The sequence below is a fragment of the Dreissena polymorpha genome, chromosome 5 (genome assembly GCF_020536995.1).
Source record: "Dreissena polymorpha isolate Duluth1 chromosome 5, UMN_Dpol_1.0, whole genome shotgun sequence".
Taxonomy (NCBI): Eukaryota; Metazoa; Mollusca; class Bivalvia; order Myida; family Dreissenidae; genus Dreissena; species Dreissena polymorpha.
The window spans coordinates 99,426,294-99,544,504 of NC_068359.1; the positions used below are offsets into that span (position 1 = coordinate 99,426,294).

General features: G+C 36.7%; 1 protein-coding gene and 2 non-coding genes across 3 annotated transcripts; all 3 read left to right on the forward strand.

The window, feature by feature from the left end:
• The first annotated feature begins 25,831 nt into the window (after window positions 1-25,831).
• Window positions 25,832-87,329, forward strand: LOC127831505 (contactin-like). Its single transcript, XM_052356490.1, has 27 exons — window positions 25,832-26,024; window positions 51,374-51,468; window positions 55,759-55,844; window positions 64,611-64,768; window positions 66,791-66,907; window positions 67,332-67,530; window positions 67,931-68,030; window positions 69,043-69,132; window positions 70,135-70,366; window positions 70,869-70,965; window positions 71,147-71,331; window positions 71,769-71,950; window positions 72,707-72,797; window positions 73,894-74,000; window positions 74,377-74,563; window positions 75,389-75,558; window positions 76,440-76,566; window positions 77,132-77,305; window positions 77,879-78,040; window positions 78,445-78,542; window positions 79,777-79,863; window positions 80,400-80,550; window positions 81,468-81,589; window positions 83,665-83,848; window positions 84,392-84,507; window positions 84,961-85,138; window positions 85,760-87,329. The coding sequence occupies exons 1-27, from the start codon at window positions 25,832-25,834 to the stop codon at window positions 85,912-85,914; spliced, it is 3,843 nt and encodes a 1,280-aa protein (XP_052212450.1). The 3' UTR covers window positions 85,915-87,329.
• A 1,542-nt stretch (window positions 87,330-88,871) lies between these two features.
• On the forward strand, window positions 88,872-88,944 carry Trnar-ucu (transfer RNA arginine (anticodon UCU)). Its single transcript has one exon. It is a non-coding gene; the product is annotated as a tRNA-Arg (tRNA).
• Window positions 88,945-91,779: 2,835 nt separating this feature from the next.
• On the forward strand, window positions 91,780-91,852 carry Trnar-ucu (transfer RNA arginine (anticodon UCU)). Its single transcript has one exon. It is a non-coding gene; the product is annotated as a tRNA-Arg (tRNA).
• Window positions 91,853-118,211: the final 26,359 nt, after the last annotated feature.

Consider the following 118,211-nt stretch of genomic DNA (forward strand, 5'->3'; position numbering starts at 1 on the left):
ATGAACATTGTAGATTTAATTTTGCTCGTTAAACTAGCTTTAAGATTCACAATACTATTGCTCATGCAGTTGGCAATTATGATGAATATGGTGGTTGTGGTAGTTAACAAATAGTTAAGCTCAGAAGTGACATTTTAAAGACCAATTGTGATGTAAATTGAAAATTTTGTAAATTTTTGTGTTTATGTTCACTTTATTGCTTTCAGACCTGGTTGACATTTTAACGGAATTAGGGCCATTTTTTGTCTTAGTCACTATAAATTTTTTGTTAAATTTTGTGTTTGGATCCACTTTACTTCTAAAGAATCAAGGTTATTGCTTTGAAACTCCAAATACTTTCTTAATATCACGAGGGTACTGTACCTTGCAAGTTGAATTTGACCTTAACCATTGAATGACCTTGAATCTCAAGGTCAAATTAATAAATTTTGCTTAAATTGCCAAAACTTCTTTATTTATGATCAGATTTGATTCATACTTTGACAAAACAACACTTACCTGACATACCACAATGGACTCAAACCATCCCCCACACTTGTGAATTTGATTGACAATGATTATTTTGAAAACTGGATCATCGATTGTATAAGATATTTACCAAAGACGATACATTATTTCAATCAAAATCTTTAATATTTCTTTTGCAGAAAGCTGAATGTCTTGTGAACAATCTCCCAGCACTGACGATGGGACAGTCTCACGTAGCATTTTTCCGGAACTAAGTTCGGGGACGTCTGTTGGCCTCTGGGGACAGGCACACATATTTATGTAATGCCCTGCAGTGTATTGACCCCAGAGGACAACTTAAGTGGCTCAACTGTGATGTGTGTGTGCGTTGGGTGCATGAGAAGTGCATTGGAACTGGTTTGTACATTAAAGGCTTTCGATGTGACATATGCAATGTCCAGTACAGTTGATAAGATACTGATTACAGTTGATACTTCGAAAGAGGCATTTATATATGATGGTTTTACAATCATAAGTAAGAATTTCAAAGGGTGTTAAACTTCATGACTTCATAATAAGTATCAAACTGCTAGTTATGCAGCAATGGCGTGTGTTATGCAGCAATGGCTCGTACATATTTTATTTTATTGTTTTATTGTGTGTGCTATAGTTTTTATATCAAAGTATAACAGTCTACAGTGTTTCATTATTTTCTTGAAAAAAGTTACCGTTACAGCAAGTTGTAACTTATGATGTTATATTGATCCATTGTTATATCTATGTAGATATGATTATAAGTTGTTTTTGTACTGTTAATGATAATCCGTTTAGAACTACTTTTTGTAAGTCTTCAGTGAAACATGTGAGCTTTGTAGTGAAGCAATCATGAACTTATATTTTAAGGGTAAAATACACATTGTTGCATGGTTATTGTCTCTACATCATATCATTCAACAAACAGATGGTTACCGGTAGACCTTAAAGTCTCTGTTTTCTGGTAAATAAAAAACAGTTCAATAATTAAAAAAGAAAAATACTCGATCACGTTTTGTCTTTATATTAAACCCAGACATTTGATACTATTAATATCAAAGTATCAAATTGTAGTGAGAAATTAAGCTCTGTTTAAATGTTGCTGTTTTGTGTTTATGTAAATACATGTTACAACAGGGAATCATTAATTCCATTTATTTTGTTGTTGTCTGATAGTACTCTGCCTCTTTTTGTATTGAAGACAATACTTTTAAGGAATTTAATGTTGTTTTATGTTCAGATTTATTATTTGAATGCATTTTTTATCCACAAGTACCACACTATTTTACAGGAAAAGTATACTTAAAAATACTCACAATCTGATTTTGTTAGTCATGCCTCTACATCATAACTTGACTGTTGTGTTCACAACAAACTTTTTGTTGTTGCTATTTTCTTAGAATATCTATTATTATTTGTTTTATGAAACATGTATTGTTCTGAGGAGACAGTGTATTATTTTAATAATTATTCATTGTTTCAATATATAAATTTCTACTACCTAATAATACTTTTTAACACACTGTGCCGTGAAACTAGGCTGATATCAGTGAGGAATTTATCTGTATTTTAAATAGCATCTTAGGTTTTATATTTCATTTAATTTACATATTTTATTATATTTTGGTTAGAACAATCAATGATAACTTAGTTATAATACCTGACATATAATATACACTGTATTGATGATCAATCAACTTGTGAAAGCAAAAGATATAGAAAAAAAATCATCTATAACACACATGTTCTTATAATTTACATGTACTTACCAAATGTTCAATAATTTGCTTTCATTGTATTTTGTTATTCTTAACCTCTGTTAATGATCCCAATAAATACAGTGTTTGTTTTTTTCAGAATGACTGACCATTCAAAATGTATGCTGTATTTTTATTACAATTGTTATTTTCCTTCATATCCAAAGATGCTTAAAAATTTACACAAAGCAGTTGTTTATTTATTGCAAAAAAGAAGTTCCATTTTCTTCTGCTAATTATGTAATTTCACCACTGTATTCTAATGACTTTAAACAAAAATTTACTATGCTGAAATTAGTTACAAATGTCTTTGTCAAAAAAAATAAAAAAAACAACAAATGAAGCATATTTTTGAAGTTGTTAAAACAAAAAAAACACTTTCTTTTCACCAAACAACGTGAGAATACTTTGCTTTGTATAAATAATACTCATATATGTCGCCCCGTTGTTATTATTTTCAATTGCAATGTTATTATGTTTATCTTAAAATTTGTCATATCAGGTGTATAAAGAATTGAATGTAGGATAACCTACTTATTAACATTTTTGATCTACAATAAAATTTCAAGATATGGACCATCTTTTGTCTCTTGTTTCTTACTTACTGATATACATGTCCTCCATGTTTTAATCACACCTATGCATACCTGGGAACACACCAACATTGTCAATGCGCCTGGTATATAAAACATGTTATAAAATATTTCAGAATTACTTTCTATAACAACTTGAGTAAATTTCAGTAATTCAATTCCTTCTCGCGAATCTTACACATACCTTGTATTGCTTGAACGTATGAATAATGAATGTATATTCATTGTTGGCTTCTCACATTCATTCATAACTTGAGATATTATAAGCATTAGCTGGTCAAGACAAATATAAGTCACAACCACAACCAAGATTATGATTAGTAATTATATGATTCGAATTCTCACGGGCAACATATATCAGCTGTTAAAGCCATATATAAGACACCACCGCCACCAAGATCATTATTTCACACTAATACTTGGTCTTGCACTTTGCACAGGCCATACATATCAGCTGTTCAAGACAATTATATAAGACACTACCACTGCCACCAACATCATTCTTTCTAACAATTACTTGGTCTTTCACTTCTCACGGGCAATAAATATCAGCTGTTCAAAACAAAGAGAAGACACCACCGCCACCAACATCATTATTTCAAACAATACTTGGTCTTGCACTTCTCACGGGCAATACATATCAGCTGGTCAAGCCAAAGATAATACACCATCACCACCAACATCATTATTTCAAACAAATACATGACTTTGAACTTCTCACAGGCCATACATATCAGCTGTTTAAGACAAAGAGAAGACACCACCAACACAAACATCATTATTTCAAACTTATACTTGGTCTTGCACTTCTCATGGGAAATAGGTATCAGCTGGTCAAGACAAAGATAAGGCACCACCGCCACCAACATCATTATTTCAAACGAATACTTGGTCTTGCACTTTTCTCGGGCAATACATATCAGCTGGTCAAGACAAAGATAAGACACCACCGCCACCAACATCATTATTTCAAAATTATACTTGGTCTTGCACGACTCACGGGCAATACATATCCGCTGTTCAAGCCAAAGATAAGACACTACTGCCACCAAAATCATGATTTCAAACTAATACTTGGTCGTGCACTTCTCACGGGCAATAGGTATCAGCTGTTCAAGCCAAAGATAAGACACCACCGCCACCAACATCATTATTTCAAAATTATACTTGGTCTTGCACGACTCACGGGCAATACATATCCGCTGTTCAAGCCAAAGATAAGACACCACTGCCACCAAAATCATTATTTCAAACTAATACTTGGTCATGCACTTCTCACGGGCAATAGGTATCAGCTGTTCAAACCAAAGATAAGCCACCACCGCCACCAACATCATTATTTCAAACTAATACTTTGTCTTGCACTTCTCACGGGCAATAGGTATCAGCTGTTCAAGCCAAAGATAAGACACAACCACCATCAACATCATTATTTCAAAATTATACTTGGTCTTGCACTTCTAACGGGCAATACATATCCGCTGTTTAAGCCAAATATAAGACATCACCAACACCAACATCATTATTTCAAACTAATACTTGGTCTTGCACTTCTCACGGGCAATAGGTATCAGCTGTTCAAGCCAATTATATAAGTCACTACCACCACCAACATCATTATTTCTATTAAATACTTGGTCTTGCATTTCTCACGGGACATACATATTAACTGGTCAAACCAAATTTAAGACTCAACCACAACCTATTTCATGATTTTAGACAATTACTTGGTCTTGTACTTCTCATGGGCAATAGGTTAAGGTATAAGCTGGTAAAGCCAAAAATAAAACACCACCACCACAAACATATTATTTCAAACAAATACTTGGTCTTGCAATTTTTATGGGCAATACATATCAGCTGGTCAGCCAAAAATAAGACACCAACACCGCCAACATCATTATTTCAAACAAATACTTGGTCTTGCAAAACATATACTTGGTCTTGCACTTCTCACATGCCATACATATCAGCTGGTCAAGCCTCACATAAGACACAACCTCAATCAACATCATGATTTTATTAATAACTTGGTTCTGCACTTCTCTCGTGTAATACATATCAGCTGGTCAAGCCAAATATATGACACAACCACAACCAATTTCATGATTTTAGAAAATTACTTGGTCTTGCATTTCTCACGGGCAATAGGTATCAGCTGTTCAAGCCAAAGATAAGACACAACCACCACCAACATCATTATTTCTAAGAAATACTTGGTCTTGCACTTCTCACAGCCAATACATATCAGCTGGTCGAGCCAAAGGTAGGACACCACCGCCACCAACATCATTATTTCTAACAAATACTTGGTTTTGCACTTCTCACAAGCAATACATATCAGCTGGTAAAGCCAAAGACAAGACACCACCGCCACCAACATCATTATTTCTAACAAATACTTGGTTGTGCACTTCTCACGGGCCATGCATATCAGTTGTTCAAGAAAAAGAGAAGACACCACCAACACCAACATCATTATTTCAAACTAATACTTGGTCTTGCACTTCTCACGGGCAATATGCATCAGCTATTCAAGCCAATTATATAAGACACAACCACAACCAACATCATTATTTCTAACAAATACTTGGTCTTGCACTTCTCACGGGCCATACATATTAACTGGTCAAACCAAATATAAGACTCAACCACAAACAATTTCATGATTTCAGACAATAACTTGGTATTGTACTTCTCATGGGCAATAGGTATAAGCTGGTCAAGCCAAAAATAAGACACCACCACCAAAAACATATTATTTCAAAAAAATACTTGGTTTTGCACTATTCACGGGCAATACATATCAGCTGGTCAGCCAAATATAAGACACCAACACCACAAACATCATTATTTCAAACGAATACTTGGTCTTGCAAAGCATTTACTTGGTCTTGCACTGTTCACATGCCATACATATCAGCTGATCAAGCCTCACATAAGACACAACCTCAATCAACATCATGATTTTATTTATTAATTCGTTTTGCACTTCTCACGGGTAATACATATCAGCTGGTCAAGCAAAATATATGACACAACAACAACCAATTTCATGATTTTAGACAATTACTTGGTCTTGCACTTCTCACGGGCAAAACATAACAGCTGTAAAAGCCAATTATATTAGACACAACCACCACCAACATCATTATTTCTAACATATACTTGGTCTTGCACTTCTCAGAGGCAATACATATCAGCTGGTTAAGCCAAAAATAACACACAATCACCACCAACATCTTTATTTCAAACAAATACTTGGTCTTGCACTTCACACGGCCATACATATCAGCTGGTCAAGGCTAAGATAAGACACCATCAACACCAACATCATGATTTGAAACAAATACTTGGTCTTGCACTTCTCACAGGCCATACATATAAGCTGGTCAAGCCAAATATAAGACACAACCACAACCAATTTCATGATTTTAGACAATGACTTGGTCTTGCACTTCTCATGGGCAAAACAAAACAGCTGTTCAAGCCAATAATATAAGACACAGCCACCACCAACATCATTATTTCTAACAAATACTTGATCTTGCACTTCTCACGGGCAATACATGTCAGCTAGTCAAGTCAAAATTAAGACACCAACACCACTAACATCATTATTTCAAACAAATACTTGGTATTGCACTCCTCATGGGCCATACCTATCAGCTGGTCAAGCCAAATATAAGAAACAACCACAACTAATTTCATGATTTTAGACAATTACCTGGTCTTGCGCTTCTCATGGGCAATACGTATCAGCTGGTCAAGCCTCACATAAGAGTAAAAAGACACAACCTCAATCTACATCATGATTGTATTAATTACTTGGTCTTGTACATTTCATGGGTAATACATATCTGATGTTCAAGCCAAATATAAGACACGGCTGCCACCAACATCATTATCAGACAATAAGATGGTCTGGCACATTTCTAATGAAAGTAAGTATCAGTTGGTCAAGCACAATTTAATACAAAACCACCATCATCCTTAATTCAGTCAATAACTTTGTCTCTCACTTCTGATCTATTATAAGTATCAGAAGGTCAAGTACAACCACAACCAACATAACTTTATTTCAGACAATTACTTGGTCTTGAACTTTTCGGGGGGCAATTTGTATCAGCTAAGTCAGGCCAAATATAAAACAGAACCACCAACATCAATATGTCAGACAAATAATTGGTCTTGCATTTCTCACTGGCAATTCCTATCAGCTGGTCAAGCCAAAGATAAGACACATTACCAATGCCAACATCATTTTTCCAGCAAATTACTTGGTATTGCACTTCTCACTGGCATTAAGTATAAGATAATTATGGCAAATTAAGACAAAACCACCACCAATTTTATTTTTTTAGACAAATGATTGTTCTTGCACTTCTCACGTGCAATAAGTATTAGCTTTTTAAGCCAAATATAAGACACAACCACCACCAATATCATTATTTCGGACTATTACTTGGTTTTGCACTTCTCAATGACAATTATTATCAGCTGGTAATGCCAGTTTGTATGTTGGTTTTGCAAATCTAAAAGGCAAATATTTTTGCAAGCAATCAAAAATATAATACACTGCTACCAAGTTACCAATATCATTTTTTTTCAGTCAATATTAAAGTGAGTCTTACATGAATCAAATGTAATTATATATTACAATAAATGTATTACTAGCTATAGACAATACATACAACACATCACCACAATTATAATTTGAAACAATATTTTGGGAATATAAAAAAGAGGGAAAAAGCTAGAAATAGCCATTAGAAATATAAAATATTTCCAACACCAGCACAATTATTTTGGTTAATAACTTGACGAATGATGATATAACCGTAAATGTATTACACAATAAAACAATATTCACTTTTTGGTTCCCATATCTTAAGTTATTTTGGCAGGATTTAAAAAAAAAAATTACCAAGATAACAAATCATTATAATTCAATCTAAACACTTACAGACACTTAATACCTTAAGAATTAACCATAATTTCTACATAAAAGCGTTCACAGAATGTGCGATATCTAAACGTTTTAAGTACACTTGTGGTAACACTTCAGTATAAACATATTCATAAAAATTTGGGTCCGGTTGAAAGCACATTGATTTAAAACAGTGACCGTTTTAACCTGTCAGGCCGTTTTACCTCGGGACCGTTTAATTTTAACCAATAATTTTCACCATTAATGTCCGGAAATAACAATAATCCGAACAGTAGTTTTTTGCATTCTTGATGTAAAAAGTCATTTTGTACTTTTAATATTAACAAAACTACTACAAATTCAAATTAACTAAGTGCTACTTGTATCGGACATCGGTCTTAATGTTTTCACGGTCAGCGGGTTTGTAATTCTCACGGGGAAACGTGAGAAATGCAAGACTTCCGGTTTATCTTTAGAAATTCACGGTCTTGCAATTCTCACGCGACACCGGCACTAAATACTCTGGGGAAGACATAATGGACTATCGATAAATGTTTATAAAACACAGTATTGCTTTCGCTATAAGAAAACAAACACTACCAAAAAAGTCTTCATGTTTGCCGTAATCGGTCAACCCCTCTGAAAATCTTTCCTGAACGTTTGAATAGACTGCCAAAATTTGCCAGTACGCTATAAATAACACATGTTGACCTTAATTTTCTATCGAAAAGCCATTTACGAGACGCAATGTGATTTTTAAAAACCCGCGTCATGCGAAAAGGAGTCTTATGTCATCTGGTTAGAAGTTACCTTATGAGACCATGAAGCAATGCGTTATTAAATCTTATTTTATAACGGAAAAGGTAGTTACTTTCCAGACTGCGCAATCACGCAGACTGGGCTGGAGCTGCGCAGGCCGAAACGCCATAAGACCCATTTTCGCATGACGCGGCTTTGACAGTGTGATTTGAATGAATTTGAAATAAAATATATTTCAATGGCGAACAAATAAACTGATTATGAGCCTTGTGAGGACACATATGATGTGATCTCTCGTACAATAATATTTATCTACGAACACTTATGCGTGGCTTGAATATACGTGTTGTGATGGAAAGTACTTGCAAGAAGAGATAAGGAAGGGAATAGATACCGAAATGGAAGCGGATTAAGGGTCTCAGAACGAAGTTGGAGCAAGAGTTAGAAGGGAGCTGGGGAGCACGTGAAGATTATGAGAGAATTGGTACCGAAGGCGTCGGCGTCTTATCGAAGCTTTTAGATTTGCCGATAAAGCTGTGTACTGCTTCAAATATATTGCATTTGGACTCCAAAGTTTGGACTCCAAAGAAAGAAGAGGATTTCCAAAAAGCAATACCTTGGTTGAGGGTATGCAGAAGTGAGATACAGAGTTCAAGTGGCGCATTCGAATGGTGGAGTTCAATGGACAGTGCAAAAAATAATGGCTATCTGTTACTTCTTCGCCACTAGAACAAAGAGGTGATTGTATTATGATTTTACTTAATAGGTCTCGTGAAAGCTCACAGTAGTTTGTGCGTGGTCGCGTAAGCATTATCTGGGATTTTCGTTTGCCATAATTATAATATTTTGGAATTTTTACCGCTGATGATGCAATACCTTTTTTAAATGAGGTGATAGCTGTTGCGTTCGAAATTTAGGTATGACGTCTATTGCAAGAACGAGAAGTGGATGGGATAAAAGAGTTGTGGAAGAGCGCAGTTCTAGCTCTTGGGGTGTTAAGTGATTGGGTATTACTTACAATAATGCGGTTGTTGGTATTCTTGGGTGGACATGTCAGAAAGATAAGATGGGTTAGGTTGTTATTCATTTTGCAAAAAAAAATAGTTTATGTTAAGCTCTACGATTATTCAAAGTTTCCAATCCGACTTCTTCCCAAAGCCTGTGAATTGAGCCTAATTTCGTGGCACCTGTGACTGTTCGTGCAGCCTCAAATCGGACGTTTTATATCAGTTCTTGGTCTCGTAATAAGCAGTTGTCGTATATGACATCGCCGTTTTCGTGCAAGGGACGTATAAATGATAAGTAAATGGTTTTCAACGAGGAACGGTCTTAATAAAATTTTATCTTTTTCATTATGTTTATTCTTGTGTAGGCCTTATAAATAATGAACGCAGTATGGGTGCCCATTTTAGTTCTGTAGTAAAGCAGAGCCTTTGTTTTCTATTTTATTATTTAGACACGTAAATTTATTAACTTTATTTCAAAGTCAGGATATACGCAGAATATCTTTTTTACGATATCTCTTGATTATACTAAACAGTTTGAAATAAGCATCGTATCCGCGCTGCGGAACGACGAGTCACGTATTCTTTATAAATGATTTATACCAACGTCGGCATTTCTCGTTAAGAAATTCAATCATTTTATTCAAAATGCGAATGTTAGCAAAGCTGGTGTCAGACGTATAACACTTCTTCTATTTGGAATATCGCTAGAAGAGGTTTACAGCAACGTGATAAAAAGTAATTTATAAACATAAATTCAAATTTTGAATTTGGAACGGTTTCAAACATGTCATCGTTTATTTAAATGTAAACATGGCTTAATTTCTCTGCAGAATTTGCAACATAGACCCTTCGACCACAAACATATTTAAGTTTGTCCCATCAATTACTAAATAATTGGATTCTAATCTTGATTGATTATCAACACTCTAACCGTTTATCCGCGATTACGTTGGTAATATGAATGCCCAATCGATTGGCTTTTAAATTTTACGGAAAACTCCGAACGGATTACGGAAATAATATTAGCTTGGGTGATTTCGCAACGTCACGACGTCATTGACGTTATTGCCGTTAAGAAATATAAGGAAAAAGACGCAACAGCAGATCGAGAAATATTTCAATAAACACAAATGTACGATACAGCACTGAATCAAGAGACGCACAATCTGTTCCAGCTTACCCCAGTTGGAACGTAAATCGTTACCCAATGATGGTATCCAGCTTTTATGAACGACGTTATCATGCCCATGATTGCGAAACTTGCAGTCGAACTTCACGAAGCAGGAGTATCATACAGTGAGATGTGCCCAATAATACGACGGCGGGTGCAGAACTACGTACTCGAAGAGGCTGCAAAAGAAGGATTTCTATGCGCCAGCCCGCGTCGAAAAATAATACGTACGTTTTATCGTAGATCTTAAATTAAATGTTATATAATTAAGCGTTAACACTTCAAATACAATGCATATGTACCTTTTTTTATTGGTGTTTATTTAATAAGTTTTATTGTAATGATGAGGCGCCAAAAATAACTTTCAGTTCTTAATTACAAATTTTATTTAAAATGCCTTTAAGCGTATTTTCCGTACACGTTTTACAGTTTAGTAGATTTAAGAGTACCCGGGGTTCTTTTACGTAGTTCCTGAGTCGACAGCGACCAAAGGAGCGTTAATATGCTATTTAAAAAAATGATAAATCGATTTTCTAATCGTCGATTGTCAAGTCTTTTTTTTACACAAACTGTTACAAACAAAAGCCTTACTCTTGATTTCACCGCACGGAACAGAAAAGAACATATCATAAATTAATAACAACTTGTACATAGCACATCTTCAATCTTAACCAGGTTATGTTACACATGAAAAAGAAGTCATCGTATAGTAATAAGTAGTATGCATGCTATCTAACGTAATACATGACAGTGGTTGGAAACAATCGCTATATTATATTTATTACTGTGACAAGGTGGCAATCGCCTAATATGCTATTTATATTTATAGAAAATAAATCAAAGTAAAAAGTGGATTAGTTTACGCATATCACGTGGAGTAATATGCTTATACTAATGGTCCATCGTTATTTGTATTTTTTTCTATATCAAATCGACTGTGAAAAACTATGGGTATATGCTATTCAACGATTTATTTTATGTTTTGTGGCATCAATCTTTTTAGATCGTCTTTTTATTGTCTATTATCAATATTTACATTGTGAACACAGATAGGCAACTTTTTATTTAACAATTTTTATGAAACGGTAAAACGTTTGTTTTCATCATATCTCAACTGAAATTGAAAGGCTGCACAGATGACTAGGGCCGCACTGATGACAAAGGCTGCACAGATGACAAGGGCTGCACTGATGACAAAGGCTGCACAGATGACAAGGGCTGCACAGGTGACAAGGGCTGCACATGTGACAAGGGCTGCACAGATGACAAGGGTTGCACAGATGACAAAGGCTGCACAGATGACAAGGGCTGCACTGATGACAAAGGCTGCACAGATGACAAAGGCTGCACAGATGACAAAGGCTGCACAGATGACAAAGGCTGCACTGATGACAAAGGCTGCACAGATGACAAAGGCTGCACAGATGACAAAGGCTGCACAGATGACAAAGGCTGCACAGATGACAAAGGCTGCACTGATGACAAAGGCTGCACAGATGACAAAGGCTGCACAGATGACAAGGGCTGCACTGATGACAAAGGCTGCACAGATGACAAGGGCTGCACTGATGACAAGGGCTGCACAGATGACAAAGGCTGCACAGATGACAAAGGCTGCACAGATGACAAAAGCTGCACAGATGACAAGGGCTGCACAGATGACAAAGGCTGCACAGATGACAAGGGCTGCACTGATGACAAAGGCTGCACAGATGACAAGGACTGCACAGATTACTAGGGCTGCACAGATGACAAAGGCTGCACAGATGACAAGGACTGCACTGATGACTAGGGCTGCACAGATGACAAAGGCTGCACAGATGACAAAGGCTGCACAGATGACAAAGGCTGCACAGATGACTAGGGCTGCACTGATGACAAAGGCTGCACAGATGACAAGGACTGCACAGATGACAAAGGCTGCACAGATGACAAAGGCTGCACAGATGACAAAGGCTGCACAGATGACAAAGGCTGCACAGATGACTAGGGCTGCACTGATGACAAAGGCTGCACAGATGACAAGGGCTGCACTGATGACAAAGGCTGCACAGATGACAAGGACTGCACAGATTACTAGGGCTGCACTGATGACAAAGGCCTCCATGATGACAAGGGCTGCACAGATGACAAGGGCTGCACTGATGACAAAGGCTGCACAGATGACAAGGACTGCACAGATGACAAAGGCTGCACAGATGACAAAGGCTGCACAGATGACAAAGGCTGCACAGATGACAAAGGCTGCACAGATGACAAAGGCTGCACAGATGACAAAGGCTGCACAGATCACAAAGGCTGCACAGATGACTAGGGCTGCACTGATGACAAAGGCTGCACAGATGACAAGGGCTGCACTGATGACAAAGGCTGCACAGATGACAAGGACTGCACAGATTACTAGGGCTGCACTGATGACAAAGGCTGCACAGATGACAAGGACTGCACAGATGACAAGGACTGCACTTATGACAAGGGCTGCACAATTGACAAGGGCTGCACAGATGACAAAGGCTGCACAGATGACTAGGGCTGCACTGATGACAAAGGCTGCACAGATGACAAAGGCTGCACAGATGACAAAAGCTGCACTGATGACAAAGGCTGCACAGATGACAAAGGCTGCACAGATGACTAGGGCTGCACTGATGACAAAGGCTGCACAGATGACAAAGGCTGCACAGATGACAAAGGCTGCACAGATGACAAAGGCTGCACAGATGACAAGGGCTGCACTGATGACAAGGACTGCACAGATTACTAGGGCTGCACAGATTACTAGGGCTGCACTGATGACAAGAGCCTCACATATGAGAAAGGCCCCACATATTACAAAAGCTGCACAGGTGACAAGGGCTGCACAGATGACCAGGTCTGTACTTATGGCAAGGGCTGCACTAATGACAAGGGCCTCAGTAATGACAAGAGCTCTCGTGTGAGAAAGGCCCCACATATGATAAAGGCTGCACAGATGACAAGGGCTTCACTGATGACAAAGACTGCACATATGACTAGGGCTGCACTGATGACAAAGGCTGCACACATGACAAGGGCTGCACAGATGACAAGGGCTGCACATATTACTAGGGCTGCACAGATGACAAGGGCCTCAGTAATGACAAGAGCCTCACATATGAGAAAGGCCCCACATATAACGAAGGCTGCATAGATCACAAGGGCTGCACAGATGACAAGGGCTGTACTTATGACAAGGGCTGCATTGATGACAAGGGCCTCAGTAATGGCAAGACATGCGAAAGGCCTCACAGATTACAAAGGCTGCACAGATGAAAAGAGCCTACATGATGACAAGAGTATCACTGATGATTATGGCTGCACTGATGACATGGGCTGCACAAGTGACAAGGGCTGCCATGATGACAATGGCTGCAAATATGACAAGGGCTGCACAGATGATAAGCGCTGCACTGTAACAAGGGCCGCACTTATGCCAGGGCTGCACATATAACAATGGCTGCACTAATGACAAAGGCCTCCATGATGACAAGAGCATCACTGATGGTAAGGGCTGCACAAGTGACAAGGGCTGAACTGATGACTAAGGCATGCACAGAAGACAAGGGCTGCACTGATGGCAAGGGCTGCACAGATGATAAGCGCTGCATTCATGACAAGAGTCTCCATGATGACAAGAGCATCACTGATGATAAGGGTTGCACAAGTGACAAAGGCTGCCGGATGACAATGATGCATAGATGACAAGGACTGCACTTATGACAAGGGCTGCACAATTGACAAGGGCTGCACTGATGACAAAGGCTGCACAGATTACAAGGGCTGAACTGATGACAAGGGCTGCACAGATGACAAAGGCTGCACAGATGACAAAGGCTGCACAGATTATAAGAGCTGCACAAGTGACAAGGACTTCACAGATGACAAGGGCAGCAATAATGCCATGGTTTGCAATAAGAACAAGCACTGCACAGATGGCAAGGGCTTAAATAATGATACGGGCTACTATGATAATAAGGGCTGCACTTATGTCAAGCGCTGCATTGACGACAAGGGCTGCAGTAATGATGACAATGGCTGCAATGATAATGACATGGGCTGCAATAAAGACAAGTTCTGCGCAGATGACAATGGCTGCACAGATAACAAGGGCCGCAATAATAACAAGGGCTGCACTGATGACAAGGACTGAAATAATGAAAAACGTTGCCATTATGATGACAATGGCTGCATTTATGAGAAAGGCTGCACTGATGACAATGGCCTCTCTAATGACAATAGCCTCACATATGAGACAGGTTAGGCCATATGCCATATGACAATGGCTACACAGATGACACGGGCTGCACTGATGGCAAGGCCTGCACTGATGACAAGGGCTTCACTGATGACAAGGGATGCACTGATGACAAGGGCATCACTTATGACAAGAGCCTCACATATGAGAAAGGCCTCACAGATGACAAAGGCTGCACAGATGACTAGGGCTGCAGAGATGACAAGAGCCTACACGATGACAAGAGCATTACTTATGATAAAGGCTGCACTGAGAATGGGCTGCACACGTGACAAGAGCTGCCATGATACCCAAAGGGCTGCACTGATGTCAAGAGCTGCCATGATGACAAGGGCGGCACAGATGACAAGGGCTGCACAGATGAAAAGAGCCTCCATGATGACAAGAGTATCACTGATGATTATGGCTGCACTGATGACATGGGTTGCACAAGTGACAAGGGCTGCCATGATGACAAGGGCTGCACTGATGACAAGGGCTGCCATGATGACAAGGGCTGCACAGATGATAAGCGATGCACTGACGATACGGGCTGCACTGATGACAAGGTCTGCTCTGATGCCACGTGCTGCACAGATGATTAGCGCTGCACAGATGACAAGGGCTGCACTGATAACAAGGGCTGCACAGATGATAAGCGCTGCACTGATGATACGGTCTGAGCACATGACAAGGGTTGGGCTGATGACAAGGGCTGCATTGATGACAAGGGCTGCTCTGATGACAAAGGCTGAATAGATAACAAGGGCTACACTGATGACAAGGGCTGCACAGATGACAAGGGCTGCATTGATAACAAGAGCTGCACATATGACAAAGGCTGCACAGATGATAAAGGCTGCACAAGTGACAAGGTCTGCACTGATGACAAGAGCTGCACAGATGGCAAAGGCTGCACAGATGATAAAGTTTGCAAATATGACAAGGGCTGCACTGATGACAAGGGCTGCACAGATGACAAAGGCTGCACAGATGACAAAGGCTGCACAGATGATAGAGGCTGCACAAGTGACAAGGTCTGCACTGATGACAAGGGCTGCACAGATGACAAAGGTTGCACAGATGACAAAGGTGGCACAGATGACAAGGGCTGCACTGATGACAAGGGCTGCACAGATGACAAGGGCTGCATTGATGACAACAGTCTCCATGGTAACAAGACCTTCACTAAAGATAATGGCCGAAGAATTGACAAGAAGCTGCCATAATGACAAGGGCTGCACAGATGATAAGCGCTGCACCGATGACACGGGCTGCAATTATGACAAGGGCAGGAATAATGTCAAGATACGCAATAAGAACAAGGGCTGCACAGATAACAAGGGCTACAATTATGATACGGGCGGCTATAATGATAAGGGCTTCGCTGATGTCAATAACTGCATTGATGACAAGGGCTGCAATAATGATGACAAGGGCTGCAATGATAATGACATGGGCTGCAATGATGACAAGTGCTGCGCAGATTACAGGGGCTGCACAGATAACAAGGCCTGTAATACTAACAAGGGCTGCACTGACGACAAGGACTGAAATAATGAGAAAGGCTGTAATAATGATGACAATGGCTGCATTGATGAGAAAGGCTGCACTGATGACAAGGGCTGTCCAGATGACAAGGTCTGCCCTGATGACAAGGGCTGCCCAGATGACAAGTGCCTCGTTGATGAAAATGGCATCACTTATGAAAAGGGCTGCACTGATGACAAGGGTTTCACCGATGACATTGGTTGCACAGACAACAAGGGCTGCAATGATATTGACAAGAGCCTTACTGATAACATTGGCTTCTCCGATAACGAGGGTTTTACAGATGACAAGGGCCACAAAGATGGCGATTGCTGCCATGATGACAAGAGATTCACTGCTTAAAAGCGCTTAAATGATAATGACAGTGGCCCCACTGATGGCAAAGGCTTCCCTGATGGCAAGGGCTGCACTAATAACAAAGTCTGCGATAATGACAAGGGCCTAATTGGTGACAAAGGCTGCAATGGTGATGACAATGGCTGCACTGAAAACAAAACCTAACTAATGACACGGGACTCACTGATGACAAGTGCTGCAAATATGACAAGGATTGCCACGATGACAAGGGCTGCACTGCTGATAAGGTCCGCATTTATGATGACAAGGGCCTCACTTATGGCAAGGGCTGCAGTAATGACAAACGCTGTAATGATTACGAGGACCTCACTTGTGACAAAGGCTATAATGCTGATGACAAGGGCCTCACTAATGACAAGGGCTGCACTGATGAAAAAGTCTTTACCGATTGCAAGGGCTACGATTATAATGACAAAGGCTTCACTGCTAACAAGAGCTGCAATTGTGATGACAAGGCCCCACTGGTGACAAAAGCTGAAATGCTGATGACCAGGGCCTCACTGATGACAAGAACTGCACTGATGACAGGGGCTTTACTGATGACAAAGGCTTCGATGAAGATTACAAGGACCTCACTGATGACAAGGGCCCCACGCATGACAAAAGCGGCAATGATGATGACCAGGGCCTTGCTGATGACAAGGACTGCAATTATGATGACAAGGGTCTCACTGGTGACAAAGGCTGCACTGATGATGACATGTGCCTCTCTGATGACAAGAGCCTCCCTGATGACAAGGGCTGCAATGATGATAAGAGCTGCACTGATTACAAGAGCCTCACTGGTAACAAGGGCTTCGATGATAATGACAAGTGCCTCACTGATGACAAGGGCTTCAATTATGATGACAATGGCGTCACCGATGAAAAGAGACTAACTGATGTAAACGCTGCACATATGACAAGGACTGTAATAATGACGACAGTGGCGTCTCTTATGAAAAAGGCCCAACTGATGACAAGGGCAGAAATGATGACCAGGGCCGAACTGTTCACAAGGACCTCACTGATGAAAAGGGCTGCACTTATGACAAGGGCTGCAATGATGACAAGGGCTACAATGATGACAAAGCCAGTCATGTCTTGAGCTACACTGATGACAACGTGCTTGGGAATGTTCCTGGCTGATGCCAAAACCGCTTTGAAAAGAACCTACAGCCATTTAAGGAAGAAGCCGTTAGTGGATCTAAAGAAAAGATGGCGTTGGACAGAGGACGGCGATTCGTAAAAAGCATCCGTGTATTATTTAGGTGATTATATTGCATTCAGAAGATAAATTATTAACTCGCAAAAATTGTTTTTATGTTTTTTTATAAAGAATATTTAATTTAAATCAGGTTTAATAAATATAATTTTCTTCATAATATGTATGATATTATTTAATTTATCAAATATACATTACATGAAACCACGTAAGTAAATTTGCATGAATCGCAGAAACACATGTCTGTGCCTAAGTTATCATATTCAATTGTTATAACTTATAAGCCCGTACTGTCTAAATGCAAGAATTTACACAACTTTGCCAAAAGCCTCCTGCCGAGAAAGTGTCTGTCGTTTGCAAGTGGACAGGACATTTAAATAGAAGTGGACTAGTAACATTTCTTGGTTCGTATTCATATCACAGAAGGTTAATCAAACGGCTTAGTCACCGTGTCGCACAAATTAATCGCACAATGGAGGCCGGTAAAACGTAAAATTTGGCGATGAACAAGAAAGTGAATTTAAGTATCCCTTACTCTCATAGTATTGGCCTTCCTCATGGTATCGTGCTGTTAAAGAAAAAACTCCAACAGGTGCTGGAGAGTTAATGTTTTTTTTTTCAATTTTTAGAAGTTGTAATCTATTTAATGGTTATCCATGACTAAAACGACAATCAGTCTAATGATTTCCGGTGTTCGTTGGAAAGAATGTCATGTTTATTACAGAGTGATGCCATGATTTTAAATACGTTATACACAATTATGTTAAGTTGTTTATTGATTAATAGTATCTTTAATAAATGTTTTATATGCCGATTTTTTTTTAATGTGAAAATATTTTAAGAGCAACATACTAGTATGCAAGAGTTTTGTTTTTCTGTGGTAAGTTATTATTTTTAAAGCAAGCAAATGTGCATAGTAACAAATCAGCCAACCAGAAGGGCCAATATTATGAGACAAATGTACATGAAACAGATAACTACAGGAAGCCTAAAAGGTATTTTGTCATAATATTGCCGATTTAAATGAAGTTTTCGTTGTTATGTCCAAGATTTGACATTTAAGTATTGATTGACATATCACACTTGCATGATTTTGCATTTGTTCACTTCCAAAAATGGTATGTATTCATTAAGAGGACCGATAATACAGATAGACATTCTACTTTACAACTGTGTCGACGGTTAAAGAAGAAACGTCATTTCCGAAAAATAACATTGTGTTTATTGTGGATACTGATGCAATAAAGTTTTGGTGGATCTTGAAAAGTAGGTGGTTAGACTTTTTTAAAGAATATAATAGAAACCTAATTTGTTCGCCAGTAAATGTCTTAACTAGTGCGAGTGCCGTTACTAGATGAGAACTATTAGCAGTTGGTACATTTGTGACACAGGTCAGACAGTTGGAAAATAATTAATTTACAGACATATTGTTTAGGTTTGAGATGGATTTTGTCATTCAAATCACCAACTGATCAAATCGCTTAGACCATTCGGCCATCCGTCCTCACACAATAAGTGATGTAGTTTATACTACATATAAGCATTCTTCGTAGTATCTCGACATTTAACGACAACAGATTTCTCCAAATCATTCAATCGTTTCGCGTTGCAACGCTTTATAACTTTCATGTTTTTAAATCGTCAAAAGATGCATACAATGGATACTTTAGAGCATGGTAAATGTTCAGTATTACTGGTTTCTCCCAATTTCATAACTACAATCAAAACAATTTGCGAATATGAAACCATAATTTTTTGTGTAATTTTACAAAAACGCGAAAATGCCCCTTTAACCGACTGCGTTTCAATGGAGTGTCTAGGTATTAAAACTGATCACAGTTGTAATTTGGGTGGCTCGATAGAGACATTAATTCTATTACAGAACATAGTTCTGGGAAAACTGGACTTAATGCATGTGCGTAAAGTGCTGTACATTTAAAGCTTGTGCAGTCCCCACATGAGAGTGTTCCTTTAAACGAAATATTCCAAAGGCGAAACTACAAAGGTAAATCTGGGGTTACACTTAACCCTTTGAGCGCTGGAACCGGATTTTGCAGGCCTTTGCAAACAGTTTGGATCCAGATGAGACGCTACAGAACGTGGCGTCTCATCAGGATCCAAACTGTTTGCTATCCTGATAGTGGTCTTAGAAAAAAACAATCGAAGAAAATGCTTATTATAGAATTCAGCAGAGGACATTTAAGCAGACGACAAATTTCCCAGCATGCAAAGGGTTAAGACACACACGTAAAGCCCAGTTGTGCCAGAACGAGGCTGATATGATAACTGCTGAAATAACGTAAGGAAGTCTTGTGAAATCCAGCTTTGGTAACTGTTTATCAGCAAGAACGGTCAAACTACAGCAACCGATCGGAATATTGGTTATGTTTGTGTGTGTGTCATTTGAAGTGTATGAGGTCCTTCTGAAAGTGGGGACGAATTTTTGTGATTGTAGCTGCTTTTTCAAGCTTTTTTTTACTGAAATATACCTTTGAATTTAATGTGGTCGCGTGCTGTATGGGGGGGGGGCGGGACTTACATGAGGAAACCCACCTGCTCTGTATGATGACCATCAACCAAACTCACATGTTTCCGGAATTGTGGATTCAATCCGGGTTGCCTAAGTGATGACCGCGCGAGCCACTGCTATTCACAGACAGCCCCGGATATTGCTAACGATGTGTAATGGCTAAAATATGACCATCAAAGACCATCAAGACACATTGTTTTTGGCCTTGGGCGTAGCCCCAAGGCCATAGTTATGATACAAATTTCCGAGCCTATACGAATTGGCTGGCTGCCAAAAACCAAATTCCCAAAACTCCGATTTACCACTTAATTTATGCACAGTAAAAGTAGTTCTTCGCAGATCTCAATAACCCGCCTTGTAAATACAGAACATCTCTATATAACATGACAGTGTCATAAAAAATGATAAAAAATATTATTGAAGCAAAATTGCTGAGCAATGGCTACGACATTATTATTGTTTACATATTCATGCGATAATAAGTTCCTACCTTCACGGTATAGGCCGAAACGATACGAGTAGTTACGTAGACAGTAAGAAGAATTTTTTTCTGATACATTTTTTGAAGACAATATATTAACATTAACATCAACGAGACAAATGTAGCATATTTTAAAATCAAATTAATTAAAAACGGAGCAGAAACAATTTCAATTAGAAAAAATAATCTTTAGAACACCATTGTTGACATCATGCCCATATTATGTGATACGAAATTCAAAATAATAATGAGTTTTGGCAGATGATGCAGAAGTGTCACCATCGATAACTTTCTGTGCGTTAAAAAGTTTTGGGTAGGTTTAATAAATATGCGTCTTTATTAAAATGCATATCCTGTAATATTTTTATAGATAAAAATCAACATCCCGAAAATGTCCAAGAAGTACTACTTTACGTTTCTTTATAATGAACATGAGGACTGAACCACAGGTACTTGCATCAATAATCCCTTTTCCCCACCCACCATATATATTCTTTATTTAGAAAAAAAAGTATGCAACACAGCTTCTGAAGAAAATAACATTGGGTCCCGATGTTCGTATGTCCGTTAAAGTCACAAGAAAGTTTTATTTATTTTTCTTGACATTAATTTTCAAAAATGAGTTATTATTTAGCCGAAATATGATGTTCTATCAACTGTAAATAATGTTTTCATACTGCAAGATTTGTACTGCAAGGAATGCAAATAAATTTATCACACCTCAAGCTCTGTTGATAAATGTGCTCAGGGTCCTCGTTTGGCCGTTTTTTGGGCCGAAATTCGGCCCCATTCCCACTTTAAAAAAGTATTCTTTTTTCTTCTATTTCAACTAAAATTGCCCCCTCCAAAACATTTTTTTTATACTTTTATACCTATGTTGCCAGCTGGTATCTTGCTATAAACCTTTGATTAAATGTATATTTATGTAAATTACATTAAAGTAGAGCAATATTAAGTGATGAATGATTGGTGAAAAGATCTTGTAAAATTCCCCTTTTCGCCGAAAACGACGTGAAATTCCCCCCTCAAAGGGCCCCGGCCCCAATCCCCCAAAGTGTAGCAAGGGTCCTTGTGCTCAATCGGCTCTATGTATTTGTTCCAATGGTTATTATTATCTTCACATTTATATAGCTCTCTCTGTTTATCATATATCCAAAACATGTTATTGCTGTTTCTCCTTAAAATAATACAGACAACACATTCCATAGAAATTTTCATTCGAACTTTAACTGTGAATAAGAGAGCAACAAAATAATATGTGCAAAAGATTACACCATTTTATTTTGAAAATACTGTGAGTCTTTTACGAAATTTTTACAATTACATAGTTCAAAAGTTGTGTTCTATATATAATTAATCTTGCGAGAAAGTTATATACAGTCAGCAGAGTAATTCTACTAGAACAATTCAAATCCTTGCTACATGTGCTATTTAATTCTTTATACGGCTTTCACTTAAGAAAATGTTCAATGAAATAAATCTAGGTTTCTAGGTATATTGTGTCTTTTACCTCCATATTTTGTTGTGGCTAATGTGAAGCCAATGGACATGATACAAAACCTACGAAGATTACCGCCATACAATGTCACATACAAAATAATTATCACCTAACCCATGCGTTTTGAGAGAATAATATTGTTTAACTCTTTATAAGTAAATATTACGCATGCGAAACAAGGACGGGTTATTTTTAACTCCAAATGTATGATTTGATCACACCTAGAAGAAGAAAACACTAACATGTTACACACCAAATATTATACCCATGACCCTTGCGGTGTCTGTGTTGTTAGGGATTATCAAAGACATTAATCTATATAAATCAGTTGATCCCTGAAGCGCAAACAGTTTTGACCACGGAGACATGCTTTGAGGAAACTTAGCAAAGAACCACTATATGGTTGACATGCAACGCAACAAACCAAAGGGCCTTGCGGTTTCAGAGAATTATTATATTATTTATATTTATAAGCAAAACAGTAACCCCAAGGGAGGGCAAATTTTCTGCATGATTTGAACAAACTTCAAAGAGAACCTCATAAAAATGTTACACACCAAATATTGTAGTCATGCCTCTTGTGTTCACTTTACATATATAAACACTATAACTCTCTTTGAATATAAAATGAAATGCAGCACATATTTTAATAAGTCTATAACTCACGGTTTCTAAAATAAAATATTCACATTTTATGTACTAGAAATTTAACTACACAAAGTTTGGATCAAGATCATTTGAAGCGCAGTCTGATCAGGATCCAAAGTGTTCGCTTAACATCTTTAGAAGTACTGACTGAATGACAATTATGTTGAACAGTTTGGATCCTGATCAGACTGCTCTTTTGGAGCCAAAATGGTCGCAATCGCCCTAAGGTCCAATTTCCTGTTATGTGGCTCATTTTTTTTCTCATGATTGATACAAATTATCATGATATAAAGCATGTCTGTTGTATATTAAATAGTATTTTTAGTGTGCATATTCCTTCCATGGATGAAAGTTACAAAGTTGGTTGTTATTTAAAGCTATTAAACAATTAAAAAGTTTTCAATTCTTTTTTATTTAAGTCAAATGCATTATATATTTGTTATAAACATACACTCAACAAAAGTTAACGATCAATATAATACACTACACACCTGGCGTGGTTAATGGTCTCTATTGAAGCAATATAGTATAATACATGCGAAAAGTGCTTTTACATATAAATATATATACAAATATGTTTACTATTATTATAAAAAGCTTCTACAACAGTGTTATGATATATAAAACACTTAAAGGTTAGTGCAAGTATACATAAGGTTAAATTGGCTTAATTTTAAATTTTCAAAAATAAAATAAATAATCAGTTTAGACAGTTTTATTTTTATTTTTTTGGTAGACTGCTCACTTTTCATGATTTTATTTTTATTTTTATTAATCCCCCCCCCGACTCATTTTTTTGAAAAATCTCCCGTAAAACAAATAAAATAAAAATGCTGGCCTAAAGAGTTTTGAACTAAAAATGCTGCGTTAACATTATGTTCCCGGCAGCCACGGCAGTCCCGTTTGTCCGAAACGTATCGCTCCGTGTGACTGTTGCATTTTTTCACGTTTAATACACGGTTTGCAATGTTGCGCTAAGTTTCCTCACGGTCTATCAAGGTGTCCGTGACGGCCCTTCGACGGTGCGCTAAGTTTTCATCCACGGTCTGCCACGGATGTATAAATGTTGCTTTAAGGTACGATGCGTTCTGTTAAGTTCCCGCACGTTGTATGCGTTTGTCATGCAGGTCTGATACGTTGTACACGTTTGTCATTCATTTGTCACGATCTGTCAATGTAACGTGTGGATCAAACCTGGACATCTAAGAGGTTTTGGGCGCGATTGTACTCCCGGTATAGAAGAAAACTCTCAAGCAACAGTATTTATTTTAAGAAAATAATTCCAGTGATATGGATGTGAACGACGAGGATGATTTTGTGTTTACATGTTTATTTTTATCATTAATAAAATCTTTGCGTTGTAAAGAGCTGAAAGAAGCACAAAAGTCCGGGAAAAGACGAAGAATGAGACCAAGGTCCTTGTGGGTTCTTGGTGGCATTATACTGATCAAGTGTTCAGACTCAAATAAAAGTTTCCTGAATAGCACGGCTTTAATATTCTCATCTTCAGACCGCGCGAACCGTGTCAGACCGAACAACAACTCAACTGGCCGTGACGCATCTGCCTGCATCTGCCTGCAAAACGCAACACACCGTCATGCCTCGGTCACACTGTCACGAATCAGAGCTACGAACGAGCTGCAAATACTTTTCGGCACAGTTCGTAGCTATCCTTACTCGACCGTGGCTCTCCGTACTTGATCCGTGATCAGTCGTAGTAGTTTTTGGATGTCCGTAGCGACTCTTGACAAATTTTGAACATGTTAAAAAAATTCCTACGAATTTATCGACCGTAGCGTATCCGTAGCAGTCTGTACTAAACCGCACTGATCCGTACTAGTTCGTAACGACACCGTAGTCGTCCGTACCTTTTCGTAGGCCCAAAGATTTTCAAGGACTTCTACGGATTGATCCGAAGAACTACGGAGCGGTACGGTTACGCTACGTATTAGCTACGATTATTCCACGGATATACTACGGAAAGCCACGTTTCTAGTACGTTGTACTACGGATAGGCTGGAATTTGCACGATCTTGTACGATGTACTACATTTCAGCATGAAACAGTGCGGAAAAGTACGGTCCACTACAATAAATTGCTACTTAAATACATCATTGAAATTAAAGCAACCGTACTTGCATTTGATGAGTTCACAATCATGAACCACCAGCAAATTGCGTTTGCGATAAATTTGTTACACTTGCATATTGATATGGAACAAAATGCAGAGGCCGTAGTCGAGCTGCTTGACGATATGCACAGAGGTAGTGATGATTCAATACCGTTTAACTAGTATTGCTTTGTGCTAAAGGTTACGTATTTTTAAAATATTAGAATTTGAACTTACAAGTAACACATTTTTCTATTTGCAGGTAAGTGTCTGCCTCATATGCCTTTTAAATCTTGATCTTACTTTATCGTGATGTAGTAATCGTTAAATTAATAGCCGACATAATAAAAAAATTAAATTATAAAATACAAAAATAATCATACTTTCCTAAGCATAATCTATATTTGTACACCAATAATTACATACTTTATCAGGTCAGAGAAGAAAAAGGAGGTGGTGGATAAGAGACTGGCTTTTAAGCTCTCGGCCAATACGAGACTTTGATGGCAGAACTGATGGCTGCAGAGTCGGTGACTTTCAGAAACTTCACCAGAATCGGGCCTGCTATGTTCCATGAGCTATTACAGGTCGTTGGTCCCAGGATCACGAAGAACCACACCTGGTTCAGACAGTCCATCAATCCAGATTTGAAGTTGACAATTAACTTAAGATTCTTGGCCACAGGAGACAGTTACCGTACATTGATGTATGGGTTTCGTGTTGCACACAATACGATATGTAGTGTTGTACGGGACGTTTCTGAGGCCACGTTATGTCACGTTTGGCTATCCCGTCCCCCTACGTTGCCTCACGTTCATCCCGTTTCCTCCACGGTGGCCCGAAACGGGAGTGCCGTGGTCGCCGGGAACATAGTGTAAACGCAGCATAAAGAATTTCGCTGGGCGTAAAAAAAAATGACGTCATTTCACAGTAAACAGTGAAAATTATCGTTAATTATCAATGTTAATTTTCACTGCTTGAAACAGTGAAATCATCAGTTTTAATTCACTGATATATTCCACCGGAAAGCATAAAATAAAGCTGTGTATTCGATTCAGCAGATCTTTACTAAGTTCGTGCCAGTGAACTTTTGTCCATTGTGTTCCATGAGTTATTTGTAATTTTATGTTGTAGTTGAAGGGTGCTAATTTCTTTATTTAAATTTGAATCTTAAATAAAAACACATTAAAGGGGCCGTCCAACAGATTTTGGCATGTATTAAAGCTTGTCATTAACTGCTTTAAATGCTTTATATTGATAAATTTAAACATTTGAACTAAAAATCTCCGGTAAAAAATTAGAATACAATTTTTAAAAAAAGAAGAAAAAACGTTAACCTCCACGGGGCTCGAACCACTGACCCCTAGAGTCATGGAAGCTTGGAGTAAAATGTTTTCCGACTTTACCACTCGACCATCCATGCTCGCGTCAAATGCGAAGGTATTTTTTTAACTATATAAGCAATCCTCGTAGTTTCCCAAAATATCGATTCGCGTCGAACGACGTTTTAATCTGATGGACAGTCCCTTTAAAACTAAAATGTCAATTCATATTTTTTTGACTCTGTGCTTGTTAAATAAAAACATATAGAAACTGGCTTACTTTTTATTATAATCGTCTGAAACGGGATAAAAGTGCAGCTTGTAGCTGCCATCGCTAAGTCTTACAATCTAGACAAGATTATATATAATTATATATAAACTATTTAAAAGTATTTATATGTGTAAATATATATTTTTAAACACTTTTCAAGATTGTAAGATTCAGACTAAGCTCAGGCTAAGCAGGGACGACACTCTCCACCTGAACAGCAGGGACGACACTCTCCACCTGAACAGCAGGGACGACACTCTCCACCTGAACAGCAGGGACGACACTCTCCACCTGAACAGCAGGGACGACACTCTCCACCTGAACAGCAGGGACGACACTCTCCACATGAACAGCAGGGACGACACTCTCCACCTGAACAGCAGGGACGACACTCTCCACCTGAACAGCAGGGACGACACTCTCCACCTGAACAGCAGGGACGACACTCTCCACCTGAACAGCAGGGACGACACTCTCCACCTGAACAGCAGGGACGACACTCTCCACCTGAACAGCAGGGACGACACTCTCCACCTGAACAGCAGGGACGACACTCTCCACATGAACAGCAGGGACGACACTCTCCACCTGAACAGCAGGGACGACACTCTCCACCTGAACAGCAGGGACGACACTCTCCACCTGAACAGCAGGGACGACACTCTCCACCTGAACAGCAGGGACGACACTCTCCACCTGAACAGCAGGGACGACACTCTCCACCTGAACAGCAGGGACGACACTCTCCACCTGAACAGCAGGGACGACACTCTCCACCTGAACAGCAGGGACGACACTCTCCACATGAACAGCAGGGACGACACTCTCCACCTGAACAGCAGGGACGACACTCTCCACCTGAACAGCAGGGACGACACTCTCCACATGAACAGCAGGGACGACACTCTCCACCTGAACAGCAGGGACGACACTCTCCACCTGAACAGCAGGGACGACACTCTCCACATGAACAGCAGGGACGACACTCTCCACCTGAACAGCAGGGACGACACTCTCCACCTGAACAGCAGGGACGACACTCTCCACCTGAACAGCAGGGACGACACTCTCCACATGAACAGCAGGGACGACACTCTCCACATGAACAGCAGGGACGACACTCTCCACATGAAATCGATTTCCGTCAAGAAGAGTCCTCTTTAAAACGACAAAATACAATAAAAGCGGAATGTTTCGTCCCTGATTTTTCTATGCGCAATGCACGTGGTAATCTGGGACGACACTTAACGCACATGCATTAATTAAACACCCGTTTCACAGAGCGGAACTCATACATGTATCATGACTTCTCAAGCATACCACCGCTCAAGACGGTTTTGTCAGGTATAACCAAATAGATATTCTTTCAATTAAGACAACATCTATAATATCAAACGATCGAACATTAATAAACACATGTTATTTTCCAAAAATACAGCAATACAAGAACCCCTACTTCCACAAAATTAATATTTCTGAAGAAAGGGTTCTAGTGTGTTCTAGTTTAAATGTATGTTTATGATTTCATAAGTATAATTGCTATACTTATAGCTATACATCAATTACTTTTTTATGTTACGGTATATTATTTCTGACACTTATAATCATGATGCAAATCAGTTTTCTTCCCTGTACTACTAAAAAGAACCGCGCGGTGGGAAAACTGGACTTAATGAATGTGCGTAACGTGTTGTCCACGATTAACCTGTTGATTCCGCACAGGCTTATCAGGGTCGACACGTACTGCCTCATGCGCCTTAGCTAAATTTTATTTTAGGTAATACTTCCTTTGAACAAAAATCCATCAAATCGGAAATTGTCGCCCTTGGGTAGCTAGCGGAAATTGCCGCCCTTGGCGTACGCTGATCTTTTATTCTCCAAATGCTGAGGAAAAGGCGACATGATTCTTTTCATCGAATTTATAATGCATCAAAATCTCGTATTTTTTATTCAAATGATTTTAAAGCGCGCATTTTAATTATGTAATTACCTTTAAGCATATTTACCGGGGTATTTTACGAAACATTACCTCGCAATTTAAAGGGAAGCAAATATTCATTAAAATTGTGAATTGTTCGAAGTTGTTTCCCTTTACATATTTATAAAGTGAAAGGTTATATCGCTGTTTCATCAGGCGTATACCGGCTATCATCATAGGCAAACTCTTCATCAGAGGTAAATTCACCACGGGGAGGGGAGGGGGGGGGGGGGGTAAAATAATCATTAGCCAAATCATAAACAGGGGTTAAATCATAGTCTGGGATAAAATTTAAGGGGCAAAACAAAACAGGATTATGTATGTTGCATCATCAGTTGTAGCAGTGGTTATTATGTTAGAAGTATTACGAACAGCAGAAAAATACGAGACAGTAGTTGTAGAAGCTGTTTCTTTTGTAGTTTTATCACTTTAAATAAAACGAATCAAAACCCCTGAAAAGGTATTTATTTATTTTTTCCACGATTTCAATTTTCGTATAATTGTGTTATTATTTTAAGGACATTCTATTGCGCAACATTCATGAGTTGTGAAATTCGTGTACGGTGGATGAATAATCTTGTTCAAGTCTTCGATATCATTATGTCTGACAAACTTGGCAAATCACATATTTGTAAAGGATCAGCATTTAGAGTAGACAAGAATAAAAAACTTTGATATTTAAGAGAATTAAACATGTATGTTTCGTAGAGCTAAAGGAACTATGCACTAGCTAAACGTGTTCTTAAGCATAGGCTTGCTAATAATAATCATCACAATTCTTATTAGAATAGTAACTAACATAGTAAATTATGTTTACGAGTGCAGGCACTCTTAATCTTACAAAAAAAGCGTAGACTTCTAGGAATCAAGTCTTAATACCTTCACATTCCAACGAGGTTATACAAACTTTATACAACCCTTTTACATAACTGGTTTTCATTTAACCAAACCACTCTTGTCTTAAATTGTCAACAACGGCACGCAACATTTTAACTCTAATAAAACTATTTACTTGTTCAACGTTAGCGTTTGCAAAAACAAAACCACAATTATTTCACATGTTTTTGTCATTCGAGACTCATTTTGTAAAACATAAATTGAACTCGTTAAAGGCTTGTTTGTAAACAATTTGCATAATGATAGTTTTCTTGTTCAAGATTTAAAACAAATATGTTATAATTTTACCAGATATATTGACGTGCAATATCTGTACAGTTTTTAGATGGTTGCTTTAGCGACCGTCTAAAGTGCTTAGTGTAAATTTCAGGTCGGTACGGCCTAGCTACTAGGAGCCCAATACCCGCTTACTACGCGTATCCGCGCAAGAAAGAGTTGTATAATTTATGCAAGAGGTTTGAGTTCTCCAATTATGTTTATTCACAAATGGAAACATGATATTAATATCGTGTTAAATGCAATTGTTTCGAACGGTGCTTTTATAGAAAAGAATAAATAAACAATGATCGTATTGTACGTGTCGCGGAGGAGATTGTTTATGAATGAATAAAATAGTCCACTTTCAGCAGCGTCTTCATGACGTAGTATTTTTGCCATTCATAATATGAGGCTATTAATAGATGCGACTGTCGATAAACAAAGGAAAGTCCACGGGCGATAACAACGCAATAGGTTACGCTCTCACATACACCTCAATAACGTAGTACAGGTCGTAAATTGAGGCTATTAATAGATTCGGGAAAAAGTTAACGCTTATTTATATTCTCAATTTATAAAACGTTGAACATAAGTTCAACAATAACTTCAGCGATACGAAAGAAAAAAAACAAAAAAAATGTTTCATAATCGCTAAACCCGAATATAACAAACAATTTATAATAATAAAACGAATGACCTTTCGTAACCTCGTTCATGCTGGAAAACGTTCTTTGGTTCTCAACAGATAGCGGCGATTTTTTGTATTTACGGGTGCTAGCAACGCAATAGTAGTAGAAGGTTTAGCTTGTTTATATTCACATGAGTTCACCAATTACTACAGGCATACTACAGGCAACCTCGTAAATGCTTTATAATCGCTAAAACCTAAAACAACTAAATATATTATATTAAATATATTTATAACAATAAATATCTTTTAAAAATGTAGTCGGCGTATACGCTGACTTTGAAATAAAGTTTGCAATTTACTTTTCTAAATAAATAAATACAATTAAACAAAAGTTAAACTATTGTGTTGTGTTTTTCACTTGTAAGTTGCATATTCACCGCATGAAATGTGTGTTAGCATTGTCAAACCACACATTAGTGTGAGTAGATAAAAATATACTACTGGAGAGCACTTCATATGTGTCCTCATATGCCTTGTTATGGGTATCTTTCTTCACTATCGAAATATATCGTATGTTGATATTTGATTTAAACGCAGTTTTCTTTCGACGCATTTAAATCACACGTCAATAGTGCCGTCATGCGAAAATCGGTCTTATGCGTTTCGGCAAGCGTTTGTTAAACCCAACATGTGTTTTTGCGCAGTCAGGCCAAAGGCGATGCTGTTCGTTATAAAATCACTCAATATGTTATGTTTTTCCTTACCAGAAGGAGAGATAGCTGAGTGGGCTATTTATATGATGGGCGCATATGGAATAAGACCCATTTTCGCATGACAAGGGTCATTACAAATCTCATTGCGAATTGAAAATGCCACATTTAAGAACAATGCGTTTTGATACAAAATTGAATTCAAAATAGCAAACTTGTTAATAATGGCGGCCTATCCACACATTAAGGAATGATTTCCAGACGTGCTGACCAAGTACGGCAAACATTGTGGTATGATAATTAAACGATTTTCTCTTATCGTGACACTATACTATTTCGCTAATGATTGTTTTCTCATCTTGGAGGCGAAAGTGAAATTCTGCGAGATGGATTGTAACGCGTTATTGTAACAGGGCCACAATTTGTGCCGTTTGAGCACACAGAGAGTAGTCCGGAATTCCTTACACTGAACAGTGCTACATCCTTTGAATTGAGCACATACGCAGTGATGTAGCAAAAATTCAGAGGTTGTTTCTCGAATCAGCTATATTAAATATTCGAAAATATTCATGCGTGTCTGTTGGCGTTATGTAAAAGTCACTAAGATGAAAACTGAGTAAAACAGCTACGCCTAAAAGCGCATTAGTGCTCTATACCTATGTTTATGTCAGCGTTGTTGACACCGTGTGAACAGAACAGAACAGAACAAATTTTTATTGTGTTTTACAGGTCACATAATACAATGAACATACATGTATCGTGACAACAGGTGAGCATATACATATATTGTGTAATTACAGTTTCATGAAACATTGGGAAATCCGTCAGAGAAAAACTATAAGAAATGGTGTTGTGGGGAAGGTGATCTTTGGTGTTTAATCAGCTACTCAGCTGTTAAAAGAGATAATAGAAGGATATCATTTTACAGTTAACGAATGTGAAGGTAGTATACAAAAAAAAATATTTAAACAAAATTGACAAAACTAGACGTCCCAAATAAGCAAAAGCCTGGTGAAAATACTACAAGACTTTGTGGTTACAAAAAGGGAGCAAAGTTAAGAATCAAAGACAACGACGACATTATGCATAAAGGTTAATAAAATTGCATTAACGTCAGTTATTAATAAGCAATATTTCGTAATGGTTAGAGAAAAAAGAAACTGGTAAATAGCATCACAAAACAAAGACAGAACAACAACTACAACAACAACAACAACAAAGTAATCATTTAGATATGCAACATCAATAGATAAAGAGCTTATGTAAAGGAACTACAAAAAAGAAGATCCGTAGGTGAGCCATTCAAGCACTATGTATAAGCAGTCACTTACATATCGATTTTATTTAGTTGTTGCCTACAGACATAACTTTTGACAAAAAAGCAACATTATTTGCAAGGAAATAAATACAGCTTACATCGATTCGGCAGTAAGACATAGAGTAAAACATACTGTGAACTGCTCGGGTAACAAGTAAAGCATAAACAGCAATGTTTATATACTTTTATTCCTCCATATACAAGATACGAAGATTATTGTATTTTTTGAATTTGTATATGGTGTCAAAAATAAAAAGTTTTGTACACGGATCTTTCATTATGAATTTATATTCTTGGTGAGATAGTTATTTGATATTAGAAAAAATATTCCTTTAATATGATGGTGACTGCAAATTTTCTTTATATTAAGTTCTCATTAACATTTTCATCATAATTTCTATGCTTTCAGAACTTCCAAAAAGCATGTTGATTTTATTTTGTCTAAGTTATTTCTATGAAATAATAAGGATGATAAAAGTTCACATAAAACTCGACCCGTGCGCTATGACACACACTTATAAAGTTGAATGGCGTGTGTTCATTTCAAACTTGCGATTGATTTTGAAAAATGAATTGCGTGTTAAATTATGCAATAGCGAACATCTTCAGTGATTTCAGCGCTTTGATTATAAACAGTGACATTTCGTGTAAGTCTTTTAGCACTTACTTCTTAGCAATAGTTGAACAAGTTTTAAATATTTGCGTTCTATATCATCTCACTTTGAGAAGCCCCCAATTTCCAAAGCACACTGAAATCTGGAATCCACAACAGAGGTGGCGAAATATAACATTGCATTTTTTTTATATCTTTCTACTGTCAAAAACAATAGTGCGTTAATTAATTGAATAAACGCATGTGTGAACCAGTTATGAAATATTTACGCGTGCATTATATTTATTTTAATAGGCAATATATTTTCAAAATTTAGCAGTAAAGTTTACGGGATAAATGTGTTGAAATTGTTTGCGAAAAGAAATGTTAGCGTTTTCATCTTACAATATACATTTCAAAATTCAGTTCGATTTATTGAATGTATATATACACTTGGAGACTTTTCAAACGCAACACGTATTCAAATCAATATATCTCCCTTATTTTCGAACGGATTTTGTTGAAATTGAGACTCAGACTAATTCAACACGTATCTTATAATTAACCCACTTATGCCTAGTGGACTCTCCCATCCTTGTAAATTGGATCAATTTATTTCCAAAATTAGGGATGTCTATTATATTTATTTCTATACTTAGAATATTTCTTACAGAAATTCCATTAAGCAAACAGCGCAGACCCAGATGAGACGCCGCATTATGCGGCGTCTCATCTGGGTCTACGCTGTTTGCAATGTCCTTTTTTCAGAACGCTAGGCATAAATGGGTTAATGTAAATTTAATTGAAATTGATCAACATTAAAATATTAAACATAACAAATTAAAAACAAATCAATAAACAAGTCAAATTCTAACAATCGTACATCGTAAAATAATAATGTGAAAAGTAATACGCATTAACTAACACGTCTTAATGACCGACCGGCTTGTAACATTGCGCTCACACGAGCCATAGTGTTTTTCTTATTAATGTTGTATTTTCCTGGTGTAAACACCAACCTAGAATTATCAAATTGAAATCCAACAGGAATTATATAGCGAGCTGTACTACACTTGATGACATTTCGAACGCAGCGTTTTTCAAACTTAAATATCTCGGTTATGAGTAAATATTTTGATTTAAAATTGTACATGTGATCATTTGACTACAGTATGTGCAAGGAAAAGATGAAATCTTTTATCCGTGACGATCGGAGGCTTCAGCAAGTGGGGAAGGACGCCTGCAACATGTGCCGATTGCGCTGTTGTGCTACTTAAATTGTATTGATTTTAAAATTAATTTTATGTATTCCTGATGTATCAACACCCCCCCCCCCCCCCTCAAATAAAGAAATTGAAATGTAATTAGAATCATATTGCGTTTCGCCATTTTCACGTGCAAAAAGATAAAACCACAACTAGCCCACGTGCAAAAGCGGACGATTATCACGGATGAATGATTTTATTGTAATCTTGCACAGAATACAGTCAAATGATCACATGTGAAATTCTAAATAAAAATATTAACTGATAAGTAAGATATTCAAGTTTTAAAGGTTAGAAAAGTCTGCAAGTATGTAAAAATAAAATATCCGTTTCTCTTAAAACAGTCATTATTGCGATAAAAACTTTCCGTTCATGGGCTTTGAAATCTTAATTTACCTAATTGATGCATTTTTACGTCCAAAATTTGTATATATGCTTTCAGCGTTTGATTAATTTATTTTATTACATAAACTAGTAATATACAAAGGCAGGGAAAATGGAAAAGCTGCCTAAAATAACATACATTTCGGAGAAACTTTGTTACGGAAGATATTTAAATAGGAGTGACCGCAAACAACGGTAATGCCAACACTCTCGTTTAATTAATTACATAAATGAGCATTGTTGGCGGCCAAGTGCGTCATTTGTTTAAATTTTTGTTTAGACTGGAGGAAATTTAACCTGCATTGACGTTGAAACGTTACAAAAAGTTTGCTATGACGTCAATTGAAACAATTATCAAAGCGTTTTATGTAAGGAAGTATAATGCAGTTGCCAATTACTCATAAATTATATTTTTAACTATTAGTTGACATGCACTATACGTTATTTTGGTTCACGAATGACAACAAGGTTAATGTTCATTTGTTTTAAGAAATAAAAAACGCGTTTAAAGTTACCTAACAGATGTTAAAGTACCTGTCAGCGTCTATTATACCGTTCATACGCTGCATATATGTTTACTTGTATATCTGTATGATATGTTAAGAAGGTAAATGTTCAATGGATGGATAAACACAACAACAAACAACGCATATGTGGTACGTCTTTTTTTATAATGAGCTCCCTCCTCGATAAATAGCCTTTACAACTGGACAACTCCGTGCACCAAATTTCAGTCTGTGTGAAGTTATTTCCCTTAAATAAAAAGTAAATGCGAATGTGCGCGCAAAAATATAAATTGCTGCCATTTACTTTCTCCGTTCAACATATATCTTTGATTTCTTTTTGCTAATAATTACATTGTTGAATGGGGGTGTTGTCGTAAGAAGAGTGTAAATATGACAAGCATTAACCCTTTCCCACTCAGAGCCAAAGTGAAAACGGCTATGTGCAAACAGCATAAAACCAGAACAGCCTGCGAGTAACTCACAGGCTGTTCAGGGTTTATGATGTTTGCTGCTAATCAGTATCTACGGGTTGGAAATGAAGCCTTTAAAGTTGAATCTAGTAAGAAATGTCTTTGATTAAATTTAATTTTCTATGAAAATGCGTCAAAATACGTATCTAAGTGGTGTAAGGTTAAGACCTTGTCGCTTTGAGATCTGTATGTATTTACCAAGTAAATGTAACAATCCTTATACAACAAGTATATAATCTTTTAACATATATAAAAGAACAAGTATACAACAAAATTAAATCCGTGCATGTTTATTTATTCATGCAAATTACTCATACATCTAATAAATTGTTACATCTCTGAACTCTTATGCCAGCGCACCCAAGTGTTGAACCGTTACTAACATGACATTAAAGGGACATTTTCACAGATGTGTGCATGTATTGAAGTGGGTCATTAAATGCGTTATATTGATTAATGTAAACATTGGATCTAAAAAAGGCTCCAGTAAAAAAAAAAGCAATAATAAAATTAAAGAGAGAAAAAAGTAACCCTCAACTGGGCTCGAACCACTGAACCCTGGAGTAAAAGTCTATCGCTTAGACCACTCCGCCATCCGCTCTCATACCATAAGTGATGTATTTTATACTTTATATAAGCAATCCTCGTTGTATCATAAAATATAACGACAACAACGGAACTCTCAAATTATTCAATCGTTTCGCGTTTCAACGCTTTATAATTTACAGGTTTTTAATCATCAAAAGATGCATACAAATAATAATGGATATTTTAGAGCATGGCAAATGTTCAGCATTATAATACACGTTTTCGAGGGCATGATCATCTGCGGGCGCTCTCAAAATCCGTTCCTGCCCGAGTGCTGCTGCGCACTCGGGCAGGAACGGATTTTGAGAGCGCCCGCAGATGATAATGTCCGAGAAAATGTGTATTTTCGCTATTATTGCATAAACAAATCACACATACCAAAATAAATTAAAATAACATTGAAAACAATGTTTTGTTCATTCGACATCGACAAAATAATTCGATTATTTCAATACAGTTCAAGGTTGTGTTTTACATATGCCGCACTCGGTCATCATCCGAAATGACGAGGCTTTACCTTCGGATAGGCAGTTTAAAATGTGTTTAAACAGTGGATTAATGCAAAGTTGAAATGCAGCCGCGCAAATTAAGAAATGAGGAATTATTTTGGAATTTACAGCAGGATCGTCGAAGGTACATAATCACTTAAATTTACAGCATAGTCTTTTGAAAGTGTTGAGTAAATAACCTGAAATTCATTGACGTTGCCAATACAATAAAGCTGTTGTCAAGAGAGTGCAGATGGTTTAAGTTGAAAAGTGGATTGAAATATGCATTGCCATTATCCCTGCATGCATGAGGAAACTGGTGCTTATTCAGTTCCCCATTTATGCTTGGAAAGTCGTCGAAGGCTGGAGAAGGGAAGTAACTGCGTGTGGACCAGATTATGGATATGAAAAACACATAACAGGGCTTGAACGGCACGTGAATCGCCTTGTTAATGCACGATTTCTTCCGTTCAAGCTCTCATTTTGCCAAGTTTCTGCACCCCACCAGAAGGCATTATAGATAGAGTTTATGCAATAATACTGTTTCCTCACCTATATTAATACTACAACGAACATTTGCGAATCTGATTTTTTTTATTTTGTCAATTTACCAAAACGAAATTTACCAAAACGTGATAATGCGCCTTTAAACGTGTACAGACTTGGATATGGACAAATTATAACAAACGTAACAATGGAATATACGCGTTATTGAGCATTTTTAAGAGACACCACGTGCAACGGAATATAAAGTGTCTTTGTAGACAGATACCGTCAGCTGTAGTTATACTAAGACATCCAAACTTAAGAACGCGTAATGAGGAACCAAAATTATAACAACCGCAAATGTAAAATTAAAGGTTTAATAATGTTGCTTACTCATCAAAAAGCATAGTTCACGAAACTGTTTTGTCCATGTCGCTGAATGTTATCCGAAATCTTTTAAATAAGGCCTGTTTATTCACCTCAACTTGGTTTGGGTTTATACTAGTTTATCGAAACATACCCTAATTAAGAAAACCAGTTTGGAACTTAATAGTTAAACTGTGTATTCTTTATCTTTAAGGCTAAACGGAAAATGTTTAACAAACTTTTAAAACTACATCCAAACGTGGTTTTGGTGGTTTTAACCATCGGACAACGAATGCAATTTAGTTGTAGCATTGATTGTATAAGTATGAAACAGGTTTTTAATTATTATATATTTAAAAAAAACACATCTATAACAAACAAACAAAGCAAAAAACCCACAAACCAACAACTGTTAAATCTAAAGAAAAACACAAGGTCAAAAATATATAAATACTAGCATATCTTGTATTAAATTTTTTCACCTTATTATTGCTGCAAGATATTATTACTATGTTCTTGCTTATTACATAATATGTTTTACATTTAATAAAAAACATGAAACAGTGTTTTATGCATGTGCATGTGCGTCAAGTGTCGTCCTGGTTTAGCCTGTGCTGTCAAGTGTCGTCCTGGTTTAGCCTGTGCTGTCAAGTGTCGTCCTGGTTTAGCCTGTGCTGTCAAGTGTCGTCCTGGTTTAGCCTGTGCTGTCAAGTGTCGTCCTGGTTTAGCCTGTGCTGTCAAGTGTCGTCCTGGTTTAGCCTGTGCTGTCAAGTGTCGTCCTGGTTTAGCCTGTGCTGTCAAGTGTCGTCCTGGTTTAGCCTGTGCTGTCAAGTGTCGTCCTGGTTTAGCCTGTGCTGTCAAGTGTCGTCCTGGTTTAGCCTGTGCTGTCAAGTGTCGTCCTGGTTTAGCCTGTGCTGTCAAGTGTCGTCCTGGTTTAGCCTGTGCTGTCAAGTGTCGTCCTGGTTTAGCCTGTGCTGTCAAGTGTCGTCCTGGTTTAGCCTGTGCTGTCAAGTGTCGTCCTGGTTTAGCCTGTGCTGTCAAGTGTCGTCCTGGTTTAGCCTGTGCTGTCGGCACAAGATTTCCACTTAGTTAGACTGGACTTTCGTTAAGAAGAGATTTCCTTCATAACAAAAATTCCGTAAAAGCGTGAAATGTCTTCCCTGATTAGGCTGTGTGGACCGCACTGTCTAATTTAGGGCGAAACTTTACTCACATGCATTTAGCCCGGTCTTCACAGAACGCGGGGCATACAGTTTATTGACGCTTGAATACTTCAGGAGTTAAAATCTTCCTCGAACATCAGCATATTAGTTATATGTAAACGACAAGAGCTGCCATGTTTTAAAAACTGTGCGAAACCTTCCATATTTCTTATATAATTCAAACTTTAAAAACTATTTTCAGTTTGCATTTTATCATAACAAAAACTAAAACCAAATATCTTAAAAATATACGCGCAAGTAGCAAGATAAAAGTGCGATATTTAAATAAATGCCGGTTCTTATCGGTATAATTTTATCGTTGATTATAAACTTGATAACATTGTAAATACCGATGTTATATAACTCATATCAATAAAAAAAATCTCAATAAACGTTGACATACTGATCGTTGACAATAACAATAACAATCAACGTTCGTATATAATAACGCAACAGGTAAAAATCTAAATTAGATGGGGGCGCTGCAATAGTAAATATAAACTGACGCGCTCTGTGATTGGTCCAATCGTCACAATAGTTAAGTATAGTAAGTGGCGTACTAAATAATTTACCGTGTGCAGTAGGTATGAACATGGACGTTGGATTTAAGTTACTTGTGGCGTGTTTGAAAGCGTAGTTATTGTTGGAAAGGGTTTAAAATGAAAGCCAACATGAATATATTATGTGCAATATGTGCTTTATTTTGTGCTTTTATTCAAGGAATTAATACGCAAAGCATTTATGGTAAGTTTTAATTTGTGTATATATTTCCTCATTCTTATAGTATGTATGACGCATTTAACATGGTACAAGAAAACGTTGCGTGCGCTGTAGTTTTGCATTTTTTTTATAACCATGTTAAATAAAGACGTTTAAAAATCTGTAGTTTGATAGCATGTTTAAGCTACGTTTGCAATTATTTTACAAACGTTAGAAACCGGAAAAAGAAAATAAGAAAACTGTAAAGGCTTTTGCAAAGTATATGTGTTATATAACAATGTATACACGTATGTATTATTCCGTATAAAAAATGATAGCATAAAAAGTATCAACATACTAAACCATCTTAATACTGCAAAGTTGTACATACATCTAATATGTTTGTGTCATTTCCCATTGAATACAATCCTGACTATTGTAATATCTATTACCACACACATGCGCAATATTTTTCAATTACTGATGGTGCAGTAACAACAGTATGAATGCTTTAAATCTTTACTAGACGTCCATACAAAGATATGAAAATAAATGTTGAAATATTGTTTATTGATAGACCTTTGGTCCATATTAAACTTTGAACGAAAACATCCGGAAATTCAAATCCAAAGCCCATGGTTAACCCATTTATACCTAGCGTCTAAAAATGCCTTGGCAAACAGCGTAGACCCAGATGAGACGCCGCATGATGCGGCGTCTCATCAGGGTCTGCGCTGTTTGCTGAAAGGAGTTTCTGTAAGAAATATTCTGAATATGTAAATAAATATACTAGACATCCCTAATTTTGGAAATAAATTGATCCAATTTAGAAGGATGGGGGAGCCCACTAGGCATAAATGGGCAAAGGAAGTTGGATACGTGGGAGGACAAATTCTTTTTCGTAGCATACATAGCGCATTCAAGGGCCATATTCATAACACAAGCGTTGAAAAATCGAATACCATTTAAGCCACGATGCAAAATTGAGACCCAAATATTGTTCGTAAAATTTCAACGTTGCTCTGTAAACTTTGCACTTGCGTCTACCTTTCATACGCAAGTAAAACATGCAATTATCAAATCACGGCGTGTTTTGGACAATTACATTCACAGGTCTTGAAGTTTTGCCCGTGGTCTTTGAAAAAAACATTTTCATACGCATGTACAGACACGTGAATGGTTATTTAATGGTGCGTGGCAAGCAGCGCAAAGAGTGTTGATGTCTAAGTGTAAATATTATATTAAATGTGGTCGATCCGCTGACCAATGTAAAACTGCGTTACTTAAAGCGACTTACTCACATATTTTGGCATGTATTGGAGTTAAAACATTAAATGCGTTATATTGATAAATGTAAACATCGAAACTAAATAACCCTGGTATAAAGCAAGAATAAGATTTAAGAAAGAAAAAAGGGAATCCTCAACTCGGCTCGAACCTCTTACCCTTGGAGTAAAAGTCTAAATATTTACATCACTCGGCCATCCGTGCTCACAAAGTAAATTTTGTATTCTATACTTTATAATAAGAGATCCTCGAAATGTCACCAAATTATTCACCAAATTATTCACTCGTTTGTAACGCTTCATAACTTTTTGGTTTTTAAATCGTCAAAACATGCATATATAAGATTTTTTTAGCATGGTTAATGTTCAGTTTAACTGTTTCCTTTAAAATATCATACATAAAACGAATTTTGCCAATCTGAAACATGTTTTTTAATGTTGTTAACTTACCAAAGCGTGAAAAGAACCCTTTATCTTGTCGTGGGGTGTTCAGTTGTGACAGCAATGCGTTTTTTTCACGTGATGCATCAATAATCAATTAATTTGTATGAACATTACAAATATGAAAATCATCATGATTGCCATTTTTATCATCATCTTCATCGTCGTAGTTATATTCATCATCATCATCATCATCATCATCATCATCATCATCATCATCATCATCATCATCATCATCATCATCATCACCATCATCATCGTAGTAATCATTCTTTATCGCCATCATCACCATCTAAATCATCAGAATCTTCATCATCAAATTTATCATAATCAGTTAATCATCATCAATATAACCATCAAGTACGACACCATACTCAACAGTCCCATGGCAGTAGTTTTTATCGTTGTCATCGTTCATCAATCTTGATTGACATTATCAACTCCAATATCAGCGAGTAAAAAAGCAAAAATATTTTACTTCATCAATGTCTTTAACAAAATGTTAGACATTATGTTCAACGTTATTGTCTTATTGTCTTTCAAAGACAAATGTACGGATACATGTACTAATTTCTGGTTTTGAAGTAAACCTTGATACAAAGACCCTTCAAAAGACGAGAGCGCGGTTGTTTCATATCATGTTTCAGTAATACAGTTTTTGCTCATTTCATTGTATGCCCTACATCCCCACATCTACGTAACAAAACACCGGTTTAGTGATCGGAGTTTATGCGGTGGCTTGTACCGCCCTCATTTTGGTATTTGCTTCTGGACTAAGGACATACCAACCCATATCCTTTGCAAACCTAGTGGAGGGTTATTATGGTAATTATAAGAAAGGCTTGTTTTTATAAGCTCAAATAAATGGAAGAGCCACTTTCACAGTGTTTTCAGTGAAGTGCCATCACGAATATTAATTAACACTCAGTTTAAAGGGACTCGTTCGCAGAATTATTGAAGTCATACAAAAATATGCTTTTAGTTTTTCTACACTTGTAAAATATTACACGAAAGTGTAACATCAAAAATAGAAGTAAACAAGTTTCCATCGAGGTTTAAACCTCAATTCACCAGAAATAAAAGTCTGACGTCCAAAGTAATCTAAATAAACCGCTCCGTCTTAACGCTATTTGTTCAATGGTTTGCAGTCAATCGATCGGATTATGCAGACATACACACAGGATCGGTCACCTTGGTCCGACAATGTAGTATCCAATTACTGGACCGGCCTTGTGTCTATTGTTGAAGTAATCCAAACCCATTGTGAAAGCAACAATAGCATTTTAAACAGGCCGTTTATGTCTATGTTCATGTGATCCTGCCTTGCCTGAGGGTTCTGTATAGTGTGTGGACCAGGAATATGACCCAGCACTCTTAACTATTTCAGTGCTGGAACCGAATTTTGAAGGCCTTTGCAAACAGTTTGGATCCATATGAGACGCCACAGAACGTGGCGTCTCATCAGGATCCAAACTGTTTGCTATTCTAATAGTATTCTTTGAAAAAAACAGAAGAAAATGCTAATTTTAGAAATTCAGCAGACGACTTTTTAGCAGACGTCAAATTTCCCAGCATGCAAAAGTTTAATGAACTTACTAGACTCACGAACATTGGGACGATTTTTTTATTATAGCTGCAATTTCCAACTATTTAGTTGTCACTTTAAAATAATTTAATTATTGGTGCGGTCTTGCGTTGTGTGTGTTTGGAGGGAGTCGGAGTACCCAGAGGTTATCCCACCTGTCCGGTATGGTGATCACCAACAAAAGTCATGTGCTTCCGGGAACATCGATGGAATATTTTTAACTGTCAGTTATGATAAGCTTTTTATATACGGACGCTTTATATTATCTAAACGAGCTCAACTGAAAATTACAGTCAGTAAAAACGAAACTGCATTTTAATATTTATAGTTATAAAACCACATTAAGTCTAAGAATGTTTGACGAAATGTTTAAACATATGACCACGTGCCAATCTGTAAACATGTCTCTTCGTTAAATACGGCTGTCATAAGTGCGCAATTGCCCTTAATACTCCTGCAGTAATAACTACATGTGTTTAACGCAGTCGGACGTACAATTATGGTTGTTTACTCACCCTGCTGTCTACACGAATACCAGTGGTCAAAACATGACCCTTGCCTGCGGCTAATATTGCTTTACTTTCTAAACGACCAGGTTAAGTACACCGAATTATACGTATATAACACCGATACGATATGATATTTTTGTTATTTCGTTGTAAGTTGTTTATCTCTTGCATAAAGAACGCGTCGGAACTGAAGTAAAGGGAAGTCAAAAAAGCGCAAAAGAACACATATGTTCGATATGCTCCATACAAAATCAAGTGATTGAGCGGAACCTATTCTCCTTTTTTTAGGGGCCCCAAATGCAACCACTCACTAGATCAGCCTGTAACCTACATTCAAACACATCTTAAATCTCGCCAACTGTCAATCAAACTCGAACCTTATCTAAACACCGAACGACCAATAGCGATCAATAAACTTGGGAGACCGTTGCTTTTGGGTTGTCCGCCATTTCCATATACAAGCTGATTGTCGGTTTCACAATATATGTTTAAGAGTTTCGTTTATTTAATTCGAAATAACGTATAAACAAAAATATTCAACGGGTTCTATGGCGTTAATGTTACACATAAAGTCGATGAGGGCGTTTAATTTATACAATTTCCAAAGCCGAAACGTGATTTTGAAAAGTGCGATTAGCGGCTTCAATATGTAGAATAACCGAAAACCGGATTTATAGAATGTTAATTTATTTCAGAATATGACCCATCTTATTCTTTGTGTGGCACTTGAAATTATTAAGATAAATAAATGTCCTATTAGCAACGTCAAATATGTATGATACTACGTTTATATGTAAAAACACTAAAGATTTAGGTGCCCGCTCTACGTAAGTGATATAAATCTCTTTTATAAATCGCAATGTTGTGTCAAAATGTGAAAAAATACAATGTTAATGTTAATCATAGTTAGAATATCGTTGTAAAATTGTTATTACGCAAACCACCATAACACGTGGTATTTTGCGGGTTGCCGGTACCCGCAAGATCGTATTGTTCATGATGCAGTCTGACCGAGAGCCTCGTTGTACAGCACTTATTTATTTCAGAAAATGATCAAATTTGTTGTTTTGCTTTTTCAGTTATATTAATTTATTAATTTCATATATTGCGTCGAAAATCAATGTTATTACTTCTGTTATTAGAAAGTTCTAAAATGATCCATGTGAAAACAAAGTTTTGTTAATATTTTCGTAAATCACATCGGTAAATACAATTGAAGAGGGTGTTTTTGTATTACTATTACCACAATTTAACGAAGAAAACTGTCGTAAAGTGTGTGTAACTTACCGAAATTCCCGTTATAGTTATCTTATGATATATAAAAGTTTTTGCATTTTACTAACGAATAAATGAAACAATACCCGTATACCATTTTTAAGTGACGAAACAAAAACAAAAAATTTATCAAAATCTTAATATCGCTCTCAGTCCTTTGATATATTAGCTGACGGAGAACATGTTGTGGCTAGGATACGCGCTAGACTACTAAACCGAGTGTATGAATGACTTGTTTTAAACTGTCATCATTAATGTTACGGCATCACTTTGAACTCCGTTGAAACCTTGCCAAGCGCAGCTCTTGAATTTTTTATTAAGGTAGTTGTATGGTTGTGTATACTACTTGCAAACCATTAAGGCAAAGATTGGTACTTTGACTAGATAAACACGTTTTCAACCATATAGTATCGCTTAGAATAAACCAATTATTTGTTTAGAATTGTTAAAAATGCAAACGTGTCCGCCCCACGGAAACGCTTGATCCTCAAAGCATCGTTTAAAAATACACTAGCTATTTAGTCAATTAAATGCGCAAATCATCATCAACATCAACATCATCATCATCATCATAATCATCATCATCATCATCATCATCACCATCATCATCATCATCATCATCATCTTGCTTTTCAGATAATGTCGATTGGTTGTACCAAGTAGCTTCGACACGACTACACACAACCTTCTCGACTTATTCAAATTCTGACAACACCATACTTGCATGATGGATTTTATCCAATAATATTTTTCGAATGTAGTTTGTAGAAACAGAAGTTGTATATGTATAGATTTAAACAAATCTTACAAATCACCTCTCTGACTTCCCAACACATTGAATTTTATGTCCGTCACTTACATTTTCTATTCGTTCGTACGTCTGTCCGTGCGAGATGAACCAAAAAAGATAGTTTGACTCAACATCAATATAACTTGCTTAAAAGTTTTGATATTTGCAAGGATGATATTTTAAACACTTTAAACATACCTGCCAATGACCTCAAGTTGACATTGGCCTACTATTGGGCTTTATTTTACTGATAAATTAAATATCATCAGTGAGTTCTTATGGATTGCTGTCCTACTTAACACGAAAAAAGATAATTTGAATGATAAAATGGCCCAAAATGGAGAAAGATTGCTCGCCATGAGTTTGAAGGCTTAGGCAGGAATTTCAAAAGATTTGATAACGTCGAAGTGCAATGACCCTATGTTTGAATGTGTGTCAGGCAGAAAAATAACAGTTGCAGGAGTCAATAGCAATTAAGTAAGAACCATCCAGGTTTTGCTTTTTTTTTATTTTAATAATGCTCTGCTAAAATAAATACCAATATGCCAACATTTTAAACAGAACATATGAATTTTGTAAATCCTCCTTCCTCTTCTTATCATCTTCCTCCTCCTCATCGTCATTATCATCATCCCCGTCGTCACCATCGTTCCTTAAAAAAACCACCATCGTCGCCACATAAACTATGATTCTTGTGCATCGGACTGTTGCTAAAACGAAACTCTTATGATGAGCAAGAACTTGGGCAGCGAAGCTCCTGTCCAGACTGTGCGATTTCGATAACCGGGGTGGTATTCCAGAAACATCTTAAGTCATTTCTTAAATAATTTCACTTAAGTTCAAATTTACAATGTTTTGTATTTCTTTACTAAATAAGGAAAAAGATGCTATTTAAATATATATCTTGATGCCAATCTATTGCAATATGAAATGAAACACTTAAGAAAAATTCTCAATATAAGGATAAGAATAAAATTTAACTTAAGATGCTTCTGAAATACGACCCCTAGAGCGACGATGGTTGCATATGGCATAGAAACCATTTTCGTATGACGCTGGTTATATGGCAGTAAGTGACACAGGTTTGAAGTATGATTTCTGTCTTTGGAATATCATGGGTCAAAACAAACGCATTTATTGACACAAGAAATTTAGTGTCTGAATACATGTTTAACGTTAAACTTTTATAAATTGAACCTTCATTAATAAATTTAAATGATTTAACAAAAAATCCGATATATTTTTGTATATGGCTTTTAAAGTTGGTTGCTGGACAATAATTGCATACCGAATGATATACTGCAATACTGATTATTTACCTTAGCATGAGAAAAATGCAAGTCTCTTGCATAAATCAGCGTAATATAACAATGCTACCTTTGAAATACATGATGCGTCAAAGCGACTTCTTGTTGAGCAGGAAATAACACCGTACAAGTAGATTCAACGCTTATGCTACCGTTCGCCAGAACACATGTATTTTTCTTCAACCGATTGTCAGGTCATTAATTTACCGCGGGGCAAACGCTTTTCAAGTTTTTTAAACGGACTTGATCACAGATTTGTGTGCTTTTAAATATGTCATTAATTGACTACTTAAAACCTCGCATACTCGGGATAATTTTGAATACGTATAACAACTAGAATCAAAGCGCTGAAGGCACGGAAGTGTTCGCTATCGCATAATCTTAGACGCACTTCAGTTTAAAAAATTATGTTATAGCTTTTTATATTGCAAGTTTGAAATGAACACAACCCATTCAAATTTATAAAGAGTGTGTCTTAAAGCACAGGTTGAGATATGTGTGCACTGTTTATCCTCATATTTATGTTATAGATATAACGTAGACAAAATAACAACAATATGTCTCTTTTTTTCACAATTGGTTGCCGCACTGGCAACCATCGTTAGAATTTTGTTTCCTTGTTAAACAATAACAAGCCTATAATCATGTACATGTTGTGTTATGTGAATCTAATACTGTATCTATTTTCTTTAAATTATTGGGCAACAATTTTGCCAACATGACAGACTTTTAATGCAGCCTTAAAACCCGTTTTCCCTGAAAGCAGCCAATATGTACAGATTTCAAAGATAAACAGTGGCAAATGTAATCGCACAAGCTGTTATAGACACTAGACTGGCCTATATCGTTGAACAAGCTCTTAAACCTTATACATGCTGTCTGCTACGTGTAAACAGGCAGTGGTTATCTTTACCAGCTGCAGTTGTCGTCCCTAACGTAGTTGAAGCATACAGATTTTAAAAACTGCCTCTTTACTATAGCGTGAGCTAACGCTCACACTAAAAACGATAAAACAAAAAATGTGGCAGTCTTGGGTATCGAACCCGAATCCTCCAGAAGCAAAAGCTTTACAAATTCTTTAACTTTTCCGATTTTGAATGATGAGTTTCTATGGACGAACAATTCTTGTTTGTATAAAATGGATACATACTTTGATGAGCACGTGACAATGTCCTTTTAAATTGTCATTTTGCAAAACTGTGAACAACTCCCTTTAAACTTATGGGAGTTGATTAATTATAACGACAGGGCGAATTTGCTATTCATAAAATTATATTTTATTTTGTATAGAATATATGTTTATCGAGCCTAGTCGTTTAATACGTCGTTGGTGTTAATGTTTCCACAAATGTAAATGTGTGTTTTAGTTTTGATAATCATGGCTATGAAAACAATGGTATTGTTTTTGAATGTAACAATTTCTGACGAATGAGAATTTGATGACCTCATTTATTACGATTATGTTGTGAAATAGATTCTAAATGTTGTAATAAAAAAAGTTTCTTATACCTTTTCACATGTCATGTCTTAATATATGTTTCTATGTTTTGATTATGCATACTCATGGACGGTATGTCTATTGGAAATATTGAATAAACAAAAATAAACCAAAAAAATATTACATTTATAAATTTAAAGAGTGCTTCAATACCAATATCGGACGTACATTAAGATGTGAGTCACGCTCTGTGAAAACGGCACTTAAAGCCACACACCTTATTTGGCATAGTAAATTTAAGTATAAATAAGAAACATATTTTATCCATGCCAATTAGAATATATCTGGTGGTAACAAGGAAGAAATCCGTCTTTTTACGCTTTAAAACTTAAAAAGAATCGCGTTTGTCAAAATGGACGTAATCGTCTAGAAATCCTACTTTCGGTTTTAAAAGCGGTACCGTTTAAACAATAATAAATACATTGCTAACTAGGCTATAGTTTTAATTTTATTTATGCCAATTAGAATATATCTGGTGGTTACAAGGTAGAAATCCGTCTTTTTTGCGCTTTAAAACTTAAAAATAATCGCGTTTGTCGAAATGAATGGACGTACTCGTATATAAATCCTAATTTCGGTCTTAAAAGCGGTACCGTCTGAAAGATACTAATTGACAAGTTTGCACACTTTCAAATTGCATCTATATGTATTAATTTACATGTATTTCATTTCAAAGTCAGAGGCTAGGTGTGTGGCTTCAATGCATGTGCGTTCAGTGTCGTCCCAGATTAGCCTGTGCAGTCTGTACAGGCTTATCAAGGACGATCGACATAAGGGCATGGCAGGATTTGTAACAGCTCTATGAGAGTTGAGTCATCTGATAAGGGCATGGCAGGATTTGTAACAGCTCTATGAGAGTTGAGTCATCTGATAAGGGCATGGCAGGATTTGTAACAGCTCTATGAGAGTTGAGTCATCTGATAAGGGCATGGCAGGATTTGTAACAGCTCTATGAGAGTTGAGTCATCTGATAAGGGCATGGCAGGATTTGTAACAGCTCTATGAGAGTTGAGTCATCTGATAAGGGCAGGGTGTGAAACAGCTCTATGAGAGTTGAGTCATCTGATAAGGGCATGGCAGGATTTGTAACAGCTCTATGAGAGTTGAGTCATCTGATAAGGGCATGGCAGGATTTGTAACAGCTCTATGAGAGTTGAGTCATCTGATAAGGGCATGGCAGGATTTGTAACAGCTCTATGAGAGTTGAGTCATCTGATAAGGGCAGGTGTGAAACAGCTCTATGAGAGTTGAGTCATCTGATAAGGGCATGGCAGGATTTGTAACAGCTCTATGAGAGTTGAGTCATCTGATAAGGGCATGGCAGGATTTGTAACAGCTCTATGAGAGTTGAGTCATCTGATAAGGGCATGGCAGGATTTGTAACAGCTCTATGAGAGTTGAGTCATCTGATAAGGGCATGGCAGGATTTGTAACAGCTCTATGAGAGTTGAGTCATCTGATAAGGGCATGGCAGGATTTGTAACAGCTCTATGAGAGTTGAGTCTTCTGATAAGGGCATGGCAGGATTTGTAACAGCTCTATGAGAGTTGAGTCATCTGATAAGGGCATGGCAAGATTTGTAACAGCTCTATGAGAGTTGAGTCATCTGATAAGGGTAGGGTTTGAAACAGCTCTATGAGAGTTGAGTCATCTGATAAGGGCATGGAAGGATTTAAAACAGCTCTGTGAGAGTTTAGTCATCTGATAAGGGCATGGCAGGATTTGAAACAGCTCTATGAGAGTTGAGTCATCTGATAAGGTCATGGCAGGATTTGAAACAGCTCTATGAGAGTTGAGTCATCTGATAAGGGCATGGAAGGATCTAAAACAGCTCTGTGAGAGTTGAGTCATCTGATAAGGGCATGGCAGGATTTGAAACAGCTCTATGAGAGTTGAGTCATCTGATAAGGGCATGGCAGGATTTAAAACAGCTCTGTGAGAGTTTAGTCATCTGATAAGGGCATGGCAGGATTTGAAACAGCTCTATGAGAGTTGAGTCATCTGATAAGGGCATGGAAGGATTTGAAACATCTCTGTGAGAGTTGAGTCATCTGATAAGGGCATGACAGGATTTGAAACAGCTCTATGAGAGTTGAGTCATCTGATAAGGGCATGGCAGGATTTGAAACAGCTCTATGAGAGTTGAGTCATCTGATAAGGGCATGGAAGGATTTGAAACAGCTCTGTGAGAGTTGAGTCATCTGATAAGGGCATGGCAGGATTTGAAACAGCTCTATGAGAGTTGAGTCATCTGATAAGGGCATGAAAGGATTTGAAACAGCTCTGTGAAAGTTGAGTCATCTGATAAGGGCAGGATTTGAAACAGCTCTGTGAGAGTTGAGTCATCAGATAAGGGCAGGATTTGAAATAGCTCTTTGATTATTACGAACGTAACGTTTTTCTACTGAACATGTGTTATTGTATTAATGTTTTAACAACCAACTCAGCTTCAATGAGAATTGACGGGCTAACCAGATGTGACGTGAACAGTGTCACCAATAATGAATTGTCACGATTATTCTGGTCGTGTATGTACGCTTATTATTGCGCTTTGACGATGGTAATTACAGATATCATCCTCGCTCTGTGAAAACGTGGCTTAATGCATGTGCATAAAATATTGCTCAATACTAGCCTGTGTAGTCAGCACAGGCTAATCAGGGACGACATTGTCCGCTTCTATTGTTCTATTAAAAGAAATATTTTCACCGAGAACAATAAGTAAAGGAACAGACTGTCGTCCCTGATAACATTGTGCGGACTGCACAGGATAATCTGGGACGACACTAAACAAACCTGCATTTCGCCCCGTTTTCCCAGAGTGAAAATCTAATCATTTGTTGTGCTCCTTTAAGCCGTTTGTTTTGCTCCTTTTAAGCCATTTGTTTTGCTCCTTTAAGCCGTTTGTTTTCCTGTTTTCCAGGCTGTCCACTTGGCTGGGAGTTTTTTAATGCCAAGTGTTACATGTTCGTTGGCAACCAGAAACTCATAATAGAGGAGGCAGACGCCGACTGCTGGGTGAGCACAACGCTAAACGCTACAGGTTACTGTGGGCGTCGTTCTGGGAAAACAAGGCTTAATGCATGTACATACGGTGTGATCCAAGATAAGTCTGTGCTGTCCGCACAGGCAAAATCAGGGACAATTCTTTTCGCCTTTTATCGAATATTTTGTCGAATTTAGTCTCCTCTAAACAAAGATACCATTAAACGATAGGTTTAGCTTCTGATTAGCCGGTGCGGTCTGCACAGGCTTATTTTGGATGACACTTTTCCCAGAACGAGATCCAATGGAATGGTTTAATGCGATATGCTCCAAAAAGGCATTCTGGTTTCCTGGAAGACTTGTTTTTTGCTAAAGGGACTCGTTATGTTAAGCTTTTTCTCGACCTGTTTGAAGGGAAAGCATTAACGTTTTCTAAGAAATCACACGTTATATTTTAAAGTTGGAGGCAATTGGAGAAACTTGAGCGAAAGCGGGTAACACCCAACAAAAAGTAGCCGGAAAAATGTTTCCAAAAGTTATCTTTGATACGTACGTTGTTTTTGTCGAACATATCACATGACATATCTCTTATTGTTTCTGAGATACATTCAGATTAGAATGTTTGTAGAAACGTATGGTAAAAGAGGGTGCGAACGTGAAAACTATTGACTTTATTTGTTTTACATTAATTAAAGGTTTTACTTAAAATAACATTAGGCTTGACATAGGAATATTGTAACCTCTAATATATTTGATGAGGTCTGAAGTCACGGCTTCGTCACTGCTTTCGTCGGAACGTCTGAAATAAATAATGTCCAAAAGGTCAATATATTCGTACACAAGTTATTTTCGGAAGAAAAAAAGTTTCATCAGACAAACGTCTTCATGTTAATTTCAAATTTGCATTTAGTTTAATGTCATAATGACTGTCAATCAAATTAATAGAATCTAAATTAATTACAATTACTCGTGTAATTTGCTTCTGAAAAGTGTTTCTGAAATACTGAATCGTCAATTATTTAAAGGTTCATAAAAAATTATATTTGGGTCAGATTTGATTATTTTCAGTGTGTTCATCATTATTATATATTAAGCATACACACATGATAAATACCTTCGATTTCTTGAAAGATTGATCATTGGCATTGTTAATTGGTAGATCACCACCTATTAGGCTTGAAGTATGCACCAACTATGAATAATGGATGATGACACATTGTTTGATTTACAACCCTGTCAACGCACCTATTAACCTATATAAATTGGCGTATCACATACCTTTTAGTCACGTCAAACGTAAATATCGAAGAGCGATTGCAGAACTAATACACCTCTACATACATGTTATGTTTGCAACGGGTTTCACGTGATATGAATCGCCGTCAGTAATATCTCTTAACCCATTTATGCCTGGCGTCAAGAAAAAAGGCCTTGGTAAACAGCGTAGATCCAGATGAGACGGCGCATGATTCTCACCAAGGTCTGCGCTGTTTGCTTAAAAAAAATTCTATAAGAAATAGTCTAAATATAGAAATAAATAAACAAGACATCCCTAACAGTGGGTCATTTGATATTTAAGTTTAGTGAAAATATGTAGAAAATTGATAATATATATGCACTTTTATTTAATTTCGTTCATTTAAAGGGGCTGGCTATGTGGCGTTAAAAAAAGAACAACACGTGTTGCAATAATTGTAATAAATATTCCAAGATTGTAAAGAACAGTTTTGCTTTTCTCTTCAAAAGTAAGTCAAGCTGTACATAGTGTACGATATTTCACTTGTAGATATATATAACCAATACGTGTTACATAAAAAAAATTGCATTTGAAAAGGTAATGATATTTACCACCAAATTCATTTTAATTGTATTAATAATATTTTAATTACGTTTAATATTTGTCCGTCTTGGTTTTTATATTCTCAAATGATTGTTACATAATCGATACTTGCAAACTTTCTCATTAAGAAACGCGGTACAATTTATACAAAATGGTCGAACAACATATACAAAAGTGTCGTATTTGCTTTCATATTTACATGTGCGATAATTTAAACACTCTGACGATTTATAAACTTGAGAGGGTCACGACGGCCTAAATTGGTCTTCCAAAAACTTGTTAGCAAGATGTAATTAGATCTCATTTAAGCCATCAAACATCGGGTTTAACAAAATATAGCCCAGACCGCGTTCATCCAGAATTTGTTACAAAATTTACGTAGATGGTACGTTTATGCTTAATCAAATTCCCAGAGGGACTCCTTATGAAACGGCCAATTTTCAAAATATTTTTATTGCCAATTCTTTACTTCAGATTGTTCAAGCCTATTATTTATTTAAAGATAACATGTCTTTGTTTGAAAATTTGGATAAAAGTAAAACCTTTTCAGTGTAACCGATACGCAAGAAAATTTAAAGCATTTAACACAAAGAGAATGTGTTTACTTTTGGTTTGATGTTGCAAATGATGTTATCTGTAAATTTACGCATTTTGTGAAAATATTTACTCTCTCAAATTACCGAGAACAATAATTCACTGAAACACCGGAAGCAAACGCATATCCTCTATGTAGCTAAATTACACGTGAGATAGATAAGATTCATTTTAATGAAGGGTTAAACATGTAACATCCATACTAAGTATTGATTTACATGTTGATTTTTAGATCAATACAGTGGCAGTCCGGGCTCAAAAGCTATTGACATTCTGTATCGCCGTAATAGGTTTAATTCGATAACAAATCTTAAATATAAGGATCGATTTATTGATACCCGCAAGCAAGCATGAGTGTTATCTACATGCTGCTTTAAACCAAATTTGCCGGTCATCATTTGGATGCCCGGGTCATGCAAAGTAGTCAGTAGCCAGTAGCAGATGCCGATGCACTCGAGTTTAAATGCTCTCTTTACAAATCAGGCCCGATTTTTGAACTACCTGTACACAGGTGTGTGCAACCACTATTTATGCCTGTATCGCGTTTCTGACTGGGCCATACAACGCTCTGTATACTTCAGGTTTTTGATATCGGACATGCATGAGTGCCGCTCTTTGTCAATGGGTCTTTTGTTAAGCTTTATGTCGCTACCGGTATTGTAGTTAATGTGTGTTCTGGTTTTGTGTAAGATGATAATTTGGAACACAATAAGTCGAGTGTTGACATGGTAAAACATCATTCACAAACGGGTTTCGACCATCATAGCAATATCGTTTTTTTTTGTTTAAAACATTGAGCGTGCGTTTTTTTAGCGCCCGGTATTTGATTATGCCACGAGGAATATAACGATTTTCCTGTAAGTCCGACCATCCAAGTAATACACGTTTCGTATAATCTCAATACTGCTTTCTACAAAGCTCTTGCGCCTGCATAGTTGATGTCTTTCAACACAATCAACGCCTCTACACCATTTGACTTCATATGAACATTTATTTTGACTTACTTCTCGATATAGCGTACAGAGCTTTGATATCTTCATTGATGTTATCTCTGAGCACTGTAAAACCCTTCACACCGATTGACCTCATTTTGGCATGACATTGACAGACTTTTGGATGTTTCCACACGAGCCAATTTCGATAAAACATTTGATATTTGCAAGCTTGCATGGGCTCCTATCTCGGGGTCGTCTTGTTTGGGGAAAGATGGATCACGATTAAGGTAGCTGTTCCGAGTACTTAAACCCATTTATGCTTAGTGGAATCTCCCATCCTTCTAAAAATGATCAATTTTTTTCCAAAATTAGGGATGCCTAGAATATTTATTTCTATATTTAGACTATTTCTTACAGAAATTCATTTAAGCAAACAGCGCAGACTCTGATGAGACGCCGCATCATGCGGCGTCTCATTTGGGTCTACGCTGTTTGCCAAGGCCTTTTTTCTAGTCGCTAGGCATAAATGATTAAGAAGATAAACGGTTTTGGTGCGTGCGCTGAAATTGTGTTCTATGTAGCTTACATGACGACCAAAGGAAATGATTTGTTATTACGTGATGTCTATTAGTTGAGTCTGGATCCCGGAAAACTGGACTTTATGCATGTGCGTAAAGTTTCGTCCCAACTGAGCCCGGCAGTTCGCAAAGGCTAATCAGGGACACCGTTTTACGCTGTTATGGAATTTTTTGTTTTATTGCCATCACTTTCGAACGAAAATTCATTTCAGGGGACAGTGTAACTCCAGATTAGCCTGTGCGGGCTACACAGCTTAATCTTTGACGACATTCTACGTACATGCATTAAGCTCAGTTTTGTCAGAACGAGGTTCGATTCAGAGTAATCAAACGTTGACAATCTATTGTGAAAGCATTGCCATGTTTCTTATTTCAGCATCGGGGTGGCGCTCTAATCAGTATTTCCGACGTTAGTGAGCACCAGTTCGTCGTCTCCAGGCTCCGCATTCTGCACACCTCCGAGTAAGTCATTCCACTCACGACGAACCTCGCTCTTGGAAAACAGGGCTTAAGTATGCTGTGGGAAATTATGAGCTATTATGGTGAATCAATAAACTAAGTGGAATCTCTTACGAAAAGGCCAGACTTTCCATAAAGAAATCCTTTAAATTTGAGCAGCGCTTTGTGAAATGGGCTCAATGCATATGCAATAAGTGTAAATCGCAGGCCAATCAGGGACCACACTTTTTGCTCTAAATGTATATGTCGTTCAAAGTAAATCTCTTCTTTGAAAATGTCGTCCCTGATTGGCATGTGCGGACACTTTTTACGCACCTGAATCGACCCGTTTTCTAAGTGCGCGGCCCAATTTTAAAAGCTTTCTGGTCGTTCCATACAATATTCCTCTCAATGTATGTATTTGTCCACCGTAAATAGCTAGTGTTTAGCCTCAGCTGACTTGTCTGTGGTTTACTGCAATATTTCGTATAACTCTGCAGCCACAGCGGGGTGCCAGTACACAGGAATATAACGGAGCCGCGTCCTGCAAAAATGGGCCTTATGACATATGCGACCAGCGAAGCCCCATAACCACATGTGCAGTGCTCAGTCTTGTCAGGAGCAATGTCGTCCTCTGCTAAGTCAAGCAAATGTTTGGGGTTTTATTAGTCTGATTTGGAGCTAAGTTGGACGCATATGGATTGAGATCTATGTTCGAATGACGCGGGTCAATTCCCGGATTTAGGGGGGGGGGGGGGTGAGTAAACAAGGTCTAAACTAGACCTTTAACCACAGCCCCTCTTAATCTTAGATATCGTATTCTTGTGTGCTTGCACCGCTCTGTGGTCACAGTGTATCGAGCACCGGACCTTCATCATAAGCGCCCCCTTAGTGTTAACGGTAACCACTTCCGCCAATGACGGCGTCCTACGTAGAAAAAATCTCTTTGTAGCGATACCCCACCTCCCTCCCCGCCTATCGGTTAACTAAAACTGTTGTAAGAGTTCTAACAAGTAACAGTGTGTTGAAATGTTTCCCAACGGTGGAGGCGGCGTGTTTCTCGCACTCCCATTGTACATAGCTTATAGGTCATAATTGTTAAAGGTTAAGATGACAAATATGTACAGCGTGTCCGGACTGTACGTGTGTCACTTATCAAGTACGATCAGCATTACAAATGACTTGTCCATTGTTTTTGTACATGCACTCAATACATTTATTTTTTGTTTATTATAATTTTAATAATACTTTATAAAGAAACAATAAAACATTTAAATTAAAAGTAAAACATTTTATACTATTTCGTTAAAGAACTTTTGTGTTACAATTAAAAAACAACAAAAATGTTCGATACATAATTAGTTTAATATCAACAAGCAAACACAGACTGCTCATAGATTTTAGTAATGTTCTTCATATATTTATTTTTCATCGACAGTTAGTACCATTTTTCCCCAGTTTGATTGTCTCAAAAGACATTGCTTCAACATATTATTTAATTAAATAAATATGTTTGCTTTTTTATCCTAAATAACCAATGTGTTTCAATATGTCGGATTTTAGATGAATCATATTTGATAATATACTGAACACAAACCTAGCTTTGATTTTCAAATGTTATTGCGGTAGGTTAAAGGATTGCATAACTTGTTTTTATGACGGCCTAAGGCCTCATTTTGATTGATTCTTTCCGTGACATGGTTTAAAATTCCTGCATAAATGCACAAGCACACTGTTCTTAATTACATCGTTCGCATTTTCATAGTGCAATACTGTTTAAACTGTGTCGCAAAATAAACTGTTGAGTGCAGACCCTTTGATGTTTTGCATCAACAGTTATCTTGAAGTTTTAAGTTTAACGTTATTAATTTAACTTTGAATAATTTATTTTTTATTACGCATAATCAGCAGTGCATGCTTTTGGAGAAATACAATTGAGACGTGCTCTGTGAAAAGGGGGTTTAATGCATGTGTGTAAAGTGTCGTTCCAGATTAGGCTGCACAGTCCGCAAGTATCATGTGATCTCATGATTTAACATCCGTAAATTAAGGCTAACCCTTTAAACATGACAGTTAATAGGAAGCGGAAAAGTTCCTGTAAGTCAGCAGCGTTTGATGTTTGTTGACGAATCCCCCCCCATAATTCAACCGCTCGCTTATTGCAAAATTTTCAAGACTTTTACAATCATGAAAGCAGATACAATAGCAATATCACTAGTAGATAATATCTCTGCCTTCACGATGTGATTTATTTGTGGAGCATGTAAATTTTATTCAAACCGAATCAGCGCTATTAAAATTTGACTGAAGACTTTTTGAACTTCATGAAAAGCGAGTGTAGGGTTACGCTCTACCAAGATCTGTGTGAAATTTCTCACTCTGGGTTAGCAGACGATTCATTCCAGCCTATCTTGCGGAGGAGTGCGGAGCTCACGATTGGAAATTTGTAACACACAGTCGTCTTCCTTCGTCAACATGTGTTACAAAATGCTAATTTCCGACAAGAAATTGTCATGTCATTCTGCGGCGTAAATATATTGTTCAAATTTATATGCGTTAATATATTGTTCAAATTTATAAATTTCGCAGCGAGCAAAGTCGAGATAAAGAGTGAATATCAACACGAAATAAACGCTAGTAACTTTCTTGCTGATATGGCTGGAAAGTGAGCTGCATTAAAAAAATTATATACAAGTAATAAAGGGTACAAAAAGGAGAAAAATATCTGCCTCGGCATTGACGTCGCCATTTTGACTATCACGTGATTACCCTCATCTGATTATGTTACATTGCACTGAACTCCGAAAAGCACCAAGTTCCAATGGTGGACAGTTGTGTTAAAAAGTATAATATAAATAAACCAACACTTGTGAGGATGTGTCTGTTTTGAACTCTTCGCGGTAGACTTTTCTGCCATTCGACTCCGGAATCAATATAAAAAGTTAAGACTTGTTGTATAAACAGCCTTTCTTCATTCTTTATAAAGTACCCGTAACAGATACTTCCCCAATTAAGGAAAAACTACAAATTCCATATTGCAGTTTGAAAAATTTCCAAAAGCAAGGACATTTCGTCACTTTCGTTCCAAAAGTGCATAATCTGCATCTGAAGTGAACAAAATGTGCATTGGAACTGAGCATTTCAAGCCAAAATGCATATATGTACATGTTTTTTTAATTGGTTTAAACAATTTGTACCAAGCAATTAAACAAACATATAATTTCCCATATGGGGATATTATCACGCGAATTACCTCGGTTTCATGGTTTTCTGCACTAATTTTTCCCAACTGTTATGGTGCCGGTACTTCTCCCAATCGCAAAAAATTGCTGTTATTCTATGTCCTGGTGTAAGACGTTATTTAAGAAATGTGTTCTTGAACTTGAGACAATTTTTGGACACGTACATAATATTGAATGCGTACAGCTCGTCGCGAACTAGTGTTTTCGTTTTGTTGAACATGAAACTTGACATATTTGTTTATACTATATAAATTAACGTGATGGTACCTGTGTCGCAACCAGTTTTCTGTGTATCGAAAGAAAACTTAATAAGAGTGTTGTTCATGCATTATGTAGAAGTGCAAGGCGCTATTTTTTTTAGTTCATAACACTATGTGTTGTCGTGAATTTAGGCAATTGATTCAATAAATGAACGTGACGCCTTTTGCCTTTGTTTGCGATCAATTTGAATTAGCGAATATTTCAATTTGGAGATGAGTTTTACTAATAACATACTTTCGGTTGAAATGAGATATTGCAAGGTAGTAAGTTATCTTAGTTTGACTGTTTTTGTTGCGGAAATAAAATGGTGACACGTAAGACGTATACACCCGCAATAACAAGACATCCTGATTGCAAATAGCATTAATTAGGTCGACATTACTAACCTGGCACACATGAACTCCATAAGAATAAAATAACCGCTTGCGCGCGCTTTGCACGAGTTTTATGAGGCCATACCGGTAAAATAATAATAATCTCTTTATTTTCCGAAGGTAACACAACACATTGATACAAAGTCATGCCAACAGTTTAACAATGGCAATCTTATTTTCAATGAGGCCTTCAAACAACTATGGTATGTATAATGCATTTCTACATTATAATGCAAACATGTAGACTTTGACGGACATAAGAGTACTGTAACAGTGTAATAGAAGTGTCATAAAAAGCAAGTATATTATATGAATTCTCTTATATTATTGATTTCTCTTCCAATTTTAAAATGGTCTCAAGGAACAAATATTTATTAACAAAAAGTATATAAGAATATAAATGTATTGTTGATTACATTTTCCCATATGCACACACTCTAACGCACGCACGCACACACACACGCGCGCGCACACACACCTCTACACACACACACACACACACACCTCTACACACACACACACACACACACACACACACCTACACACACACCTACACACACACACCTACACACACACACACACACACACACACACACACACACACACACACACACACACACACACACACACACACACACACACACACACACACACACACACACACACACACACACACACACACACACACACACACACACACACACACACACACACACACACACACACACACACACACACACACACACACACACACACACACACACACACACACACACACACACATACACACACACACACACACACACACACACACACACACACACACACACACACACACACACACACACACACACACACACACACAGACACGCACGCACGCACGCACGCACGCACGCACGCACACACACACACACACACACACACACACACACACACACATACACACTTATACAATTACCATATCTTAATTAACACGACCAATAACAATAACAAAAAGTTAACAAAAAAACAGCCGCGTACATTATTGTACAAAGTCAGAGTTTAAAAACGTGGAATGCATTATTCTTGAAATAGTTTACGATGGATAGAAGTGGCTAATATACACAAATATTATAATAACAGAAAACAATATTTATGACCAGTGTTGTTCACAATAGGATATGAAATTACACAACTGTTATGAAGAATAGCCTGCACCTCCTTGCTATATAAATAGTTTGAAAAAGCAATATGTATATTTGTTTGCAGAAATTAAATCTACAGTAATCATTACGACACTTATGGAGGAGTATTTGACTTTTGAATAAGAGGAAAACAGAAAAATGTTACTACGCGTGAGACTCATTTTGCGCCTCAAAGAGGAAATATTTCTTAAGCCTATGTTTGAAAGTGGTGAGAGTGAGTATACTAAGTGAGATACGCTTCATCGGTAACATTCGCTTCCTTTACGCAAACTAATGTATATATCGGAAAGGTATTTTAAAGGGGCATTTTTCACGATTGGTAAATTGACAAGATTTAAAAAAATGTTTCAGATTTGCAAATTTTCGTTGTAGTTATGATATTTGTGAGGAAACAGGAATTCTAAACATTGACCATGTTCCAAAAATATCCATTATATACATATTTTGACGATTTAAAAACCTGAAATTTATAAAGCGTTGCAACGCTAAAAGATTGAAATATTTTGAGAGTTCTGTTGTTGTCGTTAGATTTTGTGACACTACGAGGATTGCTAATATAAAGTATTAACTACATTATGGCCGAGTGGTCTAATAGTTAGACTTTTACTCTATGGGTCAGTGGTTTGAGCCCTGTTGAGGTTTACTTTTATGTCTTTCTTTAACTTTATTCTTGTTTTTTGTTTTTTACTGAATCTTTTAAGATCCAATGCTTTCAATTATCAAGATAAAGCATTTAATGAAAAACTTCAATGCATGTTCAAATCTGTGAAAAGGCACCTTTAATACATTCATGCATAATGTCAGTGTCGGGTTTACATAAGCGAACTTTAACCTTGGACTTGGATCTTCATTCGTATGTTTGAGCATGTTTTGCTCTAATTTTATGAGATCATTACATGATACTTAAACTTACCGAATCACGCTCCAATCGGTTACAATTGCTTCTAGTATGGAAAATAATATATTCATCGGTAACGGTATTTTAATACCGTCCGGCATATAGGTCAGATGCGAATTATAAGTATGTGCAATTCGTTTTAGCTCGCCTCCGCAAAACGAGTTTTTTAATGTTTATCCCCACGCTTTTTGAAAAAAAGGTGGGGATATTGTGGTTATCTCCGCCGTCCGTCCGTCCGTCCGTCCGTCCGTCCGTCTGTCCGTCCGTCCGTCCGTCCTGGCCACTATCTCCTCCTACACTAAAAGCACTAGAACCTTGAAACTTACACACATGGTAGCTATGAGCATATGTGCGACCCTGCACTATTTGGAATTTTGATCTGACCCCTGGGTCAAAAGTTATAGCAGTTGGGGTGGGGCCGCGTCAGAAATTATCACTCATTTTTTTAGGTTATTTTACATTTACTTCTTTATTTCTACACCGATTCACTTCAAATTGATACTGGACCTCTCTTATGACAATACGGTCAATCTCAACCATGCATGGCCCCATTCCCAACCCTGGGGCGCCCCGCCCACATAGGCCACACCCACCAAAAATTTCCATTTACTATAATTTTTTCATTTCTACACCGATTCACTTCAAATTGATATCGAACTTCTCTTATGACAATACAGTCAATCTCAACTATGCATGGCCCCATTACCAACCCTGGGGCGCCCCGCCCACATAGACCACACCCACCCAAAATTGCCTTTTACTATAATTTCTTCATTTCTACACCGATTCACTTCAAATTGATACTGAACATCTCTTATGACAATACGGTAAATCTCAACTATGCATGGCCCCATTACCAACCCTGGGGCGCCCCGCCCACATAGACCACACCCACCCAAAATTGCCTTTTACTAATACTTCTTCATTTCTACACCGATTCACTTCAAATTGATACTGAACATCTCTTATGACAATACGGTCAATCTCAACTATGCATGGCCCCATTACCAACCCTGGGGCGCTCCGCCCACATAGGCCACACCCACCCAAAATTGCCTTTTACTATAATTTCTTCATTTCTACACCGATTCACTTCTAATTGATACTGAACTTCTCTTATGACAATACAGTCAATCTCAACTATGCATGGCCCCATTACCAACCCTGGGGCGCTCCGCCCACATAGGCCACACCCACCCAAAATTGCCTTTTACTATAATTTCTTCATTTCTACACCGATTCACTTCTAATTGATACTGAACTTCTCTTATGACAATACAGTCAATCTCAACTATGCATGGCCCCATTACCAACCCTGGGGCGCCCCGCCCACATAGACCACGCCCACCCAAAATTGCCTTTTACTATAACGTCTTCATTTCTACACTGATTCACTTCTAATTGATACTGAACGTCTCTTGTGACAACACGGTCAATCTCAACTATGCATGGCCCCATTACCAACCCTGGGGCGCCCCTAGGTCAAACATGCGGCGTGGGGATACGCGTCGGCCTCTGCCGCGCCATTTCTAGTTTTGTTTGTCGTTTCTTCGTGCACCGCCCGTAAACTGATACCGGTAATTCAACCAAAATGAAGATTGTTCAGTTTTCATCACATTTCTGGCACTTACACTTTTTTAGTTTTTCTGTATTAACCGATCTCTATAAATCATCCATAATTACATTTATAGACATGCGTGTAATGCAACTTATTTTACAAATGGAAACGTGTTCTTTGCGATTAGAAGTATTAAAGTACTATACTTTTTCAACCATTACGTTTTTGAGCAACCGATATCGCCATCTTCGAAAAAACAATATGTAACATTTTTTTAATTGAAGATCTCGTCAGCTGTATGTTATTGATTGGCTTAGATTAAAATGATATATTTCATTAAACCATTCAGAAATCAAAAGTTCTATAAGCACTTTGTACAGTATGAGAAGTTTGATATTGATCTCCGATTTGTTGCGCACTTTGGACGATTCGTCCCACGCATTTTTGCATGCGACATGCATCACTTCATTACCGGAATAGTTTGTGTGCGACATTTGTTAACATAATTCGATAAAGTCTCAATTTTGTAGCCTCACTGGATTATTTCTTAATTTAAGTAATTAATACATTTTATGCCTAGAGGACTCTCCCATCCTTCTAAATTGGATCAATTTATTTCCTGTATATTTAGTTCTATATTTTGAATATTTCTTACAGAAATTCCTTTAAGCAAACAGCGCAGACCCAGATGAGACGACGCATCATGCGGCGTTTCATCTGGGTCTACGCTGTTTGCCAAGGCCTTTTTTCTAGACGCTAGGCATAAACGGGTTAACACATTTTATGCTCTAAATAGACATACTATATAACTTCTACAGATATTCAACTCGAAATATGGCCGTTCGTTTATTATCTAGTGATTCATCAGATTATTGACAGAAAATGTACATTTTAATATCAAGAGCTGAAAGTATATTAAAAGGATGTATAAGTGCACTTCAATTCACTTAAATGTCAGAAAGCTGTTCAATTGATGCATATACATCATTTTCATATCAAAGCGCCGTTAGCGTTTTAAGACTGTTGTCGAGAGCAGATGCTAAGCGTGATGAATTAGAGATAGTTATTTACCTGAAAACAATATCTGCGTAGCGCACTGATATATAATCGATATACTTACTCGTACCATTCACTATAAAATTTTTAGGTCCCCTTAAATTGATTTCTGACCACCATAACCAAATCATATTGACTTGCGCCAACAGTTCTTAAAAAGCAACAACCTCTAAAAAACACAAAAACCACATCGGCATATTTTGTTTTTGTTTTTCAGCGAGTATGGGGTGGGTGACTATTTTACCAGCGGAAGCTTCTATGGCGGCCAGCTGTTCTGGGATAGCGAACTAGATACGAGTGGACGGAGTTATTGGGTGACAAACGTCCCGCCTCCTGCCAGCAGCAAGTTTACGAGAATAGCATACGTATGGGGAGGTAAGTGTATCACGTGCAGTACAAGTGGCCACAGTAGAAGTGGTGTAGTGAGTACGGGACATGTATAGCAATCAAGAGGTATGATTCTCCTATCTCTGAGTGTTATCAATACCTACCTTCTCCAAAGACGTCATGTACTCAGTCTTCATGCTTACTATAAGCCTGATCTCCGGGTCTGTTAAAATTTCATTCGGATTAGAGAATATTAATCCATTAATCCCTAGTGGACTTGCCCATCCTTCTTAATTGGATCATTTTATTTCAAAAATTAGGGATGTCTAGTATATTTATTTCTATATTTAGAATATTTCTTACAGAAATTCCTTTAAGCAAACAGCGCAGACCCTGATGAGATCTGGGTCTACGCTGTTTGCAGAGGCCTTTTTCTAGACGCTAGGCATAAATGGGTTAATAACCGATGTCATCGTGGTAATGGAGTATGTATCGGTTGTTATGAAAGCATAATGATTCAGGCTAGTGGTTTGAATAGAATACTATGAAGTATGTACGTACTGGTTGTACCCAGAAGAAAGACTCAAAAGTCTCCTAATAAATATCGCGTTTTCTCTCAAATCGCGCTGAAGTAAATATTTTACCAATAAAAATTGCTTAGTTATAAGATGTTAAGCGTAGCATAGTAGATATTAGTTTTATCATTAAAAACACGCGACATCTCAACGTAAATATTTGCGCGAAGTGCATTAACCCTTTGCATGCTGGGTAATTTGCCGTCTGCTAAAATGTCGTCTGCTGAATTTCTAAAATTAGCATTTTCGTATATTTTTTTTCAATAATACTATCCGAATAGCAGACAGTTTGGATCCTGATGAGACGCCACGTTCTGTGGCGTCTCATCTGGATCCAAACTGTTCGCAAAGGCCTTTAAAAGTCGGTTCCAGCACTGAAAGGGTTAAAGTGATATTATGCGCATCTAACAGTATATGTATGCTATGTTTATAGGTGTCTATCGCAACCGTTGTTTATTTTTGGTGTTTTCACTTCATATACACTTATATTTGTTAATGCAACATCAACCTACTAAAACAAAAACCAGGAAAGAGAGAAAAAAAATGCATTTGAATATCAACCGTACTTTTGTTTTGACAACTGACGAGAGAAATGATTCGATGTACGATGTGAATCTAAATTTAGTTTTAGTGAAGATTCGTCCATACGACACACGAACACTAACTCCGATTCTAATCAAAAGACAGCTCCGCTCGGCTTAGAGGACTGGGACAGTCATTTAAAATACCGAATATAATATATTTTTTATATACAACTGGTAGCCAGATGAGTTGCAGATAATTGATCAGTTAGCACATTTTAACTAACTCGTCTGACCTGTTAATTCTTTTCAGTTCTATTCAACAGTGAAACATGCGCATAATATCACTATAATCGAATCGTCTGTCGCAATGGCCTGAGGAGACCTCTTTGGTCGTTTTAACTATGCACATATTCAATTAATGCATAAGTCGGAAGCACATATGCAAGTTAGCATAGTGTGTTTGGTTTGAATTAAATCGTCATGCAATGCTTTATCTATGTCGAAACGCGCCTAATTTCTTTTTTTTCTTGCGTTTCTACCCCAATTCAATTTCTCGTGCTTTGTAACTCGTTAAAATACTCCCTTCTTTAAGTCCTAGAACGTTGCATATCTATTGTCGGCACTCAAAGCAGCTTTAACCGATCTCCAATGCTCGAACATTGTAACTCCGTTTCCTTTCCTCATGCACTGGGGCCACGCATCATTTCTTAAACATTGGTGCTCATTTCCATTGTCATGCGGTGTAACCTATTTACGTTGTGTACGTGCATGTTTTGGTAACTGAGGTAACGGATGGGATTTTCGCGGTGTAACCTATTTCCGTTTTTTTACGTACATGTTTTGGTAACTGAGGTAACAGATGGGAGATTCGCGGTGTTACCCATTTCGGTTTTTAACGTGCATCTTTTGGTAAGGGTGGTGACGGCTTGAATGTTTGCGATGCAACCTATTTTCGCCCCTTTTACGTTCAGGTTCCGGTTTGGGCGGCTACGGCTGGAACGTAGTCCCGTCGAGCCGTCCGGCGTCCTACATCTGCGAGATGACGCTGGCAAACGCCGCCTTCAGGCGTATAGAGGACAGGAGCGTGGGTAATTATGCAGACATCTTCATAAGACCGTAGGTCACACCAAGATGTACTTATCATCGTAATGATTTACGTTTTTGTGAAAAAAAGACACGGTTGTTGCTAAATTCTAGCATTTCTTTAAGAGATTATGAGCTTATACTCATTTTACACAGTTTGGGTGCAAAATAAGTAAACAATATGTTTACTTATGCTTTCAAATATTATGAACAATTACTAAATGAACAAATTTTTGCGTTGCATTAACACTTGCGTTTGCTAACGATATGACAACAGAAAATAGCGGTTTACAAATGCACATACGTTTTAACCTGACGCTCGTTAATTCAATCAGCAAACAAATTGCTCCAGGATAGGTTGCTATAATTTCATTCGTTAAATTATTTTGCACGTTTTAAATTAGTTGCATACTGAATGCGTTTTTTCAGCGTACGGCATGGACCCGTCGGATACGCAGCATGTGAAACGCGGGCCGCTCATTACCGAGGAGCCGAAGGACATCGTCGTGTTTCCCGGGACACCCAGCACATTCATTGAGTGCAAAGCCGAAGGATACCCGACTTATAAATGGCGGCGCGTCAGTCCCAATGGCGAGTTTCAGGATGTGACGTCTGCGATGAAAAGCAGGTGCGTGGACTGGTGACGTCAGTTGTATTGTGATGTTGATGTTCAATTTGCCAATATTTGTAAAAGATCTCCTCGCAATATTTCCTTCTTGAGCTTAGATAATTTCCATCGTGATTTTTATTCTTAAGTGGATTTTTAGTAGCAATAGTTTATAATATAATATAGTTCCGAATCTTCAGTAACCACGCTCTCACTCTCCTAGTAAATTCTTACATGGATTGTGTATATAGTGCTTTATATTTCTCATCGGAGAATACAGTTTTGTGATATCGTGTGCTCAGATAATTGTTTATAATAGACATACTATTGGGAAAACAACTAAAAAACTTGTATACACTGTGCGGAACTGATTGCAGCGGTTTATTTTTTTTTAAATGACCGTCTCTGTTCGCACTCCCAGGTACACTCTGACTGGTGGGCGATTCACGCTACAGAGCCCCGTGGAGACTGAAGACCAGGGCAGTTACCAGTGCTCGGCACAGAACGAGTTTGGAGTCCTAGTGAGCAAGCCAGGGCGCATCACATTTGGATGTGAGTGTTTAACGCGGTAGAATTGCGTCGCATTTTGATGTGAGTGTTTACCGCGGTACAATTGCGTCGCATTAGATGTGAGTAACAACCGCGGTAGAATTGCGTCACATTGGATGTGAGTGTTAACCGCGATAGAATTGCGTCGCATTAGATTTGAGTGTTTACCGCGGTAGAATTGCGTCGCATTGGATGTGAGTGTTTACCGCGGTAGAATTGCGTCAGGTTTGATGTAATTGTTTAAAAGCGGTAGAATTGCGTCGCATTTGGATATGAGTGTTTAAAGTGGTAGAATTGCGTCGCATTTGTATGTGAGTGTTTACCGCATTAGAATTTCGTCGCATTTACTTCTAAGATAGAAAGACTGTTGACACAAAATGAGAATCTTTCTGGGTGAACACTTTGCCAAATACATGTGGCCCAATGGCTTATTAGCATATGCAGTTTGCATAGGCTAATCAAGGAAGACACTTTCCTCCTTAACTTGAGTTTCGGTGAGAAGAGACTTTCTTTAAACGAAACATTACAATACACCGGAAGGTGTCGTCTCTGATAAGCCTTTGCGATCTGCACAGGCTTATATGGGACAACACTTTGAGCACATGCATAAAACCAGTTTTACAATAAGGAAGTTCAAATAGTTAAAAAGCCGGTGCAGTGTTTCGTGGATTAAGTTATTAAATTGAAAGTTTAGTTATTTGTTAAAGAGGAAGAGGGCATTGTTCGTTTGAAAGCAGTGGAATGCATCATTACTTGAATGCCGTTGACGTTCAGAAAAACTCCAAGTTTAGAACAATAAACGCCTCTGTAGAGATAATTAAATTAAGTGGTAGTTAACCTCGTTAACGATGAAAATCCAAATACGTTTTACCACTAGCTCGTACGAACTCATTCAACTGAAAACTTTATCATAAATCTTTTAATAAAACATTTTCAAAAGTTTCTTGACGTCTCGATGTTCCGTTCTCATGGTTTCAGTTCTGAAGTCCTTCTCGCCCGTACCCCCGGAGCGCGCCACAGCCAAGGAGTTTGAGGGATACAGAATCGCCTGCCAGGCCCCTTCATACTACCCAGGTGCGTGCTCCCGCGAACTCGGAGGTCACTTCGGTTCACATCACAATCGGTTACACGTTGACAGTAATTGATCTCGAACACTCAATTGATAGCATAATATGACCCGCAAGAAAGATATGCAGATGCTACTGATACATGTCATTCAATTTTATGTCAAAATCTTTATGACAAACATTTACTTTATAGTCATCACTGACTGAAACCTCTCTGATGCCTTCAATATATCATACTCCGGCAATTTTCGGTCTGATTTGCTAGTTTTCTTTTCCTGAAATATTTCATTCTTCTTTTTTTGCATTTAAAAACGTGTGCGCGTTACACATGGTTGCGCTTTACAGGTGTGAGTACGGTACTTCCCTTTCGTCCTCGATTATGTTTCCTGTCTCATTTCTACAAACGAATCCCCTTCCGATGTCAGCTTTGTTCAGCCTTTATCGGTGTCAGTTATTAAAGTCAACAAGCCCCTAAGTTAAAACGTCTTCATATAGATCACTGTTGATTTCAGCTTTCAAAAACTTGTATAAGCCGTTCGCAACAACTCGCTTCTCCAAACGCCATCGGGGCAAATGCATGTGCGTAAAGTGGCGTCCCAAATCAGCCGTGGCAGTCTGCACATGCTAATCAGGGACAACACTTTCCGCCTGTATGGTATTTTTCGTTTAAAATAAGTCTTATCTTAGCGAAAATCCAGTCAAGGCGGATAGTGTTGTCACTAGTTATCCTGTGCAGAATGCACAGGCTGATCTGGGTCATTAATTCCAATTATGCCTATCGTCTAGAAAAAAGGCCTTGGCAAACAGCGTAGACCCAGATGAGACGCCGCATGATGTGTCATCAGGGTCTGCGCTGTTTGCTTAAAGGAATTTCTGTAAGAAATATTCTAAATATAGAAAAAAAAAACAACTAGACATCCCTTATTTTGGAAATAAATTGATCAAATTTTGAAGGATGGGAGAGTCCACTAGGCATAAATGGGTTAATTTACGCAAATCTTTCACACAGAGGTCCGCTACAGCTGGTTCCGGAACGGCACGAACGAGCCGATCTTCGAGAACCACGAGAACATGTTCGTTTCCGGCGAGCGGTTACCTCTACTTCTCGGACGTACAGGAGACGGACAACAAGAAGTACTTCTGCCTTGTGACGTTAGGCGTCAACGAACTGTGGCAGGCGTCTACCAACCAGCCGCCCAGCGCCATCAGCCTTGGTGTCTGGCTCGACGTCCTGAAAAACAGTAGGTGATTTAGGTTAGCGTAAGGAGTTGTATCTTTTTTTATGAAGTTAATAAGCCTCATCAACATAAGCGGCATCGTTGTAATACATTGATGATGGACATTTTCATCATCATCATCACCATCATCATCATCATCATTATCATCATCATCATCATCATCATCATCATCATCATCATCATCATCATCATCATCATCATCATCATCATCATCATCATCATCATCATCATCATCATCATCATCATCATCATCATCATCATCATCATCATCATCATCATCATCATCATCATCATCATCATCATCATCATCTCCATCATCATCAGCAGCAGCAGCAGCATAACCAACACCAGCATCAGCAGCAGCAGCAACAACAGCACATCCATGATGTAACTATCATCATGATCACCATCGTGATCCCAACGTTAATCATTATCATCATGATCATTATCACTAATATATCGCCAATGTCTTCAAAAACATACACACATTTGTTCGCCGCTTCAGATCCTGATCCCATTGCTCCTGTGATCTACACGCACACTTACCCGTCCCCGCCCATTCGAGGGGCAACCATCCGCATCGAGTGTATCGCCTATGGAACGTGAGTTACGCTTAAATTTCGTCTTGTAAGGTCTTCCTTTGATAAGGACCCACGGATTTTGTTTTCTGAATTGAAATTATCAAATAATAATGGAATCTTTTAAAATGTTTCTATATTCAAGCAAATAATATGCCTTTATCAAAACACCCGCTATTTTATATGTCATTTGTATTGGTACCAGGCTTCCGCTGATATACACTTGGCGAAGAAAGGACGGTCGACCCTTTGAGCCGGGAACCACAATTTCCGACTTTAGCCGAGTGCTCACTATTCCGAATGCTGAAATTTCTGCAGAAGGGGATTACGAGTGCACCGTCAAGGGGACGAAGTCGATTACTTCCAAAGTTATCGCTCTTACTATTGAATGTAAGGTGTGCTTTCTAATTTATGTGAAATTGAAAAGAATTTGAATTGTTAATCGACTGCAAAGTCTGCATAACCATCATAACATGCTATTTTAAAAGAATTCACATTCGTCAGCATGAATTTGTAGGGTGTTTAAAAAATGACCTGCATGGATACGTTAATTCATGAATGTATGATTCTCTAATAATAAATGAGGAATTTGCGTAGGTGGTTTCCGATGTGTTCGGTCGATCAAACGACGTCATCCAAAAAAAAATAATGCCCTTTGAACAATAATGCGTGTACAGTACTTTATACGAATGTTACTGCTCAGTAAGCACTACAATATGAAAACTCAAATGTATGTTCTAAACCTGAAAACAGTCAATATGTTCATGATCCAGAATAGTTGAAAGTCCTATAAAACGAGCAAACTGGCATTCATTTTACATTCGCAGCTCGTCCCTATTTTCCGTTCGGTATTGGAGACCGCATAGCCGACCCCGACAAGCAGATCACGTGGCGCTGCAAGGCGGTCGGCAGGCCCATGCCGACGTACACCTGGTTCAAGGACGGCGAGCTCCTGCAGGCTGTCCATGGGGAGATTGAGATACAGAAGAATGTGCTCGTTATTCGAAAAGTAAGTGAAACGTGGTAGTGGGCAACGTAAGTAGGATCGTCTTTGGTAGAAGTGTATGGATTTTACCGGAAAACCATGTCAGCATTTTTTTATCACAAAGATATGAACCGTTCTATGGGAAAACCTTGAGGAATGCAAGTGCGTTAAGTGTCGTCATAGATAAGTCTATGCAGCCCTCACAGGCTTATTAGGGACGACACTTTCCGCAATAATCATTAACTTTTGTTTATATGAAGCCTCTTCTAAACGGTAATACAATGTAGGCGAAACGAGTCGTCCAAACAAAAAACTGGCTTTTGTCGCTTTATGCATTTATCTATGTAACTAAAAACGGAAGTTTTTTACAAAGTAATATTAAGTTGTGTGTTTTACATATAAAGCTTATTTCATGTTTGTATATGTAATGCAAAGTGTTTTCCAATTAAGTAAGTGAGTTGAAGCTAATTCTTTTGAATCACTCGGGCCCGCATGTAAGCCTCTTTCGGGTAAAACATGACATACTGCAGGTGCGTAAACGATCACCTCAGAAAAGCTTTTCATGTCCGAACAGGCTTTTAAGTGACGACACTTTCCACTTTTTATGGAATTTGTCATTGAATGGATGTCTCTTTTACACGAAAATCCAAATCAGACGCAGAGTGTCGTCTCTGAAAATCCTGTGCGAACTGCATAGGCTAATATGGGACGTCACTTTACGCACATTAAGCCCAGTTCTCCCAGAAAAAAGACACACTGTCTTATATTTTACGAACACAGGTGAATGAGAACCGGGACCAGGGGATGTACCAGTGTGGTGCCAGCAACCTGTACGGGACCACCTACAGCTACGGACAGCTCAAGGTCTTACGTAAGTACACAACATGTACGGGACCACCTATAGCTACGGACAGCTCAAGGTCTTACGTAAGTTCACAACCTGTACGGGACCACCTACAGCTACGGACAGCTCAAGGTCTTACGTAAGTTCACAACCTGTACGGGACCACCTACAGCTACGGACAGCTCAATGTCTTACGTAAGTACACAACCTGTACGGGACCACCTATAACTACGGACAGCTCAAGGTCTTAAGTAAGTACACAACCTGTACGGGACCACCTACAGCTACGGACAGCTCAAGGTCTTACGTAAGTACACATTAGGGGTGAGTGGAAGAACACCTTTGTACTAGTGTAGTTATATGAGTCGTGTTCTGAGAAAACCTGGGCATAATGCACATGCTAATCAGGGACGACATTTTCCGCCGAAACTTAATTTTCGATAAGCAGGGACTTCCTTGAAACTAAAAATACCATAAAGCGGAAAGTGTCCTCCCAGATTAGCCTGTGCAATCCTCTGGGACGACACTTTATGCACATGCGTTATGCCCAGTTTTCTCAGAACGCGGCTCATATAATGATAATAAATTATTCTAGGAGTAGCAGTTGTTGTTGTTTTGCTGTTAGTGTTGTTGTTGATATTATTTCTATTATAATTGTTATTACTAACTATAACATAAATATGGATGCTTAACATTATGATGATTGCAATGAAAATGATTATACTACATGTTTTTTATTTCATGGTATCAATATATTTTATGCGAAAACACTGCTCGCGAAAATGAAGTGCTGTATGCCTCAATACCGTTTCGATTAAATTGGAATATATATGGTTCAATGCGTTTCTAAATGCATGTATATCAACGGCGTTTCAATTTGGAATGATATTTTAAATGCATAACTTCAAATAACACAGTTCATTTCCATTAAGTTCCATGCCTCTATAAGCACAGAAATAGTAAGCATTGATTTCCAATACATATTCACAATAAGCAGTAGTTTAAGTAATGAATAAACGTTTTTCATCTTATCTGTTGGTGAGAAAATCGAAATCTTTCAGGAACAACCCTTTTCTTCCTGTTCGCCAAACATGTTTAGCAAGCATTTTCGGTGTCGTTGCAGGGTTCGCACCGTCATTTGCGCGCCATCCCATGGCTGACAGCGTCAGCATTCCTGAGGGCGGGAACTTTACCATCCGCTGTGACGTAGAGGGCGCGCCGGAACCGGAAGTACTGCTTGCTTTTATTATCTCTGATGCAACGGAATAATGATGATAATGACGATGATTATTATGTGTTATTTTATTGTTGTTGTTGATGATGATGTCGTTGATGTTTTTTTGTTACGATGATGATGATGATGTGAAGATGGAGGAGGAGTAGGAGGGAGAGCTGGATTATGATGATGATTATATTGAGTATTTTGATGATGATGATGATGATGATAATGATAATGATGATGATGATGATGATGATGATGATGATGATGATGATGATGATGATGATGATGATGATAACAAGCCCGACGAAAGTGATGACGACAACAATCTAACGAAGACGACGATGACGATGCTTACGTTTCTAATGATAATCACTAATTCCGCAGGTAATTTGGCTAAAGAACGGCGCTCCGTTGGGCGTCGTGGGAGGCAATTTGGGCGGTAACATTGGCATGACGGTGGACTTTGCGCTGGTCTTGAGCAACATCGTGCAGTCAGACGCTGGTCTGTACACGTGCCAGGCAACGAACTCAGAGGGCCAGGTCTCTAGCGCAATACAGGTCAAGGTCGTGGGTTAGTATATATTTTTATTGGTCTTTCAGAGTTTTCTATGTTTATGTGATCATCTTTGTTTTCAAATGTGGTTAATATAGCATACTTCCGGTGGGTGATGTTGGCGTCGGAAAAACAAAAGTGACCTACAGCATTCAGTGTGTGTCTTAACTTTATAGGCGTAAAAGGACATACGTTTTCGAACAATTGTGCCTGAGTCATGCCTGTTAAGTCGACTTACCGACGCCATGTGTTGTAGTTTTGGTTTTACAAGTTTGCTGGAATGTCGCTTTAGTTATTTATATGAATTGAAACTATTGAACACATTCTGTTATTAACAATTTCGCCTCCATGTTTATTCTGTGTGTTTTAGACACAGCTGTATACATCAATATCAGATTACTCATACATAAAAAGGACGTTGCATTATTTTCTTATATTTTTGTCTTCAACATTATTGTTGTATGTGTAATTTTCTTGAGTCCAATAACAGCACTCAACCTTTGGAAATACTTTTGCCGATTTTCTTAAAAACGTCAAATTACCAAATTTTTCGGATAAACTTCATCCGGATATTCCGGAAAAACGAGCTTAATGCATGTTCGCTAAGTGTCTTCCCAGAGAAGCATGAGAAGTCCGCACAGGCTTTTCAGTGACGACATTTTCCACTTAGAATGAATTTAAGCAAAGATTTGACGTCATGTTAACGCTAAAATTCCATTATAGCGGAAGGTGTCGTCCCAGATTAGTCGGTGTAGACTGCACAGGCAAATCTGTTATGACACTTAACCAACGTGCATTAAGCCCAGTTTTTTCATTCATCCACGCGTCTAATTTATTTTTTAGTCGGTATCATCATGACACGTCCCCCGTCAGATGAGTCCGTGTTGATCAACCGTACGGCGTTTATATACTGCCAGGCTGGATACAACGCGCAGCAGTTTGACGTCATGTACGTCTGGCGTCTCAACGGTCACGTGATTAACGTCTCATTGTCTGACGGCCACTACAGACAGGTAGGCATAATCTGTGCAGAAATAACGAAGAAGCGTTTTGGGGAAACGGAGCTTAATGCATGTGCGTGTAGTATCGTCCCAGATTTGCTTGTTAAAACGAAGTCTCTTCTTAGTTAAGGTGGCAATTGTCATCCCAAATAAGCCAGTGTTTGACTGCACATGCATTAAGCCCGGATTTCCTAGAGCGACGCTAAATTTATCATGTTATGTTTGATTTGTAATCAGTCAGTTGTTCAGTCGGTGCCTTACCAGTCGGTACGTAATTATGTACACAGAGCCGTACATATCACGTGTTCAAAAAACGCTTTTTGTCATACTTCGACTTTTTATGTGAACGAACAGCTAAACATTTCCAACACTGTCTAAACCCTAACTTGGGATTTTATTACGCCCGCACGCCGCTTCATTTTATTTACACAGCAAACAGAAGCATGCGTTTTAAACAAGCAGCGTAAGCATTCTATTTTTATATTAAATATTGAAGTTTTTTTTACTAAATTGAATTAAATTAAATCATGCAAAAGTAAATATGAAATGAATGATATCATTTGAAAAGAAAATACTATCGACAATTATTGTTCCTGGGAAGTACTTGCACAGTGCAGTCGCCTCTCTTCAACTGGAGTCCCGGGAAAGTCAGAAAATACTTGCATCAACCAGTAAAGCCCTAAAATGTCAGAGCTATGTTTATCGAACTACAAATCATACCGTCCAGCTTACCTAAGTCCCCATCCCATCTCTCTCAAAACAGTTCGGGGAAAGTTAGTATGGTCTGTACAACAATAATTACAATCTGAGAGTCGTGTGAAAATATATATTGATATCAGACAACAAACCCTACCTTTCAAATATACCTACAACCCGTCCCTCCTCTCCCACAGGAATTCCGGGAGAATCAGTACGGTCTGTACATCCTTAACGCCCAGTACGAGCACGCCGGGTACTACGAGTGCCAGGCGATGACGACCATACACTCCGTGCGCGCGGGAGCCATGCTGCGCGTATATGGTACGTTGGAGAAACATTTGAGTCGCGTTCCGGAAAACAGGGCTAAATACATGGGCGTTAAGTGTCGTCCCAGATTAGCCAGTACAGGGCGACACTTGACGCTTTTATGGATTTTATTAGTTTAAAGCACGTGTCTTCTTAACGAAAATCTCGTCAAATCGGAAAGTGTCGTCAGGCCGATCTGGGATGACAATATACCCAAAATGCATGCGACCCGATTATTTCCAGAGCACGGTTCATTTCTTACGTATACTGAACTTATTCTGTGCCTTTTTCCAAAATCAATTAATGACATAGCTTTCCATTGCAAGACACTGGTCGTTTTAAGGACGAAACGACTAGAAACGTTTGTGTTAACAAGAAAATTTAAAGAAACTTAATTTATATTCAAGTAAAATTACTTTCTACCTGTATTGTCTTTGCTGTTATTGAATCAATCGCTGTTATATGCTATTGATGGTTGTTCTGCGTAAAACTGATATGGGTTGCTACGACAAGGGCTCGATGGTGCCTAGTGTGCCAGAAGAGGAAGGCCCGAAGCTTCATCGTTAGTCGTTCTTTACAGGACCACCAGGGGCGCCGGCCGGAGTCTACGTGTTCGGGCCCGTGGACGCCACTTCCGCCCGGCTCGTGTGGACGATCGGATCGGATGTGCACCACGGGAGCCTCATCAACTTTTATGACGTCGAGGCGGAAATGCATCTGATCCGGCCCAACCAGTGGGAGGTGGTCATGACAGGTAGGCGGCGGGTAGCTATCGCAGGATGTGGGATGTTTATTGTTTGATCATGTAACGCTGTTTGTTTATTGTTTGATCATGTAAAACAATTCTTTTAGTGATAAATTGAAACAATTTGTAGAAGACTTATTACGGAATGTGTTTATTTTTTAACATAGAAAACAGCAACAAATTACATTAGGGGTACAAATCAAAACAAATTTAAATAATTTAAATCCGTTCAAAAACATTCCATTACTTGATTGAATTTAACATTATTTACCAATTTTGCATAAATGACGAAGAAGTATTTTTCCTAAATAACCTTCCATATTTCAGGAGAGTTAATAATCATTTTTGTTTTGATGTGTTTTTATTTATCTATTTTAAGGTTGAAAACCTTAACGCCCTTTATGTTATAAGTTAATATATCAACTTACATGCGAAAGTTGCAACCGACTTTAGGTGAAGCAAGTTTTTATAGTTGTTGTTGAAATTATTTTATAAATAGAATATTCGTTTAACATCGGCTACTATCTGTTCACAAAATTGTGATGCCTAAACTTTATGGAAATGTGAATACCCCCAAACCAGACATCCCGGAGCAACAGGCGCAGCTGCAGGCCTCCGAAATGGGCTTTCGGCAGGACCAGCGCACCGTCTTGGTAGACACGCTACTTCCGGACATCTCGTATCGCTTCCGGTTGCGCGCGTCGAATTCGTACGGCAAGGGACAGGAAGCCAGCCGACCATCCAGTAAGTGAAACCAGAAAGTCGTAGACAATAGCTACAATTAATGTTTGTGAAAGCTGAGTCAATCTTATACTTGGAAAATAATCATAATATGTATATAGGCTGTGCTATGTGAAAAGGGGGTTTAATGCATGTGCGTAAATAGTCGTCCCAGATTAGCTTAAGCAGCCCGCACATGCTAATCAGGGACGACACTTTCTGCTGTTATGATATTTTTTGTTTTAAGAAAGTCTCTTCTTAGCATAATCAAGTTTAGATGGAAAGTGTCGTCCCTGATTAGCCTGTGCGAACTGCTTAAGCTTATCTGGGACGACTATTTTTTTAAATACAGCACATGTATATTAAATTATCAACTTACCCATTCCATAAAATGCTTTAAATAGGACAGTTCCTCTCTTTGTTTTCAGTCAGTATCAAGACGGACGCCACGGCCCCACTGTCGGCCCCTACCAACATCCGGGGCAATGACGAAGGCAAAGTGGGGACGCTGAATATCCAATGGGATGTAAGTAAACTAGACCATATATTAGTGGAAAGAATTGTGGGGTGTTAGCTGTGTGTTACAATCTTATTTCAGTTTGTATCGTGTCATGCTGTTCAACCAGACTGCTAGGTGCGTGTTTAATCATTTTACCACTTAGATACGTATTGTGACGCATGTGTAGTCCCTAAGAAAGTTACATTTAATTAATTTTTTGTATACTAAATTCATGTTGTAAAATAGTTACTGATGAGCAGCAAACAGCATAAAACCTGAACAGACTGCGATTTACTCGCAGGCTGTTCTGGTTGTATGCTGTTTGCAAAAGCCATTTTCACTCTGCTTATTATGGGGGAATGGGTTTATTCAGATACGCTTATTAAGCAAAATATAGAAATCCTCAATAACTATCATAGACGTCATTTTTCCATCTTGATTTCGAATTTTAACACATAAGGAAATCTAAAACGACGCATGACGTAATGAAAATTACCGAAGAGACGTGAACTGCATTAATGCAGTTTAGATTTTTAAAATTAGAAAAATATACGTGCGCATGTTGGTTTTCTTCCTGTTTCAGCATAAAGAAACATTTTATGTTTTGGTAAGAACAATGGTTTAACAAAATGAAAATATGACAGACAGACAGAATACTACATTTCCTGTCTTAAGATTGTGATTTCTAGAGACATGTTAATCTTCTTTATTTCCGTCAAGCTGTCCCTTTGAAACATCATGGTAATACTGGTGATGTTCAAACATTTAACCTCGTTCTGGGAAAAACGGGCTTAATGCATGTGCGTAAAGTTTTGTCGCACAATATCCTGTGCATTCTGCAGAGGCTGATAAGGGACGGAACGTAAATCGGTAAATCCGATTTTAGGTAATAAGAGTCTTCCTTAACCCATTTATTCCCAGTGGACTCTCCCATCCTTCTAAATTGGATCAATTTATTTCCAAAATTAGGGATGTCTAGTATACTTATTTCAATATTGATAATATTTCTTACAAAAATTCCTTTAAGCAAACAGCGCATACCCTGATGAGACGCCGTATCATGCGGCGTCTCATCATGGTCTACGCTGTTTGCCAAGGCCTTTTTTTCTAGACGCTAGGCATAAATGGGTTAAGACAATCAATTCTATAAATGCGGAAAGTGTCGTCCCTTATTCGTTTAGCGCAGTCTTCATAGAACAAGGCTCCATTAAAGCTGTGTACGGTAATCTGAAGGTTTTTTTATGTTCTCATCGATTTTCAGGCCCTTGACGTGTCCCAGTACGGCAGCGATAACGTGGGGTACAACATCTACTTCAAGAAGAAAAACGATGCAAAGGAATTTCAGCATGTAAGTTTTAACAAAATGACGTTTTGACTCGATTTACCTTCCTAACGTAATAACGCTAGTACTTAAACTAATGTAATAATGTGCGTATCCAATCTTGATGTCTCAGACTGCCGTCCATTCCATATTACTCATACTGACGTCAAAACGCCAGGTTTCAAACTGACGTCGTAGCGCTAGTACTCAAATGACGTTGTAGCGCTAGTACTCAAATGACGTTGTAGCGCTAGTACTCAAATGACGTTGTAGCGCTAGTACTCAAATTGACATCATAACGCGAGTATCTTATGTGACGTCATAAGTCACATTTCTCTAAGCTGAGTCGGTCATTGCATGAGTACATAAACGGATTTCATTCCGAGAGAGCCCAATATCTAAAACTATGTGCATCAAACAGTTGGATTTTTTTTTCGTCAATAAATAAAAGACAATGTGTGTCGAAAGGTAAAAGTCCGAGATGGTGAATCAACAATTCTTTGCGTAAAAAAGTTGGATATTTTTTTGCAAATAAATAAAACTCAAGATGTGCTATTCGACAGGCAAAAGTCGCAGGCGGTGAGTCCAAATCCTACACGCATCTAGTTGGCCTAGAGAACTATTACCTCGAGTACACGGTGAAGATTGGCGCCTATAACGACAAAGGCAGCGGCCCAAATTCAACCGAGACAGGTGTCATGTCCGCTGAAGGAAGTAAGTTTATTGCAAATGCATTTCCCAAACAAGTGTCAAGTGTTGCGTCCGCTCAAATAATTATGTTTATTGCAGTAATATTTCCAAAACAAAATTCAAGTGTTATGTCCGCTGAAGGAAGTAAATTTATTGCAGTAAATTTCCGCTAGTATGAGTGTTCAAGTAGTAATGGTCAAGTGTCGATGCATCTTTGTCCCACTTCACAGACACAGTCCGCATTCGTTTTAAACACATGTCTAGGCCAGCTCTTGGAATCGTATTCACAAACCCATTATTAGACTTAGAAAGATGAGAAAGAATGAATCAGAATAAAGAATAGACATAATGAATATGTCCGGCGTTTGAATATATACAGGCTTCCACCGGTGATTATGTCATTAACAAATATTCTACGTGAATACTGACTCAAAACTAATGAAATTCTTGAATAGATCTATTCCAATAAAAATAATATTCTTTATTCTTAGAATTACGTCTGAGAATAGGCTGGTGAAAACGGATCATGGCCACAGTGTTTACCCATTCTTGTGCTTGTTCCAGCCTCTGATAACAGTTCTTAATTGCTACATTTACATATTAGCCTCCCTCATGGGAAACATGCATTAATCACAGTTTTCGCAGAACAAGACCAATTTACATATATGAGCCGCGTTCTGAGAAAACTGGGCTCAATGCATGTGCATTAAGTGTCATCCCAGATGAGCCTGTGCAGTCCGCACTCGATAATCAGGGACGACACTTTACGCTTTTATGGTATTTTTAGTTTCAAGGAAGTCCCTCCTTACCGAAAATCAAGTTTAGGCGGAAAGAGTCGTCCCTGATTAGCCTGTGCGGACTGCACAGGCTTATCTGGGACGACACTTTACGCACATGCATTATAACCAGTTTTCTCAGAATACGACTCATATCTGTTTAAGTGCCCCTGGCCACAGTGTTGATGGGAGACTGTAACAACTACAACGGTTCCGCTTTCTCTATGGCCTGGAACCAGGTGGAAGACACACGCGAGAAACTGAAGGGGCGTCTCAAGGGATATAGGGTAAGACGCAAACGCTTTAACCCTTTGCATGCTGGATATTCGTCGTCTGCTAAAATGTCGTCTGCTGAATTTCTAAAATTAGCATTTTCTTTGATTTTTTTTTCTGTGGCGTCTCATCTGGATTCAAACTGTTTGCAAAGACCTTTAAAATTCGGTTCTTGCGCTGAAAGGGTTAAACAATTTTTTGATCGCCTGCTCATGTTAAGCATTTATGATCACCGTTTATCTGTAATCGTTATTGTTCGTGCGCAGTCAACATTTATCTTGACCAACACGTGTTACAGTGACCAGCTGTTGAACAGGGTTATTCCCCCTTTCGTACTAATAAAAGCCTTGTTTGAGGCTGGTTTTATGTTGCGTGCAAGATGACATTTTTGATCAGTTTTGTGTACAACAAGAATATTATTATGTTGAAACTAAATATATTTAACTGCAAACAAGTATGTTGTAACATTATATGCGGTCATTGACCAAAGTCCCTAACTCCGACTAACACTGTAGCATAAATATACCCCTTTTTACTTAAAAATCAGGTCAATGTTTTCGCGCAATAATCTACATTTCTATGCCTACAAACAATTGGAATATCACTTCACATATGTATTCAGAATCTTTATTAACAATCACTGATCATGACTTATAATTTTGTACCAGTCTTTTAGCAGGAGTAAACTCCCTTTTGTATTTCTAAAAGCCTGGTTAAAGTGTTCACGGTTCCTGAAACATTACAAAAACTGGTTGAATCAGTTCATATTCCTTCGGGTCTCGGGTGAGCCATCAGTACTAGTGGTGGCGTGTTTTACAAGCATATGATGCACCTAGATATGTGTCTATTAACATTAAAATGAAATTAAAAACGATTTTGTATACCCATGTGTCCTGATTTTAATTCAGTTACTTAAATTCGACACTGGATTATGACTATCGCAATTTAACACTCTTTATAAAAACGAATCCTTTATCGTGTTATTCCATTCAACAACACGGAATGAATGCCTTTCAAGTGCAATTGTAAACATTTTCCTTCAATATGATTTCAAAAGACGGTATTCGGTTTAATAGCCACTTCTTTATTTACCGAGGATTAAATCGCATCGACATCTTAAAGGGACCTTTTCAAAGATTGTGTCAGATATTGAAGTTTGTCATTAATTGCTTTATATTGATAAATGTAAACATTGGATCTAAAAAGCTCCAGTAAAAAAAACAAGAATACAATTCAAGAAAGAAACAAAGTAGGCCTCAACTGGGCTCGAACCATTTACCCCTGGAGTAAAAGTCTAACCCTTAGACCACTCGGCCATACATGCTCTTTAATGAGTGATGTATTGTATACTTTATATAAGCAATCCTCGGAGTGTAACAAAATGTAACGACACCAACAGAACTCTCCAAACTATTGAATCGTTATGCGTTGCAACGCTTTATAATTTTCAGGTTTTTAAATCGTCAAATGATGCATATAATGGATATTTTAGAGCATGGTAAATTACAGCATTACCATTTTCTCACAAATACATAACTACAACGAAAATGTACGTATCTGAAACTTTTGTATTTTGTCCATTTACCAAAACGTGTAAAGGTACCTTTAAATTATCTTACTCGTTACAATATCTGCCCCCTGATTTAAATTTTAGTTAGGAGTATCATAAGTTTAGACTGCTATTAATTATGGGTCTCTTGCTAATAATTTAGGTATATACTATCTTGAGTTATGACTCGTAATATTTATGACTCTTGTAACGGGTTTCTGTTTTTCAATTAAGGTTCCTATTATCCTATATAGTAATAAGTAAAGGTCCCCAGGATTTTTCAATTTAGGTAAAATAATGTATTATCCTTCATAATAATTACTACAGGTCCATGGATTTCAATTTTGGTCATAATATCCTATATAGTGCTAACACGGGTCTATATGATACTAACTACGAGTCTATTAGCAATAACTTAGAGAAAATGAATATATGGTTTATTGGAGATTTCAGCAGTTTGGCACACACGATTTATTGAGCCAAATTTTCAACTGTTGGTCTACACAGTAATACTTAATATTCGGGTGCATGGTATTCCAGATTCGCTACTATGAGAAGGACGTTGAAGATCACGTGTGGTGGTATGACGTGTACGGACAGGCTGACAGCGCCATCATCATCGGCCTCAAGGACAACACCAACTACTGGGCCTCCGTCCAGGTCATGAACTATGCCGGGGTCGGACCGCAGGGCGAGTACCGCCTTGCCGAGACGTTTCATCTTCGTGAGTATAGTATTATTTTTTGTTTTCATTCAAAAGCATCCATAAACCTATATATGGTGTAGAAGTTATTATAATTTCACTAAACAATTGAGCCGCGCTCTTTGAACACGATGCTTAATGCATGTTCGTATAGTGTCGTCAGGCTAATCAGGAACGCGACTGTCCGCCTACACTTGATTTTCGCTAAGAAAAAAGCGACAAATATTGTAATCTAAGAAACATTTTACGCATATGCATCAAACCTCCGTTTTCCAAGCGGCTCATTCAGCTTTGTTTTTTATTCAAAAGCTTAAAGGGACATATCGAATGATTAAACATGTACTTTTGACATGTTTCTTTAAGACAGAGGTTATGATAGTGTTCATAAATTAATTTTGTTTTCATGGTCATTATAACAATTTTTGACATGTGATTTTTGTCGTGTCTACCATTTGTCACAGTAGAAACTCAAAGAGTTATCAACGTTTGACATAAACATTGGAGCATTTTTTTTAAACCAGTTTAATTTATATATAAATCCGGCATATTGGAATTCACTTTTAGCACCCCAGCAATACCCTCGACATGTGAAGGTGTTTCCCCATACCCAGAATTCCGTGCGAGTCACATGGCAAGAGATTATGACGTATTATGGCGAGGAGATGATCCAGGGATATATTGTAAGTGTTTGCGAACAGGTTTTGTTGCAGTGCATAACTTATCGAATTCAGATTACGATTTTGAATAATGCAAAAAGAAAAACTACTCACTCAAACTCTTTGGAAAGAACAAATATGATAGTGCTATGGCTTAGGACTGATCCATAATATCGATCTGTACATTATGAGGTATGTGTAAAATCAGCGTACTCATACTTGTATGGTATATATTTCAAATGCTCTTAAAAAGTATGTACAGAACTTTCAGAGTATTAACCCATTTACATGTATACTTAGCGTCAAGAAAAAAAAACTTGGCAAACAGCGTAGACCCAGATGAGACGCCGCACGATCGAATTTAGAAGGGTGGGAGAGTCCACTAGGCATAAATGGGTTAACTTAAAAATAAAAAGCAAAACTTTCTCTTCGCCTACTCAAGCCTTAATAACATAAACTGTTTTATCTTCCTCTTAGATACGAGTGTGGAAAGTGCAAGAAGACATCAGGTCTGCACGTGATGTCATAGTTGACGTCGTTTCCGAGGCGATTGTCGACGGTTTGCAGACGAAGACAGTCTATGTTCTGCGCGTGCTCGGGTTCTCAATCGGAGGGGACGGCCATCTTAGTCCGCACGTGTACTTCACTGTGGAAGGTGAGTGACGTCATCATTTATATGATAGAAAATGTTTTGACGGGTTTTGAGTGAGTTGATCGCACTGAGCCCCTTTATGCCGAGGATTACCTTAGTTAGTACTGCTATTATAGACCTTGTGATTTGTTGTTTAAGTGGGGTGCTTGTTGTACTACTAGTAGTAGTAGGAGTAGTAGTGGTTGTTATAATTGTAATTTACTTGTGAAAGTGGTGGTGGCAGTTGTAGTAGTAGTGGTAGTAATAATAGTAGTAGTTGTACTTAAGTGACACTGTCAGTAATAGCAGCAGTATTATAAGTATCAAGTCGCAATTTTTCTTGTAAATCTTGCTATGGTACCATTTTCTTAAGGCATATCAAAACTGTGTGTGTATATGTTTAAATAAATGTTATCAGAGTGCCTTATTTTTAAAGTATCAAGAAGTGATATGGATATGTTATGAAATACTAGCACACATACTATGGATAGCATTAATTTTTCAGCCAACCAATTGTGTCAAACTTTTAGGCATCTAACGCATGTGTTGTTTTCCAAACATAATTCTGTTTGGTTTATATTCTTTAATTGAAAATTCAAAAATCTTAAAATATTATTACATTAGTCATGTTATTTTCGCCCACAGGTCAAGCCGTTCCGTTCGACCCGACAACGACACGCTTCTGTTTTGACCATACTACTTGTCGTGACTCGGCCATTGGTCATCGCGCTTCAATATTGACTATCTGTGTGGCCTGTGTTCTTAATTTCATCCGACGGTTGTGGATTCGATATGCATAATGTATAACATCGCTCTAGGAAAACGGGGTTTAAAGCATCTTCGTAAAGTGGCGTCCCGGTTAACAATTTTTTCTTGTATGGTATTTACGTTTAACAGTAGTCTCTGCTTAGTGAAAATCCAGCGGAAAGTTTCGTCCCTTATAAGCCCGTGCGGACTGCACAGGCTAATACACGATAACTCTTTACGAAAATGCATTTAACCATGTTGTACAAGAACGACAATCAATTATCTGCATATTTTGCATGTTCTTTCCATTATATTGCATTCCTTTAAACCATTTTAATTCCATTTTTCGAATAGAAATGCTATCATACGCGCAGTGGCGGCGGAAGTGACGTTGATTTTAAAGTGAAAGTTGTTCCGGATTTGTGTTTGTCAAGTCTTGTGTCACGCTTAAATCAAACATAAAACAGTATTCTCCGTATGAACATTTAAACGATTGGACAAATACGGTAGCTGAAGTTTTATTGTTCACATTATGGGTTGTACACTCTAAATGGGATAAGTGAGTATGTGATTTTTTACTCATTGAAAATACTTTAAAATTATTTAAGAGCAGTTATAATTTAGTAGGTTAAAATGTTCCTACTAAAGAAAAAATACCAAGCCTATTTTGTAAGACTTAGTTGGAGATAGTTTGAATGTGTATATTATACATTTTAAACAACTGTTCAATTAGTCTTCAATGTTTATGATAGACTGAAAAAAGGGGGGTACATGTACCGTGCACCAAAAGCGTAAAAAAGGTTTTGTGTGTGAAATATACGTATGAAGGTGTCTCCTTGTATGAACGATCTCTTCATGACATTACATATTGAGCCTCGGTCATGGAACATTAGAATTAATACATGTGCGTTAAGTGCATCCCACATTAGCCTGTGCAATGCGACACTTTTTGGATTAACTGGATTTTCTATAAGAAGAACATTTCCATAAAAGCGAAAAGGTTCGCATTGATTAGCCTGTGCGGACTGAATAGACTTATCAGGGACGGCGCTTTGTGCATATGCATCGTTGCTGTTTTTTCCAAAACAAAGGCTCAATTGATTGTATGATTACGTTGGTAACTGTGTTGGTTGTTAGTAAAGTATATCCGAAACTACTTTTTGTATGTTACTTGTAACTCATCATGTTAGTTTTAGCCATATACATATATATGCAAATAGTGTATATGCTATACACATTTTTAAATGTGAGGTATGTTTAAAATGATATTTGAATTGTATAACACACTTTGTATATGTTTTGTATATACATTTTGTATTAGTTTTAGAGTTTAGAACGGTTTTTAGTACATGTTTTCGATACTTGTTTTGTATACTACACTTTTTATGTGTGTGTATGAACATATGTCTTAGTTGTAGATTTTAAAAACGGTTTTTATTACACTTTAATAAATGCGTAAATAAATATAGATTTGTGTTAGTCTTTTGAATGAACAGTTTTAAGACTTTTTTCACTGTATAAAATGAACATAATAATGCAATATATGCCCGTGTATATTTACAAAATAATCATCTTATTAATTAAGCAACCGTTTAATTTATTCAAATAAATGCTGCTGTTATGATGTTTTTCCACTTAAAACATGTTACAGTTTTTAAAATGTCAAGGTCTTGCGGTTTATGCTAATGAGTTGTTTTGATACGATCTTTTCATATACTGGTCGACAAGTTAATATGCCTCAATTGAGGCAAAAAACGAAGGATTTAATGATAATTTTGTATCTGGTTCGCACAAGCTCACGGTGGTTACTTCGAATGTTTCATAACGATCCTTAACCCATTTATGCCTAGTGGACTCTCCCATCCTTCTAAATTGGATCAATTTATTTCCAAAATAGGGATGTCTAGTATATTAATTTCTATATTTAGAATATTTCTTACAAAATTCCTTTCAGCAAACAGCGTAGACCCTGATGAGACGCCGCATAATGCGGCGTCTGATCTGGGTCTTCGCTGTTTGCCAAGGCCTTTTTTCAAGACGCTAGGCATAAATGGGTTAATGTAATCCTAGCCTTAAACTGACCTGGCCGCAAACCAAACCCCATAACCAATATAGCCTCCCGTTTAAAGAGATAAACACTGCATTCACATGCCAAATACTTCGAGATCTGGAAGGATTCATAGTTTGCAACTTTTTCTTTATATTTTATGAAAATTTGTCAGTGCATTAAGTTTTTTTCTAACAATATCTCACCCGAGTTTGAACATTTTTTCGGTCCGCTAAAAAAAGTAGGCGCCATGAGCGAGGAAAGTGTCTCCGTGTGGCTAGCGCAGAACATTATAAGTAGTTTTTTTTGTTCAAATCTTTATGAAACGTAACCCATAACATTTTTCCTTATCCCATTACAGCCGAGTGCGAAACTCTGGTTCTATTACAATCGGCGCGGCAACTTGCCTTATATGACTATTGAGAAGCGTTGCTGTCCCTCGTAATGCCACATTTGTTTTCCATGTTTACCACTAACTGGACTAACATGTAGATAGCGTTAAGAGAACTAGAAAAGCCCATTTGAACAGAAATTGTACAAGCTAATCTGACAATGGACCCTTCGATTTCGTTGGTAATTTAAAGTATGCTGCATTACTTTGATTTGTTAACGATAATTGATATAAATAAAAACGATTATTTTTGTTTTCATAATAATCGGTTTAAACGATCTAACGTAAATAAAAATCTTGTTTGGCGTTGTACGTGAATTTCAAATATCTTGTGTAACTCTGTATATTGAGAACACCTTTAAGAAACGTTCTGGGGAATACGGGCTTAATACATGTGCGTAAAGTACAGCTTGAATATGAAAACATATTATTATTCAGATTATGCCACTATAAAGCTAATGTATCACTTTATCCTACTAATGTACCGTAGGATACAGTGCATACGTTTGGTTTTTAAAAGCAATGCTATTGATATACATGTATTGATTTTTTAATTGAGACATAATTTATCTGCCACCGTGGCCAAATGGATAAGGCACCGGCCTTCTAAGCCGGGGATTGCGGGTTCGATCCCCGCCGGTGGTAATTTTTATTTTCAGCAGTAAGCGTTGTATTGGGAAAAGAAGAATATAACTGAACTTGAGTGATGACGAATATTTACAGATGATGCAACTTATAAAGCTAGTGTTTTACTGTATCCTACTGATGTACCGGGGTTTACGGGTTCGATCCCCGCCGGTGGTAATTTTATTTCGTGTTCAGCATTTTCGTCTCATCAGAAAGCGTTGAATATCAAAGAGATAAACACTGCATCCACATGAACAATACTTCGAGATCAGAAATGATTCATAGCTGGTCAGTGCATAAAGTTTTTTCTTATAATACCTCGCCCGAGTTTGAAAATGTTTTCGGTCCGTTGAAAAACGTAGGCGCCATGAGCGAGGAAAGTGTCTCTGTTTGGCTAGCGCAGAACCTTGTTGACACTCTATTAGTCACATTCTTGTTCAAATCTTCATGAAACGTAATCCGAATATTTTGCGTTATCCCATTACAGCCGATTGCGAAACTGGTTCTGTTCCAATGGGCGCGCCAACTTGCCTTATATGACTATTGAGAAACCTTGCTGTCCCTCTTAATGCCACATTTGTTTTCCTTGTTTACCACTAACTGGACTAACATGTACGTGTAATAGCGTTAAATGGACCTTTTCACGTTTTGGTAAACTGATAAAATTAAAACAAAATTGTTTAAGATTCGCAAATTTTCTTTGTATTTATGGCATTTGTGAGGAAACACTAATACTGAACATTTACTTATGCTCTAAAATATCCACGAGATATGCTTCTGTTGACGATTTAAAACCTGAAATTTATAAAGTAGCAGCGCATAACGATTGAATACTTTGGATAGTTCTGTTGTTGTCTTTATATTTTTGGATAATACCAGGATTGCTTAAATAAAGTATAAAATACATCACTCATCGCATGAGTACGGGTGGCCGAGTGGTCTAAGCGTTTAAACTTTAACTCCGTGTATCAGTGGTTCGAGACCAGTTGAGAGTTACTTTTTTTCTTTCTTTAATTGTATTCTTGTTTTTTTTTTCACTGGGGCTTTCTAGATCCAATGTTAGCATTTATCATTATAAAGCATTTAATGACAAACGTCATTATCTGCCAAAATCTGTGAAAGGTATCTTTTCGAGAACCAGGAGAGCCTATTAGAAAAGAAATTTCATAAGCTTCCCAGACAAAAGGCCTTTTCGAATTCATCGGAAGTTAAAAGATTGCTGCATTATTTAGATTGTTTAACGATAATTGATATTGATAAAAACGATTATTTTTGTTTTCATAATAATCGGCAAAAACGATGTAACGTAACTCAAAATTTTTTTTGGCGTTGTACGTGAAATTCAAATATATTGCGTTCGTTTCGCCTGTATTTTGAGAACACCTTTGAGAAACGTTCTTGGAACTCCGGACTTAATACATGTACGTAAAGTGTCGTCCCAGATTAGCCTGTACAGTCCACACAGGCAATCAAAAACGACACTTTCCGTCTAGGTTGGATTCTCGTTTAAAAGGAGCGTTATTTGATCAAGAAATTCCATAAATACGGCGTGCGGAAACACATGCCATGTCATATATAATGCTTACTGACGAAGCAGAACTATTGACGCTGAGCTATGTTTTAAATCACATATAGATGTAAACGTAGTAAACCACATTAACGGAAGTGACGCATAAGTTGCGCCTTTTGTTTGAAAATCGTTAGTGAACCAAAACCTGCTGTATATGGATCTCAGCACACAATAGACGTCAAATCGTATTTAAGTCTCTATAACGCTCAAAATCAACGACAATTTCGTTAAGTATTTCGTAAAATAAATTTAACACCTTAACAATCAGTGTTCCTTGTAGCAATAGCCAAAATGTCAACGCTAGATGTGGTATGATTACATAGATTTGTGTAGATACAAAATGCTCGTTTTTATTTATTTGTGACCACAATTAATTCCCGCAAATTATATCTTTTCATACGACACACGAACACCATGTTAGTGTTTATGTGTCGTATGAATAGATATGCAAAACAATAATAACAACGAACATTTTGTATCTACAAACATCTATTTTACCAGACCACATCTGGCGTTGAGATTTCGGCAATTGCCATAAGGAACACTGATTTTTAATTGGTTAAGTTTATTTTCCAAACAATTGTACGAAATTTTCGTTGATTTTGAGAAGTAATGCTACTTTAAACAACGGGTATAGTTCGCTATAGCGGGTGATTCGTATTCATTGTCCGGCGAATCCGGATAACTTGTGCTCTAAAAAAACTAGAAAATTAACGAATATTTACAGAGGATGCAACCTAACCCAAAATAGTTTTATTGAAAAACAGAATTGTTCTGCGATCTTGAGCATAATTTTTAAAAAGTTTGCGCTTAACAGAAAGTAGGATACAGTTGATCGAAGTAAGGTTGGTTTAAATAAGTTATTAAATTCTGACTTAGAAGCAATTTAACATTTTAAATTATGACCAATCAATCAGTTAGATAAACACTGAATAACGCCTCCGTGGCCTAATGGTTAAGGCACCGGCCACCTAATCCGGGGATTGCGGGATCGAGTTTTAGTATCATTTAATATTCAATATGGCGATCCCGACATTACATGTAAGTGTAAACAAATGGAATATTATTTATTTCCTTACACAGCTTGAGTATTAAAAATTATTTCAAAGTATGCCACATTAAAGCTAGTGTATCATAAAACACAAACAAAAATGTTGTTTTTGGTACAACTTTTGTACTTAACAATCAAAATTTCAAGAAGTGGCAAAAATATACGCCTTGTATACACTTTTAAACGCAATACTATATACCTATTGATATTTTACTTCAACCGATATATTTTTGCCACCGTGGCCTAATGGATAAGGCACCGGTCTTCTAAGCCGGGTATTGCGGGTTCGATCCCCGCCGGTGGTAAGTGTATTTTGGGCACTGCGATCTCATCAGTTAGCGTTGTATTGAGAATATTAGTATATTACAACCATCGAATATTTATGAGAATTTACATATGATGCAACTAAAAAAGTAATTTTGTTTTGCGATCAGTATGATTGTGCAACTATAAAGCTAGTGTATCACTGTATCCTACAGTGGTACCGGAATTTACGGGTTCGATCTCCGCCGGTGGTAAGTTTATTTCATGTTCAGCATTTTGATCGTATCAGTGAGCGTTGAATATTAAAGAGATAAACACTGCATTCACATGTAAATACTTCGAGATCAGAATAGATTCATATTTTGCAACTTTTATTCATATTTTATGAAACTTCGTCAGTGAATAAAGTTTTTTTCTAATAATATCTCGCCCGAACTTGAAAATGTTTTCGGTCCGTTGAAGAACGTAGGCGCCATGAGCGAGGAAAGTGTCTCTGTTTGGCTAACGCAGAACCTTGTTTACACTCTTAAAGTCGCATTTTTTGTTCAAATCTTCATGAAACGTAATCCGAACATTTGTCCTTATCCAATTACAGCCGATTGCGAAACTGGTTCTGTTCCAATCGGCGCGGCAACTTGCCTTATATGACTATTGAGAAGCCTTGCTGTCCCTCTTAATGCCACTAACTGGACTAACATGTACGTAGCGTTAAATGGACCTTTTCACGGTTTGGTAAATTGACAAAATTAACAAACAAGTGATGTGTTTGTCTCAAGTAGTGATTACGGAAACAATGCTTCCATGAAGAAGTAAAGTCGCTATGTTTAATTCACAGTTGCGTTGATTTTGTAACGGTGAGCGCTGGAATTATTTGATAATATTTTTCTTAATAATTTTAATTTTTGCTATATGCGAGCCTTATATATATATATATATATATATTTAGCCTGCACAGACTAATCTGGGATGACACTTAACGCACAAGCGTTATGCCCAGTTTTCTCCGAACACGACACAATTTACAGCAGCGTAATAATACGAGCAAAAGCCAGCGAAGCGGGCGTTGACCGTTCATACATATGGAAATTTAGACATAAAATTACACCTAGGGATGCATCTCAAAAAAATGTGCCACGCAACATTTATTTTCGCGATGCTATTTATGACCTAGAACAAATCAAAAACACGTCGACATATGCTAAATCACATGTAAAAACTTACCTCAGGAAAAAGTATATAAATGACATCATAATTGTGTAGCGAATCGCACTTAATACTCTCGCATTATATGTTTTTCTCCGCTACATTAGACCGTTTCAGAATTAAGATTACACAATTATCTCCCCTGAATACTCATCTTCTTCATTTTCTGTCTCATAGACTGGTTCTCTACATATAGTGACAGTCTTTATTAAACACAATTTCGGTAAATATAACCCGTCTAAAATGTTCTGCCTGAATCTTCGATTTCTTTCGAATTTATTTGCTTTGATCTCTTATTGTTATTATTAACCTGACAAATCACAAACGATTGTCAAAAAAATATTTGTTTTACACATTATAGTTTGCATCTATATTCTCGTAGTATTCTCGCGGTATTTCAATAACAACACCCTACTGTTAACTTGTCAGAATTCGTGACGCATTTTTCATTCGCTCTCAGGCAGAAGTTTTACGTGGGATCATGAGCAATATTCTGGTAAGTTGTGGTTGCTATCCATCAGAAATACATTTATTCACAAAATGTAACGATATTCCGATTTAACTTTTTAGTCTTTTAGCTTAATTTCAGCGTATTTACACCTCGTCTGCTCGCACTTGGCCGATATCCCGAAAGGAAAACATATCACTATATAAAGTTTAGGCCAAAAACCACAAAATCTAATACGGTTTGATTTTCGTACCGAAATTTTTCGTAACAAATCTTCCAGATTTGAAATGAAAAAACCAACAACAGGACATTTAGAAATTGTCTGCATCATTTATCAAATTTTAAGATTTAAGTTGGTTTTCCGTTTTTAGAAGCTGTTTGCCAAGGCAAGAGCTGGGCTGCCGAATCACACAACTCCAGCCATTCTATTGAGCAAAACTGACAGTTTTGGTTTCCAGAAATAAACAAAGCAGGGATTCCTGAACTATCGATGTTTTCAAGCTATATACACAGTTATTTGCTGTGGTGATCTGATTATGTATTGGTTCTGTTAGTTTACTTGGATGGAACATGTGTAAACTTTTATAGAACTTTGAAAAGTCAATATATGTATATCTATAAACAAAAATCAGCAATGGCATTATAAGATCAGATGTGCAAACATTGTCAAAGGGTTGTTAAATTAACAATTTGAAGGCAATGATGCTGAAGAAATATGAAGGTTCCCTTGCAAATTTAGTCTGTATATCGACAAGTGTCTGCCAGTAAATGTCAAACTAGTAATACAAAACTTATCACAAGTATGTAACCTAAAAGCACTAAGTACCAGTTGTGATCATTTTTAGTAAGATAGTGTAACTCTAAACAGTAGCAAATAGCTTGTTTAGTTAGTGCATAATGCCATCAATATGATTTCTTTTCTACTGTGTAATTAATAAATTTGTTGTTACTTGTTGTTCCATGAAAAATGTTTTATGCGCTAGTACAAAATCAGCATGGTTATCCCCACGCTTTTCGGAGAAAAAGTGGGGATATTGTGGTTATCCCAGTCTTCCGTCCGTCCTGGCCACTATCTCCTCCTACACTATAAGCACTAGAACCTTGAAACTTACATACATGGTAGCTATGAGCATATGTGCGAGCCTGCACGATTTGGAATTTTGATCTGACCCCTGTGTCAAAAGTTTTGGGGGTTGATGAGGGGCCGGGTCAGAGATTTTCACTCACGTTTTATGTTATTTTACATTAACTTCTTCATTTTTACACCGATTTACATTAAATTGATATTGAACATCTCTTATGACAAGACAGTCAATCTCAACTATGCATGGCCCCATTACCAACCCTGTGGCGCCCTGCCCACATAGACCACGCCCACCCAAAATTGCCTTTTAGTATAATTTCTTCATTTCTACACTGATTCATTTCAAATTGATACTGAACCTCTCTTATGACAATACGGTCAATCTCAACTATGCATGGCCCCATTACCAACCCTGGGGCGCCCCGCCCACATTGACCACACCCACCCACCCAAAATTGCCTTTTTACTATAATTTCTTCATTTCTACACTGATTCACTTCAAATTGATACTGAACTTCTCTTATGACAATATGTTCAATCTCAACTATGCATGGCCCCATTACCAACCCTGGGGCGCCCCTGGGTCAAACATGCGGCGTGGGGATACGCGTCGGCCTCTGCAGCGCCATTTCTAGTTAATTTTGTAAAAGGTAATAAAATGTTTCTTCATTGATTCCACAGTTTTGCAAAAGATAACATCACTTTGGAATTTCATATACGTAAATATTATTGTAAGTTGATGACAGTGTTTTAGTATTACTGATTGTGTAACTATTATTTTATGTGCAAATAAATGATGTGAAGCGTTTTGTATCTCCACACAATACCACACACCTTTTTGTATATGTACTGAATATATATACTAACGTCATTCACATGCTTCTGGTAGCGGCTTACCCAAGAAAGACAATGACTTCTTTAGCGTAAAAATTCCCGGGTACATTTCAGTAAATTTTCCGTACCAGGTGTACATTTAAGTATACTTAAGAGTACCCCAGGTACATTTAGGAAGTACCCGAACCAACAATGAGCAATACTTAGTGTCTTAAGGGTGATCTTAAGAACGCTCCCACTTAAGGGATCAATACAGAGACCTCCCAGTGACTAAGCAGACACCATATCCACTATACCGCAACCACCGAACCAGCTTTAAATTCCTGCGGCTAGAAAACACACACAATTATAAGATGCGAGATCTTAAAGCTAGGAACATGTTACTCGTTTGAAGATTGAATTTTTTTATGCATTACTTTATTTTTGAAACAATAATAATACTATTTTGAACACAGTAATGTAAACTATTATTTATTAAAAATACATGGTTATCAAAAATGCTTTTGCCCGTAAATTCGGTAGCACCTATAATCATATTAGTATTGTACATGTGTTGGTACATATTATGTGTATACAACTTTGGGTCGTTTTTTACCGCCAATAAAGCCATTAAGTGAAAACATGTATACTATTTTGTTCTATGTTATGGCATTTTACAATAGATGCCATTTTTAAATCAAGACTAGCTCTCTACTGTGTTTGTTAATCCTTTCGTGTCATACCAGTCCGCCCGGTGTATGACCACTTCATGAACCATACATTTACAATAGGAACAGGAAAATAGTACTTTGTGTATGCTTTAGATATACATGTACTTTCCGCTTTAACTGGATTTTCATTAAGAGGAGACTTCTTTTAAACGAACAATACAATGACAGCGGGAAGCGTCGTCTTGGGCGATACTAATGCACTTGCATTAAGCTCAGGTTTTTCAGAACGTGGCTCATTATGTTCGAACAAAGACTCCGCGACGAGGAATATGACCAAAGTGACAATCGTGTTAAGATTCTTGTTCACTGTAAATATTTATTTGTCTGTCTTAATCAAATAAGACCGGAGACATAGAAATAGACTAAGATTTAGCAATCATGGTTTATTGCGAACCTCATTTTTGAGAAACCAATTTATTGAACAGGATGTGATGAACGATGAAGACCATGATCGATGAACGAACCGAAAGAAAATTGGTAAATTATCGATTGTTATATTGCCCCATGTATGCTTGAATATTAGCAGTTTCTAAATTGCAAACGACAGTTCTTGCCATTTGTATTATCATAGAAATATTTGAAACGTTCTTGTAGATGTCACTTCAACATTATTTAAACTTTTATTAAATGCTTTTAGAAGGAATGAAGAGTATCAGTGAGTGAAATTATACGAGGCTATAATCAAGTTCGCAAACATTTGTTCCGTGAGTATATAAATTATTATCATTGAAATTAATATACTTGTTATTTGTTCGAGGTGATTTTATCGTATAAAATTCGTTGAAGCTGTTAGCAATAAGTTATATTTGAAAATGTACTTTGATTACACTTCGACATTTTAGCACAGCATCTATAGTAGAGTGGATCTTGAAATCGAAAGTGCAAGACATTTAACAATAATTGTGAAACACTTTATTCACTGTAAACTTTAACTTTGCTTTAATTATGATGTATAAACAGGTTTTTTTTTCGATTCTAGTGTGACATGTTATATTTGTCATGTTACTTAATGCTCTTTATAGAGCCTAATCGAAGGATTGATTATTCTAAATTCAAATTTGTATGCTGTTGCAAACCTGTGTTTTTGAAAATAGTCGAATAATTGTGCAATGGGACATAACCACTTTGTGTAAAAAATAAGTTTTAACTTGTCTAACTCATACTGTCATTTGTTTACCAACATGTTTATCAATACTACCAGGGTAATGTTGTCTTGAATCTAGACCCGTTGAATAAAACATCGTTCCATTTCAGTTTTCCACAAGCACATTATAAAACTATGGGATACATGACTCTTAGGCTTTTAAAATATACATATACATTTTCATATACAATACTGCATTATTATATGTTATGCGACACAATAACTTTAAAGTGTGTTTCGAACATTTTAATGACGTTGTATGTGAGGTTTGTCGAACTTAAACTAGCTTATTTCACTGGCTGCATGACGGACTGAGAGAGCTTAGGACTGCTATTGAGAAAAAGCAACTCCGCTTTTACATGATTCCGGAAAGAAATTTAATGGCAGCTTGTGGTTTGACTGATGCGCTGCAGAGAAAATGGACAGCAGATATCACGGACATGATGGAAGACGTGCCTAGGGTAGTACTGAGATTGGAGAAGATACGAAAGGCCATTATCGCGTCCCCAGAGCCGTTGCTGTGGTTCTGCCAGAAAAAGATGGAGGTAGAGATTCTGTGGCTGGAGTTTTTCAACCGACTTATGCGATGTAAAAATGAGAACAGGGTGGAGCACTCGGATTTGATCGTGACGGCGTTGAACAGACGCCTGGAAGAGATATTGGGAAGGGGTGGGTCTACGAATGCTCATGGAGGGCAGTTCTGCAAATGATCTGTTTGTCAGGATAATGAAATAAAATCATTATACATCACACACATCATGGCTGCATGAATGATCACATATTCGCTTCAAAAACGCAGTCAACCGTTAAGGGACACATTAAAAGCTTATACGATATCATCATTTATAAAATAATATTTGTTATCAAGTATTTACTAAATGGATGCTAAATATATATGGATGCTATGTATACACACATATATATAAGCGAGTTCACATGTAGACTTGTTTACAATTTTAAACAAGAGTGGTATGGTAAATAAATAACATGTTTGTATTTGATATGTATAATATTTGTTAGACCCCTTTGGAATACGATGACTATGTAGACTTACTTTCCAGGCGTCTGCTTGCATTATTCTAAGATTAAGAATATCTACACACCCAATGAGAATCCAAACTGGCTGATATGCTCAAAATAACATTTCTCGAAACCAACGTTATTGTTTATGTTGTCATGACGTTGATTTAGAAGACGAATACCATTTTATATGTCGTTGTGACACTGAGTATAGAAAAATAGATAGGTCGCATATTTTAAATTAATCCATCTTTATAAATTCCATAAGTTATTTGTGTCATGTGAAAAAGTAATAATTTCACATGTATGCAAATATATCAAAGAGGCTTTAGTTATAAGATAAACGATACTAAATTATACTGTTTAATAATGTTTATTACTCCTTCCATAGATCTTACGTATTTTTGCCATCGATTGGTTTGATTTGTGTGTGTTTTCGTAATTGGCTATTTTATGTATGAGAATGCTATGTTGTTATACTTACTAACGCGACAGAAAATAATGTGTATATTTAAGTATGAAGACGATGAAGTATTGTATTAGTCTGAATATACTGTCTGTCTGTCTGTCTGTTAAAGGGGCCTTTTCACAGATTTTGGCATTTTTTTTAACTTATTCATTAAATGCTTTATATTGATAAATGTAAACATTGGATCGTAAAAGCTCCAGTAAAAAATCAAGAAAAAAAATTAAAAAAGGAAAAGAACATTCCCCGGAGCAGGTTTCGATCCAGTGACCCCTGGAGTCCTGCCAGAGTCCTGAAGTAAAAACGCTCTAGCCTACTGAGCTACTCCGCCGAGTACATATTCTTGACGTATTTTATACATTATACAAGCCATCTCTGTAGTTTCACAAAATTTAACGACAAAAACAGAACTCTCCAAATTATTCAATCGTTTCGCGTTGCAACGCTTTATAATTTTTAGGTTTTAAAATCGTCAAAAGATGCATGTAATGGCTATATTAGAGCATGGTTAATGTTCAGTTTTACTGTTTCCTCACAAATATCATAACTAAAACGAAAACTTGCGAATCTGAAACAACTTTTTTCAATTTTGTCAATTTACCAAAGCGTAAAAAGATCCCTTTAAAGGCATTCGCACGGTCAGGGGACGACTGATAATAAAATGAGTAGTGTTCTGAGAAAACTGGGCATATTGCATGTGCGTAAAGTGTCGTCCCAGATTAGCCTGTGCAGTCCGCACAGGCTAATCAGGGACGATACTTTCCGCTTTTATGGTATATTTAGTTTCAAGGAAGAACATCCTTACCGAAAATCAAGTTTAGGCGGAAAGTGTCGTTCCTGATTAGCCTGTGCGGACTGCACAGGCTAATCTGGGACGACACTATACGCACATGCATTAAGTCGAGTTTTCTCAGAACGCTACTCAGATGTATCCTGGGTACCTGCCCCTGATACTACGTGGATGAGTAAGGCACAGACCACAAGTCGGCAAATAACATACCAAATCTCTATGCATTTGAACATGATTTATTAAATTAAAAGTTTAATATATAATTGCCTTTTAATACACCCGACACAATATGAGTAGATAAACATACATTTGTTAGAAATATTGTTATAATTTATGCCGGTGTGTGAGTAAAAATAGTCAAGATTGCATTATTTTTTTTTATGCATGAATTTACGGAAACATATTATTAAACGGTAGATGCAAAACGCAATGCGCAGAGGTGGCAAAGGAATAACGCCCTATGCATATATGCCTCGCGGACATAAAGCAAAAAGCATGCACTTAAAACAAATTAGCCAGCTTGTCGCACGGTCACCGTATGTTGATTAGTGGAGAAGACTTATACAAACTTGAGTTAAGAAGCTTTGTCAATAGTTTCACAATTTTATAGTGACTTTTTCACAGATTTTTGTACTTTTGTACAACATTTTTCGAAACAATTACAAAATTATAATATGAGAAAGAACAAAGTTGGATCACAAAGTTTGCCTTTCCCTGGATTTGAACTTTGGATCTTATGGAACAAAATCGGAATCGCTACCATTGAAAAAAGCAAACTTTAAATACTATAATAGGCGTATTTGCAACGCTATGTTAGCAGTACATACATAAAAGGCTCTATAAAGGTGAAGATACGTAATTATTTACAGATTTTTAAATATTTTTTCATATTTTATTTATAAAGGTTATCAAAAAACAATATATATATGCTATTGGACATAATAATAAAAAAATGAGCAATACAACTTGTTTTGAGCTCAAAATAAAGTGTCCTCCAAGTCAATTGTGTTTACAAACAATCAGTTTATTTATATCGCTGTTTACTCGCGAAAGAGAAAGTGAAAGTAACTCAGGTCACCAAAAATATAACGATGACTTTTAACGTTTTCCGGTATCACTCACAAAGTAGGTCTCATCTAAATAGTTGAAACGTGTGTAGTGATCTAATAAGTTACTTTCTGCTGGTAAAAAGTTGTTAAAATAGAATTAAAATTGAATTTTCTTTCGGCTATTTTTAGCATATGTCAACGCTCTGAGGCTACACATCACGTTAGTTGCAAAAATGTAAACATTTCTTCCAATTATGAAACGGGTTTATCTTCCATAATTCTTGACAACGTTGTACCTAAGCTGTGTTATTAGCAGTTTATATGCAAGAGTAACTGAAATCCGGTAAAAATTAGACCAGTTGATATGCATAATAATTGGATTTGTGACCTTTATAGAGCCTTTCATAATTTCCAAACGCTGAGTTACACAAAGTTTACAAATTGACTGATAATGAATGGTGATTATTGATACACGAACCAATATTCATAACGTTTTGTTGTAAAGTGTGTTATTTGACTTGAGTATAATTTATACATGTTTTATGAATCATGTTGCCAAATTGTGAGGGAATGAAGACCTCTAGATTTATCAAAATATTAATTCCAGTGTTACTTATTTATAGACAAGGGGTTATATAACAAGTTTTATTATCATTACTATATACCGCGAATAAGTGTGTTATCGATATTTTAAATAAATAATCATCTGGTAGCACATTAAAGTGCCGGCTAGAAGCGTGATGAATATGGCATTGATTCAAGGTTCACACAGCGTTGTTATGAATACGCGGTACAGATCTGCTTGGTGTCAACTGTCATAGCGCCCGTAGTTTCTCCAATACTCGTTGTGATGGTGTACCCGTACTCTTAGTGATAATGATCCGAAAATAGCAATAAACATGTTCTCGTATTCAAGTGTTTAGCTGGAAGTACCTGCGCCCGTCCACACAATTTTTAGCGTTGCCTTTCGGCTGTAGTCTTGGATAAGCAACACTGATCAGAAATGTTAAGGAAATATACTTTATATATATTTAAATTTAAAATGACATGCATCATGCACAATCTTTTCTGTCCGCTGGGGGAGGGGGTCATAAGCTCCCTCCTTTTACCTGATCAAATACGCCCCAAATACAACCCAACGTTAGACGGCCATGTAAAGCTGATATGTTCTAAGTTTCATTAAGACAGGTCAATGCACACTAAAGCTATCGACCAGAAAGCACCTGTTTGACGCCGCCCGCCTGCACGCAAGCCTGTCCGCCGCTATATCCCCAATTTATTCATTTGGATGTTCAACGTTTTGCACTGTCCTAAATCCGCCTCCCTGGACCTTGATCACATACGCCACAAATGCAATCCCAATCTTAATCTAGATGTCCATGTAAGATTGCTATTTTCCATGCATGGTCCTAAATCCGCCACCCCATCATAACTAAAATTTCAAGATAGACGAAATATGAATTGGTTTTGACCAATACTCGTATTTTACTTACATCACTTACACATTTCTGCGTACCTCTACAGTAAAAGACCATGAACCGTACGAAAAACATGTTTCATACTGCGCATGCTAATTCATGTCCAGCGTTGTGTCCATAAAATGAAATCATCATGTTATATGCTTACACGTTAAGTATCATTAAACACTGTTGTAAATAACGTTGAGATCATGGGAACTGGTGAATTGGGTGTTTGAAACCCTCAATTATTGCACACTATTATTAACCTGAACTTGTTTGTCGTAAAAAAAGTAAACGCAAAAAACAGTCTGGCAGACAAGATGCCCCCTTTTTTCTTTATAATAAATAACAGATAATAGATGAAAAACGTCTGTTTTCTTACAAACATCATATTGTTTAGCATGCTTATATTAACATGGCACTGAGCTTTATAAATATATTAAAATAAGTTTTAGCTTAAAACAGTATTTTTCGAGTGAAATTGATTTTGGGTAAAATAATAAAAGACAGCCCTTCAACATGTGTGAGAATAGTATGCAATAAACCTTAGACCATTACAAAGAAACTAACGGAAATAATATTGAAAGACAAATAGATGGGTGAATAGTGAGAAGTACATAATGGAATCAAAATAAATGCATCCTAATGCTACAAAAACGCAATGATATTTCCGAATAGACACAAATTTGAATCACTTGTATGTATCATCGAGTGCGCTATTTCGACGCCTCTAAGCAATCAGGTGAACGTGTGTTGCTCAAAATAGGGATTTAGGTAGTCAATTATTTGATAACACATTAACCTTTTAATTACACATTTTAAATGCAATTGATTGTGTTATCAACCAAAATTTGTTGATAAACGAAAAAATCTAAGTCTACTGTAACGGCGGCAATATTTGTTGAGAGTGCCCTAAAACGACGCCTCTGATTGGTTACCTAATTTTAATGTGAACGTCATTCCTGTGGAGACTGAATGCATGGAACAATAACTCATGAGTGTTGCACTACATTTTAATCACTGTTAAAGCAACCTGGATCTAAAATTAATGAAAGGTTTTGAATTTTATTGATGTCAATAATTAACAAGTGTTCAACAAGTTGCATATATATACTTTGTATCTTGTTTTACCAACACAATGAGGACACATAAACACATCACCCCTCTTCACAACTCTCACTTGGGTACAATATATTAGATGTACTCAGTGTCCACACCGATAACATTGTAACCACTTTAAAACCACCAGTGAAGATAAACAGCACTGGGCGCGAATTGATTGCACACACAGCAAACGCCTGTTTCAGCCTCTTCCTCTGAAAACCCATCGATAGCAGGGTCAGGTGATAATGCCTTAATAGTTGCAGAAGGTCAGTTTTTCTCAGCTTCTGGGACTTGGTCTTCTTGTTTCGTTCATCTTCATGCGCCTCTATGCGATGAACCATGACATCCTCAGTTATAGCCTTGCCACTGACCACTAAACTGAGGTTCATGAGTACTGATAGTTGTAGTCGCATAAGTGTTGGTGATATTAATAATAGTTATTCTGTTGTTGTTGTCGATTATGAAGTTGTTGTGTTTTTTTATTGAAATGGAAGTAATTGATTTTTGCTCAGCTAAACCCTTACTACTAAAGGTGAGCTAGTGTGGTCACCCGATGATCGGCGTTTGTCGTCGTGAGTCGTGTAGTGTAGGGTTTGGGTCGTCTACGTTAAGCCCCTTACTACTTACGCGGCAACAGTATGTATCTAATCACGATTACACTTTTTCAATATGTTTATCTTTACAATATTTAGACCGAGTTTAAATTTGGATGTTTGAGTCCCACAACTAGATAACCAGATAAAACAAAATTTAAACGCCATTATACCACTATTGAGGCAACATGTATTACCTTAATCTTGATCATAATGTTTATCTTGACAATATCTACGCTAATTTTGCAAATTGGTCACCTGCGTCAAACAACTAGGTAACCTGGTTTAATCTTACAAAAACCTTGTTGCACCAAAGAGGCCTTATTAAGGACTCAATCTTCATAAAATTTAGTCAGGATTTTCTTAACAATATTTAGACCAAGCTCGAATCTTGGTCGAAAAAAAACATGTCCCCATGTCAAATCCTAGAAGGACCACTCTCAAGGCCACGCGTATGACTCAATCGCGATGAAACTTGGTCAGAATGTTCTTTCTGTCAATATCTAGGCCGAATTCATATCTCGTTTATGTGCGTAAGAAAACTAGGTCTACAGGTTAAGTGTTAAAAAAGCCGTGTTACCACAAGCCACATTTATGAATCAGTTTCAAGAAAAGGGTCTAAATGTTTATCGCGACAATGTTTAGGCGAAATTAGAATTAAGGCGCGTCCAAACACTATAGGTCACCAGGTAAATTTTTGAAAAAACTTGTAACCAAATATAGAGGCCTTATTTATGAATCAATCTCGATTAAACTTAATCAGAATATTAATCGCGACAATGACTAAACAAAGTTTGAATCTAGGACATGTGTTTCCAAAAAATTGATCACGATATAAAATATTAGACAACCTTTATTACCATTCTCAAAGCCACATGCATGACTCAATATTGATCACACTTGTATATACATAATTAACAGTTGAATTTCCAAACGGATTTGTTCTTTATAAATGAATTTGTTAACTATGCACATTATGGGGATGTTAAACTAGTAAAGCTTTTATATACATTGTAGCTTTACTCCGTGTTTATAGAAGGGGCCAATTAAACAATATTTTTTTTGTTCTATTTTAACTGAGAATAAAGTATGTTTCTTATTAGCATAAAGGTTACCCATTTATAAGGACTCAACGTTAACTTTTAAATCCACTTATTTAGTCCCACTGGTGCCGTATAATTACACTTTACCTGACCAACAAGGTGACTTGTCCTGACCTTGAAATGTTATTTAATATACTATATAAGTTTTCAGTAATTTTACACATACTTATAGTAGCAAATCACGACTAGAACAGTGTCGCTTTATGCTGTCACACATCTTCCAGTATAGATTACTCTAGGTTTCGAATAGTTCGATATCTATAAAGAACAGGTAACGACACAGTCCTCCAATATATCTTAAGTACTGAATAATTGTATATTTTATAACGTCTTTTATTAGAATGATACTTAAAGAAACACTATTGAAAGTGACATAGTAAACAGCAAAATGAAACAAAATATACAACTTGCCTCGTAAGTTTGTGTAAATATTGCAAATATCTTTTGTTAATTTTTTCCGTTATATATCAGTTCTGTAAAATTCATGAAAGCTGAGGCCTGATTTGTATGCTTCTTGTGTTTTATATGTAAGATTTGTCATAATGATAATCATAGTGCTTCAAAGACATAAGTATTTACTGATTCCATTGATTTATTGCAGTTTTGTGAATTAATCGGGCAATTCCACTAATCAGCCGGGGCTCTGGTGGTAAAATGTTAATTTCATACCAGTTGAAGTGTCTGTCATCCACAATTGACATTTTTTAAGGTTACAGCTGTCTGGATTGAGCATCAGAAAACGTAATGTCATAATAATGCCCTTGCTAATGCACTCTCAGAAATAAGACTATTTTCCAAAAAGAAAAATAATAATGAAACCATGGCTTATTCTACATTCTACCAGGATCTGCGACATGTTTTCTAAAGACAAAGAAGAAAACAAGTGTGGTATATGCTGCAGCAACCAATGTTATGAAATAGTTTCGGAAATTCGAAGAAATTGTTTAGTAAATTGCACATGCTTAAACGCGCGATTCAGCAAACTTGACAAACAAATAATTCCTTGATTATGCTATTGCATCCTGGTTCAATTCCTACACATTGGATCTCCAACGTTAGTTATAATCGCAATAATCAACACTTTGCCAAAACAATTATTGTTCAACCAAATAATGGGCAGAGCTCATTAAAACGTGTATTTGAGCTCACATTTTATATAACAACTTATTTTAATGTCCGGAGTTATTTAAAATAAATAAGGGTAGTTCCATTTCCGAAAAAAATCTTTAATGCGCGATCAATTTTCATTTAACGCAACGACTATGGCATTGTATTTAATGTGCATTAAATGCGCATTTAGTCCTCTTAGTATATTTGTTCGGAACCTTTTCTGCATTTTGTACACACAAGTATTCATTGACTTGAAATTACACATAAAATACATCTTAATTGCACTTAAGTATATTTATTGTAAGGTTTAGTGCATTAAGTGCACTCGAGTGTACAAATGCAGGGACAATTTAGAAAAAAGCAACACTTTTATGCTTCATGTGTATTTTTACTGCATTTTAAATTGTAGTATATGTGCATTTTATAGGACTTAACATGCAGCAAACATACGGTGCCTTAATTTTTTTTTAATAGTTCCGGACATTCAATACAATTATTCTGTAAAAGGCAAGTTGTTAACACCCGCAAAGTTCTTGCAAATAAGCCACAATAAACTCACAAAAAGCATTATGAAAATGAGATTTAACACAGCTTCCTAGTAGTGCAGAGTATGGTCCGGACGAAAAAAAAGGTAAAACGTTTTTTTACATGTGAAAGAAATGAATTGTTTTCACTTGAAATATAGTTAAAAGTTTGTAAATACAGATACAACAACAACAACAACAACAACAACAACATTTATTAGCTTTTAAGCATAAAATTGCTTTTTAGCCAAATGTATAATATACACGTGTAAAGACATGGATGATAATAATTATGAGAATAAGATAATAATTATGAAAACTATGCAATGGAAGAAGTTAACAAATATTTTACTGATTTATAACCTAAGATATGTTCCTTTAACATCGATAATGACAATTGGTAATAAAATCATGTGATACAAATATTTTACTGATTTATAACATAAGATACGACATAAATATTTTACTGATTTATAACATAAGATATGTTCCTTTAACATCGATAATGACAGTTGGTAATAAAATCATGTGACACAAATATTTTACTGATTTATAACATAAGATATGTTCATTTAACATCGATAATGACAGTTGGTAATAAAATCATGTGACACAGAATACATTATTTTGCGAAATTATTTTCACTTTAACATCGATACGTATCAGTGCTCATCGAATTCTGAGAGAAAAAATTAGTCTACGTAGATTAATTAATGTGTCTCTAAATTGTTCCGTAAACAATTCGCATTATATATGTATTTTGAAAGATTAATGATTTCTTTTTTATTTTGTGTTCCCATTAACATATCAAACTTATTTAATGTTGGCCATGCTTGATAATATGACTTTAAATATTTTTTTCTTATATCTTTGTATAATGGACAAATTAATAAGAAATGGTATTCACTTTCTACAACATTTAGATTACAAAATTTACATTTTCTGTTATCACGTGCAATATTGTGGTATCGACCTCGTTCTATTTCTAATCTGTGTGATGATAGGCGGAATTGAGTTAGTGCTATTTTAAATTTCTTCGTTGTAATGATATCCAGGTATGGTTCGGTATTAAACGTGTTCTTCGTGCGGCAGTATGTGTTTAGTCTTGACGAATTAATGATTTCACTGTACCAGTGCTGTTTATAGTGATCAAATAATCGTTGTTTAATAAGATTATAAGTGTATGTTTGTTCAGATTTTTCTGTCAGGGTTTCTTGTTCATTCCAAACATAAGTTAAACCTAGCTGCTCGAGTATTGATTTGATTTGATAAGCCCAATTTCTATTGTTGTATGTTATGTTTTGTTCTGCGTCATTGAACATGAATGAGTATGTTATTTTTATGGGATTATCATTTGTACATGATATTAATTTAAACCAATATTTAAACATGTGTAATTTACGTATCACTGATAAAGGGTATCGTCCTAATTCTCCATACAGTGCTGATAGATTTGTTGATTTGTTGACACAAAGGATTTTTCTTAAAAATTTTGTATGTATAATTTCTAATTCTTTTCCTGAATCATGTCCCCAGATTTCCGCAGAGTAATGAAGAACGGGGGTTACTAATTTATCAAAAAGGTTTAATTTTTCTTTAGTAGGGAATTCATATTTGTTTACAACAGAAAAAAGGCGATGAAGTGCTCTGTTACCGTGTTCTGATATTGATTTTATTGTTTTATACCAGTTTCCGTTTTTAAATAAAGTTACACCAAGATATTTGAATGATGCGACTATTTCCAACGGTTCACCATATAAAGTGAAGTTGAAACTTGTTTGTCGGTTACTTTTTTCAAAAATAACAACTTTTGTTTTACTAATGTTTATTTTTAATTTGTATGTATTACAATAGTTTTCAATGTCATTTAACATTAGTTGGGCTGATGTGGGTGAAGTTGAAAATAGGACTTGGTCATCAGCATACGATAATAAAAAGAATTTTATATCGTCGATCGATATGATTCCTTCAATATTAGAATTAATATTTTCGATAATGTCATTAACGAACATCATGAATAGGATGCTTGAGCAAGGGTCTCCTTGTTTAACACCAGAGTATGAATTGATATATTCGGATATTTCATTGTTTAACCGGACGGCTGATTTCACCGACGAATACATCGCTTTGAGTGCAGAAATCATTTTAGTGCTTATTTGTTCGGTGATTAACTTTTGCCATAGTAGTGAACGATTTATACTGTCATAACATTTAGCATAATCAATGAAAATGCAATATAATTTTTGACCTGAGTTTAACACTTTGTTGATTATACTGTTCAGTATAAAGATACAGTCGACTGTGCTCTTTCCCTTTTGGTAACCAAATTGACAGTCAGATATAATTTTGTTTTCATCACACCATTTAGTTATTCTGTTTAAAAGTACCTGAGAATATATCTTTGATAAAATATTATTTAATGTTATTCCACGGTAATTTTTGGTATCGCTCGGATCTCCGCCTTTAAATATTGGTGTGATGTAACCCACTCCCCAGCTTTCAGGATATTGTGCAGTATCAAATATTGTATTGAATATGGTTTTGAGGTACGGTTTAATAGAATTGTATGTTGTTTTAATTATTTCAGCTGAAATATCATCAGGTCCACTAGATTTGCCATTGTTTTGTTTGAAAACTGCTTGATATATTTCCGACTCTGTAATTGGTGAATCGAGTTGTTCAATTACGGTTTGTGGTGTATTTAAATTATGTTCGTTTATTTCATTATCTATACTGTCACTTGGTTCGTTTCCGATTAAGTCATTAAAATGATTGAACATTTCGTTAATTTTAGGTTGATTTGTATTTTTATTATTAGGTTTATAGCATTTTTTGAGTGTTTTCCAAAACGTTCTTGGTTGTGTTTTTGCAATGTTATATAACCTCGTGCTTTCAGTCATTTTGTATCTATATTTTGCTTTTCTTCGAATTACATTATAATTTGTTCTGTAATGTACAAATTGTTGTCTATTTGGGTTGGACTTATTCTTATTAAAGTTGTTTTTTGCGTTACGGAAATTGCATTTTGCAGTTCTACAAGTATTATCAAACCATTGTGGCGGTTTTTGATGCGGCTTTTTATTGTTATTAATCGTAAACACTTTTCCAAATGTCTGAACGCTATTTTCGTGTAAAAATTGTGTAAGAATATTAATTTGATTATTAACATTAGTTTCAGTAAAAATTGTATTTAATACTTGTATATTTTCATCTATTAACAAGTTAAATTCTTGTGATTTGTCATTATCAAATATTATTTTTAATTCTTGTTGTTTTGTTTCCTTTTTGTTGTTTTGTAAGTTAATATTATTTACTGTTAGAAAACTAAAATAGAGCCCAGCATGATCCGAGAATTCAGTCCAATCAAGTATTTCAAATTCATGAATGACATTCCGATGGAATGTGTCGTGGTGTGTTAGTAAATAATCGGTTACGCTAAGACCACGTGTTGAGGTGAAAGTGTAATTACCTGTTCTATCTCCGGGCATACGACCGTTAGCTATGATATGGTTGGTTGATTTGCACATGGAGATTAAAGCTCGGCCTTGAAAGTCAATTATATGATCTTCATTCATTCGCTTCGGAATGTGTCCAAAATTTAGTTCACTTGAATTTGTATTAACGTTGTTATAATCATCTAAATGTTTATCGTATTCTAATATATCGGATAATAAGCCAGTTCTTGAATTTAAATCTCCTACGATAAAAGTGTATCCTAAGGTGCAATATTGTTCTATGTTATTTTCAATTTCTTCGAAAAAATCAAAATCTACATCTTTTAAGACTTTTGAACTAGGTGGTGGAATGTAAGTACAACAAATGTAAACATCTTTATCAAAATTTAACATTTTGCTATCTAATTTTAACCATATTATGCCATAATCATTTACTTTTACAATTGATATTTTATCTTTAAAGCAGTTTTAAAATAAACAGAAATACCTCCTGCTTGTCGGCCTTTTTTAACTCCATAAGATTTATGTCCATAAATATGTCTGCTTTCAAAGTTTTGTATGTTTAAATTTTGCACTCTATTTTTGTTGGTCCAAGTTTCACTTAATAAGATAATATCATATTGATTAATATATTCTAAAAAGTCAATGTCATTTAGTTTTCGTATAAGTCCGTTTACATTCCACGAAATGATTTTTAACTTTCCATTGTCCTAATTATTTATTTCTTGGTAGGTGCCGTTCTGTCCTTTTACTAGTAGTCTGGATCCAGCCCATTTGGTGATTCTTCCAGCTGTGCGTTCTCTGTCAACTATGTGCTGTTTGGATCGCCTTTTTTCGAGTGTGGCCTTCGTTTGCTGAATTCCAACTCCTTGGTGTAGCGTCCTTAGATCTTGGTTGTTGTCGATTGAGGCTTTTCGGACGAGTTCTCGGTCAGAGTAATGGTGAAATTTTGCCACGATGGGTCGTGTTTTCCCGGGTGAAGCTTTTCCTATACGGTGTACTCTATCGAGCTCGATGTTCTTTTCAATCCGTAGCACATCTCGAATTAATGTCTTAATGGTTTCTTCGCAATTTTCTTGATTTGATGTTTCTTTTATTCCATGAAATAGTAGATTTTCTCTTAGACTATGAAATTCCAATTTATCATTTGAGTCCTCAATCTGGGTTAATTTTGTTTGATAAGTGTGCAGGATATTTTCGAATTTGTTGGTTTTTTCGTTGAAAATTTTGATCTGCTCTTCTGATTTGTTAAGTTTTAATTTAGTTTCTTCGAACTGTCCATTTATAAAGTTGCAGCTGTTTTCCATAGATTTTACTTGAAGTTCTAACTGTTCTACCTTAAGAGTGATTTTAGAGACGGATTCTTCAATTTTGTCTACATGACACAGTGGTTTATATGTAAACACTCATGGTAATCATGCAATGCTCAACTTATTTAATATTTTGTTTGCCAGTATCACCCACTATCGCGAAAACAATTTTAGTGTTACCAGAGTTGCCTTAGTATAACACGCCCAGACAAGGCAATATACCATGCCAGCCCTGCACGCAAAAGCACATTTGTAATTAAAAAAAATTGTTAGCACTACACGTATAAAATGAAGTTCAAAAAAATTTACAACATAAATTTAAGATTTGTTAATTTGCTTATTATTTGTATTTTTTAGCATAATGTGTAATAATACCTTCACTGTATATAATTATAATTCATGATGATGCCCCATTGGTTATTTGCACAATGTATATGAACGAAAATGACATCCTTTTGAATTGTTAATGAGTTGACATCACGAAAATGCAAGTGTGGATGCATTTCAATTACAAGGGCTGACGTGTAGATACATAAAGTGCACAGACTTTAAAATATATATAGTTATTTATAAATTCAGGTTAGAATCGAAATAATTGAGGATAAATTATTTCATACTTTTGTCACAGTACCGAACTTTATGGAAATTAGGTATGTTAAGGGTTTTGTTTGTTCCGTCGATAGAGCACTCGCCGTGATAGCGAGAGGTCCCGGCTTCCAGTCCCAGATTCGATGAATATCTGATTTTACCATCCGGCGGCATAATTATGTCAATGAACTAGGATGGCAACGAATATTCGACAACAAAAATTATTATAATATGTGTTGGGCATTATTATACCTGTTCCATAGCGTCTTTTTCACCTTAGCACAACATCAACTCATAAGCAATTCAAAATAAAAGATTTTTTTTAACTCTTCATTACACTTAATCCAAAACTTTGTCTCAGATATTAGTCTCGGTCGTTTTGAAAACTTGGTCATATGGTGTAATAAACTAAGGTTTTAGTTCAAATGAAAAAAAAGACTTGTAAACACTCCAGCCGTCACATTACTACCCAATCTTCATGAACTTGGTCAGCACATTCCCCCCCCCCCTCCTCCCAGTAAAATCGACCTTATTCGAGCCTGGTACGGGAGGTCAAAAACTAGATCACTTAGTCAAATTAAAGAAAAAGCTTGCACATTTTTTAACAACATATATTGCTTAATCTTCTTGAAATTCATTCATAACATTTGGTCCAATTGCATATCCGCAAGGTTTAACATTGGGTCATGGGGTGTAAATACAGATCATTAGGTCAAATTAAAGAAAACGCTGATGAACACTCCAGTGTTATCAAGTTATAAAAATATTAAACATAGAAAACAAGCATTGATAATAATAATAATAAAATGAATAATAATAATTATAATAATAATTAAAATAATAACAGTAATAATAATAATAATCATAATAATAATAATAATAATAATAATTATTATTATTATTATTGCGGCGTCTCATCTGGGTCTACGCTGTTGGCCAACGCATTTTTTCTAGACGCTAGGCATAAATGGGTTAAGACTGTCATTAAAGCGGGTATATACGATTTTTATATGTGCTGAATTGTAAAATATTGATACAAATATGTTATAATAACACACAATATGCAAGAAAAATGATACATTTAAGACGAAGTTCATAAAATACAGCAAATACAAATGAGCGCCCCGAGCCGATTGTGACGAAGATAATTCGTAATTATTTTCCTACAATAACCGATGCATTCGTCTTTTTAGTGAGTGTTCGGGTGTCGTATGAATCGATATCGCTGCAGGAATTTCAAATGAACCGTTAAACTAAATTTAGATTCACATCGTACATGCATGATATACATGCTGGCGAATTCGGCTGTACAGCCTTTTTCGATTTCAGAATTAAATATCTGGCTTATTTAGCATTTTTCGAAACATGTTCTTCTTAACTTTTATTTTAGTTTATATTGAAATATATGTATCATAATTTTTTTACACGTTTTATATTAATTAATAAATATTTGACAAAATCGTATATACCCGCTTTAAAGAGACAATCTTAACATCGTTTAACAAATGTTTTGTTACAGAATTGTCAGTAAAATTAAAAACTTATGGTGAAATCCGACTCTGAGAAGAGTTAAATAACATTCACTGCAGTTTGAATGTTAACTATGCGCTTACTCTCAGCCCTTTCTTTGTGAAATTAGGTTGGTTTCTATTGCATGCACTATCAAAATATTGTGTATTCCTAGGTTACAGTGGAATGCCATCTCATCATTTAATGTAATCCTAGCCTTTTACTGACCTGTCCGCAAACCGAACCCCATAATCAATATAGCCTCTCTTTTAAAGAGATAAACACTTCATTCACATGCAAAATACTTCGAGATCTGGAAGGATTCATAGTTTGCAACTTGTTCTTCATATTTTATGAAAATTGGTCAGTGCATAAAGTTTTTTCTAATAATATCTCGCCCGAGCTTGAAAATGTTTTCGGTCCGTTGAAAAACGTAGGCGCCATGAGCGGGGAAAGTGCCTCTGAGTGACTAGCGCGGAACCTTGTTGACACTCTATAAGTCACATTTTTATTCAAATCTTCATAAAACGTAATCCGAACATTTGTCCTAATCACATAATAGCCAAGTGCGAAACTGTTTTTTTTCCAATGGGCGCTGAAACTTGCCTTATATGGCTATTGAAAAGCCTTGCTGTCCCTCGTAATGCCACATTTGTTTCCCGTGTTTACCACTAACTGGACTAACATGTACGTAACGATAAATGATATTGATAAAAACGATTGTTTTGTTTTCATAACAGTCGGAAAAACGAGGTAACGTGAATAAAAAACTTGTTTGGCGTTGTACGTGAATTTCAAATATATTGTGTCCCTATCTCCTGTATATTGAGAACACCTTTGAGAAACGTTCTGGGGAATCAGGGCTTAATACATGTGCGTAAAGTACAGTTTGAATATGAAAACATATTATTATTCAGATTATGCCACTATAAAGCTAGTGTATCACTTTATCCTTCTAATGTACTGTATTATACAGTGCATACGTTTGGTGTACATATACCTTGTATACGCTTTTAAAAGCAATGCGATTGATATACATATTGATTTTTTACTTAAAGGGGCCGTCCAACAGAGTTTGGCATGTATTAAAGCTTGTCATTAACTGCTTTAAATGCTTTATATTGATAAATTTAAACATTTGAACTAAAAATCTCCAGTAAAAAATAAGAATACAATTTAAAAAAAGAAGAAAAAACGTTAACCTCCACATGGTTCGAACCACTGACCCCTAGAGTCATGGAAGCTTGGAGTAAGATGTCTCCCGACTTTACCACTCGACCATCCACGCTCGCGTCAAATGCGAAGGTATTTTTTAACTGTATAAGCAATCCTCGTAGTTTCCCAAAATATCGATTCGCGTCAAACGACGCTTTAATCTGTTGGACAGTCTCTTTAAAGCGGGTATATACGATTTTTATATGTGCTGAATTGTAAAATATTGATACAAATATGTTATAATAACACACAATATGCAAGAAAAATGATACATTTAAGACGAAGTTCATAAAATACAGCAAATACAAATGAGCGCCCCGAGCCGATTGTGACGAAGATAATTCGTAATTATTTTCCTACAATAACCGATGCATTCGTCTTTTTAGTGAGTGTTCGGGTGTCGTATGAATCGATATCGCTGCAGGAATTTCAAATGAACCGTTAAACTAAATTTAGATTCACATCGTACATGCATGATATACATGCTGGCGAATTCGGCTGTACAGCCTTTTTCGATTTCAGAATTAAATATCTGGCTTATTTAGCATTTTTCGAAACATGTTCTTCTTAACTTTTATTTTAGTTTATATTGAAATATATGTATCATAATTTTTTTACACGTTTTATATTAATTAATAAATATTTGACAAAATCGTATATACCCGCTTTAAGACATTATTGATCTGCCACCGTCGAGGTCAGCTCATAAGGTAGTCGTGAAGACACAGCGATGACGTCTAAATAAACTCTGACTTTTGATCACACATCTGCCACCGGCATAATGGATAAGGCACCGGCCTTCTAAGCCGGGGATTGCGGGTTCGATCCCCGCCGGTGGTAAATTTTATTTTCAGCACCTCGATCTCATCAGTTAGCGTTGTATTGAGAATAGTAGTATATAACATGGAGCATTAATATATAAAGATATAATTTTCTTATATATAGATAAAATGTAAAAATATACAGATACGAATGTACTATATACAGATAATCTTCCATTATATAAAGGCATCTCTTCTTTATATGAAGCAAAATATCTTTATATGAATGCCTGTAACCATTATACATATGCATAATAACAATATATAAATACATATTTTGAATATATACAGATAAAGCATTACTATATCAAGATATAATTTTCTTATATATAGATATATAATCTTCTATTATATAAAGGCATTACTTCTTTATATGAAGGCAAAAGATCTTTATATGAATGCCTGTAACCATTATATACATGTATAAATCTCTCTCTCTCTCTCGTCTCTCTCTCTCTCTATCTCTTGCTCTCTCCTCTCTCTCTCTCCTCTCTCTCTCTCTCTCCTCTCTCTCTCTCTCTCCTTATTCTTCTTTTTTTTCCCCCCCCTTCTCTCTCTCTCTCTCTCTCTCTCTCTCTTACTCCTCTCTCTCTCTCTCTCCTCTCTCTCTCTATATATATATATATATATTATATATATTATGTATATGCATAATCACAATATATAAATACATAATTTGAATATATACAGATAAAGCATTATATTATAAAGATATAATTTTCGTATATATAGATATATAATCTTCCATTATATAAAGGCATTACTTCTGTATATAAAGGCAAAAGATCTTTATATAAACATAAATTAGTATTATGTTACCACGGATTACTCCGGTAACAAACACATTCAACACGCAATTTCATGATAGTTGTTTTGTCATTTACACCCAAGCAATTAAAGTCGTACAGTGACATAAGTGATATGATGTCCGGTGTTATCTTCTCCTGTCTGAAGCGCCGTATCACTCCTTCTTCCACTCCAAGTCGCTCAAGTATCAAATTCATATCCTTGTTGTGAAATGATGCAAAACAAATTTTCTCCCGTGTGTAATAAAGCTTCATATATTTAATGTTATATGTAATTCATTAAGATTATATATATTGCTTACGAAATTTTGTATTAATTTAATTTATTTCGATGTTCATGAGCATCTTAACTTAGTATGGATTTATGTAATAACGTAATTATCTTAATAAAACAACTATTTAGGATCATACAAAACATCTTTCTGTACTATAAATTTGTCTTTACGTGTTGAGATTAAATATTTACATAAATTAATTTAAGATTTTAAACGTATTTTTCAAATTTTATCTGCATATAAAGACGATATGTGTTTATATAATTACAATTTATGTTTATATAAAGGTATTTGGCCTTTATATAAACAAGTTATGCCTATATATAATGAGAAAATATTCGTTATCATTATTACATAACGATTTATGTTCATATAAAGATATTTTGCCTTCATATAAAGAAGTAATGCCTTCATACAACGAAAGATTATCTGTGTATAATACATTCGTATCTGTATATTTTTTTCATTTTATCTATATATAAGAAAATTATATCTTTATATATTAATGCTTTATATCTATATGTTCAAATTATGTATTTATATATTGTGATTATGCATATATATATAATGGTTACATGCATTCATGAACAGTCAGATTGCGGGTTCGATCTCCGCCGGTTGTAAGTTTATTTCATGTTCAGCATTTTGATCGTATCAGTAAGCGTTGAATATAAAAGAGATAAACACTGCATTCACATGAACAATACTTCGAGATCAGAAAAGATTGATAGTTTGTAACTTTTTGTTCACATTTTATGAAACATGGTCAGTTCATATAGTTTTTTCTAATAATATCTCGCCCGAGCTTGAAAATGTTTTCGGTCCGTTGAAAAACGTAGGCGCCATGAGCGAGGAGTGTCTCTTTGCGGCTAGCGCGGAACCATGTTAACACTCTATTATTCACATTTTTGTTCAAATCTTCATGAAACGTAATCCGAACATTAATTTTGTCCTAATCACATTACAGCCGAGTGCACAACTTGTTCTGTTTCAATTGGCGCGGAAACTTGCCTTATATTGCTATTGAGGAGAGTAACTGTCCCTCTTAATGCCACATTGGTTTTTCTTGTTTACCACTAACTGGACTAACATGTAGCGTTAAATAGACCGTTTCACGTTTTGATTAATTGACAAAATAAAAATAAATGTTTCAGATTCGCAAATTTTCGTTGCAATTATGGTATTCATGAGGACACAGTAATACTGAACATTTAACATGCTCTAAAATATCCATTATATATGCATATTTTTTATGAAAATTATAAAGCGTTGCAACGCAAAAGGATTTACTAATTTGGAGAGTTCTGTTGTTGTCGTTATTTTTTGGGATATTATGAGGATTGCTTGAATAAAGTATAAAATACATCACTCATCGCATGTGCACGGATGACCGAGTGATCTTAGCGTTAAACTTTGACTCCATGTGTCAGTGGTTCGGGCCCAGTGGAGAGTAACTTTTTTTCTTTCTTTATTTTTAATCTTGTTTTTTTTTCTGGAGATTTTAAGATCCAATGTTCACATTTATCAATATAAAGCATTTAATGACAAACTTCAATATCTGACACAATCTGTGAAAGATCCCTTTAAGATGTCGCTGCCATTTAATCTTCGGTAAATATAGAAGTGGCTATTAAACCAAATACCGTCTTTTTAAATCATATCGAAGGACAATGTTTACAAATGCAATTGAAATGCATTCATCACGTGTTGTTAAATGGAATAACACGATCAAGGATTCGTTTTTATAAAGAGTGTACAATTGCGATAGTCATTATCCAT

Bases quoted from the DNA above. Each gene is read 5' to 3' on its own strand.
- LOC127831505 (XM_052356490.1), top strand. From the start codon at position 25,832: ATGGCAGAACTGATGGCTGCAGAGTCGGTGACTTTCAGAAACTTCACC. The intron at 26,025-51,373 runs GTACATTGATGT...CCTGTTTTCCAG, and splicing joins GGCCACAGGAGACAGTTACC to GCTGTCCACTTGGCTGGGAG. The intron at 77,306-77,878 runs GTAGGCGGCGGG...CCCCCAAACCAG, and splicing joins GTGGGAGGTGGTCATGACAG to ACATCCCGGAGCAACAGGCG.